We start from the raw sequence: 144,179 nt of genomic DNA, 5'->3' as shown, positions 1-144,179 counted from the left end.
TTGTTGACTCATTTAAAGAGACTCTTATTTACTCAAATAAAAATAACTGTAAGACAGAACCATCTTGGAAGTTTCATCTAAACCATGACTCCTTATGTTAGAGTTTCAAAGTTACTTATATTTTGAGTAAAAAAAAAAAAGAAGTCAAAATTATTCTCATTAAAAATAGCTTTGGAATTCATACTGTTTTCTCTCCAAGCAGATGTCCTCAGAAAATTAATTTGTCAAGATTTCCAGTGCTGCTGTTTCGAGCGTTTCTTTGACTTTATCACCTGTTACAGCTCGTGTTGTTAGCTTAAAACCCTGAGATGTGTCATAGATAACTTGGTGGATGGGTGCTCCATAAGCAATGAGTAGAAGGGGTCTCCTGGCACCCAGTTTTCTTGGTCAGAGTTGAAGATTCTCTTCTTAAGCAGAAAAAAGTCCACTATCAGATGGGTAGGAAGTCAGGAAGATATAAAAGAATATACGACTGTCTACCTTTTCCAAATGGTCACACATAGACAAATGACAGTAGTTTTGGGGAAATAGTATCAGGGAGGAAAGAAAGAAAGAAAGAAAGAAAGAAAGAAAGAAAGAAGGAAGGAAGGAAGGAGGAAAGAAAGAAGGAAGGAGAGAGAGAAAGAAAAGAAAAGAGAGAGAGAGAGGAAGGAAGGAAGGAAGGAAGGAAGGAAGGAAGGAAGGAAGGAAGGAAGGAAGGAAGGAAGGAAGGAAGGAAGGAAGGAAGGAAGAGGGAGAAAAAGAGAGAAAAGAAATCCTAGCACCCTGGGAACAGGCACTCTGTGGTCTTCATTCTGAGATAAGATTTCAAGTGAGTTTTCTGTTTTGAAATCAGCTGAGCATCTTCCTATAATGTACACCATGGCAAAGATCATAAGAAAAATTCCACTGGCCCTGTCAACCTTCCATCTAAGACGGAATAGTACTATTTTTCAATCAGCTGCAAAGACTTCCTTATTTCCCTCGCTTGTGAACTCAGGGATGTGATCATGCCACTGAAAGCATAAAATAATTCGGAGGGTAAACTTTTTCTGTCCTTGTTTGGGGGATGGATCCCACAGTATAATTACCCATTTTGAAGCCTAGGACAAGGTGTTGCAGGCAGCAGGGTCAGCAGTGGGAGATGATCTGGCCAGTGGATCTCTGCCTTCATTATGCATCTGAATCCCATTTGAAGTCAATCAAAATTCATAGCCAGAACTCAGATACTCATTTTCTATAGGAATCTGAAACCAACCTTCTAGAATAATTCATGAGTAGTAGATATCAGTTTTCACAGAAATTAGTTAAAAAAAGTTGATCAGTTGAATTGGTTGATTCATATTAACAAATGTAATATCTACTTTTATCTAATATCTAATTTCTAATTCATATTAACAAATCCTTTGTCATCTACTTTCTTTAGTTAAAATAAACAGATGCCCAGATCTCACCTCAGCAATTCTGATTCAGTTGGTCTGGAGTAGGGCCAGTATTTCTAAAACACATAAAAATTTAAAATAAAAAAAAAATCCTTGCTGATTATAATGTAGAGTCAAGATTGAGAATTATCCCATCTCCTTCATTTTCAAGATGAAGGCCCTGAAGCACAGAACAATTAGATTGGACTTTTCCTAAGTAATGTAGCTATAAAGTAGTTTACCTAGGATTCAATCCCAGGTATGTCTAACTTCAACATCCCCCGTCCGCCATATTCCATATATCGTAGGGCCTCAATGTGGCTAGGTTGGAACCTAGATCCCAGGTCTACTGAATTTCTGCCCAGTGATTTTCCCATTTTACCACATCCACATCTGCTTCTTCTTCTAGCTCTTAACTTATTGCAGTGTGTCAACAGGAATTTCACCGTTTCTTTTAGCTGCTGGATATCTTGTCTCAGAGAATATGAAGCTAGTTTTCTTTAGCTTGAGCATCCATCATATGTGAAGTCAATCAAATTTCATAGCCAGAACTCAGACACACATTTTCTATAGGGTTCTGAAACCAACCTTCTAGAAAAATTCATGAGTATTAGATATCAGTTTTCATAGGAATTAGTTAAAAAGAGTTGATCAGTTGAATTAGTTGATTCATATTAACAAATCTAACTCCTCCATCTACCTTCTTTAGAAGTTTTTCTTTATTTGCAAGTTTTTGAAGAAAGAAGTTAGTTTTCATGTGTTTTTCCTTCCTAGAGAAAACATTTTTTTTACTTCAAAATTGACTTGAAAAATAGTGACAATGATATTGATTTTTGAAACCCTTCACATGTTTTCTTTATATAATTTCATTGCAATAACATATCTTTCTCATCTGTAAGTTTTCATTTGATGAAACGAAGGCTCAGGAAAGCTAAACAATATGCTCAGTGTCATACAGCTAGCAAGTGATGGGGTTCATAGTTGACATCACAAATACCATGCCAGACGTTATGGTGTCTGTAGTAGAAAGGACTGATTTTGTGTTTGTCTTTTTGGTCTTAATTTTATTATCTACTTCAGCCCATACCATGGGCCACCCAAAAAGACTTTCTCCTAGCTAGTATTTGTTCTTCTTTTGTATGTAAAGAAAAAAAGATTTCCTCTTCTCTATCAGTGGTCTTCAGCAAATAACCTGTTAAGTGCAGCTCAATTAGCTCAAAATTGGACAGTGCTCTGTGTTAGATAACACTCCAGTGCTCTCAAAGAACAGACCAACACTGGACTTTACTTGGAGTCACGTTCTGTCTTAACTCTTCTTGTGCCATTCTGCACTTACAAGTGCAGAATGCACTTTCATGCACTTACAAGTGCTTTCCTCAAGTGCATTCTCTCGATAAATAAGGGTACATGACCCTCTGCCCCAGGCTCTACTTCTAGAAAACTTAAGCTAAGACAATTAGTATCAAAAGTAATCCAAAGAAGTTGACTCTAAGGGTGAACTTCTAGAGGTGGGTCACTTAGAACCTACTGCCGAAGAAGGAACCATCACTAGTGGTGGGTCGGGTACTGATGGTCTTAGTAAGTAAGACTCTCACCTGTAGTCAACTGGATGGGATACAGGTAGAAAGATGTGCTCCTACTTGTGCACTGCCTTGGACAGTTGAGTAGTAATAGGGAAAATGGTAATTATAAGGATTGTGAAATTGGGTGGCTGGGGTTGAACACCACTGATGCTTTGAAGAAAGAAAATAAGAGGCTTAGGGCAGTAATCAACAATTCAAAGCAAAAATGTGAATGCCAGGGGACTTTTTTTGGCATCATTTAAAGAGACTCTTATCTCTTATATTTGGAGAGCTGGTCCTTCTGAAGATCAGGCTCAGCACATATTTGGAAGGGTAATAGAACTTCACAGAAAGTTGAATTTTCAGAATCAAGGCCTTGATAGGGAAGGAGTGGGGCACTGAGACTAGGGAGGGGTTGCTAAGAGCCACAGCCAAGTAATATGATGCATGGCATTTTTGGTTGAAAGGAGATGCCAGCTAGCCATTGAGATGATATGATTATGTTAAGATTTACATTCATATGGATACTGGATTCCTGCTGTCCACCTAGGCTTGCTATGGGACTCTGGAGAGTTCCCATTGGTTGGGAAGTGCAGTAGGAGGGATTTCCGGAGGAGGAACTTCCTCTGGGGATCCGGGAGAACGCCGCGTGCATCTATCAGCAATTTTCCCGGGAGCGTCCGGGGCATTGGCGGCAGTTTCAAAAATAAAGTTTGTTCCTGCTTGAGTGGCTCGTGATTTTGTGCCCAGCCAGACTGCGGCAAGGGGTAATTAAGTGGATGCCTTGGAGACTCCCCATCTGTATGACCTGTAGAAATAGACAGATCTTCCTTGACACACTCTAATGCTTCCTTCCCTGCTTTAAGGCTATACAGAAGCTTCATATGAGACAACTAACATAATGCTAGCTCTTCTCAGAATACGCTCCTAGATCCCATCCTACCAACCAGACCAATAATAAGATGTAGATTAGTATGACTCACTCCTTGAGGAAGTGCTAATCTGTCAAAGCAGTAGAGGAATTGTCAGTCCTGGTTATAAGTCACTGCCAGGAACTTGGGAGATATACCTGCTAAGAGATCTTAATGACATTAGACTAAGAGAAGAAAAAATAACAAGCTCTATAAGAGAGAGTTCTAATGCAATATATGAAGGCAAGTTCTAACACACTGCCTGGATGACTCACAGAAGCTTGGAAAAAAGCAATGGCTTATATTAAATAAAAGAGTCTGCAATAGCAGACTGATCAAGGGATCAAAGGTCCAGGGAATTGTGTGCTAGAATGTCTTTATAAAACCAGCAAATACACTGGCTGACTCAGGCTCTGCTACTCAGGAGGGTTCAGAGGACATGCCATTTACTGAGGTGATAAGGAATGCACTTGGGTGGACAACAGGATTGTTGAAGAGCTCGGTGATGACTGTCCAAAGGAGAGTCCAGATTCCCATGAGCAAAGATTGTTCAACATTGTGGAAAACATATGCTACATATTGAATTTGTTTTTTCCCCATCAAAGCTCATACTGAGGCTTAATTCCTTAATGCAATGGTGTTGACAGGTGGTAGGACTGCCATGAGGTTATTAGTTCATGAGGATCCAGCCTCAGGAAGGGATTAATGTAGTTCTTGTGAACGTGGGTTAATTATTGTGATAGTGAGTTGTTAGAAAGCTGGGCAGATGGTGGTGCCATACTCCAGGACTTGCAGAACTGTGAGCAAAATAAGTAAACCTCTGTTTCAAAAATAAATGACCTAGGTTCAGGTAGTCTGCTATAGCAATGGAAAATGGACTGAGAATATATATGATATTTATTTTCCCAAATCTTCTATGAAAGGGCCATTGGCCCTTTACAGAGGTAACAGAGCACTGAGGAAAAGGCAATGCTCACGACATTTGAGGACGGTTAGATGTAAGGTTCAAGTTGACACTGAACTCAGAGACCTGAGTCTTCATCCTGGACCCCAATAGATTTGAGGCACAAAGCTGTCATATAATAAGTGAAGTCCTGATGCAGGTACATCTTACAGTAACCACTCAATCCAGGTATACCCAGTTCTCATTTCCTCAGTTCCTGAATATGTGATGGAAATGGACATATTACTTTGTTGGAAAAAAAAATTTACAGTGATTCATAAACTTATAAGCTCAGAGTCATTTAATAAGAAAGGACACATAGAAATCCCAAAGACTCCCTCTACCTTCACCCAATATAATCAGTGTAAATTAATTACAACATCCTTAGGGGAAATGGTAGATTTGTGCCACCCTCAGTGATTTCAAGAATGCAGGAGTGATAGTCCTGCGAAACCAGATGGACCATGGAAAATGACACTGGAAAACTTAACCAAATGGTAGACCTCATTGAGCTGTGGAGCTGAAAGTGGTATCTTTATTAGAACCCTGGTAAGTGGCATGAAGCTATTGATCTGGCAAAAGCATTCTTTTCGGTATCCATCAAATAGAAGAACAGAAGAAATTTGCATCTATATGGGATGAATAACAGTATAAATTCGTGGTCATGCCCCAGAGATATGTTAATTCATTTTCTCTCTATCACTGCATTGTCTGAAAGGATTTGACCCATCTGGACTTTCTGTAGAGGACCACATTAGCCCATGTTGCTGACATCATGTAAGCTAAACCTAATAAGGGAGAAGTGGTAAGATACAGGCTGCACTATAGGAGGAGCGAGATCATCCTACTCAGTTTTATGGAATGGATGCATTTGTTAAATATTTGGGGGTCCTGTGTTCTGGGACTAAATGAGTCATCCCTTCCAATGTAAACAAGATATTGCACTGCGCATTTCCTACCACCAAGAAAGTCGCACAGGATTTAGATGGTCTCTTCAGATTCTAGACACAGTATATTGCTTCGAAATATTGCTCCAATCCATTTATTTGGTGATGCTAAAGTTTTAGGAAGGTCCATTTCAAGAAAATACTGAAGCTGATTCATTCTGCAGTGAAAGCACTTCTGTCACTTGGGATACTTTTTTGTTGTTGTTATTCTGGGGATTGAATTCTGGGGCACTCTACCACTGAACCTAGCCCTTTTTATTTTATCTTGAGACAGAGTCTCACTAATCGCCCAGGCTGGCCTCAAACTTTTGATCCTCCTGCCTCAGCCACCCCAGTTGCTGGGATTATGGGCATGAGTCATCATACCCCACTTGAGATGCTTGGTGGATTCTTTAACAAGCTCAAAAGAAAACTCAGAGGATTTCCGATCAATTCTTACATTCTTGAGCAAAGATGAAACATCTACAACAGAGAACTATACATTATTAAATGGAACTTATGCACACATGCACACACACACACATATACACATACACGCACACACACACACACACATACACACCAACACTGATCTTCTACTGAAGAGACAGACCATGTAACCATGAGACATGAAATAACCACATAGTCAGAATGACACATAATAAATGAGGGACTGTCAAACCCTCCAAATTATGTTTGGGGAGGACACTAAGTCAGAAGCAGTATATTCCAAATTGATCTGTAAAAGGTCCAGAGAGCCCAAATAGCCTAGACATGGGATCCCCACGTAACTTTCTGTGTTATACCAATACTTTTCCTCAGCTCACACCTGTGGTATGAGTCATTCCCTATGTGCAAGGGGCAGAGGAGAAAAATCTCCTGAGATTAATACACACATGGAGTCAGAGTTGCAGGTCGGTGTGAACTGAAAATGAACTTTTGTACTCCAGCCCCACTTAAGGAAAGTCTGGAAAAATAGAAATGAGAAGAAATTCTCCCAGAGGACAGAGTTTCAGGTGATGTTCCTGGTCATCGATTTTGTATGGAAAGCTAATTCACCTAAGAATACATATGAACTCATGGCCAATGCAAACGCTTTAGATGTTTAATGAAGGGACGAGGAGAAACAAGACGGAAGATGAGTCAAAGAGATCTTGGGAAGCATATGGGAATGGGTATCAAGGTGCAATGATGTTTGTATAGCATTTTGTACCCACCATAGATCATCAACCCAAGAAGAGGCATCCAACACCCAACTAGGTAGGTTGATACAGCTAGTTACTAGCAGCCAATTTCTGCCCATTCCATTATCTAGTAACGAGCCTATTAATGGGATTTCTGTGAGAGTAGAAATGGAGATATGGCCCAACAATTTTGACTCACCAAGATTGAGATTTGCCAGTTTAGAATTCTGTTGCTTAATATCTAACCTACCAGTAGAGGAGATCAAAGCAGAGCACCTGCAGGGTGCCATTCTTTCTACAAGAACCACTAGTTATTCTTGACCATTCAAATACATGGAACTATGGAACCCCTTCTATTTTGGAAAAATCAAGTCAACCTAACTAGGATGGACAGATACTCCAGACAGCAGATTGCCTTTCCTGTCTCTCAGCAGTAACATTACTCCAAGGGCTTATAGAAGGCTTGATCTTCCAGTATGTGATCTTGGATAGCATCAACTCAGTTCAAAGGACTTTCCATGGAGACATAACAGTGGGTATGTGGGACCCAATGACCTTACCTCATGCTAAACTCTCCAGAAGCTGCTGGCCTCATAGACCAGTGGAATGGTTTCTTTCAAATGTAGCTGAAGCATTAGCTTTGAGATGACACCTTCCAAGGACTGAACATTTCCTTTTGGTCTGGATCCCCATTTAATTGAACACATGAATCTGGGAATCAGGCAATAGAAGTACCCTTTTTCATTATTCCCAATGACTCTCTTACCTGCCCCTGAGTCTCTTCTGATTCCTAGTAGTCCTAGGCTTCCATGAAAGGACACATTAAGAGCCCCATTGAACTTACAGCTAAGCTATTTATTGTAAGTTCACTTTGGGTCCCTTGTGCTAGTAAACTAGCAGGCAAAGAAAGTCATTACCATGTATACTGTGAAAGGGAGTGGCCTGTACATCATGAGACTGTAGAATTGCTGTCAAATAGGGCAGGTAGGAGCGAGAGATTCCATGGGGATAACTTTTGGTCCTCCCATTCCCAGTTATAACTAAATGATCAATAGAAAGGAGAAATGTTAATATTAGTTAAAGCCTTGAGATCCACTACAGCAGCAGGGGTGTGAATGTTCAGAATCTTGGAGAAGCTATATCCATGTGCAGAGAATTTAGTATCTGAAAGACACAGCGGAGAGGTAAATGGGGCAGGTTGTAGTAGTTGCAATTGGTGCCTTGCCCAGATTCTTTTTACTAACCCATCCCTTAGGTGCTGCAGATGCTGTGGCTGAGAGTTCACAGGGCTGTGCCTATCTTCCTTCTTTGGTGACCATGTAGCTGATTTTGCAGCTGCAGAGCCTAATGTGTTTGTAAGTTTGATAGGAGTTGCTTTTGTCTCTCTGGGAACTTCACCCCTAACACTTTGCTATCATTTGGAAAGGGACCCCTGTTTCTTTGGGTCTCAGAGCATAATCACACTATTACCCAAACTTCAACTTAACTGCTAACGCCCTGGATGTGGTTTAGCTTCTATAGCACAGGGAACCCAATCCCAGTCTTCAGTGGTATCCTCATGCTGTGGGGACATGATTAATCCAGGTACCCAAGCATCAAATTTCATTCAGGTCCTGTGCATCTGTCCTTTAGCACAACAGGTGTTACTTCACATGAGGCTTCTGCAGTCTTCAGGCAAAGTGGATTGGAGAGAAAGCATTATCCCTTAACAAAGAAGAGTAGTCCCAGACATTTGAAAGTTCTTCAAGGTATCTATCCAGATACCTTATCTGTATCTGTTTCTTTCCCTATCAAGTTCTTAACTCCAGCGTAGAAAACTTGCTGGCATAATTTGGCGTGAACATACTTTATATACAGAGATATGAAAAATTGTGCTGTGAATGGATAATTATGATTGTAATGCATTCCACTATTGTCATGTAGGTAAGAAATAAAAATAAATAAATAAAAACAGAAAACATGTTGGGGCTGAGAATTCAACCTTTTGAGAAGTTCTGCTATTCTTAGAAACAGATTGGAGCCTGGTCCTCAGAAAGGCTAGTCCTCTATTCAAAAAAGACATTCTCTTTAAATGAGGCCAAACGGTCCTTTGTCTTTTAAATTTTGCTTTGAATTGTTGATGATCAGCCTAAGCCTCTCATTTTCTTTCTTCAAAGCTTTGGTGTTGTTCAGCCCTAGCCACCCAATTCCACAGTCCTTCTAATTACCATTTCTCCTGCCCTGCTCAACTGTTAAAGAGACTGGGCACAAGTAGAGACAGATCCTTCTACCGGTATCCCAACCAAGAGGTTGAGCAATGCTGCTCTGGCATTGCTGAGCAGCAATGGGGAGTCTGACCTCCCACCCAGTGTCTTGGCTTTCCAACAGTCTGGCTAGGAAGTCAACACTCCCTATCTGTGGACTCTGCAGCCATGGATTCAACCAATCTCAAAAGAAAATAAAATTAAAAAGCATCTATACTGAACATGTATAGACCTTTTTTTTTGTCACAATTTCCTACACAATACTGCCTAAACAATATTTGCATAGCCTTTACCTTGTGATAGTATTATAAGTAATCTAGAGATGATTTACTAAAGTGCACAGGAAGAGGTGTCTAGCTCAAATGCAAACACTTTGCCACTTCATATATGGGAATAGACCATCTATGGGTTTTTGTATCCATAGGGTTCCTGGTACTCATTCCCTGAACATACAGATGGATGACTGTATGTGTCTTGTATCCCTCCGGGGGGGGGATGGTGGTTGTGGGGGGGAGGCTACACATTTTAGTCATAGAGAAGTTTACATTCAATTTATGCACAAAGGTCTATTCAATTCTAGGTTAACGTTGTCCATAAAAAAGGATAACCACAATTTACATAGTTGAAAAGAACCTTTAATATTGCTGAGTCAGAGGTACCCATATTTAGATCAATTCACTAATTCTAGGAGATATCTGTGCTGCTAGAAGAATTTGTCACCAAAGACAATCTGTACAGTAGCTTGTAGTCTTCCTTGAGCAATTTCTGGACAATGAGAAGGTATGGCTTTTCCTAAGTATGCATTCCATCTACACAAACTTATATATACAAATAAACACTACCCACACTTAATTACTCCTAACATGTTGATGTTTCTTATAGATCATTTTTTATAGAAGTTTAAATGGACTTTTTTAAATCTCAAAGAAGTCATATGTAATAACCCCTTTATATTAGTAATATTTTAAAATTGCCATACAAATTGGTTTTTGTCCGTAAGTTATTTAGATGAACACTTTCAAAATATCTACATCTATAATTTAATATTTTAATCATTCACTTTTAGTTTTTAATCTACTCTGGGAGAGAAGGATGCACTGCTTATTTTATATAATTTGAGAAGTGAGGAAAAAAGACTCAAAGATTCTAGTTGGGAAAAAAGTGTATTCTATGAAAATTGAATATTAAAGCATATTGTTTATTCATAAAGGGCATCAATATTGTCTTCTTGAATGAATCTTGGTTTTTCAATATATGCATTTGATTTTCTTGCTTGATCTGCCACAAACAGCAAAGCATCTTAATATCTCCAACTATTATCATGTGCCCATTTTTAAAGGTCTTGTTAAATTGCCTAGTTATTCAGTCATCTCATAAAAGTTTGTACCATTTTTCCAAAAAAAGTGAATTCTTGTTGCCCTCAGTAATTTTGTCCTGAATTTGGTGTTTGATATTTGTACTTAGAGCCCTCTTTTCCTTTGTTTGATTGTGACTAATATTTTACTTTTAACATTATGAAAATTTGTTTCAGCTATTGTCTTACAACAATTGGCTGGATTGGGGGGAACAACTTGAGATTCTTTGGCATCTAAGAAAGGGGCTTAACATTGGCATTTATTAACACAAAAGGCTGATTTCATGTTCTAACATAGAGTTTTATGCTTTTTAAATACTGTTTTGTGCTGCTTCATGTATGACTCCTGTTTGCTCCGGGGCCATGTTTTCTTAGCTTTGACTTTCTTTGAAATCTATATTTTAATGTTTCAAAAGCTCTCTTTGGCTTCACATGGATTCTCAGGATCAAGATGGAAACCATCTCTTAAGTACACAATCCTCCACTTCTCTCCTCTCATTTCTCCGTCTTTGTTAATATTAGCTGACATTTTCAACTCAACTTCTTTTTGTTTTTTCATGAAATCATGAATTTTACATTATTTTTAAAGGGACAGATGTTTTGATTTTAGATTCATTTTTACAACCAGTTTTATATTTATCCTGGAGAGAACTAGATAAATATGGGCCTTGTCTACTTAGGTTTAGTGTCAAATTCATTCGTATTTAATGTAGCAACTTCCACATTTTTGAGATTATCATACTTTGGTATCCCCCAGGTAGTTGAAGACACTCTTCAAATAATTGTTTTCCATGGATCTTTTTTGAGTTCACGCTTCCTAGAAACATCTTTTTATTGCCTCTGTTTGTTAGAGACAACTTGTATCTCAGCCATTTTTGCTCAAAACTTTGGATGCATTGCTGGGTTGTGGCATTAATGTTAATGAAGAGAAGTGCTTTGGTTACCCATGTGGATGTGTTGGAAACTTAATCTTCCACACGCTAGTTTTAGGAGATGGGTCCTAATAAAAGGTGATTAGGTGGTAAGGAATGGAATATCTTGTGAGTGGGTTAGTTCCCAGAGTGGGCTTCTTATAAAAGTGACTTTGACCTCCTCTTGTTTGCTTACTCTGACCTGCTCCTCTGCTTTCCTACTTTCTTTCATGAGATTACACAGTGAGAAAGCCAGCACCCCGACATTGGACTTACCAGCACCCTGACATTGGACTTCCCAACTTTCACAACCCAGTCGGAGCTTTTCTGTTATCACAACACACAATGAATTAAGGCAAGAAATTAGAAGTTATCTTGCTGCACTTTCATACCTAACCTTTTCTTTTTGCTACAGTGCTTTCAAAGCATATTAATTGTTTTTAATTTAAACATCATTTCACAACTAAATAACAGCATGGGAACCTAAAATCTGTAAGTAGAGATTTTTTTTTTTTTTAACTTTGGAGAATTGGGGACTGATGTATATTTTTCCTCTGGTAATTACTTATGCTTCATTTATTCCAGCCCTCTCTCCCCTTGATCTTCACTCCTGCCCTTTCATATCTGTCATTGCCTTTCTCATCATTTCCTTTTGGACCTTCCCTCTGCATCCTCAAGCATGGATCCAATTTCTTTTGCAGCATCAATTACGTCTCTTCTCCACCGCCACCCCCCCCACACACTCCTTTTTTTTTTTTTTCACTTTCTGACAGTAATTTCTAACAGGTTTTATCCATTGCAGATCTATTTCAACATGGAATATCTTTTCCCTCTGTTTTTACTCAGGCTTCATGTAGGCTCTTACCCTTCAAATGCATGGTGCCAAGACTGGTTGTCCTTGCTACTTTATGCCCAATGTTTATAAAGATTGAACCTCTATAAACAGGTTTTAAAAAGATGAGAGGTAAGGCAGAGAGGAACAAATGAGGAAAATTGCTTTCCCGATATCTCAATTGTCTCTCTGGTTCCATCTGAGTGGCTGTTCAGGGCTTTGGTTTGCATGAGTGCTGGATGCTGATGACATATCTCCCGACCTTTGCAGGTCACTTCCTTGCCAGGTGACACCTTTTCTCAATTGATCTCCACCTGCCTTATAATTCAACGATTCCCTCCAGAACCAAGTAGTGAGATTGTCTGCTAGTCATAGAAAAGACCGCAATTTAAGCCCATCCACTGTGCCAACCCAGGTATACCCTGGGAACTCAGCACATATTAATTACATAAATTGATAGGCTTCATTGGAACATTTCCTTACATGGATATAATGTGCTTTAAGCATACAGCAGAGACTGCTAGTCAGATGCCATTTTAGACTGGGAGTGCGTCCCTGTTCTTCACAGAAAAGTAAACAAACAAAACATCTCAGACTAGCTAAGGAAAAAAAAAAATAGAAAGGGCGTAGAAGGCATCCCCCGTGAAATAAAACTGAGCATCCAAACTATTGTAAAGGCAAGTGGGAAGCTGGTCTTTAGGCATAAATATAACCAGGGGCTGCAACATTGCTAGGACCCTTTTGCTCTTTGTGTGATATATTTTCTCTCCTGTCTCTCTCTCTCTCTCTCTTCTGTCCCTCTCTCTCTCCATCATCTCCTTTCATCCAAAATCTGGGCCAATCATTTGCATCCAGGAAGCAAAGTTATTTAAGAAAATTTAATCTTCTATAGGAACCATATATGTAAAGCTAAGGAATGAAATGTTCTGAGAAAAAATGAGGTTACGTCCCTAAAAAGTCATAAGGAGAAGTTAGACTGGCAAAAACTAATCCAGCAACCAACAATGAACCAACTGAATGAATTGACAACCATATCACCTCTCCTATAGAATTAAAAAACCGTTTAGTGGAATATAGGTCCATGCCTTAAACATTAAACAACATTGGTCATAATAAAATCAACAGTCCCAAGTCCTACTTTTCCCAGAGCCCTGCCCCTCAAGATGATCACTTTCAGCTTTTAGCGGAATTTTTAGATCTAATTCTCCTTGTTACCAAATATTCTATTTAAAATTGTCATTTTTATTTGTATCATAATTTTAGGCATCTGACAACTTTTATTGAAAGCATTCAATTCTCTTCTGCATTCACGATTATTGTCCTTTTATACATGTTAGTTAATTCCGTGCTTATGCGACACTGATAATGCAAGTATTATTCATAACTGAGCCAAATAATGTATCATGAATAAATTTTCCTTCTTCTACAATATTTTCCTCCTGCACGTTCATAAGTGCCTTATTTTTCTTCTTTTATTTTGTTTTTTAAATATCACTATTCTTAATATTCCCAACTATGTAATAAAACCATTAAACCAGTTTTTCTTGGTGGTCAAGAACTGGTGCAAGAGCAAGTTTAGAAATCATAGGGACAGTGTAATGCTGGAAGAAAAGCTTTTCCTGATTCCTCAGAACTGGCAATCATTTCTCTTTTGAGAGTTCCCATTAACAGTACGCGTCTCTCATCACTGACTCATTTCTGCCTTAGCGTGCTTGCATGTGTATTTCATCCTTTCCCCTAGACTCTGCTCTTTGAGGGCAGGCTCTATGTCTGGTTCATTGTTCTCAGGACTCGTTCCAGTGTCCTGATGAGAGGCTACTCTATGAACACAGCGAGGAATACAGAGATAAGTTCTGTTAGTCGCTCTAATTACTTTTTATATGTCATAATGATAATGATGGAGGGGATTGGATTGAGTGGACTTAATCTGTATGCTGTGTTGAAGAGGTCATTGAAACGGAAGTGGGGGACTTTAATAACTTCTCTAGTAAGTGGCAGAACTGGGATTCAAAGCCAGTTCTCATTCTAACTCTTCAGCCCTTACCCACTACCCAATATCATCTTCCAGGCTCAATTCAAAATAAAAAAATAAAAAAAAAACAGCAGGTGGCAAGGAAGGTCTCAACCACATTGTTTCCTAAGGTCACCAGAATGGTTTCCATTTTTGTCATGGAAATGCCAGTCTTCTTCCATATAAGCCTAATGTCTATGATTTTAAAAAATAAATATTCTTAAATGCTAATGAGATTTCATTTTTTTTTAAAGGTTGTTAGCATTCCATCTGAAACGCTTCTAAAAACAACCTTTTCCATCTCCGAGCCCAGGGTGAGCTCTATGCTCACCTCTGTTCCAAATTGTGTAAAATACCATCCAAGATTTGTAAAGGCATGAAAAGATTTCTCTTGAATGGGGTATGACCTTGTTTGAACTTGTTTTCCATCTGGAAATCCCTGAAGACAAACACCTGCATTCTAGGTGACCTTAGGAAGCAAGCATCCCAGAATTTAAAAAAAAAAAAAAAAAAGCCTATTAACTTTTGCAGTTGAGTCTACCAGTAGAGGGCACCTAACCCTCAGCAATAGTCTTAGAAGCGTCTCTCATGGGTTCAGGCACTTTATTACCTTGTACTCTTTCAGGCTGCCAATTAACAGAATGTGCATGATCATTTTCTCTTCAATTTGCAATTGTCTTGCGTTGTGGAAACGAGACCGCCTTCCAGCTGGACTTAAAGATGGTGGTGGTTTTGGTGGGATAGGGGGGAGCCATATCTAAGAGGGGAAATTTAGGCTTTCCCTCCACACAGAAGATTGGCATGAATTCTATACAGGACACTGTTGAACCTGGCAGGGTGTTTACCTGGATGATCCATCATCATTTAGTGACCAGAATGAGGATTTCTCAGCTCTTTGTGAATCTTTGTGTATGAGGCTATCAAATACGTCTGATTTTCCTTAACACATACATACAAACTTGCTCCAGGTGTGAAGGGATCATACAACTCCCAATTGTTATTAGAGACAAATTGTACTCAGATGAGAAAGACGGATGGTCAAGGAGGTAAAGGCCTCAGACAAGATCCCTCAGCTGTTAAGAGAAGCAGGGGTTCCAAAGCTCAGCTGCTGACCCTCCCTTTCCAAGCCACCCATGTTACACATCTGACCAGGAAAATCACCATAACCAGTGCCTGAGGGAATCCAGATCGTAACAACTACAACAAAAAAATCCACTGGGCAATGAGATTAATTTATGAATTTTTTTTTCAGAGGCTTTAGTCACACTAAAATGCATAGGTCTGGATTCAACCCAGAAACAGGGTGTAGATTGGTTCTAACTTCGGTAGCCCGTTTTGCCCTTGATTCTCCTATGTGCCTTTGTCCCCTGTATCAGTCCATTGTTCGCCACCATAACAAAATACCAGAGGCAGACTTACTTTACAAAGAAAAGGGGGTTATTTAGTTCACTGTCTGGATGCTGGAAATCCAAACAGCATGGCACAGGCTCTTACAAGTATCCTCTCCTTGCCCAGGCTGGGTGGCCTCATGGCAGATGTCCATGGAAGGGGCATGTTATGAGATCACATTGCAAAACTGGGAGGCAGAGTGGTCTGAAGTCACTTCCCAGGACATGCCCATTTGATGTAAGGATCTCCCACTGGGACCACCTCTTAAAGGTTTCACACCACCGCCCCCTGCCTGGTACACTGATGACAGAGTCTACAACACTTGAACCCTCCAGGGACAAACCACACCCAAACCCTAGCATCCTCTTCCCGAGCTAACATTTTCCACTCTTTGCTGCCCCAGGTCATGACTGGGAGCTATGATTTTAAAAAGAAAATCCATACTCCCTATCATGTTTCTCTCAATCCTGCACGCTCTGACCCCTCCTGCTGACATCTGCTGCCACCTTTCTCTGTCACTGTACCTGCAGAGTGCTGCTGGTGTTTCACACTCATACCTACCACAGACTTTCCACCATCTATTCCTTTTGCAGGCAATTGCCTTTCCTCTGGTCTTCACGCGCCTCAACCTTTCTCCTCCAAATCTCAGCTCTCATTGATGGATCTAAGTAGTCACCCAATTACTTTTTACCCCATCAGCTTGTGTTAATTCTATGTGTTATCCTCATAATCCACTGATTTTTTTTTTAATTTTTTTGTTTATGGGATTTTTTTTTTTTGTACTGGGGATTGACAGGACCTCTAGTATGCTTGGCAAGAACTCTGTATCCTCAATCTCTTTTATTTTACTTTTTTTTTTTTTTAATCCTTAAATTGCTGAGGATGTTCTTGAACTTCTGATCCTCCTGCCTCAGCTTCCTGAGTAGCTGGCATTACAGACATGTGACACAGTCCCTGCGGGTCCTGGTAATATTTTGATTTTATATTTACTTTCATGTCTCCTCCTTTACCACCACGACAATATTATTTTATGACAGTAGGGACTTCATCTTCCATATTCATTATTTGTATCCCCAACCCTTTGAATAGTCTGATTCCTAACAGACACTCAAGAAAAAAAGCGACAGGAAATTATCAGTCTGAGCTCTATATAGAAATCTTTCCTTAAATCTGCCATGCAGCATCTAAGAAGAGCCTCTTCCCCTTCAGAGGAAATTTAAGGTCTTCATGGTCTTTGGGGGTTTCTTACCTTTAAGCAAGCTTCAGGTTGCAAGTTGGCCATGATCATAAGACCTGAGCACCGTGAGCCGCACCAGCCCTTCTCCTGTACCTGGGGAGAGTCTGCTCTGGCTGCTTCACCTGCTGTGGCTGACTCTCCCTCAGGACTCAATGACTCCCTCGCCGAGTTTGACGCTGACATAAACTTCTTTATGGGGCAGACCGACAATAAGAGCATACACAAATTGTGGATGTGAGCTGATACATTGGACTTGAGAGATATTGGAATCTGGAAATTAAAGGGATGAAAAGAAGGCAATTGAATGAATCAGTCTCATGAGACTGTGAACATTTGGGGATACTCAAGGTATGTGAAGAAGTCTGCCCGCTCATGGAAGTTGTTGAATCCTTTGGGAGAACAAGTTTCATAAATCCCCTCCCTGTCTCTTCAAACCGAATATCATTTCATTTGAAAGAATGAGCAGTTCTGTCTCTCTCTGCTTTGCATCTTAAACTTGATGGGTACAATTGATGGGATGAGGCGTCAGAGAGCAGACTGGGAGTGTTATGGATTCAATGTGAGATGTCCACCAAAAACTTTCAAGTAAGATTGTGCGAGAGAGTTCAGCGGCCAAAGGATTGGGTTGTTAAGAGGTTTAATCTAGTCAGTGAATGAATCCCCTGAAAGGGAGGAACTGAGTGGTAACTTAAGGAGGTGAGGCATGGCTAAAGGAGGTAGGTCATTGAAGACATGCCTTTGGGGCATACATTTTGTCCCTGGCAAGTGAAGTCTCTCTCTCTCCTTCCATATTTTCATGTCCTGAGCCTCTTTCCTCTGCCACACCTTTCTGCCATGAGATTCTGCCTCTCTTTAAGCCTCCAAATACAACTTCCTCCTTAAAATTGTTCTTGTCGGGTCTTCTGGTCACAATGATGAAAAAAAATTATCTAAAGCATAAATTGGTGCTGAGAAGGGGAATCTTTGCTGTGACCCACCTGGCTGTAGGGTTTAGAAGCTTTTAGAGCTCTTTGGAATTTGCAGAAGGAATTTTGCAAAGTTTAGAGACAAAAACTGGAAAAACTTTCGATTTTTGTAAACAGAGCTTAAAAGGCTATTCTGATGGGAGTCGGAGGAGCAGTATGCTGATATAAGCATGGACAGTCCAGACATGGCTCAAGAGGTTTCAGAGGAAAAGGAGGACACCATCAGTAAATGGACTAGGTGCCATTGTGTTACGTTCTGACTTAGAAGTTGTCTTCTGCATTTTGCCCATATCCTGAGACTTTCTGAGAAGCTGATCTTAAAATTGATGGACTCCTTCATCCAATGGAAGAAATATCTAAGCAGCCTAATATTCAGGTGGTGGCATGGGTATTGCAGGTGTCTTTTAACCAGGTTTATTGTGATATACAGAACAAAAAGCAGAGCAGGAAGATTTGAAAAAACTTGGACTTGAAAAGTGGGAGTAAAACTGAGGCAAGGACTAGTAAAAGACGTTACTGTCACTAAGGAAATGCTAAAGACTTTGCCCAGAGACAATAAGAAAGATGGCTTGAGAATATCTTAAGAATTGGCAAGACCACATTCATCTCAGGCTCAAGGGAGTAAAAATTCCTTTAAGAAGAGACCAGTGGGGGCACCCCATCTGCACAGGGAAGCCCAGAAAGTGGTTTCACCATGATCTGTCACCCTGGCATTCATAGACTGATGCAACCACAGTCCCTGGAGGTTTGGCTACTGCTCCAGGTGACAGCAGACCTTGGTAGCAACCACGTGGAGCTGAACAAACCCTTTGGAGAGAACATCAGGATGCCATGTGCCTCCGATGCCGGAGGTGGAACTACAGGACTTGTTTGCCCAGCTGGTTTTCGGTCTTGCTTTGGTCCCAACCCTTCTTTCTATGCCCCTATTTCAATTTTTTCAAATGGAAATATTAATTCTGTCCCTTTATATATTGGATACATGTAACTTGCTTTTGATATCTACAGGTGCTCACGTTGAGTTTGCCGTGAGTCTCAGAGGAGACTTAAATTCTTGGACAATCTTGGAACTGTTGAGAAGCATGGGGACTCTTGGCATGATCCTGAGCTTTTGTGGGCCAGGGGTGGAATGTGATGGTTTAGATATTCAGTGTCCCCCAAAAGCTTATGTGTAAAACCAGGCGAGAAAGCTGAGAGGAAATGATTGGGTTATAGAAGATTTAACACTAAACCTGATAGGGATTAACTGAGTGATAATTGAAGACAGGTGGGGTATGGCTGGAGGTCACTGAGGATATGACTTTGGGGTGTATATTTTGTCCCTGGTAAGTGGAGTCTCTTCCTCTGGTTCCATGTTGCCAAGTCCTGAGCCTGTTCCCTCTGACACACCCTTCCACCATAATATTCTGCCTTACCTCAAGTCTCAGGGAGTAGAGTCAGCCATCTGTGAACTGAGACCTCTGAAACTGTAAGCCCCCCAATAAACATTTTCTTATTAAAATTATTCTTGTCAGCTCTTTTGGTCATAGTGATAAAAAAGTTGACTAAAACAGGGAGGGTCAGGTGGGAAGAAATTTGTGTACCTAATTCTCCAGTCACCAAGATTACTGCCCGCCTCTGTCCACTGCACAGTCAGGGGCAGAGAGAGAGCACTGGGGGGCTCTGCGTAAGGTGAGGTGACACAAATGGGTACTTCAGGTCCACAAATAATAATGGACTCTGTTGACTGAATGCCGGTTTTGTTTGGGTTGTGTTTATTTTGGCCATGAGCTTTTCTAAATATTTCCTGTAGCTTTTTCTTCCTAATTCTTGTAACAACAGCACTATGAGGTATTAGTTTATGATTTTTTTTTCAGTTAAGAAAACCAAAGCTCAGAGAAGTTTAAGGTACACATTCAAGGTCACTTAGATGGTAAAGCCATGATACAAATGTGGACTTGGTGCACTTTAATGCTTTGCTTCCTTCTACCACTTTGCACTCTCCTGAGCCAACACATTGTCCCTCCTATAAGAACTGACTCCTTTGGGACTTTATGAAGCCAAATAATCTTCAAGGGCCACTATTCCTCTCACCATTACTTAATCAAAAATACTGAGTTATTCAGACTAAACTATATGTGCTGGTTAAAATGTTGTCAATGCAGTCTTCATGGAGATAGGAGATACTGCACTTTTAAAATTTTCTAACTGGACCACCTATTAATCCAATTTATTATTTCTGTTTATTCATTCAGCAAATATTTGTTGTTGAGGCTGGGTATTTAGACCCATGCTAGACACAGGCAATAGGGTAGTAGACAAGGTCAGCATCACAACATTGCTTAGTTCTCTTGGAGAACTTGCTGTTAAAATTAGAAGAAAAGAAATTACTTTATAACTCCTGTTGTCTGTGTTTCTTTCAACCTGCCAGAAAATGATCTCATCCTTAGAAAAGTTTCTAAAAAATGACTTCTGTTCTCATTTCTGACATTGCTGACATCATCAGTCTGGCCCTTCCGTTCTTTGGTTGTTTTTGGTGTTAGTCACCAAATGCCGATACATAGTAAGAGTCCACTGTAGGGCAGCCTCTAACAGGGAGGAAGGCAAATGGATTACTTACCCTATCCTGCAGTGCACCCTACACCAGAGTCTGTGATGATAAGTCTCCCCTCTTGACGCTATTTTTCTTGAAGCCTCAGAGCTGAAAGAAGTCATTGGAATTTTTGAAGAACCCAAGTAACAGAACAGAAAATATATGTAAAAACTAAAATAAATGGAAATTCATTAAATAAAGAACTGAATCTTTGAATTAAAAATCACTTTTATGAAAAAATGGGCATACAACATCATCAGTGCACCTATTCAGGTTATGTTAATGAAACAATACTGAAGGGAGAAGATATCTAGAAAAAATATACCTAGGGAAAAAAATATCATGCGTTCTATGTAGAAAGCAGAAACATATGCATGAATCAGGTTTCTCCAGAAATAGAAATCGACATTATAAGAAAATGATCAATGTCTACAAGTCTAAGAGAGAGAAGTATGATCCAACAGTATTATACCCAGCTAAACTGTTTGAGAATAAAGGCAGTAAGGAGTCATTCTCAATATGATAGAGTGTAGGAAATATTTTTTATATAACTCTTCTTGGGGACAAACAAAACAAAACAAAACTTACTTGATAAAATTCACTTTCTAGGACTGAGGATATAGTTTAGTTGGTAGAGTGCTTGCCTGGCATGCACAAAGCCTTGGGTTCAATTCTCATCCCTGAAAAAAAAAATGACCAATGATGTATAGAGAAGTTGAGCTTTACCCATGCCACTAAGGAGTTTCTATACTTAGAAAGCAGGATCTGTTGCTTGGATACAAGATCTTGTTGAGCTTTATAAAAATTGTGCTGTGTAGTGGGGAGAGCCCTGGATTCAGTTCTGGCTCTGCGACCCACTTGCCTATGGTCCAGAAAGTTCCTTATAATCCGGACCTTAGTTTTCCATATCTAAACAATCAGACCACTCTAGCTATCTACTTTTCATATATCATGAAAGAAATGATCTCCAACATCTTCAAAGGATGATGTCATTTCTCTGTCACCAAATTTGTCTTTAACCCACAATCCTGAATTGGTGTTCTTTTTTGGATATTTTTTATTGTCACTCCATGTCAGGGATATTTGAGAAGCTACACATTGGCATTCCACTGGTCAGTTTTCAGGTTAGTGAAGGCTTTTTGTAAAAGTCCAGGCTCATAGAGCTGATCATTAATCATGGACTTGGCTGGGCAGCCACGCTGAGAGTTGGCTGAGCCCCATCCGTTGCATTGTTAGCCGAAGGTTTACCCTGCAAATTGTGATGCTGATTTTCTTCCTGGGTTTGCAGCACAGGCTTTACTTTCTGGCAAGATTTTAGAGAGGTCATCCAGAGAGAGAGAGCTTTGCAGCGCGGTGGTTCTTTGCATTCACTTCTCTTCAGATGGGACACTTGTCAGATCCATTCCTCCCAGACTGTTGTTCCCTGTCTCTACACTGACAGAATAGACATCACCACCAAATCAACAGCAACAGGCTCCTAAGAGGAGGGAAGATATACATGGTGACTGGCATAACGGCCTTTTCCAAGGGTGTTCATGACATCCTATGACTCTTCAGATCTCAGTGCTTAATGCATTGCCTACCTACATGCATGCGCTTCTCAACAGGCATCACTAACACCACATTCCTGGCATATAGGAACACAACCAATGTTGGCTAAATAGCTGAACAAATTGCTGCAAGGAAAGGGAACTGTAGGGGGAGAGTTCAAGGTGAACAACATAGCGATAGAAGCCTTATGTATTCATTGACAGTGGTAATCACTTGTTGACTCAGCATTCTGGTCATGCTTAGGTGCCTACAAAGGACATTCTCAACAGCAGCCCCAGGGGGCCTTCTGTCTTATGCTTTCTTACTATCCTGTCCTACCTGGGCCCCACCAGCCAAAAGAATGAGTATAGCCATTCTCCATAGTCCTCCAGACTAGGAATCATTTTCACTTGATTCTGGGTTCTTCTTTAGTCACATTATCATTTGGTGGAACTACATCAGTTGCCCCAGCAGTGGCAGCCTGGCAGCACGGTTCCTTTTTCCATTGTTCATTTTGGGGTCAGTTCTGAAATTCAAATTTCTACGCACCCATTTTAATGAGCACTTTTTATGTGCCATGAACTATGCAAGGTGAGATGCAATATGATGTAAAACCAGGAGGTGTTCAATCTCACCTCTGTTGTAGGCTCTTTTGTAGAGTTTAAAATTCCTCATAGTATGGACTTTGGGCTAACTTATTTAACCTCCTTTCTAGATGTTTTATATATATATATATATATATTTTTTTTTTTTTTTGCACTATAGGTGTGACATTGGGTAAGGCAGTAGGGATGCAAAAAAGTATGTGAGTTTACTACTTAGTGTGATGATAACCAAAAACCACAGAAAATATAATAAATTAGTCCACCCCATCATATATCTGAATAAGAACAAGCAGAACCATTTATTTCCTTCTATTCACAAAATTAAAATTGTCTTCCTCATAATATTCCTTTTAGGACACATTATGTATCTCTTCTCTGAGTTCCCAAATCTTCCTGCAAAGCAGAATAAGCAGGACTCGTTTCTCTCATGACTCCTTATCTCATCTGCATGTGAGTCTTCCTAACATCATAAAGAGGAGACCCTAATCACTCCCCACTCTCCCCCGCCCCAAACCTCAGAATATTGCAGTCACGGTGGATCATTGTCAGAAAACTCAGGGTGAAGTACTTGACTTCAACTCTGTTCTTGGGACATTTCACTCCTATGATCATATTAATGGAAACATTTTTATTTTGCTTTCTCTGAGATGTCTTATTGATAACTCATACTATCCTTCCTATATTGATCAATCATTCATTTTATCCCTACCACCATATTTTCCCTCCTGCAATACAATAGATTAGTCCCCTCCGTCATGTGTTTTCTTGAATTTTCATTGAGGTCAGCCTCTTTCTTTGACACTCCTTGAATTTCTCTAGTCCACCAGTATACATGCTATGCTATTACCATATCCTGCGCGTGGGTTATAACCCTAGGTTTTCCCTGGATCTCTATTTCCACACATTCTTCAGATGCCAAACCATTCCATACTCTACTCCTAAATTCAGCTTCCTGAAATCCTGATTTTTCAAACTCACAGTCAACAGTCTAAATCTACCATAGCCTGACCTCAATGATGGTCCCTGTCACAGTCTCCCTCCTCTCAGGTCCAACGTCCTGGTCATCCCAATACTAATTTCTCCTTTCATTAACCCCGTTCATTAAACATCAACAGGATTTTTTTTATTTTATTTTACTCTTTGTTGTTCTGAAATGGTTTTCATGGATTCATTTTGGTCTGCCCCCAAATTCTGGAAATCTATGAAACGCAATTTAGCCGTTACATTCTTCAATATTTCATGTATCTGGGTTTTATTGCCCTGAGCCAGATCTAGGCAAATTCTTGTGGCTTTTTAAAAATTCAGAAAGGAGAGGCTTACAGGCGAATTCATTCCTTATTTTCATCTTTTGAGCTACTCTGTAACTCTGATTTTTTTTTTTGGAAGCACCCCCTCTCTACCTTTCAACTGCTTGCAGGATGACAGCTTTGCTGGTGACCTCAGCCAACCCCCTTCCCCTTCCCCTCTGATCTGATTTCCACCTTAGGCTGGGGCAGTCTCTTCTTGAATCCTTCTGTCTGTCTTCCTCACTTCTTCCTGACTGAGCACTATAAGAGCAATACATACCAACAACAACTAATATTTATTTAGCTCTAACTATATGCTCAGACTATGTGAAGCACTTTCTCTCATTTAATTCTCTCTCTCTCTCTCTCTCTCTCTCTCTCTCTCTCTCTCTCTCTCTCACACACACACACACACACAAAAACCCCTCCGAGGTAGGTAAATGTTTTCTGGAAGGAAACCACAGAGGGCCTGTGCTACTTCCATGGAAACAAAGGCTGTTTTCAAACACGGTTAAGAAACTGTTTCTATCTTAGGCTTTCTCAATGACCTGGATTGTCCATGTGTGGAGAGGGGGAAAAAAAAGTGAGAGAGAGAGAGAGAGAGAGAGAGAGAGAGAGAGAGAGAGAGAGAGGAGAGAAAAAAAATGCTACGGGAAACTCTTCTTTTAATGCATTGGTTAATTAATCAATTAATTTTGGGTTATGCACAGGCACTTTCTTCTCTGTAATTAGAAAAAAAAAAAAAAAGCCGGGCTTTGTGCTTCTAGGGAATGTTCTGATACTGGAAGGTACAGGCCTTTGCTGCCGAAGTTTCTCTTTTCTCCCCAAGACCCGTCCTTAGGTATTTCAGTGTTGAATAAACAGGCCTGAGAGTTGTGTGCCCAGCTCAGGACACCCTGCTGAGTGCATGTCCTTAATACCAACAATGCCACACATTTATTCTAAACTGACCCCCGACCCCCAAAAGTTGGTTCCCTCAACTGGGTCTCCTGGGCCCTTTCATTCGCCTGAATTCCCTACACAAAGCCCTTGTCACATCTACAATCCTCTTGAAACTAGACTGGGATGGGAAGAGAGGGGGAGTTGGAAAAGAAGTTGAAAATAGCCAAACCTTGATCCTCCACCTAAAAGAAAAGTGAGGACATTTGCATGTTAAACCATCTGCACACATTTCAGCTTCCTCTCATCCCCCCCACCGCCGCCCCCCCCCATTTTAACGCATTCTTTTCTAAAATCCTGAGAATTGGGGCCCACATCCCCATCTGAAGGAGCTACAGGTCAGTGCCGATAAGAAACCCTACTGCGAAATAAAGCTCGTCTTTACATTCGTAATTATAGAAAGTTTTTTTTTTTTATTTAATTTATATTCTAAATGGAAGGCTCTGGCTTTTAGAGGGAAGAGAAAAAAAAAAAAAGAATACTGTTGGCTTTCAGGAGTGCATTTGATTTCATCCCTCCCTATCCCTCAGCTCCTCTTGGTTGTTTGTTTATCTTTGATCTGCAGAGCAGGCCTTATTTCAAGGAAGGATGACATCACTGGCTATGAAAAAATATTTTCTTTTAATGCTTTTCCTCATCTTTTAATTATCCCATTCTTCTCTGCCATTCTCCCACCAGGAATGGAAATTGCCTAAGACTCTGAGATGGATTGACTGACTTCAATTAAAAAAAAAAAAAATGTCTGACTTAAGTCTCTTCTTATTTTTCTTCCTGTTGTTAGTTTTTCCAAACCCAATGTAATAAGAATGTTCCCCCTGAGTATACAAAAAGCAGATAAGGAATTCTGAGGGTACATTTGTGTTTCCCTCATGTCTCAAGGAGGAGAAAAAAAAAAACAGCTCAAGGAATGCTTATTAGCATTCATAACTTGAGCCCTGGTAGGTTGATTTTAACCACCCATCACGTATTGAGACCCGTGGCCCTTCAACCCTGGGAATCTCCTCTGAAGATAATGTTAACAGCAGAGGTTAGGAAACTTCGAAAAGATTGAGAATTCATTCATGGAAGATATGAATCACAGATTGAAGACATCCTGACGGACAGAATTTGGTTGCTATTGCCTAAGTAGGGGAAATTCACATGAGTTTGACAATTTTAAAGAGAGCAAGCCAGTGACAATTAGTTCATTCACAATACGGTGTAGCTGTCCTGTTTACCTAGTTCCCAAATAATTTCATCTCCCCAGAATAAGATCCCACAGCCATTAAACAGTTATTCCCCTGCGTTGCCTCCACACGAAGATTCTGACAATCACCAAACTGATTTATACTGGTGACATAGAACACTCTGATGTAGAATTGCCTATAGGAATATTTCTGGATGTATGGAATCATGCAATCTATGACCTGTTATATCTGGGTTCTTTCACATAGACATTGTTTTCAAGGTTCATCCACGTTGTAGAAATTTTTAGTATTTCATTCCAGTGGAGTAACATTATTTCCTAAGTGATGTATTACAACAACAATTTATCTAGAATTTACATCGTGTTACATATTGTAAATAATCTGCGATGACTTGAAGGGGATGTATTTAGGTTACAAGCAAGTATTCTGCCATTTTATGTAAGGCACTTGAACGAACATCTTTCTCTTTTTATTAGTGAAGACAATCTTTCTAGGTCCCCAAGAGTGTTTACTTCAAGTGAAACTGGATCATAATTCACTCCTCAACATTCAAAGACCTGAAATTCTATTTTGTGTGCCATTAGGATTTCTAATTTAGATATATATTTTTTTCATTTATGGATTTTCTTGTATCAGCTTGTGTTCAAGCTGAGCCTTTTTAAAAAAATCTTTATTTCACATAATATGTTTGTTTAAAAAATGAGATGATTTCATTAGTTTAATTAAAATATTCAGAAAAGAAACATGGTTGTGGCAACCTGGGGCTGGCCTGGGAGTGGGAAGTGACTGAAAAATGTGCACAAAATATCTTGTAGGGATGAAGCAAATGTTCTAAAATCGTAAAACTCTGTTAATTAATTAATTAATTAATTTTGGGGACTAGAGATTGAACATAGGAGGGCTTAACCACTGAGCTACCTCTCTAACCCTTTTTATGTTTTACTTTGAGATAGGTTCTCACTATGTTGCATAGGGCCTTCCTAAATCTCTGAGACTGGATTTGAACTTGGGATCCTCCTGCCTCAGCTTCCTGAGCCACCATACCATGCCCAACAAAAGTCTATACATTTCTAAAAATCTTTGCTTTGTAAATTTAGGTAAATTATACCTCCAGCTGTTTTTTAAGGTGTTTAACTTGTTTGTTGCAGCAGATTTTCAGCACCTTTTTTTTTTCTGGTTGGGAGTACTTGTTATGCTTCTTCTACGAAGTAGTTTTCTCTACTTTTGCTATATTGATAGAGTTTATCTCACCTTGTTCCTTAGTATATTAGAATTTTACACCATGATTTTATTGTATTGATCTTATTAACAATGTCTGTTTTCTCCTACATGCTATTATAAAGACAGAAAAGAGCTAATTACTTCATTTTGCACAAGATGAGATGTAGAATATTCTCACTCACTATCCCTAGGCTTCCTGGCTTAAGTGAATAATTTGGAAATTTACAGATCAAGAATATGTTTCAAATCATAAAATCAGTGTCCCCTCACACCTAGATATGTATCATTTTGTAATCATATTTCACCCCATTTTGAAGAGTTAGTTTTTCACTGATTTTGAAGATTTTAATTATTATACTTCTTTTATACATGTTTTATATTTCCTAATTCCAATATATTTCTCAGTATTTTAAAATTATTTGCTATTTAATTAGGCAAATACATACTGAGCATTTAATATGAGCCAAGTATTTTAGTAGGCACTGGGGATATAGTAATGGAGAGGATCCAAATCCCTATGCATGATGATTATTGAATGTTGGTTAGATGGATAATGAAAGCTAGCATTATTATGGGTCAGAATTTCTAGGAAAAGTAATAACTATGTAGTGTATGTTCTGGGTTATATATTTTTTAATGTGAGATCACTTTGCTGGGACAGAGACCATGCCTATGAGACCAAGCTGAATCCCAACATAAATAGCAAGAAGAGACTAGAGACTTTACCAGTCAGAGCCAACCCACTAACCCCTAATAGGCTCTTTTCACTCTAAACAATTAAACAGATCTTCTTTGTCTTACCTCTACAGGAACCCATGAAATCTCACCACCCATACAGCTGCCACTGAGCCCTTCTACTCTCTTCTATACTATGTTCCTTACTCAAATAAAAGTTTTTAAAGTATTTTGTCTTAAGGTTTTTATTTTAATGTGTGTTCTAAGTCTGAGACTTTATCTTTGGTTCTCATACAGATTATAGCTAGACTGTGCATAAAGTTCCCAGGCATACTTTCCTCCTCAAAACTCTGGACATTATTCTACTTAGTGTTCCAGAAGAGAACTCCTAAGTCAAATCACTCTTCCCCTTCTAGGCAATCTATTTTTGTTTGGATAAGTTGTTGCTTTTTCCTCCTCCAGAATTAATGAACCATCTGATGTAAAAAACAGTTTTTTTTAAATTCTGTTATGATCTCTATTTGGTTAAAAAAATCTCTCTCTCTGTCTCTATACACACACACACACACACACACACACATATTGTTATGGTCTCTATTTGATATATATATACATATATGACATATAATACATATAATATATAATATTGTACAAAATACTATATACAATATATAATAATTATATGTATTATATATGTAAAAATAGAATTATTATATATTTATAATATTTATGTACTATATTCTATTTATATACTATGTATTATATAATCATTATATAATCTTATATATTAGATGTAATAATTATATTATATAATATACATATAATTAATGTATAATAATTGTATATATTATATATTACATGTTACATATTATATATACACATATAATAATATATTATTATATCACATATTATATAATAATATATGATATATATTATACACATATAGATAATATATAATATAATAACTATATAATTATATTATAATGTATAAGTATATTATAAATAATTGTCAATCATATGTAATAGATATTATATGTATGATGTACATGTTACACAATTAATAAATATATATATATAATATACATATTACATATGTAATAAATATCTTGTACTTGTTTTATTGTCATTACTAAACTATGCTGCAGTTACACAGACTTTAAAATTTCAGTGGCTAAAGTTTTATTTCTTGCTCAAAAGTAGCCTGGCATTTTTAGAAGATAGTTCGGATTTTCACACATTGCTTCAATTTTGTGGTTTTACCATCTTAACATGTGACGGCCAGAGGTGAAGTGAGAATCCATAAGACGCCCTGGTCTTCGAGGACTTCAGCACAGCACTTCTGCTCACTGTCTAGAGCTGGCCATGAGCCCCAATCTGGAAGACGCATGGAATATTTGAAGAGCATCACATGAGTTTATTTCCATATCAAGATGATGAATCTTGGAGATGAAACATCCTTTTGACAAATTATTAGAGATTATTTCAAGGAAAATTTGATCAGATGTTTTATATTTGTCTTCATTTCAGTAGCTTTCTTCTGACTAGTGACTTCTCTGCTCAGATTTGGAGAGGGGAGCCTATGCGTGTCCAATAATGCAGGTTGGGATGGGTTCTATCGTACCCCATATAGTATTTATTTGAGCATTTGTGGTCAGAATAAAGCAAAGAGTGAAGGATTCAGATGGGCTTTTTTGTTTTTCTTAACTTGCTTATAGCTACTGCAGTTTTCTAGGAGTGAGGATGTAGCCCAAATATGGGATATGGCAGTTTCCAAGCTAACTCCAAAGGGAGATTTAATTCTCTGCAGGTATTTCACAGAAGTGCCCATGATCAATAAAAACATGTAAAACCTTTTCTATCTCACCATCATCAGGGTGGCTCTGTCTGTGTAACTGGCCATGTTGTCCAGCAGGGCAGTCTGAACTAAATAGCAGAAGGTAGTTGGCACATCAGAATGTATGGGTTACAGGGCCTGGCCCATGATCCAGGATGCTGTTTTCTACTGTCTGCCGGCCCCAGGGCCTTACCACTAGCCCCTGCTGTGGCCTTAGGAAATGCTCAGAAGGAATTTCCTAATTTCTCTCCCTCGTTTCCCAAGAGAGCATTTTCTTCCTGTGTGGTGAATTGCCATTTGGCCGAATCTTTCCTTGGCTGGGTTTTTGGTAATAATGGTAGAACTCTTTTGTAGTCTTTAATTATGATTTAAATTTTACTGATGACTATATTTCTGGATGACTTGTTATTTTTAATTTTGGGGGGGACAAATTTTTCTTGGTGATCAGAAAAATCAGAATAAAATAAAAAATGGTGGATGCAAACAATCTAAACATTTCTAGAATGTATAACCTAAGAAGTGAATGTAGGTACAAAAGGGTGGGAGGTAAAGAAAAACCTACATGTTTTCTTTTATGACCTTTCATTGCTTAAATTTTATTAAACATTCACATATTACTTGTAAAACAGAAAATATGTGTATGTATATAGAAGCCTGTGTATAAGTTACATATGAAACATAAATGAATTTTATGTTTAGACTTGGATCTCATTCCAAAGATAATTTATTATGTATATGCAAATATTCCAAAATCTGGGAAAAAAAATTGAAATCCAGACATAGGAGAAATTTTTTTTAAAATGAAAATCTCAAATTCTAATGTGTGTGTGTGCGTGCAGGTGTGTTTACTCTATACATATACAGATTGAAATTCCCTAATCCAAATATCTGAAACCTGAAATGCTCCAAAATTCAAACACAAACTTGATCCCACAAGTAGAAAATTCCACACCTGACCTGCATGGCATCACATGGTCCCTTTTCAACATTTCATCAAATGTCTATGTTGGGGAGGAAATAAAAATAAATGTGCTCAATTACTATTTTTCCTAGAAATCTGTCTCCTTTGGATTCATAGTTATGACTCTTTGGATTCACAGTTATCTTCTTACTGTTTTTAGTTGTAGAAGTTGATAGATCAGAAATTTCCAGGGTGGATGCTTTTATATCATTTGAGGCAGTTTTGTTCTTATGAGTAGTACTGAACCCTTGTTCTTTTAGTAATGATTCCTCACCTCTCCCCAAATAGCCTTCTTTCTTTGTATGTCACGGCAACAGAATTAGAGTAGCCTTTCCAAAAACCGCTGCTCAATTTTCTCATCCATTCATCTTTAGATCCATAGTGGAAGATAACTGTCTAATGAGCTTCTCAAGCACGTAGACCCACCATGCTCTCCTGGGATTGTCTCTCTGGATCAATCTATATTGTTAATTCAATTGTTTCATGATAGAAGTCAGTTCAGTATTTATATCCTGTATATATATATGGAAGCAGAGGAGTTAATGAAAAATAAACACATTTATTTAAGGCCAAAGGTGAAATTCAGTTCATGCAATTAAAGTACCCACGTATGATAGACATGCTATTTGCTGAGGAAATGTTTTGGTGAATCTTCTTTTACTTTTCTTTGGCCGTGAATTTGACAACAATCAGAGTTTGTCTTTCTCAAAAATGTGCCACAGATAAAAAGCATTTGTTCTCACACAGTAAAATCAGGGACAGTGCAGGTATTTGTAATCAGAATGTAATCTTGCTCTTATGACAGTGACTTCAGGGAACTTTCTAAAGGGGCCACCCTTCCCTGAACTTGATGTCTTCATGTTCCCCCATGTTTAGCCCACTGCCTGATGGAGACCTGCCTGGGCTACTTTATTCAGTTTATTTAGGAGTCTAATGTTTCCATTCTCATCCTCAATGCACTTTAAATACAACTATGCTGTGTTATTGGTCTTCAGGTAAAATGTCTGATCTGACCACCTAACCCATGTTTGTCAGCAAGATCTCCATAGTTTTTTTTGCAAAACTCAAGACATAAAAAGAAGAATGTTTTTAGATCGTGGAATAATGACCCAGATTGTCACACTCTTGAAAACCTCTTTAGTCATCCATTTCATCCTTTGTTCACCCTTTGGAGTGCACAGACGTCTTTAACTAAGATTGCTTCTCAGTTGTACAAGTTGATAGATTAGCTCTCTATAATCTAGTCATTTTCTGTCAGCTCCTTGTCCTTCAAAGGCAAAAATGAGAAAGGTTTGGACTTAGGGAGACTGGACTGATTTTAAAAATGAGTTCTTTGAAGCCATCAGGATCCCAATTCCTCCAGATTTTCTCACTTTGGATCTCTTGATCTTTGGTGGAACCTTGACCTTTCTGAGCTCTGCCCCAGACACCAGGTTGGTTTTTCTCTGGAATTCTTTCCTCTTTCTGCCCTCTCCCCCGCCCCCCAGCTCAGATTTTATAAGCCTCCGTTCTTCAGGTTCTTCTTTCCCACTTCTTGATGTTTCTCTTGACACTTCTTTCTCCTCCAATATCTCTATGTACACTTTGCCCTGGATCTAATGCAGAGTATGCAGGATTCCTCAGCATCTTTCTTTTCCATCTCTAGGATGACTCAGTATAAATGGATGTTTCAAATAATACAACGTTTCTCTGATATTCACAGGAATATCAGGTATGTTTCCCTTGATGATTGCTGGTATATAAATGGCAGAACACAGGGAGCAAGACCTTCCTTCTCTTTTCAGTTCTTAAAAAACCAAACCATAGAAATATAATGAAAAAAAATAGAGCAAAAGAGGAATATTTCAAAGTCGCCTACCATTGCACTATGTAAATGTGGCCCTCCATCACTGTGTAGAGAGAAGTTTGACTTAGCATTCAGAAAATACCAATGACTATTTTTTTTTCAAATGAAATAGACTGTTTGGCTTTCTATTGCTGTTAAAGGTCAATAATGAAGAAAAACCAACATCCTTGATTTAAACCAAGCCAAACAGTATCAATGCCTACTATGTGCAAAACACTTTATAGAGACCAAAAGCATATAAAAAGCTGTATGAAGTCAACTGCTTTTCTTTATGATGTATTTTAAATATATATTTATAAGATATATTAAATGTATATGTAATTAAATTTAATTTATGCATCAAATCTATGATTATGATGATCTAATATTTGGAATATAAAGGATTAAATTTATTCTGAAATAACAGAATCAGCCCAAGAAAAATGTATGTAGTTCAATCTTTTTTAAAAGAAATAAATAAACAAAAATAGTTAACTTGAATTAATATTAAGATAAATACAGGGGAAAAATGAGGCATTGACCTCCAAAATTCAGCTCTTGAGGGCAGTGGGTATCAGAACCACAAGTTAGATCATACTGCATATGAAGCCTCCACATGGCATGAACTGACTTAGTTCTAAGATATTGTGCATTTGCTTCCCAGTTGGTAATAAGTAAAATGGATATGGTGAGGTTCACTTTTGGCTTGACTTTAGATAGAGTCCAAATTATGGGATGTCTGGTACTAGATGAGCTCATGATATTGATAGTGAAGTCAGAGAAAGAAATTTCCAGTTTTAAAGATGGTGGGCATTAGCAAAGCTCACTCCTTTCTTAACTGCACCATGTCATAAGTAGATATAAAAACATGCAGCCAGTGCGGGGAAGTGTCAGCTGTTGAAGTCGTACATCAGGTAAGAGACAGGAGCATCTTGGGACAGACAGCACATCATCATCTTACTTAGACAATCCCAGATGCCACAAAGCCAGGCCAGCCTATTATCTCTGGATCAAAGAGAGAATAGATATACATAACTATAAGGTAGCAAATTCTGGGGGCAGAAAAGTATAGGTGGAAAAGTGAAGCTTCACGGCTTATACAGTCATAACACAAATAAGAAAAAAATTTGATTTTAGAGTGGCCTTTTATGGACAAGAAGAAGGTGCTTAAAAGTAGTGAAAGGAAGGTTTATCAAATAAGAAAGTGAGGTAAGGGAGAGAAAACGTTTAATAATAATAAGGTGTTTGTAAGTCAGGAGTATGAGGGAGCAGAAAAAGAATTCTCCTACACCCTGTCTCATCTAGGAATAAGTGAGAAAGAGGAGAGAAGATGGAGAGAGAAAGTACAGGGGCAGGGGAGGCCGACTCAGAGAGAAGGTGACTTCTCTGAGGTCCTAATGAGAATTTGAGGACAATTTAAATGCTTCATGCTAAGGGATGCTCACCCTAATTTGTGCTATGTGATACACAGGTTTTGGGAAAATACAAAAGGGTGATCCTGAACCAGATGACACAGTCAGACACACGTTTTGTGCTATAAACTTTCTCTCATGGAAAAAAAAAAAAGAATCAGATTTCTTATCAAGAATCAATAGCATTAAGATAATTTGATAAAATTAAAAATAAATCTTTTCCTGTGTAATATTAAGGAAAAATTTCTGCTATATCATTCTCCCCTACATAATGTCTGTTCACCAGTTTCACATCTGAAAGATTTACAATAAATTGATTCTCATCATAGCTGGAGGTGATACACATGATAAGGTTTTAAAACATTAATTTAATTACCAGAGCTGCATTCAAAGAACTTTCCTTTAAAGACTTCTGAACCATGTACTCTTATGAAATCTTGTATGTGTGAAATCTTGTATGTGTATGTGTGTTTGTGTGTGTATGTGTGGTATCAGCTCTCTAAATCCAAGGGTAAATGAAAAATAAATAAATTCATAAATAAATAATAAAAGTAAAAAAGATTCCCTTCTTTTCTTTTATTGCATTTTAGAACTAAATTTCTTTTGTGATTTGATCATGCAAGCTTCTTTACTCAGACAATGAGGCTTTTCTCTAAAAGAACAAAAACAATAAAAATAACTTTTAAAACGTTACATGCAAGACACAGAAAATGAGATTTTTTTTTTTTAAAGGTGAAAGGATCTGGGATACAGAGGACACAATTCCTCCCAGGGCCATTTGCATCATAAAATGTGATTCATCAGCCATTACATCTGCATGGTTCTCCAACTGATGGACATTGATTGCAATAACCCAGAGGACGTTGCTATTCACGGTGCGTAATGAGCAAGTCTCTGAGGCACACTGCCAGTCATGGGTCAGGCAGAGGGTTGGGATTGCTGAAAACTCAGACATCTAAACAACAACAACACCTTGCAAGGAAAAGGAAGCCCAAAACCAACCAAACAAAAAACACCCTCCTCTTTATATATATATATATATATATATATATATATATATATATATATATATATATATATATATATATATTTTTTAGTTGTCAATGGATCTTTTATTTATTTATATGTGGTGCTGAGGATGGAACCCAGTGCCTCACACATGCCAGGCAAGTGCTCTACCACTGAGCCACAACTCCAGCCCATTATATCTTCCTCTTTAATCCCACATTTATCTAAATTTAGGGAAAGTGATGATAGCCTCCCTCTCATTTCTCATGTGAAATGCATCATATGTTAGCATTCATGTACTTCTTTTTTACATAAGGAAAGAGAGAGAAAAAGTAGAGTTTGAGCCAGAAAGACAGCCCTTGAAGAGTTTAGGGAATGGAGCTCAGTGTCTAGGAGACATTAAAACATAAATTCTCAAAAGATTAACAGAAATGACTCGTTCATTCCTGACACTGGTTTGTCTGTATCCTTGATATTTGGGGGACCTCCAGACTTTTGAGATTGCAGCAGAACTGAACCGAAGGTGCTCAAATTTTTGTTTGCCTGAGCATCTATTCCAGGTGGAAATTTCGTAAAACACGCTGACTTTGCAAAGGCTGCTGGTTATTTTTGTGGACTTCTGTCAAAGTGTCACCACTTTAACCTTAATATAAAAAGTTGAATTGATAGCACGAGGCTGAAGGTCAAGAGGAAATGGTTCCCTGATGCCTTGCAGACAGACTTAACTTCCATAAATTCACATTTCTACTCCTGGTCCTGGTGAACTACCTGAAGCAAAGAAAACTATAGTTTTCCAAAAACTTTAATTTCTTTGGGTGGAAAAATGTTCCATATATGTTTGCTAAAGTGAAAATCTGACATGAATAAAGTGAATCTTATCCTCAAACTACTCGAAAAAATTAAAGGTTTCCTGAATGTTAGAAAGGGAACCTGTAAACTTTTCAAGTCTTTGCAAACTCTCTTCAGAAGACTGATTTACAAACATATGCATTCAGACTTACACACATTTACACACAGAGTGAGATTGGGTTTGGTTGAATGCAACGGTCACCTTAGTTAAATGACAAGCCATTTCAAACAATAACTTGACTGATTTTGTATTTTGACTGACGATCCGAAATTCTTAAAGGCTTTAAGAAAAATAAGATGCTTTCTACTGCATTGCTGGAAGTTTTAGTGCTTCCGCAGTCTTTTATTTCCCCTCTCAACATTTTTTTTAAAGGGTCAATTGATTTTTTTCCCTTGCTTCCCACTTTTTGCATCTGGTCCTTAAAATATACATTATTTCCTTTTCTAAAGTGCAAAGGTCTATTGCATTTAAAATTTACCTATTTAGACATTTACCCCCCAAGGCTGCTTCATGTAGAGAAAACAGCTCCAAATGCTCCTAGATTTGTTTTTGTTATTATGCAAAGGAAAACATAAAAGAGAAGAGAGTCCTTTGGGATATTTATTGATTTCAATAAGCCTTGCTGGAGGATGAGCTTCAAACAACAAGTTGTGCTCCGAAGGCAGAACTTTGTCATGACTAGATGCTTTTGAACGTGTGACTTAATCCTGCCTCGCTGCATGGATGATTGATGTTTTCCCTCTGAAAGCTCTGGGGCCCCTGTGAAATTTCTAAGGTCCAAGGATATGGAGACAATGATAACCTTGGCACCATTGATTTTGCTGTGAATTGGGTGCATGTTGCAATATGTGCCATGTCAAAGATGTGGACTCCAACAATACCCTTTACTCTTTCAGAAAACTGAACAAGATTCTTCTCCCTGTAGGCAATGAAAGCTCAACATGTGAACAGAGGAAAGTCTCCAGAGATGAATTTTATTCTTCGGTGTATGCCACCTATGTCTTTGGCATACAAATCAGAGCGCTAAGCTTTATGACTGAGAGGATATTTGGTCAGTATTTATTTTTGTAGGGAAATTATGTTAAAATTTCTGTATCAATTAAGGTGAAGGGAAAAATCCAGATGAAGCTTGTTTGAGCATATAGAATTGATTGGGTTGGTAAAAAGTAAGCACAGAGATGCAGCGAGCTTCCGACAAGACTGGAAACAGGGCTCCAATGGTTGTTGTAGGATAGCTTTTTTGCTCTGATCTTTGTTGACTTTCTTCTTCAGACAAGGTATCCCAAGGTGGTCACAAAATGACAACAAGCAGCTTTGGTTTAGACAATTCTAGTGGAAAGAAAATGTTCTTTTCATGTATTTTCAGCAAGAGTTCCATAATTGATGGGCTCTTGTTTGGGTGAGTAAAGGGGAGAATGTGTAAGCGTTGTGATTCACTTGAATCTCATGGGCAAAATATTTCCCCACATGGACAGCCTACAGGGGGGTGGGAAAAAATCCTTCAAGAAATCTCTCATGGAAGGGAATTTTTGCACCATATCACAGTTTATTCTTGCTCAGTTTTTAATGAAATAATTAGAAAACATGAGTATCCATTAATCTGTTTATTTCTAAATAATAAAATTTGTCTACGCCACATTTCCTGACACGAATATAACATAATTCAAGAGGAGTAAAATTTGTTGCATTTTAAATGTGTATAAATTTGTCTTTAAGCTTCAAATCACTTGAGGGGAAAACACACACATATCTCTCTCAAGTTAATTCTGGATAAAAGGGAGTCCAATTAAAAATTATGAGCTGCTCAGAAAATAATAACCATGAATCCTACTTTACAAATGGACAGTGATACAACCAAAGATTTAGTCAGAGGAAAATTTATCGTCTTATAATTTTATTAACATATAGTGAATGAAGTAAATTTATTCATTGTCAGAAATAGATGAAGTAAAAAAGAAAAGTGAAAGAAAAATAGAATATAGTGAAACAGAACAGAGAGTAAAAGAATTGATTAAGTTCAAGAAATTATTTTTAGCTGGGCGCCATGGGTGCACACCCATAATCCCAGCAGGTTGGGAAGTTGAGACAGGAGAATTGTGAGTTCAAAGCAATTGTGAGGCACTAAGAAACTCATTGAGAACTTGTCTCTAAATAAAATACAAAATAGGGCTGGGGATGTAACTCAGTGGTCCAGATCAATCTTCTGAGTTCAATCACAGTTTACTGTACCCTCCCCCAAAGAAATTATTTTTTGAAAAATCATGAAAAAAAGACAAATATTTGTTTTCTTTAACCAAAAATTATGATAAAAATATATATGTAAGAATGAGGTAAGAATGAAACATATATACTATATTACTATATAATACATTTATGTTATTACATATTAATATATAACATGATTATTATGTATTAATGCTTTATGCATAAAAATATATAATATAAAGAAAATTGGTGTGTAGTGTCAAGTTTTGAAAAATCCACGAATATTACTGTATAAACTCAAAATGAAAATTTCATTTGAAATAGACATTTTACAGATAAATGTCTAAACTTGAATCAAAAAGTGAAAAACAGTGATGTCTTACTCAATTTCTTCTAAAGAAATGTCTCCAAATGAGAACCCTGACTTCAAACAATTTATGGGTAAAACTTTATGCCCAAATAAGTTCCACACCACATAATTTTTTTCATTTATATAGGAAGTTATTTGAGATTCTCATCTTGCTAAAGATGAGAAACCTGAGAGAGATCCAACAAGAAAGAACAGGACATCCATATTGAAGAAATTATAACAATCCTCAAAAGGTACAATCAAACCAGCCCCTAGTATTTCAAAAGGATATCATGTCAAGGCTAAGAAAGACTTATTCTACAGATGCAAAGATGTTTCACTATCTGGAAAACTATATAATTAATCATGTCAGCAGATAAATGGATGAGAAAAATGATTTCATAAAAACTTTACAAGCATATTTTTTTGTAAGCTGTCCTATTAGTAAATAACCACTGGATGCATCTTTCATCTAAGGAAGATGTTTCCTTCAGTACCTGCTGCTCCCCTTCTGGTGCTCATAAAGTCCAGATAAAATTTCTGGTTTTATCTTTTCAATATGTTAGTTGCCTGTATGCTCTGATCTAGCAATCTCACTCTTAAGAACTTACCTTTAAATATACTCAGATATATTCATAATGAAATATATATATAAGATGTTGAAGACAGTAAAAGACCATACACAAACTTTTAATCTTTCATTATATTTCCTGATAAAACATATACTATGAAGAAAACTTTTTATAGCTACTTGTAAATTACTTATGAAGTAATTTCTGAGAGCTAAGAGATTTTCAAGGCAATTTGTATGAAAATGCCCTCCTTTCTGTATATTTTTCTGTCTCTTTCTCTCCCTCTCTCTCTCTCTCTTACAGACACACACACACACACACACACACACACACACACACACATATTAGTTCAAAACACAAGAGCTCAGAGAGGAAGTTCAGTGAAATACTAAGTTAGTTATATCTATACTCTCCGAGTTTCAGATAGTAAGAAGTGAATTAAGGGGATTTTCTAAAACAATTCAGTCCTGAGTTCTGATGGTGTGAGTCATGTGTGTGGGTAAATGTGTGTTGTGTATTTATATAGATATGATGAGTATAGCTGATAATTTTATCCTTAGAAGGATATAACTGTCTATCAGCTAGATTTCTTCTGGTTGCAAGTAACAGGAGGTTCAACCCAAATTTGTAACCACAGAATTCATTATGTAATGTAAACTAAAAAACTTAGGAATGAACAGGTATAACTGGACAGGGCTCTAAACTATATGATCAGACGGAGATTTTCCCTATTATCTTTGCTCTACATTGTTGGCTTTATTCTTGGGCTCTACATGGTGTGGTCTCCACCAACTGTAGATGATATTACTTGACAATACCAGGTCTCTTTGCATGAGATTTTAAAAAATCCCTAAAACTGAGTTTCAGGTGGACTTACTTCCTCTTTGCCCATTCTCCAAGAAATTTCTGTAAGTATGGAAACATAGTAACTCAAGGATTGAGGTCAGATATACACAAATGGTAAGAACTGAGGTAAGAAGGAATAGTTTCTGCAAAGCAAAACTACTAAAGACACTGGCAACAAAAACACAGTTGTCCACTACAGCTGGGAAACAACAGCAGTGACAAATATTGACAGCATTGACTTTGGTGGAGAGATGGACCTGTGAATGGAAGGAAGGGTTGTTTTTCTTTCTGTGTCTCATTTATAGTTTTCCCCCAATATGCATATATTACTTTTTCAATAGGAAAAACAAATTTGAAGATATTCATGGAAAGTGAAAGAATGGTAGAATATACTACCATATACCACCAATGAACTCTAGATTGAGTAACAATCTAAACATAAGTCATCATTTAAAAATGTGCTGAAGAATATACAGGTAAATATTTGTAAAATTTTATACTCAGGAAGAACTTCAGAGTGAACCACAATTGACGAAGTTCATAACAGAAAAATATGATTCTTTTCACATAATTTTATTGTAAAATAAAATACAAAGAATAACAAATATATTTGATGAGTCATTATAACCACCACCTGAGTAAAGAAGTAGAACTCTGCACCCTGGCCCAAAGCCCCACTATGTGCCCCCTTCTAAATCTAGAGCCCTATTTTTGGTCTGTAGGAATGTCTTCAAATTGGCTTCTGGGTCTTTTTAAAGGAAATTAACAGTTTTTCATAATATCTGCATTACTGGGTATGAAGATATTCCAGAGCTGTCTTATTATTTCCTATGCTAGGAATACATAGAAAATAACAATACAGGCAAAGACAACAAAGAAATCTGATTTCTTTTAGTAAGAAAAAGTATTTCAATACCACTATCTGGATAGTAGGGATGCTCTCTATTACTACATTGATCATTGTTTCTAGATCTCTTCAATAGACAGAACTAGAAAATATACATACATATGATTTTGTATATACATCATTTTATGCATAATAAAATATGAGTTCATACTAAAATCTATACTTCAAATTTGAGGGCATTATGATTATTTTTTAAAAAATCTCACTTGTATTGCATGGTACCTTTTTTTTTGCAAGAATCATGGTTCTTAAGGACACTGGGAATGATACAAGTGGTATGTCCCATAGTGAGAAATTTTACTGCATTACACATATCATAGACAGCAGACTCAGAGAACAATATAGTATACCTGTCAGCTATGAACTTTTAAAAATTAGCTTATTGCTTTGGTTATGATCTCTACCTTCTTCTCCAAGTTTTAAAATAATTAAATATGGAAACAACAATATTTTATAAATGTCTGAACATAATTTTTGTTCTAAAATAATGTACAAATTGGTTATAGGTGGGGCTTTCTCTAATGGAATCTCGTTTATTCTCAGTCCCACTAGCAATTACATCTGCTCCTCGCCCCCGGCCCCCCCCCCCGCCCGTCCCTGTGCTGATGTATTTGACATCCCTTTTGTCTCTTTTGCTCTTTTGATTTTATAAGGTGGTTGGTGTATGTATCATTCATTTGAAAACTTCATCCAAAGATGCTATGATACTTATTGTTAATTATCATAATTAATGAATTATTAATTATAATTGAAATGCTTTAAAGAACTCAAGAGGAAAAGCCTATTTACTGAGATATCTACTCTTTATTTTATTTATTTTTTGATATTTAGAAATGTCCTTCTTTTCACCTTCTAGTACTCTTAGGGAACTATTTCTTTTGTTTATTTTCTCTATGTTCCTAGAAGCTTAAGTTTTTTTTTTAAATTACATTAAAGTTTATCATTGTGACATAGATTTGCAACATCTTTATTTGTAAATCTTTTCTGAGTTTTGGCATCTCATTTCTGCATATTTTTAATTCCATGCTTATTTAGGTTGTTCTTTCATGTTATTGTATAGTATACTTCATGTCTTTAATCTTGTTTTGAAATGTTCTGGTTTTGATATGTCCTAAGGCTTGTCTTTGGGTATGTTTTCATTGTCTGTAGGGATATTATTTGACTCTTTATTATCTTTCATCTTATAATAGATTTTTGTGGGGGGTTTTCTGTTCCCAGATATGATTTAGTAATTTGCATTGAACTAGTCCTCCACCATTAAACAACTACCAAATTATTACAAAATATATGAGGAAAGTATTTCCAGGCAGTATAAAAGCTGAGGGCAATTTTCACCAAGGAAAGGGAAACCTACTAGAAACCCTATTATCACTTTGCACTTTTCCCTGTGTTAGCAGACAGACAGATGTGCGTGGTGGAAACACAAGGATAAGATAATAGTTCTATAAACTGGGCCCAGTGTGCTGACCCCCACATACTTTCTTTTCTAAAAAGCAACTTACCTGCAGCCCTGCCCAGCCCAAGTGGACAGGTTATATCACATTTCTCAGCAAACTACCTGTTAAATGCAGGAGAAATGCAGTCCCCAGGATAATGTCAATGGGAGGAACTCAGGAAACCTTTGTGACCAGATCTTGAAACTCTGAGGGAGAAGGATAATTCCTCCTAACCATAAAATCTATAAGAATGTATGGTTATGAATCCAATTAGAGCAGGTCAGCATGGACCAAGGTGACCTAGAGTTGCCATGGCAGTGGGTACCTGAAAGTGTGATGTCATCTTGTTGTCAATCAAAAGTCAAGACATGGACCTGGGAAGGACTCTTTGGAAACTTCTCTGGGATCCCCAATAAAACTAAAGTGCAAGAGAGTCATATTGTCCCTCCCCTCTCTGAAAGGATCCACTGTCTCCCTTGAGTGTCCCCTTTCCCTTTATTTCATTCCATAAACTGATTCCTGTTACTCGGAGCAACAGGTCTGCAGTCTTTCTGACTTGGTCACAAGAATTGAGGTTTGAAGGGGGGTATTCCTGTTGCCTCCGTTTATGAGAAGTCCCCAGCTCTGTAACACTTGGGACAATTTCTAAGCACAGAGAGCTGGAATCTGAGCAGAACCTAGTAGTTTTTTACTGAGCTGAGGAGGAAGAAGTAAGAATCCAAAGAAGCTGACATATTTGGAATCTGTGCATCATAGCAAGAAAGAGGAAAGTGCTCTATAGAGAGGGAAAGCCCAAAGTCTGTCTAGAAGAATTTTCTGCAAGTCTGTGTTCAGGAACATGTGGCACATGGGAGGGTGAGTCCATCCAGGGCTAACGGAGAGCAGATGACTGTGGGCTGGGCTAGAACAGACACTGGCAGTCATGAGGGAAAAAGATGGCCAAGGGACCTGAGAGCTATCTCCTCAATAATTCATCAACATCTTGGCATCCAGCTGAATCACCATAAAAAGTGTAACTTTGGAGTAAAAGACATTCTTCAGATAAAACTTAATCTAGAGCCAACCTAATAAGCAAGCCGTAACAGACTCTGGTGACTCATCCTGCCAAATTAGAGATTCTTTGGGAGCCTATGAGTGTACAGTGATTGGCTGAGGATTTACCTGTTAACTAGGGCCAAAATGAATACTCTCTAGAGGGTACAAATAGGATCCACAATCTCTATTATATATTTCCAGTAGTTGTTTTGTACATAATGCCAATTATTTCATTAAAAATCAGATTTATACAAAAAGAAAAACAAGGGAATTTTTTTGAAGTAGTAAAGAGAAGAACTGTCTTCATTTTTCCTATTTAAAGTATAGGAAATCCCAGCAGGGAGAAAAAAAATGTAAAAAGAAACACATGGGAATTCTGCAACTGCTGCAAAGTATAAAGAAAAAATTACTGGATGTAGTTAATAGCACATGACAGTTGGTAAAATATACAGTAAATGCTAAGGCAGAGCAATAGAAATTATCCAATCTGGAAACCAGAGAGAAGAAACTAATGAAAAATGGGCAAGTCTCCGCAAAGGGAGCTTTGTATAATGGTTTCATTTAAATATGACTAGAGATTCTGATGAAGAGAGCTGAATCGTGCCAGAAAACAAAATTGAATAACATTGAAGGAAATATTTGAAGGGAAAGTATCTTAGAACTTCTGAATAATTTGATCAAAACACCCATCTACAGATCTGAGAAATTTCGCAAAGTCCATGTGTAATAACTAGAAAAAGTATAACATCTAGAATGACTCCTGGTCAAACTGCTGAGAACCAAACTAAGAGAAACATCTTGAAAGTCATAGAGGAAGAATGGAAGTATATAACACTAAATAAGGGGGTAACCACAGGGAAAATCATAGTCTTCTCATTAAGAACAACAAAGACTAAGAGAAAATAATCTGCCATATTAAAAGAAAATCATCATTGACTTTGGATTATATGTCCAGAAAAAAGAGTGCCCTTCAAAGAGAGAGAGAGAGAGAGAGAGAGAGAGAGAGAGAGAGCGCACAAAGAGGATGACCATATGGCTCAGTAGTCCAGCATATGATTAGCATGCAGGGGGCCTGGATTCAGTCCTTATTACCAAAATGAAGAGAGAGAGAGAGAGAGAGAGAGAGAGAGAGAGAGAGAGAGAGAGGTAGGTAAGTTAGGGGAGGGAGAGAAAAGGGAAGAGGGGAGGGAGGGAGAGAAAAAGAAGAGAGAAAGGGTACAAAAAGAAGGCTTTGTATATTAATAAGTAAAACAAGTTATTGTAAGAGGACGTGCTCTATAAGAAATATTACACTTTATCTTTTGGGGTGAAGGGAAATTATACTGGATTAAAACTTAGCATTGAAAGTACTGGAAAATATACATAAGTATGAAAATATAAAATATAATTTTCCTCTCATTTTCTTATATAAACAACTGATTATATTAAAAGCTAATACCATGTACAAAAGATGAAGGATGAACAGATAGAATCCTACTGTCATACATATGTTTTTATTTGTGAAGTAAAAATTGGAATCAAACTTTCAGAAGTGGCTGGTGTGAACTGATGGGTAAAAAAGTTATAAAGCTGAAGGTGTGAAGTGTCAGAAGTGTGAAGATACAATGTTCATCCTATGTAGACTCTTAAGATAACAGTGCCTGGCTAAAAGATAACAATGGGGTGTGTCCAAGAAAGTGATGAGGGAAGAGGAATTAACCAAAAGGAAGCAGGGAAAGAACAAACAAACGAAAAAGTGTAAACAGAAAGTACAAATGCAAAATGAGTAGCAAGACTAAACTCCAGCAACATCCATTGCTACCTTAAATATAAATGTACTAAGTGCTCATAATTATACTACAGATATTGATTACATGAATGAAGAAGGGAGATCACACTGGAATATGTCAACAAGAGGCAAATTTAAATATTGAAAAGGGATTAAATTGAAAGGAAAAGACAGGTAGAAGATATGCTATGAAATCTTAAAGTTGGTAGAGCCACTTTTACAATAGACTTTGGGCCAAAATTTTTTAAAAAAAGAGGATAATTACATAATGATAAAAGGAGAAATTCATTAAGTGGTCTTAACATATAAGTAGCTAATAATAAGGGGAAATTCAGGAAGCAAAATGTGACATAACTGAAAGGAAAACAATCATATCCATAGTCATAGTTAGAGATTTTAACATCCTTTTCTCAGTAACTTATTACTTATAGCACAAGTAATAAGGACTGTTGAGATTTGAGAACACACATGGAATATCCACCAATTATGCCATATCTCTCAATAAACATCAAGATATTAAAATGTTTTAGAGTATATTATCTGATCCTAATTGAATTAAATTAGAAAACAATAATAAAATATTTCAAACATCTTCAATATTGGGAATTAAATGTGTCTTCTAAATAACTCATGGGTTATAATATTAGGAAAAAAAGCTAGGGAATATCTTACTGAATGATAATAGAATGCAGCATATCAAAATTTGTGGCATGAAATTAAGCAATGCTAAACGGGAAATATGTAGCTTTAAATTTCTACATTAGAAAATTTTAAAAAGCTTGGCTGATCCAAGATGGTGGAATAGAGGAGGTACTGTTTCTGGTTATTGTATGGAATTAAACCAAGAAAGCAGTCAGGCGGTGTCTCCGCAAGGTCTCACCTAGGCTGAATACAACATCTCAGAGCATAGGACAGGACCCCTATACAGCAGATTTTTGCAGAAACCATCAGAGCTGCCACCATCTGCACAGAAATCAGAGCCTCTATGTTCCAGTGAGACTCCGCATTCCAGACCCAAAGCCCACAGAGCTAGCAAACACGGCTCTCAAGCGGGTACCAGAGTCACCTAATCAGCTGCCCTCTGCTCCCACACAGCCCACAAGGCTGCAATCTAGCCACAGCACAAAGCCATCCCAACTCCCTTCACATCACCAGACACCCCAGTGCTGGAAGCAGACCGATGCCATCTTGGAAAACTTTTCTGGCCATATTTGGTGGGCGTGGCTCTCAGTGTAGACCTACCTTTCAACAGGTATCTGGTTTCCAACTTCCTCCCTCTCCCTTCTCCCCCAGCTGCAATTATTCTGCACAGTGACTACCCAGTGCAAAAACCACTCTCAGCTGAATGGGAGCACAATGAGACCAGGGCAGCGCCCACCTGGCATGAGCCTGAGGGTGAGAGGTCCCTAGTCGGGACCTGATAAGCAAAGGAGGGGAGAGTTCTAATGGCAAAAGAGCAAAAACCCTAAAGCAAATCAGAGACCAGGATTGGGAAGCTCCAGGCAGAAGAGGGAAAGGATACCAGGGGGCTCAAGTCTTCTCAACCTGGTTAAGACAACTCCACCTAGTGGAAGAGAAGAGAAGCAGAAAGGAAATGGAATTCTAAGAGTTTTCTTTTCTTTTTTGTTGATGGTTTTTGTTTTGGCTTTCTTATCCTTATTCTTCCTCCTCTACCTTTCTATCCCCAGGCCCTTGGGGAAAGAAAGGATATATAAAACTAAGAACTTTACATGAAATAAAAGTATGAGAACGGAGTCACATGAATAATATAATATAGAGGAATTGCATAAGGCCCCCCTTTTTTTATTATTCTCTTTTTTTTCTTCTTTCTCTTTTTTCTTTGTTTCTTTCCCTTTTTTTCTTCTTCTTGTACCCTCCAAATTTTACTATTTTAACATCCTGTAATTTTCTAAATACATATGTGTGTCTGTTTTTATGTACTCTACTGTCTTCCCAGGTACTTGTCTACCCTAATTACCTCCTGTCTAGTCCCCTACTTCTAACCCTCTTCATTAGAGTTCTCCTTCAAATTTCCTGTTATATTAACCCCGTACCCTCACATCTTCCCCCCTTAGCATATCGTCCTACGCCCAACCCCCAATTCACTGTCTGCCACCAGAAACTGTATACCTTTTATGAAACTACTGATTATATTTTAAATAATAATTGAATCCAACATTTCTGGACATTGAGACTAACTATAAATATTTTAATAACAATAATTTGTTCATAGGTGATGTACTCTTGATATTAGGATCTATTAACATTGTCCTTCCCCACAAAGGAGGGATCTTGGAACCATACAAGAGCACTACAAATCTATAGAGTAAAAAACAATAACACACCAGTCACATAGAGCTGGAAAAAAGAAACTCGAGCAACATGAAAAGACAAGGGAAGAAAGTACCACAAATAATTCAAGACAACACATCATTAGAAGAATTAACAGCTACAGCAGAAAAAATTACAGATAAAGATTTCAGAATATACATGAATAAAATGTTTTGGGGGTCTCAAAGAAGACATTAGACAACAAATACAGCCAGCAAAAAAAAAAAAAAATCACTTTGACAATGAGCTACATAAACAAATCAAAGAAGCCAAAGATCAGCTCAACAGGGAGACAGAGGATATATATATATATGAAATCCTTGAAATGAAAGAAATAATAAACCAAATTAAAAACTCAAACAAGAACATCACCAATAGAGTAGACCACTTAGAAGATATGACATCAGACAATGAAGATAAATTATATCATCTTGAAAAGAATGAAGACAGCACAGTGAAAATGATAAGAAACCACAAGCAGAACATCCAAGAAATATGGGATAGCAAAAAAGACCAAATGTAAGATTTATTGGGATAAAGGAAGGCATAGAGGTCCAAAACAAAGGAATGAGCAATCTGTTCAATGAAATAATATCAGAAAACTTTCCAGACATGAAGAATGAAACAGAAATCCATATCAAAGAAGCCTACAGGACACCGAATGTGCAAAATCATAACAAGTCCACACCAAGACACATTATAATAAAAATGTCCAACATACAGAATAAGGAGAGAATTTTAAAAGCCACAAGAGAAAGAAATCAGATTACATATAAGGGAAAACCAATTAGAATAACAGCAGATTTTTTCAACACAGACTCTGAAAGCTAGAAGATCTTGGAACAAAATATTTCAAGCTCTGAAAGATAATGGGTGCCAACCAAGAATCTTGTATCCAGCAAAATTAAGCTTCAAATTTGAGGATGAAGTAAAAACCCTTCATGATAAAAAAAAAAAAGTTAAAAGAATTTATAGCTAGAAAACCGGCACTCCAAAACATCCTTGGCATAATATTTCATGAAGAGGAAACAAAAAACAACAATGAAAAACATCTGAGGGAGGTAGGAAAAACTAATTAAAGAGGAAAACCAAGTCAAGTTAAATAATAAAAATAAACAAATATAACAGATATGGCTAGAAATACAAATCATGTCTCAATAGAAAATTTTAAAAAGCTTAAAATCAAAGTTTCTCTCAGATGAAAATAATATACTTCAAGACAACAAAAGAAATAAAATAAAGCTAAAATTATTTATATTGATAATATTTGTGAATTTTTAGCAACAATAATTCATGAAAAAAAAAATTGGAGTAATAGAAAGACAGCTTTTTGGAACAAAATAAAGTCCAAAAATAAACTTTCACTTATATAGTCAAACACCATGATGCATGCTTCAATATAATTCTTTTCTTTAGTCATTGACATGAAAAAGTCCTTATTTGGATTTTTAACAACTTTATTCAGATGTAATGCATATACTACCAAACCCATTTATTTGACATACACAAATCAATGTTTTCGTTGTGTTGTCATTTTTTTATTTATTGGAAATTATAACATAAATTCTGTCATTTATTTATTCCTAAGTGTAAAATTTAGTGGCATTTATTACATCCATTGTTATGCTGTCATGGTCACTGTCTAACCCAAAACTTCATGGTTCAAAAGAGTACTCTGTAAACGTCATGCAATAACGTATCACTTCCACTTCTCACCTTTGAGAAACTCTATTTCCATCTCTATGAGTTTCCCAGTTCTTGCAGTTTCATATAATTAGAGCCATACAGTTTTACCCTTTTATGTTTGGCTTATTTCATTTAGCATATTTTAAAAGTTCATCCAGTTTGCAACATGTTTCAGAACTTAATTTCCTTTTATGACTGGATGAGATTCAATTGTGTGCATAGACTGCATTTGGTCTATCCATTCATGTTTACTAAGGGTTGTTTCCACCTTTTGGCTATTAGGAACAATGCTGAAGTGAACATTGCTGTACAGGTATTCATTGCAAGTCCCTGCTTTCAAGAGAATTCAAAAGATTTAGGTATATATATCTAGGAATGAGATTGCTAGGTCAGATGGCATTTTCTATTTAGGTTTTTGAAGAACTGCAAAAAACCTAAAAGAAGTGAGACTATTTGCACTATTTTCAACAGTGATTAGACCATTTCATATTCTTAGCAGCACCATATGAGTGTTTCAATTTCTTCACGTGCTCTCCAACTCCTGGTATCATCTGACTTTTTGATTATGAGCAAGAAATTCTGAATTGTTATGGTTTTGATTTGCACTTCCCTGATAAATAATAATGTTGAATACCTCTTCATGTCTTCATTTGCCAATTATGTACTTCCTGGGAGAAATTTCTATCCCAACAGGTTGCCTAGTTTTAATTGGATTATTAATCTTTTCATTTTTTAGTTCTATGTGCCCTTTATATGTTCTTGATTCAAAATACACATGATTTGAAAATGTTCTTTCGCATGCTGGTTATGGTCTTTTCGCTTTTTAAATAGTATCCTTTGATGAGGCCCATTTGGTACATTTTTTCACTTGTTGGTTGTGCCATTGGTGTTTTGTCTAAGAAATCGTAGCCCAATCCAGGTTTGAGGGTTTTACTGCTATGCTTTCACTGAGCAACCGTACGGCTTTAGCTCTTATACTTAGGTCATTGTCTCATTTTGAGTTAAATTCTGCAGATAGTGCAGAGGTAAGATCTGATGTCTTTTTCTTTTTTCTTTTTTTTTTTTTTTTTTTTGCATATAGAAGTTAATTTGCTTCAGTACCATCTGTTAAATATAATACTCTTTTTTCATTGGTACAAGGACCACCTGGTACCCTGTCAAAAATCACTTGACCATCAATGTGTGTACTTATCTGGACTCTTCAATTCTATTCTGTTTGTCTCTATATCTGATCTTAATCTGGTAATGCACTGTTTTGACCAATGTAGCTTTCCAGTAAATTTTGATGTTAGAGAGTGTGAAGACTTCAGTTTCTTTCTTTTTCAAGAACGCTTGAGCTATAGAAGGCCCCTTTTAATTGCATATGGAATTGATGATTGGCTTTCATTTCTGAAAAAAAATCTATTGAAATTTTGATAGTGATTGCAGTGAATCTCTAATTGATAGGGGTAGTTTTGACATCTTAAGAATGCTGTTTTCCTATCTGTGAATGCAGATTATTTTTCCATTAATTTATGTTTTCTTTACTTTCTTTCTACAGTTTTTAGGTCTCAATTGGAAGTCTTTTACTTCCTCTGATAAATTTATTCTCAGACATTTTTTTCTGTGTTATTCATTTTTGTCTTTTAAGTGATATTAAAACAAGTGAACATTAATTTAGAAAAGAATAAACCAGGCTGTAGTTCACACCATGCAAAATTACTTGATTTGGATCACAGACCTCAATGTAAAGGCCAAAACGATATCATTTCTTGAAGCAAAGATAGAAGAAAATCTTTGCAAACTTGGGATAGAAAAGAATTCCTAGGATTCAGAATATTGATCATAAAAGAGAAAATTTTTGTTCTTTAAATGACACACCCAAGAGAATGAAAAGGCAAGCACATTCTCAGAGAAAATATTCACCATTCATATATCTGCAACGGCTTTTGATCTAGAATTTATAGAGAAGCCATGCGACTCAATAATGGGAAGGATAAAACTTTAAAAATGGTCAAAAAGCATTGGTGATGTCAAGGAAAATAGAAGAGCAGGAAAATTTGAAAATCATCTCACTGATAAAAGTAGTGAGAAAGTAGCAAAAATGGGCAGAATCAAATCCTTCAGAATTCTGGAAATTACTCAAAGGTTCACAAGCAATCCAGAGCATGGTTCTTCAAGAAAAACAGCTTTTGTTAAGAACAATGAATTTTATGTCATTTTTAACTCATTCTGGTCCCATTTCCCCCTCTCTGGTTCCACATTAGGTTCTCTAGGCTAAAATTGATGCTCCACAATTATGGCCCCCAGAAAAAGGGACTTTTTCCCAAGTTCCAGTGCTTTTATTTGACCAGCCCAATAGTTCCCTGGAAGACTCTGTTCAAAAGGTTTATCTTTTTTGCCTTAACCTCAAGGTCACCTAGTGTGAATAGGCTTTTCCCATGGGCCATTTGTCAAAATCAATCAGAGGTAATTTTTTGACATCAGACCTTCCTAAAGAGATAGACAGCATTTGGGAAGCAAACAATAAACTAATCAAAATCTTAAGAAAGATAATCTGGTCAATAAGAAATTCACAGATGTTTTGAAAAGCTCCAACATTTTCCTGGTAATCTGAAAGCCCAGCTATTTGTGTAAAGTTGTGTGTAAACCCATGCATGGCAGTGTGCACACTCAGGAAAGAAAGGGCGCTAAATCCTTACCTCTGACTGACCTTGAGGCTCTGCACCAGCAGAAAGTGAAGGCTCAGGTAGAGCTCTCCATTGCCCAGTGTGGTGTTAACTCTACACATATTCAAAGTTTCTTAGCAAAGACAGGGAGATTTACTAGTACTCGTCATTTAAGAATGTGTCAAGCCAATCATTTCCTGACTGCTGAGGAACAAGCACAGACTTAAATGGCCACACACAACAAAGAACACAGACTTCACACATGGTCCCAGAATGGTCACTGAACAAACAACAAACAGCATGAAACCACAAACTCTGGGCAAAGTGTAGATAACAGTTTAGAGGTTTTTCGCATTATGTTATTGAAAATGTTCATTTTTAAAACAAACAAATTCTGAGACCTACAAAGAAAGAAGAAAAAGATCAGTCTCTCTACTTCACTATAATTAAGGCATAAATTCTACTTGTCCAAAAGGAGAAAGAAGCAATGTCTCTGAAAAATGGTGGAACATTTCTTTGTTTAAGAAACTGGAATTGCCTACACCACAAAGCTATAAACAGCAATTCTATATTTGCACCAATTTACTGAAGAAGAGATACTATAAAAATATAGTGTTATCAAATTCTCCAGATCCACAGGTTTAATATTCTCAGCTAATGTGTAAACATTCCCAGATCCAAACAACTGTTGTCAGAAAATATTTGAAAAAAACTTGTGTTTGTCCGAAACCTGTACAAATTTTTTTCTTATCATTATTCCCCAAACAATGCAATATAATAACTTTTTACATAACTTTATATTGTATTAGTTATTATATATTATCTAGAGACAATCTAAAATATACGGGAGGATGGGCATAGGTTGCATGCAAATATTGCGCCATTTCAAATACCACATGGACTTGATTCTACATGATTCTGGTATTTTGGAGGGAAAACCAATCCCCTCCTCTCCCCATATTAAGGGCTAACCTTAAAATGAAAATTGTTAGTCTTAGAATACTAATGCATAAACAGAATATTCTGTTTTCTTTTTTTCTTCTTTAATCCAGAAGTGATGTTCTGGTAATAGTAATTCATAGACTCTAAGTGTGATGTCCCATTTTTATCTGGATTGCTTTATGCTCATGCTTTTCCAGTGGCAGTATAGCAACACACCCTTTACATCATTTTTCTGTCATCCAGAAGGTCCTCATAGAGACCAAGAAAGTGACCCTTGGAGCTACTCACTCATAAAAGAACAGTTGAAGGCAAGAAGCTCGGTTTGGTTTTTGACATTTAACAGTGAGGACTATGTATTTGAGGCTCAAGGATGAGATTCATGCTGTTCACACACAGTTCTGTTTGCACACTATGGCTTAAGCCCTTGACTCACATTTACCGCTACAAATGGCCTAGCCATGTTATGGAGGACTCAGGACTTATTTCTCACTTAGAAAACCAACATCCCCTAATAGTAGCGTGTGCTACTTGCTTCATCTTTTCTTGAAGACACAACTGATTTCAGAGTACAACATTATGGGAGAGAAAGGAATCCATAGATTCTCCAGCTGGGCAACTTGAACCCGAAGTATCATATTTGCCTGCCTAGTTCTCTGAACTGACAGAACTACAAAGAGTATACTTTCTTCCATTAAAATTCCCCAGACCTTTAAAAGACTCAGCCAACTATTTAACTAGCCTGTTGTAAAATCTGATGTTAAAACCACCACCAAAAAGTTTGGATTACACAAGTTTCCATAAAAGCATTTTTCTCACCAAACATTCATTTTATTAGACTTTTTATTGGAGGACTGATATAGTCAGATCTCAGGTCTTGCCTGCCATTTGGCCAGAAGAGCTATCGACCTAGGTCAAGGTTTATGCTGACAATTGAACGTACTTGTTTGTTAAATAGCACTTCTCTCCAAGTTTACTTTAGGGTGATGTGTCTCTTAAAACTGTAGGTTAATATTTGATTGAGGGATGATTGATGAGAACATATTATTGCACCAAAATGCATCCTGTGGGTAGAATGAGGAAGTGAATCTCAGTGATAGGAAGGCACACTTGGGTCAGAATGTGGCTGTGGAGGGGCTGTGCACAGGTGTAAATCCGAGGAGGAAATCCATCTGTAGTTCTATGTAAGGAGGTACATTTGCTTCAGCTCCCATCCTCAAAGAAGTACAGCAGTTCAGGAACAAACCAGAGTGTCAGGTATGTGCCAGCACCTGCTGCATGCAGTCACATGCGTTTTCCTGTTTGTGGCTTAGTTTACGGTTTGCTCCCATCTAGTGGCGCTGGTTGGCATGTTGATGTTTATTGTCAAGCTGACAAAGAGGAAAACATCTTCCAATCAAGTCTTTTCATAAAATCTCATGATGACTAGATTCTGAAAGAGGTTAAGTATCCAAAACGTGCTTAGACAAAACTAAAAACATAAAATTCTGCGTGCGGTGTATGTTAAATGGGATTTTTTAAGAATCACCAGTAAGGACTTTGGTTTCAATGTATGGATATTTTTCTTCTCTGAATGATCCTTTAAGTATTCTTTCTTTTTTCTTTTTTTCACTTGGGTTCTACCAATAGGTAGTTTTGTTTCTGAGATGAAAGACAGGCAGTTAGTCTTTTAAGATAGATAAGAATGCATTTATACAGAAGAACCTTAAACATTTCTAGAAGATCAAAGTCAAAATGAAATACCGGAAGCTTTTACTATCTGCTGATATTCTTTAAAAACAATGGACTTTTGAAAAACAATAATTTAAATCAACAAAATATCATAATACCTGGTCAAGGAGTAAAAAGACTGATGAAAAAATATAATCAGGAAGATATCTATAAATTTAAGGAAATAGTTCTTATGCCCGATATTTATCTTTATATAAGCTGAAGCAATAAGGACAAAGTAAAATTCCAAATGTCTAGATTAACTGAAAGTTACCTGATTTGTTTTATTGCCACAATTCCAGATGCCCAAATCTTTTAACTGTGAAGGAGAGACTGGGCTTTTTGTATGCTGTGATGTGACCGACATTTACTTTCTTTCAATAGATACTGGAGAGTTAGGAATGCTGCTTGGTTTCAGGGGCACGGAATGGAGAGTGTTCTGATCTCCTTCAGGAGACCATGGAGGCAGAGATGGTGCCGATGGAGAGCAATCACAGAAAGAAGTAAGAGCTTGCCACTGGAATGAATGATCTGAAAAGGCAGAACCAGATGTTAGGCGGGGGATCTAACTCTCAAGCCAGGAGGGGGAACAGTTTCACTTACAGACACCTCAGGGTAGAGGGAAACAGCTGGGGAAAGGTTCAGGGGAGACGGATGAAGAGGTCTAAGCAGAAGGACCCTGTGCACACACTCGGATTGCAGATGGAAAATGCCACACTCCACAACCCAAAGAGGACCCTGAGGCTAGGCTGTCAAGACAGGGTGTAAGAAAGCCTGGATTGAAACAAGACAAAAAAGGTGAATTCAGTCTGATGAGGCTTTGTGAACCACATGAGAACTTTCTGTCTTCATCCAAAAACCTAGGAAAGACTTTAACATGTTTAGAGAGCTTTCATGGGGAAAAAAAAAAATTCCAATTATAAATTTAATTTTAAATTTTCCCCAATTCAAAGCATCATGATACTTAACCCTAAACTATTAAATCTACTCTGAGTTTTATGAATACCAGTTGGTAAGATAGCAAAGGGAAAATGATCTTAAAGTATATTGCATAAGCTATGAGTCATTCTTCTCTCAAATGGACAAATCATTACAATTTATATTTCATAGGTTTCTTATTTGGAATTATCCCAATCTCTGTTAGCACATTCTGTCATGAATTTCAGTAATAGTTGACGAATCTGTATAGAATTTTGTAATTGGAGGGGAATTATTATATCTGTTTCTTAGATTATCAAGAGAAGAGCCTGGACCAAAATTTATATAAATTTGGTTAAAAAGAAAGGAAGGGGGAGGAGAGAAAGAGAGAGAGGGAGGGAGGGAGGGGGAGACAGAGAGAGAGAGAGAGAGAGAGAGAGAGAGAGAGAGAGAGAGAGAGAGAGAGATGCAGGAGGGAGGAAAAATATTTAGGCAAATCAGGTAAACCCTCATTGTGTGAAAAATTCATGAAAAAGAGAATTGAGGAACAAGTTTTCTATTAAAGCCTGATAGGATCGAGAATACAGAAGAAGGGGGCAGGGGAGAGAAGGAGACAAGGAAATATAACAAATGAAAGAATTGTGTTGAGGAAGGCAATTTGGCATATGCTGTTGACTTGCATAAAATAGAAATAACATTGATTAAATTCTGAAAGAGTTTTACTGCTAAAGAAGACTGTGGCTTCCAACAAGCCTGGGACCCCAGTGACCTGTGATTTGGAAATGGCTCCCAAGGAGGGCACTTGTTTGGATGTCTGATTAGAAGTGGCCAGAGTGGAAAAATAAATAGGGAGAACTTCCCAGAAGAACAAGGTGGCTCCAAGGGATCTAAGGTTCAAAACCAGTGGAGAGATCAGGACTAAATTCAGAAACACTCACTGTAGGGGAGACGTCTCCTCCATGTCTACCCCAGGGGATTTCAGAATTGTTATAGATGGGGTGGGGATAGCTCTTGGTCTTCTATTCTCCCTGTTTCCTATTTTGTATTCAATGTGCGGAGGCTGATTAGCCTTTCTACTTCACAGGGCACCGGAGCCCGAGAAATTGCCTCTAGTCCTAATGGAGAGATGGTGGATGTCACTTACAGATCCCAGACACTAAGCTGTATGCAATGAACTTTGTTTCCTGGGAAGAGAGTTTGTGGCCTGTGTTCTTCTTGTGAAAGGATATTTGATGGGATGAAGAGAAGATTAATAATAGGTTTTAGGGTGGTCCACTAAATATTTCTGGTTTTTCTTCCAGATATAGAGTAGTCTGCTCTTCCCTGCCTCCTTAAAGTCGAGTTTATGGGACTTCCTTTAGCAAATAAGACACAAGGAGATGTAATATGATTTTTATTGGGTATACATCCAGATGTAGAACTGCTGGGTCAAATGGAAATCATGCTTAGTGGTTTAAAGAACTACTAGAGGTTTTGACAAAGCAGCTGCACCAATTGTCCGTTTCTACCAGTGAGATCTCTAAGGGTTTCAGTTTCTTCATATCTTCACCAGCACTTGTTATTCTCTTTTTATTGTAGTCATGCGAGTAGGTATAATGTTGAGGTTTTCATTTGCATTTTTCCTGATGACTCTTGATATTGAGCATCTTTTTCGTGTGCTTAGGGATTGCTTTCATATCTATTTTGAAGAAACATGTATTCAGAATTTTTTTCTATTTTTTTAATTGGGTTGTCTTTTGAGTTACAGGAGTTACTTATATATGGTAGACAAAGGTTTCTTATCATATATATGAATTACAAATGTTTATCCCATGTGTGGGTTGTTTTTTCGGTTTCTATATGGAGTCCTTTGAAACACAAAAGTTCTTAATTTTGATTATATCCTTTTTATTTTGTTTGTGGCTTATGCCTTTGTTTCTAACCTAAAACATAGAGTTTAATCCAAAGACATGAAGATTAACACCTGTTTTTTATACATGCATTACAATTTCATCTTCTATGTATAGGTGCATTTTTTGATACGGTGTGAGGTAAGGGTCAGATTTTATACTTTTGTGGATATCTGCTTGTCCAAGCAGCATAGTTTAAAGAGATTTTCCTTTCTCTATTGAATTGCCTTGAAACCCTTGTCAAATATCAAGTGACCATAGATATGAGCATTAGTTTCTGGACTCTCGATTTTATACCATTGATCTCTATCTTTAATATTGGCACCATGCCGTTCTGATTACTATATGGGTCTAGCAAGTGTTAAAGTTGGGAATGTGAGCAGCCCAACTTCACTGATTTTAAAAGATCCCTCAGCTGTTCTGGATCTTTTGAATTTCCCAATAAATTTTAGATCCAAACTGTTAATTTCTACAAATAAGCCAACTGAGATTTTGACCGGTCATGTATTTAATCTGTAGGTAAATTTAAGAAGTGTTGCTCTCTTGGAGATATTAAGTGTTCTAATCTATGAACATAGAAATCTATTTTTTTTTAATTTAAGTCTTCAATGTTTTCAACAACTTTTATGGTTCATCGGCATCCTTTTTTACTTCTTTTATTAAATTCATATTTTTATGCTTTCTGATACTGTGACAAACTGAATTATTTTCTAATTTCATTTTCAATTACTGTATAGAAACATTATTGGTTTTTATTTCATCTTATATCCTGCAACCTTGCTTAGTTCATTTTCTTTTTAATTACAGCAAGTTTTCTCTTTTTCTCTTCTTCTTCTTCTTTTTTTAAAAGTTTCTCTGTGTAAGATCATTTCATCTGCAAATCAATAGCTTTACTTCCTCATTTCCAATCTGATGGCCTCTGTGTCATTATCTTGCCTAATTGCTTTGGCTAACATATCCAATACAATGCTGAATAGAAGTGGTGAGAAAGGACAGTCTTGTGTGTTTCTGATTGTAGGAGACAGCACTCGATCTTTTACTATTAAATGTGATGCTTGCTATAGGTTTCTCATATAGTCTCTTCATTAATTTGAAGAAGTTCCCTTGTACTCAGTTTGCTGATTTTTTTAATCACTAGGAAGCACTAGGTCAAGTACTTTTATTGTGTCTATTGAGATATGAAGTTTTAACTTAATGTTTGTCTTGTTTAACCCAGTTTGAAGATTTGTTGAAATGACATGACAACTTTAATCTAGAGTTATGCATCTTACTGTTAGGGTAAACATTTGAGCCTGCATTAAACAAAATACAACAAACAAATTTGCTTATGTCACAGTATGAAAAATAACCACAAAACATTTGGAAACTTCGTAATGTTTTAAAAGAATAGTACATAATGTCTATCTAGGAATGCTGAAAATTGACTAGTAGTATTTTTTACTTTTATAAGCAGAGGAAATTCTAATGACTTACAATCATCTGTTGATGAAAAAAAGATATGCAGAAATTTTTTTCATTTATAATAATTAAGCACATTGCAGTGTCTAAAGCATTCCTACTGATCTCTGCCCACAAATATTAGTAACACTTCTAAGATTGACACAGAAAATATAAAACAGACATTTTACTTAGCATAGAGATATTAAAAAAGAAGGGTGCTTATTATTTTCCCTATTATAGCCATCATTCAGTATTGTGAAAATATAAACAAATGTAAATCCACCTGAAAACAGAAACTTGTAGATATTAGAAAAGGAGACAAAATATTATTTTCGGATGCTTTGTCTACTCAGGGAATCCAAACACCAACTGGGAAAGCAGTAAAGTAAGATTTCAGTGAATTTGCCTATTACAAAACAGAATGCCAATCCTTCCCCCATACACCTGCCACATATACAGGGAGAAAAACAATACAGGAAAGTGCATTTCTAAGGAGAATACAGAATGTAAACTAATATTCTTGGAAAGACGGAGGCATGAGAAGAGGTGCTAATACCTATCCCAAATCATCACAGGTTAAGTGGAATATCATGAAATCCCCATCAGCATTAGCACTAAAGAGACATGACTGAGACCTTCCTCAAACTTTGAGGAATTTTCCATAGAACAGAGAGCAGGTGAAATCAGATTAATGCATTAACAAAAGCTATGTATTAATTCTTCCTTGTGAGAAAGAAGTGCAGTACCTAGGGAAAGAAGTAGAGGTACTCCTGGCACAAGGCCACGGATGCCTTCTAATTTGGAGGTGCTAGTCCTGGTAGGAAGTGGAGGAATAGGGATAATTGTCTAGAGACCTCCTTCCTGAGGCAGATCAATACATTCAGAGACACCTGCTCCACAGACCTGAGAGCAAAGGTTGCAAGGCAGCCACATCAACTTCAGGACACTCCCCAAGTGACCAAGTGCTTCCTTGAACAGTTGCCACATCCTCCAGATAGGGTCTTTGGCCCTCAACAGACACAAACCATAAGAAGAAAGCCATCATATGACAACAGTAAGGAGGTGAGGACAACAGTCATAACAATTCAAAACAACTCAAAGTGACATATTAAATATATTCAAAATGCAAATAAATGGGGAGCCAATGTCATTATTATGCGAGGCCCTTACGAGTTACAAGGTCACCCAGGAGAAAAATCTAAGCAGTAAACTGTAAACCCATCTAACCCAGACACAAAAGGGCCTACCAATATGAGAAAAGACGTTCCCTATCTGTGTAATCAAAGATACTTAAATGTAAACACTGAGAATTTATTTAGTTGATCATTTGGTGGATATTTTGAATATTTTAATACAGTAAAGAGGGCCATACTCAGGAGTGAGATTGGCCAAATTATATTGTTATATTACATGCATGTATGAATATATAACAACAAAGCCCATCATTGTGTACAACTAAAATGCCCCAATTTAAAAAAAAAAATGGGAAAAGAGAGTGCACACATGCTTTGGTTGGGTGAAAACTGGAATAACTTATCTGAAGGGCAATTTGACAAATATCTCAAAAGCCTTTAACATATCCTTCCCCCCACCCAGTAATTCCACTTCAGGAAATTTAACCATAAGGACATAACCATAGATTTAGTGATTGGAACATTCATTGCAGTATAGTGTGGTTTAAACGGCAACAATTTGGAAATCTCTTAACATTCCTGATGATATGAACTGCTTGAAAAGGTTATAGAGCTTCCAAATAAATATGGAAGGTGTTCAAAGATGAATGCTGGGTGTTCAAAGAATAGCTCCAGAATAAGTTTAAAATCCATCTTAAAACATTTTTTTTTTATATGTCCACGTGTCCACTGGCACACATGTGAAAAACCAGAAGTTTTTCTCTTGGTGACGTATTTTTATTTTCCGGGTGTTTGTTTTTCAGAGCCCAAGAAAACATCTGCAAAGAGATACAAATGAACTCAGTGCTGGTTAGGAAAACGTGGGCCAGGTGGAAGGGAAACCAGTTGTTTCCTTGGGACACATCATGAGGACACTTCTTGCAGGTCTTGATCAAAGGCAGTGTCAGAGTCCAGTCCCCATTGAGGAAGCAGTTTGTTTGGTTTGCACTTCATGAAATGTGTCAAGAGAACGGCTTATTCTCTTTCTGAGTGGCTCTTCAAGCTGAAATCCAAAATAGGAAAGGCAGCCTATTGGCTAACGCTCTGCTTGCTCAAACTCTCAGAGACCGTGAATCTGCTGCTTTTGATTCTGGTGCCTGTTGTTGGAATAGCAAACAAATCAACCTTTAACAATGCGTCTCCCCAAACAAAAACCAAGGAGGTGGCAGCTCTTCCTGTGGAGAGGTTTCTTGAGTGATGGCTCTTCAAGGCAGCCAAGGACATCCATGAAGAACAGGGGTGAGAAGGCAGAGGAGGAAAAATCTAAGAATTTTAGGCAGACAGTGGGGATAAAATGTGGAAGACAGTCATCCCCTGGTATCCACAGGGGATTGGTTTCAGGGTACCCAGAGCCCCTCATGGATATCAAACTCTGCAGGTATTCAAGTCCCTTATTTGCCTATAACCTGAGTACATCCTCCTGTAAACTTTAAATTGTCTTTAGATTACTTATAATACCAAATACAATGTAAATGCCATGTAAAAAAAATTGTAATTCTGCATTGTTTAGGGAATAATGACAAAAAAATAAAAGAGTCTGTACATGTTTACTACAGAAGCAGTTTCCCCTCTTCTGAATATTTTAAATCCACACTTGGTTGAATTCCCAAATGCATAGTCTAGGGATACAGAAGACCGACCATATAGGATCTTGCAGATTTCACTGTTGATGCCAGTCCTAATGGATTTTTTTTTATTAACAAAATTACAGAAATTCTATAAATAGATAGCTAGATGCCCTGGCAGGGTCAGTAACAGATCTAACCAGGGAAAAGGTACATAATAAATGGCACAAGTCCCTAAAGCCATTAAAATTCCTTGGGTTTGAAAGCATGAGACACTTCACTTGTGTTACTTGAAAGACAATAGTAGAGTGAGGGGAGGAAAAAAGGCAGAATTCTCCTTTCTTGATGTTCTGATGTAGAAACTGAGGTTCAATTTTTTTTTAAGAGTTTGCTTAAGGTTACATGGAACTTCTAAGGGTCAGAACTAAGTTTTCTAAATCCCAGAAGAGGGCTTTTTACACCTATCACTTTGAATCGACCCATTTACGGTGAAAAAGAAGGAGCTTTGAAAGTTAGAAGAAAGGTCTTGAAGGCAAGGAGTAGAGATAAAGCCAAGAGAAAGAAGTGTGTTCTCTGTAGGCTGTGCACAGTTGGCTTGGTTGGCTTGACGTGGCTTCTCTCTGCTGTCTTGCTTTTCTCGACTACATATGTTGATCAACCTGTTTCGTGCCACAAACTGGACAGAAGCTGTCAAGCTTTGTGCCTATGAGTCTGTCTGGAAGATGGAGGGACCTTCAAAAATGATCTCAAAACATTACATTTCAATAATGTGAAATGAGAGCTCTTTCACGTGATCATTCACCGAAACCCTCTTCCTTATCCAGAGGCACATTTTAGATGCTAAATGTCTCTTTGCTCGATACGAATTGAAAACCACTAGTGACTAGAAACATTTCTATTGAAAGAGATTTTCGCCTCGTGTTATAAATGAGAAAGGATCTTAGATGTAGAGTGTAGTTAAAGTAATGCCCCGGTGAGATTTATTGTTGAATGAGAACTCATAAATGGCTCTATGACAGCTTCCAAATGTGGTTTCCACAAACAGAGATTCCTAGCAATCTCTCATGGATGTTACTATCACATAAAACGATTCTCACGCCGGGTTCTGGCATGCAGTCTACAGTAACAATTACGATCATTTCTTCACATCGTGGGCAATAAATGCTTATTCCAGAAAAACTTAGAAAAATGTGGGGTTGAAAGGAAATGAACCCAGACATCATAATTTAATATAGACCTTTCTTATTTATGTATATATACACCAATACATGAAATTACAGAGTACTTTAAATTCTACTTTGAGATTAACATGTAATTTAAAAAAAATTGCTGGGCATGATAGTACATGCCTATTATCCCAGTAATTCAGGAGGCTGAGGCAGGAGGATCACAAGGTCAAAGTCAGCCTCAGCAACTTAGCTAGGCTCTAAGCAACTTAGTGAGACCCTGTCTCAAAATAAAAACTAAAAAGGGCTGGGCATGTGTCTCAGTGGTTAAGTGCCCATGGGTTCAATCACTGGTACAAATAATATACATCTCCTCCTTATTAAATCACTATGACAACAAATCTTCTATTGTATACACGTACCCTAGTTTATCCATTGTTCTAAATTTATTAGCATAAATTCAGCACTGATGCTTTTGAGTCAAAATTTGCAAATACATAAAGGCTTTTTAAATACATGTTGCCAATTATCCTTCAAAAAGATATATTTCACATTCTCAACAGAAGTGTATATGAGAGTTTTGTTTATTCAAACCTCACTCTGAAGTGCACCTTTCAAATTTTCACCAGTCTATACGGTCAAGGTGATATCCTTCATAGTCAAATTTTCATTTCTCTGATCACTGGCAAATGTCCTATTTATATCCTTTATATTATTAGAAGTTGAGGATCCCTTATGCAAAATACTTAGGATCAGAAGTGTTTTAAATTTCGGATTTTATTTCAGATTTTGAAATATTTGCATATACATAACAAAACATCCTGGGCATGGGACCCAAATCTAAATGCAAAATTCATTTATGTTTCATATATACCCTTTATACCTAGAGCCTAAAAGTAATTTTATATAGTGTTTTCAATAATTTTTGTGCATGAAACAATGTTTAATGCTGTGGAATTTTCCATTTATAGCACCAACCATGTTAACACTCAAAAAGTTTCAGGTTCTGTAGCATCTCAGATTGCTAATTTTTTTATTGCTGTGAACTCTTTTTATATTAGAGAGTGAGCTCATCAAATAAGCAATGTTTAATCCTTGTCACGTGCAGCCAATGCTATTCCATGGCTGAAATTTATGTGTTACTTATTTTCACCTTTTGTCATCACTCAGTTCTCTCCTCATGACTCTCAGTTCTTGTTTCAGAGAGGTCATCATGACTTCTTGGACTTTGAAACCTATAATACATCTTCATGGAAAGAATGTTGCTCTAAGACTGCCGGATGCTGCTTCATTTCCTTTCTGTGGTATTAATTTCTCTTTTCCTCATCTTTGTACACACTGTCATCTAAACTCTATCAACCAGTTAGGATTGAGTGACTTGTGTCTGGCCTTGTGACCCTCCTCTCCTCCACTTGTCCAGTGATCGAATCTGATTTTCAAAGCTACTGGCATGAGGGGAGGTTGTGGTGATTAGCTCCAAAGCCAGTTTCCAGTTTTTAATAATATCTTGTGTGTCTCTGAGTCTTCAGGAGGTCTATAAGTCTGTTTTCTATTTTTATAACAAAATATCAGGGCTGAGTAATGTAACAAGAAAAAGGGTTTATTTAACTCATAGTTTCGGAGGCTGGAAGTTCAAGATCAAGTGAACTCTGGTGAGGGCCTGATGGCAGATGGTATCACTGTGGGATCACAGGGTGAGACCGGAAGCCAGAGAATGGGAGGGACAAATTCGTACTCTTTTATAACAACTCTTTCTTGTGAGAATGGATTTGGATCCTATGAGATCTACATCAATCTCTTCTGAGGGCAGCACCCAATGATCTAATGATCTCTCAATAGGCCCCTCCTCTTAAAGTATCTACCACTTTGGGGACAAACTTTCAACATATGAAACTTTGAGGGACACGCTCAAACTATATCCAAGCTACATCAGGAAGATATAGTGTTGCAGTTGTTTTTTTTCCCCTCAACACTGGGTCCTCTTGTTCTCTGATCAGACACAGACCAATTGTCAGCAGCATCCTCACCCCAGTAGTTTCCCACATCTTTCCCTAGTTGACTGGAAGCTCTTCTTTTCTTAGGAGGCACTGGGAAACATCCATTTTTTTAAAAATATTGAGTTGCAATGTTTTAAATATTTATATTTAGTTGCAGATGGACACAATTACTTTATTTTATTTGTTTATGTATTAATAATGTGGTGCCAAGGATCGAACCCAGTGCCTCACACACGCTAGGCAAGGGCTCTACCACTGAGCCACAATCCCAACCCTGAAACCGCCATTTTGATTTCCCTACTTTCTTCATAAATACTTCATGAGAATTCTCAAACTCTGTCTGATTGTAGAGATGTGTAAAGAAGAGGGGGTGGAAGCAGCAGGTCAAGAGGAAAGAAGAAAGAGAGGCAGGCAGACACCATTATATCTTGATAGCCCCAGGGAGCAGCACCAGGAGACAGAGAGTAGCTGCCCCCCCCACACACACACACAGGGGGCAATATTCACTCACCATCTTGTCCCTGACTCAAAGCACCTTCTATTTTCTTCCATGGAGCAAAGTTCAACCCCGTGTGGAAGACTGAGTAGGAATTTTCTCAGTCTGCATTTATCTGTCTTTAATTGACACCAATTGTCCAAAGTGCCAGACATCCTCGGTGGAGAAATTCCATGTTGTTCTTAGGTATTTTTTCGAGAAAAAGAAGAGTTGAAGTTCAACAACTGCTAACACGTATTTTAGATTCATAAATGGGCCCTGGAACTTGTTTCTCTTTGTGTGAGGAATCCCTTTGGTAGAAGATTTCCACTGTGCACAGTAGTGCCTGGAGCATGTCCCTTGCTGGCCACATGGAATGCAGATACAGCAGAGGAAATAAGTGGCGTTTGTGCCACATCCTTTAAGAGGATTGGCATGTAAGAGAAATCGTATCACACATTGCCATGAATAATTGCTTTTGACACTGTGTTAGGGGAGGAGGGTGATCCTGTGTGATAAATAACATGCTTTAAAAGGCACCTTCCAACTCATTAATTGAGGAGGAATGAACCAAACATCTAAGCACGTACCTTTTGTGTATTTGTTCTTTATTGCTTTCGTAACAAATTTCCCCAGAATTTAAGGACTTAAAAGAACAATACATACTTAGTATTACAGTTTCCGTGGATTATGAGTTCAGGAACAGCTTGATGGGGTACTTATGGCTTGGGGTCTCTCTGCAGATTGCAGATGTCAGCCGGGGCTACAGACTGAATGCTTAACTGGGGCTAGAATATCTTTTCCAAAGGAAACCTCACTTCACACAACTGGAAAAATGGAAAGAGATCTAGAAGGGAATTTCCAAGGTTCTCTGCACTTGGATTTTTCTATGGGGCTGCTTCAGTATTTGTGATCCAAAGGAACAATGCAGAATTTCAATGCCCCTTAGGATCTATTCTCATCATTTTTTTTTTTGTGCTCTTTTGTTCACAGGGGAGTTACCCTGCTTCAATGTAGGAGGAGATTACACAAGAAAAATGAATACCAAGTGGTAAAAATCACTGGGGGCCATCTTGGAGGTTGGCTACCAAAATATGGCTGATCCTCTAATTCATTTGTCTTCATTCTCAGCCAACTATATGATAGCACTTGGGAAAAAATAAAGCACAGAAACTTGTTAAGAGAGAGCCATAGGATTTAAACTCAGAACCTTGATACCAAAGTCCATGCTGTGCCCAATGCATTGTGAGCTTCGGAGCAGGTGGCTATCCTGTTCGCATCAACTTCCAGGGGTGTGAGGCAGTCGCCACCCCAATGTAGTGCAGGTTTAGAGTATGAACAAATGTCTGAGTGGGGGGATTACTACCAAGGCTAGTTTAGTTCCTCCTGTGGCCTGAGCTCACCTGGAATGTAGAAATGGGACCTTCTGATTATTGGCTCTGGAATGAATTGCATGTGGTATGCTCAGGAAAGGTCAGCAGGGAATAAGTGTGTTGTAACAAAATCCAGGGCAGTTCATTTGGTCATTGATCACTTAAGGAAACATAGGGCCTGTGGTTATGAAAGTACCAGGTGGAATCTCTTATCTGAAATGCTTATAAGCAGAAGTGCCTCCGATGGGGGGCTTTTTTTTTTAAATTTTGGAATTTTTGCATATATGGAGTGAGATATCTTGAGGAGGGGACCCATTATCTAAACATAAATTCACTTATGCTTCAGAGATACCTTATATTCATACCCAGAAGACAATTGTATACACTCTTCTTAGTGTGCCTGTGTTTGGACAGAGGCCCATCACAGGACGGTCAGGTATAAAATTTTCCATTGGTGGCTTCAAGCAGTTTCAGATTTCAGAGCATTTCACATTTTTGATTTTCAGATGAGAGCTGCTCAGCCTGTAGAGAGAGATGAATGGCAATAACAACAGAGATCATGTCAATAACATGGCAAGTGAGAGCACAGTGAAACCAGGGCACGGATATCCCCATAGGTAGATATGTCCACTGGCCTGAATGACAGTGATTGTGCCTCCAAGGGCTCTTGTCACCCAAAGCCAGTGGCATAAAACTCACCCATAACCTCTCTCTCTCACATCAGCGCTCTTCTGAAATCTGACTGATTCTGGAGAGCGCTCAACTCCTCTCCAACCTCATTTGGAGAGCCCTGTGAATTTTAATTGTGACTTGTTTGATAATTATCTGCTTGGGAAAAACAGCATAAGCCCCTAAAATGTTTCCGGGGGAACCTCTCTACCGAGAGCTGCTTAACTGGTCAGGACATTGATTTTTTTTTTTTTCCTGGGGTAACCATGAAGTTGAAACTCTATTACCTGCTTTAACTTTTAGAGAAAAAATATTCTTTAGATGGGAACAGATTGAGAGGGCAAATGGTAAACCTGCTACCCTAGAGCTCTTCTTCCCCATTAACCAAGGCCAAAAGCCAGGCCCGAAAATCCCTTTTAAAGAGCTGCCAATGACAACTTCATTTTAATGGACAACAAGTCCTTATGGGCACATGCTTGATTTCATTTTTTTTTTCCCCCGTCTGAATTTCTGATGTAAAAGAACCCAGCACAACTTTTAACTTGGCCAACGCTCTGAAAAAAAACACCAGGCTGCTGGATTCTGAAGTGTACCATCGGTGGAATGTGTTCTTTTCCTCTTTGTTCTCTAAATCTACTTTTTATTTGCCTGCATAAAGGAAAGAGAGTCTCTTTAATGTTGTGTGGATAAAAGCCACAAGAAAGAGATAAAGCATGGAACAAGTTCTGGGCGCTTCAGGGTAGACAGAGCAAGGAGTTTTTGGATGGCCCTTTTCACCAAAGAAAGGCGCTTTGCTAGTTTAGACAATTACAGACAAGACAACTGTGGTTTCATTTGCATTAATTGAGGGCAATCGCATTGTGTAGAAGGAGATTTTGGCAAGGACAGATGAAGAATGATGTATAGCTATTACCCACAGTCAAACAGATGATGATTTCGTTGATGGGAAAACAAATCGCTTAAATGTCATTTTGAAACTTTTTTTTTTTTTTCCGCTCGGCCAGAGAAATTTACCGGAATCCTCAAACATGGCTTTAAGAATCTTTGCCTATCTTCATGCTTTCTCCAAATTATTTATCAAAGCCCAAGAATGCCAATGCTCTCTGCATGATGGATTATTGGCAATACACACATTCCTCCTCGGTCCCTGCTCCGGTGTTGGTAGCAAGTGGATATTCCCACTCCATCCATCTTCCCTTGTTGGATGATATTCCATTTGCTGCTTTTAAGACCAGCAGAAGGCATAACTCATCCCTCTTGTGAAGTTTAGGAATGTGTTCTTTTTTTTTTTTTCCTTTTTTCTTTCCTTTTTTCTGTCACATTATATCCACAGTAAGCCCAGATGAGAATTTTATTAGGGTGGAAAAATCCCTCCCTTTACTTCAAGTTCAAGTGGAGTGAGGTCATTTTCCACAGGGAGGAATCAATGAGTCTTCATATATATATATGTTTTTTCAGCTATCTTGTTTTGCCACGGATCTTTCAACATCTACCCATTGCTCTAGATGGGCAAATAGAGACTTGTGAGCCATGCACAGCAAGGCAACCCAAGGGGAAGTTCCTGGTAATAAAATCCAGCAGAATTTTCTAACACCTTATTAATGAGCTGCAAGCCCCAGGCTAAATGGAAAACCAAGCCCCACTAACTTTTACCTTTCATTTGAATTTAGGAGAAGTTATTTTGACATTTGTTTTGCCCCAGAGAGATCTCATGCCTGTGGGCTGAGCTTTAAAGTATGATTGGACGTGCTCCATTGAGTCTAAAGGTTTGGGCAGCATGTATCCAAAATGCAGAACATTTGACACATTTCTCTGGAAATCACCTTAGCAAACTCCAGTACCTTTTCCTGCTTTCTCTCAAGCTTTATTTGTATGATCAAGTAAGAAGGCCATGCTGAAGGTCTAAGATCTCAAACAAAAGTCAAGGGGGAGGCCTCCAAGGACTGCCAAGACGTTCCCACATTTCCATATTTCCAGATTTGGGGTTCTGCGCTCAGAGCTATGAACTGCCTCCAATGTTCTGCTCCCGTCCCGACGCCTTTTTAAACAGCGAGATTTGTTGCTGGATGAGTCTAAATGACCATCGCATCCTAACAAAGCCATCCTATTTAGATGTGGGCAGATGAGATAGAAAATGGGTGGTTCAGGCAGATTTCATGAGGTCTAATAAATCTTCAGTCAATTAAAGCTCATCCCCCACCCCTCCCCGGGTCGACTCTTTGTCTTGCTAATACACATTAGGCCCCGCCTGGCTTCCCACTTTCAGGCACTTCAGAGGTGAGGCCTGGACAAAGCTGCAGATGTGGAAGCCCAGGAGACCTTTGCCCCAAATGTTGCCCATTAACATCAGCGTGGCCCACGGAAGAATTTAACTATGGTTCTCTGGCCTCAAAAGAACTCCCAAAGAGCAACTGAAAGCAACAAGAGGAGAGAGGTGAGGAAGAAATGGAGGAGGCCACTATCTCTGTTTCAAAACTGTACGTTCTCTGTTCATGAGTTTAAAAAATTCAGACAGACAGAGAAAGGGATCTGGCCTTAAAAAAAAAAAAAAAAAAAAGATACGTATTTCACAATTATAGTGCAAAATGGTATAAAGTGCAAAGTTGATTATCTACTCTTCAAACACTCTGATGAAGGATGGTAGAAATAAAATCTAGACTCTATGAAATGAATCTCTGTGACTATCTAAATACGTGGATCTCAGAATGTTCATGGGGCAGTTTGTAAATCGGTAACAGAAAATAATGTTGACTTGTTTCTAGAGATTCCCTTGCAGCAGATACCTGCCTTCATGTATGTATGTTTTTTATACGTATATTAAATGGTGTTATGTTTTATATATATATATATATAATGGTGACTTTAGTGACAGGTGACAGTTACAAGGGTCTTCTTCAATACGGCAGTAAGCAGAGCTGACCCTGAAGTTCGACTCCTTGGGTCAGAAGCTTAGGTCTACCATTTTCTGTGTGTGTGAATTTGGGCAAAGTGCTTAAGTTCTCTAAGTCTTAAAAAAAAATCCACAAAATGACAATATCTTCCTTGTAGACCTGTGAGTATGAAATGGTGCCTGTAAAGTGCCAGATGCAATGCCTCCCAGAAAGCTCACTAAATGGGAACAGTTAGTCTACTGTGCCCTGGGTTTAGGAAAGGCTCCTGGCAGGAATGTGCCTGCCTTAACTGATAACAGAGAGGAGTATAAAATCATATAATTCAGGAGTAGATAATTATGTGTCAAAGGAACATCTGATTATTCATCGAATGCCAAGAGATCAGAAGAGAGATAGAGTCCTATGAGTAGGGGATGATTTAGAAAACCTTTCTTAAGAGGGGCAAGAACAAGAATGGGTTACCTGAGGGTTAAGATGTGGCCAGGCCAGATGGGGGGGTGGGGGAGTGGGGAATGGGGGATGGAATGCAAAGAACTTGGCTGAGAACAAGGATGGCTTATTCTGGGCTTCAGAGAAGAAGAAGTCCGAATGGAGACTTGGGAACTGAAGTAGGCACTAGACCTCATATTCCTGCTCTTCCATTTTTGTATCCAGTCCATTTCAAGCCACTCTAGAGACCACAGTTCTTGTCAGGAAAGTTGCCTGTGCTCATGAAATACGGCTCCTGAAGACTCCCCACCCTCTGACAATTCTCAGAGACTTAGCCCCATCTAGTGTCATGGCTGTGCAATCCAGAGGGTGGATTTGAGGCAACCGGCATTGAGGGCCTATGGTGACAATCTGTTTCACAGATTCACCACGACTAATTGAGCATCTGCTAGAGCCAAGCAGTGCATTTGATCTAATACAGATGCCACAGAGTCCTGCTCTCACAGAAATTGGTGTGTTTTCTTTCTAACTCCAGAATCGCCTGTGAACTCAAGATTTGGATCTGATGATTTCGATTATCCAATAGTTCTTTCTGTATCTACCTCTTCACCTGCAAATTAAAATTCTTGTTCCACAGATGGCTTCTGAAGGTGCCCTGATCTCATCTGGACAGAAAAACACACACATTATCACCAGATGAAAAATTCTTAACTCTAAAGGGGATTATACTTCAGTTCCCTGAGCAAACCCGTCTCCTTTTACCTTCCTTGCCATGTTTCTTCTCTGTTTTCAACTCCCACCGCATCATTTCCTACCAAGTGTTTCCTCTGGGTCCTCTGTGACTTTGCCACCCCTTTTTTTTTCTTTATCTTTTCACACAATATTTTCTCAAACTTCCCTGCCTGGCCATAGCTCAGGAGGGCACTTCAGTATCATTTCATCACATCTTGCAGAGTTCGGCATATCTCATGCGTTTTCTTGTTCCTCTGTTCTTCCTTTACATCCAACCAAGATAATCTCAGGGCTGGCAGAGTCTGACAAACCTTCCCCAAGGCAGCAATGAGGAGCTGAGCCCTCATGGTAAAGAGATTCACTGAGGAAGTGGATAGGCAAGAGAGTAAAGTGAATCTAAACTGATAATGCATTTCTTGGTGTGTCCTGCTTTCTCACTGTGTGTTTTATAACTTTGTCACGCCCTCACACCTTTGACTTCCACACAGTCCTGGTTTGAATGTGTCCTCAAAGGTTTATATGTTAGAAACTTAATCCCCATTGCAATAGCCTTGAGAGGTGGCAAGATCACAAGAGCCCTGCTAAAAATGGACTGAAACACCCCCAACAAGCAAACAAACAAACACCAACTCCGTCACCAGAACTGCAACCTTCCTGCCTTTGTATGACTTCTCTCCTAGTTGCACTGTGTTTTCTTCTCCAAACTAAGGTCAGTTCCACCCAGATTGCTTTCACAGTGACCTTGCAATCACCCTGGGTAAGGCCAACAGTGCTTCCATGGGACTGAATCAGAGATAGTTCTCCATCTCTGCCCTCTTAATTGACTCCTTATAGAATCTTCTCTTCCATTTGCTTTTGTTCTCTGTTTCTCTGGTGTCTACTTTCCAATGGCTCATTGTCTTCTACTCAATCCTTAGAAATTGGGGATTTGCCATTTTTCTTGCTCTATGCTCTCCTTGGGAAAGTTTATCAGACTTTGCATTTTAATATCCTTTCTATGAAAATATGGCCACAATGAACAATAAAGCTAATAAGATGCACCAGTTTCTCTGCACGTATTAATTTATCAGTGGAATCCTATGCCAGTGTTCTCTCCATTACCTAAAAAAAGAAACAGGGACTGGAGCTATAGTCCCGTGGTAGAATGTGTACTTAGTATGTGCACAGCTCTGGGTTCAATACCCAGCACCCCAAACAAAATGAAAATAAAGGGAACAGGAATAGAAGGGTAAAGCAATTGGCCCAAGGCTGCACAGTAAGTTGCAGAGCTAGAATTCAAACCTAGACTATGTGACTCCAAAATATTATCCTTTAATGATGGTGTAATATTGCTAGGAATTCCCAAGTCATATCTCAAGCCCTCGTTCATATCTCCAATCCAGACCTCTCTTGTGACCTTCATAATCACACAATCAGTTGCTAATGTGCCATCTACTTCCCGGGACCATCTCTGTCCCAATCTACTGGGAACTGAACTCTGACTTCATCCTCTTCCAAATCTGCTTTGGCCTCCATTTCCCCATCTTGGATGATAACACCTCCTCCTTCCATCTGATCAAGTCTGGATTCATTGATAGTATCTTCTATCATCATTTATCAAGTGAACAGCCTGGAAATACATATGTGCACCAAGGGGAGCGTCTCTCCAATTACATCAAAGAATGCAAATCAATTGCCATGCCCCTCTCAAGCTCTCCCAATAGCTCCACAATTATTTAATGATCATGTCCACAGTTATTTCCATGACTACTTCTGCTCCCCATGATTTGGCTTCTGTTCTCTCTTTAGTCTCATCTTCTGGACACCTTGGTCTTCATTTCTTCTCCCATGTACTTTATATACCTTAAATCTTTCTACAGGTAGTTTTTCTACAGATACCTTGTCCTCTGGTCACCCCACTTCACATCCCTCTCCTCAATGTTGTTCCCAGATTAAACTTCTCATTTGGTTTCTTGTGCCTTAGACTTTTCCTTCATGGCACTTTTCATAATTCTAAAATCATGCATTTACATAATCATGGTTAATATTTGTCTTTGCCACTAGACTAAATGCCATGGAAGAGAAAAGATTGGAGCTCTTAATGACTTCCACATCTTGAACTTCACATGGTACCTGAAATTCAGTTGAAAGTCAGTCACTATTTGTTGAATGAATAAATCAAGGACTGGTACCATGCACCAGTACTGAAGACTTAAGCAAAGTCTAAATCAATGGTCCTCTAATTGGGGGTTGTCTTTGGGCCAATTTATGCTGCTGTTCTGAGTGCAGGTAGGCAATAGTTTCATCCCTAAAATGGAAATAATTTCTACCAGAGAGGGTTATTCAAAGAATTAAAGCAATACATACGGAAAAAAAGCCCAGTGCCCTGTAAACAATTGTTACTCAATAAATATTAGTATCCTTTGTCAGTCTCTATTGCTCCCCAGAGAATACTTAAAAGGCAGCATAATAAAAAGACTGTTTCAGAAGCTATTATTTATGCTGACACTTAGAAGCAGGAGGTGGAATTAAAGACCTTCCCTGAACCAAAATGGATACCAGAGTCTTTTAGGACTCCTCCACCCAGCTTCTTTGTTGAGAACAAACAAACTTTCTTTGTTCTCTTTTCAACCGAATCTTAAGCTTAAAAGTAACCTAGGACATCTAAGTTAGCATTAAACCTTGGTAAGCAGATAATGGTTCCCAGCAACTGTCAGTATTTCTATAAAAGGAAGAGATCAAAAACTAAGGATTTTCTCCACTAAAGCTCTCATGCATGGTCTCTTCTTATGTTGCATCCTGTTGGGTTGTTAGGAGACAGTCTAGCATCTGCTTCTTCAAGATAAACCTCAGATAGCGTGATTGAGGGTGAGTTTTTCTCCTGCCTCTGTTAGTATTGTCGGGCTCCAGTTTCCAGATTTATGAGGGGGAAATAGTGATATCTAATAGCTTTAGGAAATGTTGGTTAGAAACATGACCTCCTGGACCTCCTCTGGGCAGGGCTGGCCTTTGGGTTCACAACCAATTCGAGATTCAGCCCAGAGAAATCAATTCAAATCTCAGTGACAAAAATCGCCCTCGGGGTCTTTCATCTTTGTTGTTGGTGCTAATGGGCTAATAAGGGGTGTAGAATCCTTAACCTAACTCTGTCATTTTTATGGCAAAGAGCAAATGGAACACCCTGGAGTTTTAAAGCCTATCCACTCCAGCGATCATTTGCTGCTTTCTAGTCTCACGCTTTAGAGTCCCTTCATTCCCACATCTCTGCTGATCTCGTTTCTCATTGGATCCTTTGGTGCTCAATTCTCCTTCACACAAAGAAGGATCGCTGTCTGCTCATCCAGGTGAATATCATTCAGTGACACTGAGTGAAGGATGCAGGTGGCATCCGGTATCTCCACTGCCGCAGTGAGTTACTGCAAAGGAGATATTCAAACCATGGGGCTTAGATCTGTATGCCAATCCCAGGGGGCAGAAGTGACTTCCAGAGGGAACCTAGATTGCTCCTTGCAGAGGGGAGCCTGGACAGATGTGAGGTTTTATCCATTACTGCTGTTCATGGGGGTTCTTCCTCATAAGAATCAAAATGGGCAATTATTCTTATAAAGGGAATAAAAATATGCAGATTCTAACATTAAAGGAAGTGTCGCATAGAAATCCGAAAGGGGCTTTGACCATTTACTTTATTCCACAAATATTTGCACATGTGCTGTGTGCTAGACACATTTATAAAGGCTCATGATACTTCGGTGAGTGGAACAAAATCTTTCTTCTGCAAGTAGCTTGCAGATGAATGGGACCATTTTTGTGCCAGTGGATGAGGGTGTATGTAGAGCAGAAATAAGACAATGAAAATGAAATACGTTACTTAAATAATTTCTTACATGGTGACAAATACCTATGGTAGAGGGAGAAAATTAGAACTAGATTCTGGGAATCAGGAGTTGAGCATTAGGGTTTTAATTAGGGTAGTAAGGGTAGGCTGTAGGGACATTCTAGAGAATACCTAAGGGGGATACAGCTACTCATTCAAGGTTTCCAATCAGAAGAAACACACAGATCAAAGTAAGAAGTTCACTTAAAAGGCAACTGAGGGATTGGGGTTGTGGCTCAGTAGTAGAGAGCTTGCCTAGCACATGTGAGGCACTGGGTTCAATCCTCAGCACCACATAAAGATAAATAAAATGAAGGTATGTGTACAACTACTACAATTTTTTTTTTAAATGTAACTGAGTGGTACACACCTATAATCCCAGTGGCTCCGGAGGCTTAGACAGGAGGATTGCGAGTTCAAAGCCAGCCTCAGCAAAAAGCGAGGTGCTAAGCAACTCAGTGAGACCCTGTCTCTAAATAAAATGCAAAATAGGGCTGGGGATATGGCTCCGTGGTGGTCCAGTGTCCTTGGGTTCAATCCCTGATACTTGCCCCCCCTCAAAAAAAAAAAAGCAACTGAGCTGTATTAAGATCCCACAACTTTTCCATCTCCATCATCTTCATCATGATGCCAAGGAACTATGCATTAAGAGAAAGACACATGAGGCCTTAACTAATCCTTCTAATAGGCCCCCACCCTGTTAGCAGTTGTTTTAAGAGTTCATAGACTACCACCACGGCCTTTTATTGTTTTCCTCATGCCAGGGATACAGAGATCTCGTTCAATCACACAACTCCAGGGTGGTAGTTCAGGTGCCGTGTGCACATTACAGATGGTATGTTGGTCAACTTCTCGTCACTGTTCCCAAAACATCTGGCAAGAACAACTTAGAGAAGGAAGGGTTTACTTTGGCCTCAAGGTTTCGGAGGTTTTATTCCTTGTTTAGCCGACTCCATTGCTCTGGACCTGAGGTGGAGTAGAACATCATGGAGGAGGAAAGAAGCTTAGGTCATGCCAGCTGGGAATCAGGGTCAGGGAGAGAAGAGGCGAGGGACAGATATAGTCCCCACTGACCTACTTCCTCGAGGTGCACCCCACCTGCCTACAGTCACCACCTACTAGTCCATTCTCATTACTAATCCATCATGTGGATTAATCCACTGATGAGGTTACAGCCTCTCATCACTGCCTAAAAGTCACACCTCTGCTCCTTGCTGCACCCGGGAATCCTGCTTTCAATGCATGAACTTTTTTGGGGAAGGGGAGCATTTTTAGATCCAAACCATATCCAATGGTAAGGTCAAGACTCAAAAAGTAGAAATCACCTACCCAAAGAGATATTACTCTATTTTCAAACCCTATAATATTTTCTTCCCTGATAAACTTCTTTCTTTAAAAAAATTATAAATATAGTACATGTTTTATATTATTATTATGGTAACTATTATGAGTTTATAGTCTAAAGAATAGGGAAAAGAATAAAATTCCTATTTTCTAATTCCCAGGCCATTTCTCCAAATCAAAGTAATTGTTAGCTGTTTGTTGTATATATTTCTGGAAAATTATACATGCCAAATTAGCTCATGAATTTCCCTTCACAACATTTCATCATTTAAGGTATAACAAAAGGAAACAAAATTCAGAGCTTAATGACTTCCTTCACCTTTGTTTTAGGTTATAAAACTCGGCATTTTCTGAACTGGAGGCATCTGGTTGGTGGCAGGGATATTAAGTCTTGGTCGTGTTTGGGGTTTTTTTGCCATTCCCATGTTGTGTTGGGGTCTTGAGAGTCTTTTGCTGTCTAGAACATTGGAGGCAGGTGATGCTCCCATCTTTGGTTCATGATGGTCTCCCTGATGTGGTCATAGTCCAGGTGTCTATGTTTTTTGAAGATGAGAAAAAACATCAAGGATCAGTTAGACTCACAGGTAGTATCTGGGGTACTTGTCAGCCAGTCCCTCAGAGAAAGGACCTTGTTGGGGGAGGAGCTTTGAATCCTATTCATGGAAACTGCAAAACCTCATTCCCATGGATGGTCAGTCTCTGGAGTGTTCTGTGTCCTCTGAGTTTCTAGGATCAGCTACCTCTCTGCTTCCATCTCCAAGCAGTGGGCTCCATTTGCCCCTACTTGGCCATCTACATGGGTCTCCTCCACCACTTTGATACTCACATGGGTTTTGAAGTCTTTTGAGAAGAATATGAGGAAGCATCAACCTTTAAAGATAAAAAATCATTTAGTCCTTTTTCCTTAATAACTTCTATACATGCATAAATATACGTTAAAATTTTATCAACAAGTTCATCCTGTATAAGAATCTTGTACCTTATTTGGTCTCACTCAAAATCATGAGTTCTTTTTATATCCATTTATGCATAACAATCCCATTATTTCTGAGAGATGCATCCCATCTTATTAATCACTTCCATGTTGACAGACAGGGTTGTTTCCCATTTGGTGATCAATTATTAGCAATGCTCCAGGGATCAATCCTGTTTATATAATTTGGTGTGCTTTAGGGAACATATCCATATAGTTAAGACTCAGGAATAGAATTGCTGAGTCATGTTCAGGGCATGTTTAAAATATGGGTAGATAACAGTAATTGATTTCTGGTTTATGTTTCCAACAAAACTGTGCATTTTTTATTCTACACCCTTTCATAATCTAACATTTATTTAGTGCATCCTATGTGTTGGCTTCTTTTCCAAGTATTTTTGTGTATTGTCTCATTGTATCTTCTTTACAACTTTGTGAGTTAGGTGCTATTATTTTTGTTTTATGGAAGAGTAAACAAGGATTTACCTGAGGTCACACAGTTGGTACGTACAATGAAGACTTGAACACAGATGGTCTTATTTAAGAGGCTTTGTTATTTGTCTAATATTTATCATGGGAATAGATATCATTGGTTCAAGTTGATTGCTCTAAATATCTAAATATTTATCAATCTGATAGGTAAAAGCATGGTGGCCATTCATTTATTTATGAATGGCAATTCATGTACTTATTTGCTACTGATACTTATTTCCATAAGTTGTTCATTCATGTCATTGCTTTGTTTCTCTTTTGAGGGATTTTTAATAGGTCTGTATGAGTTCTGATGTCACAAAAATTAGCCACTCATCACATTTTGCAAGTTTTTCTTTCCCTTACGTTGTTTGTCTTCAATTCATATACATAGTACTTTTCTTGGAAAAAAAATTGCTATGAATTACACATGAATTTTAAATCATGTGGTTAAAATTGTAAATTTTGGCTTGGAGGATTTCTATAATGCCGTAAAGGACTCTGCCACAACAAGATACATAAATAGTTTTCCTGAGATATTGTCTAGAATAATTGTGGCATTTTTTCAACATATATCTTTCCAATCAATTTGGTGTAATAAATAAAGTGGTGCTCTATTTTTTAAAAATATCTATTTTTTTAGTTTTAGGTGAACACAATATCTTTATTTTATTTTTATGTGGTGCTGAGGATCTAACCCAGCACCCCGAGCATGCCAGGTGAGCGTGCTACAGCTTGAGCCACATCCCTAGCCGGTGCTCTATTTTTATTCAAGAGCAATCTACTTAAACCAATGATATCTATTCCCATGGTAAATTCATATTTATATATTTTTAATATCATTGCTAAGTTGTGCAACCATTACCACTAATTCCAGAAACCCTAGATATGTTAAAGCTAATTTTGAACTCTACTCCATCAAACGTACCTGTGTCGATTGGTGCCATAGTGCCAAACTCTTAACCATTAGAGCTTAGAATGCATTTAATAGATAATTCAATTAATTTACACTTACACTTCTTCCTTTATGGAAGATAGGGAAGAATGGATTATCCTGCAAAACCTTAGTTATTGCTGGAATATAAGTAAGCCAAATATTTTTACTTCAGTTAAAAACTGAGATTTTTGAAGGCACTTAATTAGTTCACTGTTTTGAATCCACACCTGTTAACACCAGCTGATTCAGATTCTAGTTGAGGATCTGTAATACTTTGTGTCTCTGGTGCTCTTTTATCCAATGAAAAGCATGCTTCTTCTTCTATAATTGGTGTAGATAGTTGGACTTGTGTTTTCCTGTCCCCTGTGCGTATATTTAACAAGCTAACTGTGTATATTTTCTCTGTGCATTAAAGCAAGCCCCTCCCTATGTGTCTTCTCTTCTGTTGTGAATATTATGTTGATCTATCCACTTTCTCTTATGTGCCAAATATCCAATTTTTGCTGAGCACCGTATGGCAGGAGGTAGAAAGACAAACAAGACCTTGCTCCTAATTGGGGTCCAGAAAGTGCTTGATATAAGGGGGGACATCTTTTACCAAAAAAAAAAAAAAGTAGTCTGGGTGTCCAACTTTTGACCAGTTCAACAGTTCATTTCTGACTTCAGCCATCCATTTCTGGATATAAAGGATTTCTCCATTCATTGAGGCTCTATTAGCAGTTTCTTCTTTCTTTCCACCTTCATCCTATACCCTGTATGGAACACCAGGATTATGACATCTACACAATTTGATTAGTTGGCCTCCGCAGGCCCACATCTGCCTGCCTGTCAGAAGGGGCCTCACCTTGAGTGTGGGTTGGAACTGCCGATTTTAGATGTCACGTTCCTGGAGAACAAGCGAGGCACTGTTCCGCTGTTTGCTGGGACCTCACGACAGCCCTGCACAGGTGGGTGCTGGCTCCCCGATGATAAAGTCGTAATGAGCACCTAATTATGGATAATTGCATAATGAAGGCCGCTCTTGCCTCTGCCAGTTCCCAGTCGCAGCTGGTACCTGAATGACTTCTGCTTGTGGCAACAGGTTACTTTCTTCTTCAATCATCTGAGGGGGGGAAAGGCAGCAGGCCAGCTCTCCAGCACGGATTAAATTATCCTCAACAAGTCAGTGCCGGATTCCTGTTTCTCCAGGGCAGGATGGGAAACCTAACTAGTCATTCTCCTAATTATCCAGGGAGATTAGTTTGTGCACCCGGGCTATGAACTAATAATAATGTCTTCCATTCGGAGAGGGCCTTAAAAATATTTAGGCTATGCGTCCACACCCTCCTGAATTTCTGTAATGAGTTGCCCATGTGCTGATCTGTAATTGCAGCCCCAGTGAGCAGTAAGCTGTATCACATACGGTGTTCCCCAAATTGGCCTGCTTCTAACCATTGCCTTGTGCACTTACTAAAAAATCTGCATTTCCCAGCAGCCCTCCTCGGGTCCTGTTGAATAAAAATCTGCCAGGGTATTTAAATGGACCTCGTTTCTCTTCCCAGGGCTGCCACTCTGGCCTAGGGAAGTTTCAATTTTTGTGGACCTTAGCTTTCTCACCTGTAAGATGAGATGGGAAACTTCAAAACACACAGAGGTGGCTACGTGATACTTTGCCCCACTAAATAAGAAGTGTTACTTGACTAATTTCTTCAACCAATTCCTTATTCATATGCTGCCTGTAGCAGATTGTGTTTTCCAAAATTATGACTGCCCCAAATCTTTCCCATTCTACACGGTTGGTTTTTTTCCTTTTTGTTTTTGTTGTTGTTTGTTTGTTTTTGTTTTGCTTTGTTTTGCTTACCATGTGACTTGATAGTCCTCCCATTTGATTGATGGTGACTATACTTGCTCCCCATGAATCTGGGTGCTCTTGTTATGACAGTGGCGTTGACCCAATTCGGCGTCTGAAGCTGGGTCCTAAGATGTGATCCAGTTTCCTCCTGGTCCTCAAGGCATGCTGACACTTGGAAACCAGCTTCCATGCAGTGAGGAATCCCAAGCAACCTGTGGATGGGAAAGGGCACCCATCTCACAGCCCTGACTGAGCCCTGGTTTGCTGGCTATGCTAGTGGAGCATCTTCAAAGTGAATCTTCTAGCTGCCCTGCTATCAAGCTGCCTCACCTGACAACACAAGTAGACCAGACTAGCTCGCTCCACTTAGCCCATCTCAAACTGAAGTTTTGTGAGCAAAATAAATGACTATTATTTCAAGCATGAATATTTGGGATAGTTTGCTACTCTACAACGGACGACTGATAGACTACATGACAGGGGAATTAGGGTGTGTATTTAACCAATAAAAAAAAATAAGATGGGTGAATAGTAATGAGGCAGATTGTGGATGATTCTTATGACAGAGTTGGATGTGATCCAGTTGGCAGTGTTACCAGGAAGAGATAGACCAGATGTAGGAGGTTAGGGAGGGCATTAGACAAAGGTCATGGTTAAGAGGCCACATGAATTACAGCATCAGCGTGAGTTGATGAAGACCAGAATTAGGCCCATGATGGTGGTGGAAAAGGGAGATGAGACAGTCTAGGGGTTAAAACAAAGCCAACAAGACACATCTTCTGACTAAAAGTGAGCTATGAGGTTGAGATTAGCACTGCAGAGTCTTTGAGCTCAGCTTCTTGTACAGATCCTGGAACTCTTGACAGAAATGGGAAAAGAAAAAAAAAACTGGAAAACTGGCATAGGAAAAATTTTTTTTTATTACTAACAGGTTGGGCCAAGTTCAAGTCAACTTGCATTTGCTAAGTGTTTCTGTAATGAAAGACATCTGACACAGAACGAATGTCAGGCATCTGTAGATGTTCGAAGGAGAAACTGTTAAGGTCAGAGCATTGTTTGGGGCAGGCAGGATCCAGGGGCTTTTTTTTTTTTTTTTTTTGGTGAATTTACTACAGTCTAGGATTTGGTTACCTACTTTGTAGTTTCAGAAACTTGTTTCTGTAGCCTACTGGGTCTGAGGGAAATACACATCAATCAAACTCAGAAGAGTGAGTTATAAAACCAGTGTCCTTAATGCAATCATTTATAATAAGAGATGTCACCTGCCTGGAACATGCCTCTCAGTATGACCAGCACATTCCTTCCTTAGAGGCGAACCTATGCAGGAAGCCAACTCGTATTCACAAATCTTGTTGGGAATGAAATCAAAAGGAGAAGCCGTTAGAGTGACTGTTAATAAACAAACTAAGAACGGCTGATGCAGATGTTTCCAAAGATGAAAGTCTACTGGGCGTGGAATAGGCCACATCCAACCAACCACCCAGTGTCTCCTCCCCACCCCACCCCCTTTGACTGTGCTGAAGGCCTTGAAGACTCTTTTCCCTCTGTCTACACTGAGGAACTACCAGGCATCCCTTGCAGAGTGATACATCTTGCTTTAGACAGCTGGGTTCCAGTACAATGCTTGGGGCTGTTCTTCTCCTACCTAGCATTTCTCTTCGTGCTGTTGTCTATCCACTTTACAATACATACAAACTGAGACACATCTGATTTTCAGGTTCTTGTTGGTAGAGTACTCTATAATTGTTCTGAGCATATTCAGGGTAGCTCCATCTTAAAGACATCTGGACTAGAAAGATTGGGTGAGAGGAAAATGCAGGGGGTGATTGAAAGCATCCAAGGAAACTCTACAGAGGTGAGTAAAAACCTAGAGGCATTAGGAACTTTTAAGATTTGAGAATCATAAGGTACAGAAATACCAGGGTAATGGGCATAATGTGATAACAGAAATCCAAGGGGTGAGAAAATCTCCATGAAACCAAGAATGATGTGTGTTCTTCATGGAGCCATAAGAAAGATCTGACTATACTGTTTGAATTTCTTTACTTCATTGAGGAGCTACAGATATTTCTCACCAAGTAACTTAGACAGAATGTTTTCCTTAGACAGAAGGTACAATGCAGTGCCTGGGGCCAACAGATTCAAGTGTGCTTAGTCCTAGTCTCTGAACTGTGGCAATACCAGCAGAACAGGTACCAGTTTCAACAACCAGGTCTGCATGCTTTTCCACGTGGCTCCTCATAAAAAGCTCTTTTGAAGTAACAGGTTAGAATGTCAATTATAATCAGAGGTACATTTAAAGGCTTCTCTAGGGGGCAAGTGAAACACTTCACTATAATTTAGGTGTTTTGCATTTATCACCGTTTAATCTCATCTCTGTGTTCAGGCCTAGAGTTGATCTGAATGCTTCTCTTTCTGAATCCCCCTGAATCTGTATTTTGAAGCCCACTGGGTTAGAATAAAAATTTGGAAAAAAAACACCCAACTTTCTAATAAAGCTCATCTCAGCAGTTTTAATGTCTAGAAGTTTATCTCAGCCTCAATCATTTATTACTTTAAGGCTATATAAGAGATTTTTTTCATTCCTTGTATTTTGGCATCTTGCTGTAATGCAACACGTCTTTTAATAATAATCAGAAGTTTTCCTGACAATTTTATTATGCCAAAACAACCTCCTTTCTCCTCTTCACATAGATCTTCTTTACTCAGTAATTTCATGATTTGACATGAAGGTAGCAATCTCCTTAAGAACCTACTTAAAAACTTACTTCTGATAAAAACTAGGTTTGTATCAGAATAAATAGGAGGAAGTGGGTCTTTTGGAACACATACAAAAATTTCTATTTAAACACTAATTTAAGATACATTATTTTTAAATGACATGACTAAGCATCAGGGACATCTATAATTTGAAGAAGGATCCCAGTTTTACCCCAGAGTATGTGACAATCTTTAATAAGTAGTATCAGTTAGTGGTCAGAAAAAAGACTACAGAGAGAGTTTTGAAAGAAAATATTTTAAAAAAAAATCCTGCCTTAGAAGAGACAGTCTTTCTAAATTATCTTTAGATAATAGTCTGTTGCCACTTCGACTGAATTTCTTCCTCCCTGTTTTAGTGCATTTAAGCTACTATTACAAAATACTGGTTGGCTTATAAGCAGCAGAAAATTATTTCTCACAGTTCTGAAGCTGCAAGTCATGGGTTAGAGTTGCATGCTGGTGAGGGTCATTTTCTGGGTTGTAGTCCACTCACTTCTCACTGTGTCTTTACACAGTGAAAGGGGACTCTATCCCGTCTCTTTTTAAATTAATTAATTAAAATTGAGAATACTGGTATATGTTTGTAGTGTGCAGCACAATGTTTTGAAATATGTACACATTGTAAAATGGCTACATCAAGCTGATTCAGATAAATGTATTATCTCACATACTTACCATTTTCTTTTGTGATAAGAACATTGAAGTCAGACATGGTGGCACATGCATACCTGTAATTCCAAGTGGCTCAGGAGGCTGAGACAGGAGGATCTCGAGTTCAAACCTAGCTTCAGCAAAAGGGAGGTGCTAAGTAACTCAGTGAAACCCTATCTCTAAATAAAATATAAAATATAAAATGGGGCTGAGGATGTGGTTCAGTGGTTGAATGCCCCTGAGTTCAATTGCTGGTACCCCCAAAACATTGAAAATCTACACTTGTAGCAATTTTTAAGAGCACAACATATTATTATTAACTACAGTCACCGTGTCATACAATAGGTCTCTTGAACCTATGCTTCTGAGAACTGTGTATTCCTTCACTAACATCTTCTCAACATCTGGCATCTTTTGTAATAGGGCACCAACCTCATTTGTGAGAGTTTCACCCTTCTGACCTGGTCACCTCCCAGAGGCCCCAACTTCTAATACTCACATTGAGTGTTGGGATTTCAATATATGCATTTGGGGATGGGAGACAAATATTCCGACTATGTTGACCTTAGCAAGCACCCCCTAATTTGAAATAATCTAGTTTGAAAATATCCAATAATGCAGCAAAGTGCAATCTTCAAGCCCTGATTTAGATAACATTCTTTCATTTAGTGACCAATAATAAAAAGTAGAATTCATTGCTGGTGACAAGAAATAGATTGGGGTAGAGGGCAGAGAAGAAGGTGGTAAAGACCTGAATCCCATGAGAAAAAAAAAATTTGACCATGCTCTCTTAAATATTTTATTTCAGAATTTTAAGCACTGTTATCCCAGGTGTCATGTGATCATCAGGTCCTTGGCTAACAGCAACCTCATGTGTAGAGTCGTAAAAAAAAAGACTTTGCCAAAAATAATAAACCCTTTTAAAAAAATTTTTAAATATTATTTTAAAAGCCAAACTTTTGAAAAACACTGAGTCTGTGAAACATTTGAGAAGATACAATAAATTATCCAACTCAAGGGGTTTGTTGTTCATACTCAAAGTTTCTTCTCTTATTTTAGAGGTTTTTAAAAAATGATTTTTCATCTCATGTTTTGGCATGCCATGGAACTCAGATATTTTCTAATTTACCCATATTCATTTTAGGGCTAAGGGATAACTGCTTGAATGGGCAGAAAATGGAATGCCCAAAGAGTCCTGGTTCCTGGGGTAAAATCTATCTTTCATCCATCTATCTATCTATCTATCTATCTATCTATCTATCTATCTATCATCTATCTATCTATCTGTCTATTTTCCTACTGTGATGGTGGTTTGCCTGCTAATTTTACTAGTGATGAGATTCCCACAAACATCCATGAGATAAGGGCTGTTTACTAGGCATCTTTTATTCTGGATTTCTGGAAAAATCCATTAAGCCTGTCCCTCCCTTCATTCCCTAGTCCCTGAGCCTCATGAGACTGTCTTCCACATGGCTAGGCTCACTCTGGCTCACATTGTCCAGCACATTCTTTCTTCTCTTAGCAGACAAGGACTTAGACAAGAAAGTGGCAGACCTCCTGGCAACTAGGGCTTAGTGGAGATGCCCAGCAAATCATGCCCCTTCCCATCGATCCCTATTTTTCCTTCACCCCCTCTCCCAAATCTGTCTTCTCCCTGGGGCTCCTCCATGTGTTCTGGGTTCTGACTCTTCCTCCAGAGGTCTTGGAGAAGGTTCCTCCTCATTCTGCCCACAATCCCATGCAAATACAGTCTCTTGCATACAGAGGTTTCTATTGAACACAAAGGTGATCAGCTGGGCTGGGACCAGCACAGCCCTACAGCTTTCCATCTTCTTAGAGCAGAGCCAAGTCTGTGAACAGGCTCCAAGACCTAAAGAATGGAGACTTGTCAAGGGGACACACCTTTTCTCTGAACTCCATCACTTAGCCAGCCCCCCGGTGAGTGCTTGCTCACGAGATGTCTTTAGCCACGAGAAAAGGCAGAGGTGTTCAAAGAGGAGAAACTGTTCAAAGAGGTTCCATCAGCAGCTGTTTTATAGCAGCTTGCCTGCATGGCAGGTACAATTGATTGCATTCAGAACAAGATCTGAAGCCAGACGTTACAACTGTTTCAATCACTAATTATTAACTCAAGGTACAAGAAGTTGCGTCACCCACTGTCCTTGTGAAAATGGCCTGAGTAGCTGGGCACTCTTGGAAACTCCAAAGCAACAGTCATCTGCCCCTGCGCAGGGCTTAGGCATGGTCTGTTATAGGAGGTGAAGTGCTGGGTGGTAAAACCTATTGCACTGCCTTTTAGGCATCCCATTAACATACCATGAAGTATGTATAGTCCCAGGAATGAGACAGAACAGACGTAGCAAAGGGCCTCTTGCTTTATGACAAGACGTCCCTGGCAGGACAACCCAATAGCAGGAGATCTATGTTGCTGCATCACTGAACAATTCCTCAGGCTCCAGGCTCTATAGGAATCCCAGAAAGACATGGCAATATTGATGATGGAGTATGATAGTTCAATTGTCCCAGTCACCCAAAGAAGTAGTGATGATTGTTCCATTCTGCAGATGTAGAAACTAAGTGAGATGAAATGATCAATTAGCAAAGTCAGCATTAAGATACCAAAGGGAGAATATCAAAGGCACCCAAGAATACCTAGTACCTATCTAGTTCACATCCCTGTGGAAAGACTTCTGGTGTGAAAAGTCTATGGTGGATTTTTTGGGATAACCTCTTACTGAATGCTCCCATTAGCACCGTGAGCAGGAAGTCTCCTGTCTTCTTAATAGAAGAATTCCCACCTACACCATTCATCTCTTGAATGGTTCATCATCCAAGTTAGAAGTTGGCTCCAATCTAGAATTACTTGGAAGATTTGTTTAAAACACAGACATCCAGACTACACCAAAAAGATTCTGATTTTTTTTTTATAGTGGGGTATTTTCAAGTCTTCCAAGAGATTTAAAAAATTCCGCCAAGATCTAGGTGCTCCTTAAATGGATGGGGCCACTCTCAGGAGTTGAAGAGGATATCCTATTAACTGCACTCTCAGTCCCATCAACCTGTGGACCATACCTGACCCTTTCACCAGAAATCAGAACTCAGGAGAAGGGGTGTCCTTAAAGAGATTCTGGGAAATTTGCAAAGGAAGTTAATAATTTCCACTTGTCCTTGAATGAGACTGTGGAACTGGGGAGAGTCTGTGAGGTGAGGAAGACCTTCGAATTAGAACAGGCAGGAAGCAGAAGGGAAGGAAGACTTGGATTTGGAGGACATGTGGCCTTGTGCACATTGTTCTCCTTTTGCACTGCCTCCGGTGGCTTCGTAACTGATGAGGTGAAATTTTTTAAATCTGCCAGTCTTCTCTATTAATAATTCTAGTAGTGGGGCACAGCATCCACTCACTGGCACACATTTTGAGGGTATCAGGTGAGCATCCTCTCTCAGGCATGTAATGAGCACCTATTGCTCTTGGAGATGTGTATTGAAAGATCTGGCAACTTCCTGACAACTTCCTTTCCTCAGATCTCACTGGTCTACTGGACTGATTGCCTCAGTTCACAAGTACAGATGCATTTACTTGCATAGGAGCTATATTTTCTATTGTGGCTTTAACAGATTTAGTAACAAAGCAACACAGATTTTTCTTACTCTGGAGGTCAGAAGTCTAAAATGGGTTATCAGATCAGAGGATCCTTCTGGCTTTCCTTTCTTGGCTTCTAAAGGTTGCCCATATTCCTTGGTTCATGGCCATATTAACCCAACCTCAAATTCCTTCTTTACTCCTTCTCTGCTGGGCCTGCCTACTTTCCTCTCTATGAGGACACTTATGATTACGATACAGGATAACCTCTCCATCTTGAGGTCTTTAATAGATATATATCTTCAAAATCCCTTCTGCCATATTGTGTAACATACAGCTTTTGGGGATCAGGACATGGACATTTTTGGAAGCCATTATTCTGCCTGACCTTGAAGGAACTTTCCAGGGAGGAAATGGATCCAGATAACGAACTTCGGAGATTCAGTGATATCAGAATTGTGCTCATGGATCGTGGTGGTCCAAAATAATCCCACGGATGGGAAATCATGCCAAGGATCCCATAGATCGCTGTTTGATGGAAGAAGAGGTATCTGCAAGGGGGCCTCCAGCAGTACATGTTAGGCAAGGGTAGATCAGGAGCCTGCAATCCCAAACACACCAGCATAAGGTCCTGCTTTGGGAATAACATTCTGGGCTCTGAGCGGAAACAAAAAGAAATACTTAGATGAGCCCCACTTGAGGATTTATTATTGATCTGCAGCATCAAGAGCAGTGGGCCTGTCTGCCTCTGTAGCTCTCTGGGGGCAACCACCAAATCTTCACCAACAATGAATGGTCAGTGGGGAGGAAGAAGGACTTACCTAGTGGGGACAGGAGACTTCCTGCTCATGGTGCTAATGGGAGCATGCGGTTATGTGCAGAAAGAAAAAAAGTGAACATATTTGCATCCCAAAGTGGTGATGGGTGTAATATTAGTGCAGTGAAAAAAAATCCATTAAATGGAGGCAAATCCAAGGTGAGAGGGCACAAATGTCAATGTGCCACTCCTCCCAGTTCAATTTGTACACAAATACCTGGTCTTCTGGTCTACTGTACTGATTGCCTTAGTTCAGAAGTACAGATGCAAGAAATAGACTCTGATCAGTAGGTTTGGAGTGGGGCCTTAGATTCTGCCTGTTTTTCTTTCTTTCTTTCTTTCTTTCTTTCTTTCTTTCTTTTTCTTTCTTTCCTTCCTTCCTTCCTTCCTTCCTTCCTTCCTTCCTTCTTTTTCAGATTGTGTTCAGTAGATATATACTGAATAAAGCAATTATTGCTTATTCTTCTCCCCAATTATCTAGTACAATGCTCTGCCCGTGATAAGGACTCAATAAATATTTGCTGAACATACTGACTATGAAAGGTGAGAAGAGATGGGCCCCTGTCAGATGGATGTCAAGTATAATTGGAATTTTACCTGGCAAAGAGAGAGAGAGAGTGGTTAAAGAAGATGTAAACTGCATGTGGTTTACAAGTAAATAAACTCAGATGTCAACAAATCAAACAAGCAGACAGCTCTGGCACCAGAATAAACAAGGCCAAGGCATGCCCATAAAGGCGTAAATAAAACTGACTTTTAAGAGATAACCAAACAAGAGTTTATATTAGACCTTTTATACCTTTTCCCAACCAATTCCATTTGAGACCGACCAATAGAGGCATTGTAAGAGAATATGACGGTCTTCCTTGATCTCCACATATCTAGTTTCCAACAATTTACTATGGACCTGTTATCCATGAATCAATAGAAGCCAGTTCACATTTAGGGATTAGTTTCCACATGTCCAAAGTTGAATTTCCTTTTATTTGTCCTAAAATGCTTACTTTAAAACTCAAAGGAACTTCTATTGTTCCATGTAGTTTTGGATAATTTCTTTCTCTTTTCAGACTAGAGTCAAAATAGTCATACAGTATTCGTACTGCAGGACCGCTCACCCACCCTTTAGCCTTTCTTTGGTCCTTTTTCCACTCTCAGATCTTACTGGCATACCCAGTAAGCAGAACTGTACTGGGTATGCCAGCTGCAGTTTGGTCTATTATTGTCGGAATGGCTTTTGCTATGGCTGTCGACTTCCAGTCAAGTCTTCTGCTCCTAGGGCTATAAGATCTATATTCGTAATCAAAGACCAATTTCTTAATCTCCTCTTTTCACAACTTCAGCTTCTAGAAGGTCTGTGTCTGTCATCATCATAGCATCCACATTTCCCCCTTTAGGCTTTCATTTGATTTGGTATCTTTCGATTCCCCTGTGCAAACTGTATTTCGATTTGACATCCACAAATCCATTTTCTGACCAAATTATGTCAAGCAGCTTCAGCATCACCAACATCCTAAAACTGAACATAAGCAAATCCTCTTGGGTGTCAAGTGTAGAAATCGAGTGGAACATACCCATCAACTATAGGACCCTAAGGACCAAATTCACGCCGTAAATCTTCAGAGCTGGTGTGGTAGGCTGCTTTCCTGACAAACAGAGACATGTTGGGGTATGCTCAAGTAGCAGGACGTGAGTCTTCACCGGAGTCTCCAATGGTGGCTTCTCAGAGATTCTGCATGTCTAATTAGTTTTCAGGGGATGCTCAGGCTGTAGACTCTGAACTGCACTTTAAGCAGCTGGGGGTTTTGAGCAGAGCAGGCTCTGTGGACCTGTGGCCTGCACAGTGACTCAGAGCTCCATGCTGAAAAAGGTACCTCTGTTTGGTTTCATGCTCTGTGGTTGCTATTTCAAAATTTGAAGTATCTTTTGAGCCAAGAACCCCCACCTTTTCATTTCGCATTGGGCTCTGCAAGCTGTACCTGATCCTGGCTTAGAGTCAGAGCTGGGTTCAAGTCTTGGTTCTTCCCCTCACAAATGGGATGTGCTAGAGAAAAGGTCCTTAGTTCCCATGTATCTCATTTCCTTTGATCATAAATAAGGCAAATTGTTCCTGCGGAAGTCTGCATGAGATGACAAGCTGCCACTGATATCACCCCAGCAGATACTGTCCTTATTTCCAGCAATTACTACCGACTGCTAATTTGTGCCAATACTACACTATTATCATTACTATTTTTTTCTACTTAATTCTTAATAATAATTTCCTCTTTAATCTCATTTAATTGGTATTAAAGCCTTACGGTTACTTTTGTTTTAACGATGGTCTGGCGCCATTGGACTCTTAACGGAAATGGGAGGGACTTTTCAAAGAGAAACTATGTGTACCCTGAGGCCCAGCCATTTCCTTAGAACAGTATTCATCCTCTGTTCTTTCTAGATGTGTGTCTCAAATCTGTGCCAGACTGGCCACACTATCCGATGTCATAAATTTCCCTTGAAATATGCTGCCTGCAGATTGAGCCTTCTCTGGCTAGGGAAATACAGAAGGTCCCAGAGTCTAAGCGAGAGGGTATAAGTCAGAACCTAAAAATTCCAAAAATGAATGAATAAATAAAATTGTGTGTGATATTTTTTTCTTTTGCAAAACAGAAATGAATACAAAATAAAGCATAAATCAGATGTTGTGGCGCACACCTGTAATCCCAGAGACTCATGAGGCTGAGACATGAAGATCACAAGTGAGAGGCCAGACTTACCAACTTAGGAAGACTTGGTCTCAAAGTCAAATAAATAACTGAATATATAAATAAAGCTTAAGAAGAGTGAAGCCAACAAAGAACTTTTGTCAACAATATGCTGAGGAACCATGCATGGATGAACTCAATGTCTGGCTATAATTTCACCCAATTCTTTTTTGATTTTGATGTTTTTGGAGCGATTCTCCTGTGGAAAAGCACCAAGCACCCGTTCTTCTCAAGTGCTGCCCTTGGTGTAGTGAATAGGATGGCCTCTAGTGATTCTGTCGTCTCAAATGCTTTCATAAAGAACAGCAAATCTGGAGGGCAGCAGAGTTGTTCACAATCTTGGTTGTATCTTGGAATCACTTGGGGGCACTTATGAAACATACCCCTGACTGGAGTGTACCTAAAGATTTTCATTGATTGGGAAAGATCCGTCCGATATTATCCCTCTTTAGAATCTTCTCTGCTGGGTAAAAAGTACAGCCAAGTTTTAAACCAACAAAAGTGTGATAACCTGAGCCAATATGTAATCTCCAGAGCCTGGTTACAAAGAGCACAAATGATGGACTCATTGCTTCCGTTCAAATCCCTAGATAGCCCCTTACTGCCTGTGTGACTGTCAGTTTACTTAACTTCTCTGTGCTACAGAGTTTCTTCCTTATTTAAGGGGTAGGGAAGATTGCCTCCTTCATAGGGCAATTGAGAGAATTAAATGAGTTTTTTATCTTTAAAGCACCTCAGACAACGTCTGGCACATAGTAAGCACTGACAAGCTTTTGATGGTTAAATATGCTTTACACACGGTAAAACGTAATAGGTGATTTATAAGGAAGACATACAATTATCTTAAGATATTTTGCTAATTATTTAGATTAAATGATTTAAGCAATTTGTGAAATGTAGCTTATTTTCTGATTCTAATGTTGATGACTTTCTTTGAGCTAGTTTTTCTCCTCCCTCTGATTCCCAAATTGCCTCTATTGGGGGGGGGGGGAGAGAGAGAGAGAGAGAGAGAGAGAGAGAGAGAGAGAGAGAGAAATGTCAAATGTTCTTTGAACCTCCTGGCAGATTTTATTGCTAACAAGTCCGTCCAATTAGAGCTAATTAGCAAATGTATATTTTTCTTTTGCACAGTAGTGTATAGAAGAGCTCCTCTTCATTAGCAAGGCTTAAGTTGCAAAGTACTGAGATCCTTGCAGACAACCCACAGCAGTGGGAGCCACAGGATGATGCAGTTGGAATGCAGTTCCTGCATCTGGATGGGGCTCTGTGGGGGAGCCTGTAAACACTGGGATCAAGTTAGTTACTTCAGAGCAGCAGTTCTCAAAGTGTGGTCTCTGGACTAGCAGCATCAGCATTCCCTGGGAATTTGTTAGAAATGCATATATGGGGCCCCGCCCCAGGCCTACTGAATCAGAAAGTTTTGAGGTAGGGCTCAGAATTCTGTTTGACTCCCCTGTTGCTAAAGTTTGACAATCTACACTCTAGAATATTTTCTTCAAATCTAAAAATAATCACTTCTGTTTTTCAAGTAAGCTTTTAAACATTGTGGCATAAGCCAGAACTATTTTAACTTCATTTAAAAATATCAGTTGATGATTCATTTGACGTATTTTGGAAATTTCTGATTACTTTATCATCAAGGCTTCTTTAAAATCTGCCAATAGAACTTAATTATAATTAGTGTATATTATTATAATTTTATAATATCCTAAGTCTTCCTTCCTAATGATAAAATCCTGTTTTATTTACTTCTCTTTCCCCACTTTTAGCTGTTTTTATTAATTTTGAGTGATTTATGAGTCATCACATAATTTTGTTATGTTTTGTTGATTTGTTTCATTTATGTTCCAGGTAAGAGATTTTTTTTAGTATTCTTTAGTTGTTGATGGACCTTTGTTTTATTTATTTATATGTGGTGCCGAGAATTGAACCCAGTGCCTCATTCAAGCTAGGCAAGCGCTCTACCACTGAGCCACAACCCCCACCCCCCCCAAGAGATTTTAAATAGCCTATAAATAACCTTTTACCAATTTGATTGACACTTAGAAATCATTAATAGCTTAAAAAACACCAGAACAGTGTGAGATGGATTGGTCTATTATGAGCTATGCAATGATACATATTTTATGATTTTTACCCAATATTAAGAAGAATTTAAATAAGTAGTCAAAATAGGTTAGTTATAAAAATACTGAATCTTACACAATGAGTTTTCCATTATAATATTGTTTTCCCTTTCTTAGCAAAAACAACATAAAATACATCTTTTTAATAAAAGGACAAATCTCAGAATAAATGTCCAGAAGTAATAACTGTACTTTTTATAATTCCAGTCCTGTCTGAAATGTTTTGCTGTTAAGTTTGTTTCCTTTGGGGCTGGGGATGTGGCTCAAGCGGTAGCACGCTCGCCTGGCATGCGTTCGGCCTGGGTTCGATCCTCGGCACCACATACAAACAAAGATGTTGTGTCTCCCGAAAACTGAAAAATAAATATTAAAAAATCCTCTCTCTCTCTCTCTCTCTGTTTAAAAAAAAAAAAGTTTGATTCCTTTTAAAGAAAATTAAAGAGTATTATATGATTAATGGATGTTTATACATTGATATCTTAATGACTTTTGAGATTTAAATAAAAATAATCCATCTTTAAAAACTTCATCATGATTTTATATGATTGACATAAGTTGCAATTTTTGACTTTTATGGTTTCCAGCAATGAATTTCTTTATAATGCCTCAATATATGCATATAGACAGGCCTAGACATTTTAATATATAGGATATCTTCCACATATCATGAAACTAACCTCTCTGGAGTTCTGGGAAGAATTATATGCCCAGAAATTTAGTTTGATTGTTTCCAAAGGATTCTGTGACTTTTGGCAAATTCATTCAGTCCTTCAGTTGGTGGTCTTCTGTGATGGATATAACCACTTTTTGTTTCTATAATGTTTGATAGTTTTCTAAGCGCTTTCAGATAGATCCACTGAACAATCTCAAGAGGCTAGCAGGGCAGGTATTACTCTTCCTTCTTGCCATTTTAAAAGACTGAGATGGAAAAATTAGATCTTTTCTTTGGAGCTGGGACTGTAACAGGAGCATCTGGTGCAGAAAAGATTTTCTCTTTCCCACAACTCTGGCTGTACCACGACATTCCCTCCAAATCAGAAGCAGCTCCCTAATGCTTCAGGAAACATAATTTCATAGGACAGAAAGCAGCAAATCCACTGCAAAAGTTTTCCATTAATTGACAGGCAAGAGTGAGAAATAGAAGCTATTTTTTTTTTTTGGAAATAGTTACAAACTTCTGTTTTCAATCTCTATTTTTTTTATAACCTATCCTTCCCATGTATGAACATTAATCAAATGATCTTTGGCTCACTGATAAATAATATTAAAGAAAATAGAATCTCCTCAACTTGGTTAGAGGTCCCAGATACGAGAACATTTTTCATGTGAGAGAAGAGAATTCTAGACAAACAGAAATATAGAAGATCAGTCAAGGTGTTAGGTGGGAGTTCAGGGATGCCAAGATGGCAGAGGCAGGATATAAGAAAGATGTAACTGGAGGACAAGACAGAGAGAGCAATCATCACGTCACCGTTTATGAAAAGTCCTATTATCCTGACAACTCCCACCCCAGATTCGGTATTCTAAAACGACCAATATTGCTAAAGTGGGTAAGTATTCTAATTAGTTTTTTTTAAAAGAAACCAATGGGGGAACATTGGACAATATTCTAATCAGGTATCATAAAGTAACCCATAGAAGCACATGGGTAAAGTCTTCAATCTGGTCCATACAGGAAAGAGAATGCCTCATGGCTCATACTAATTTCCAGACTCTGGGGCCTTAAGTTCTGTCTTCTATCCAGAGTCTATAGACTCTGAGAACAAATTGATAAAATCATAGGCTTAGAATGGAGGTTCATAGTGAGTGAGTGGAGGAAGTATCTTGATTAAGAGTCCAACTTGTGCCAGGTGCAGTGGTGCATGCCTGTAATCCCAGTAACTTGCAAATTCAAGGCCAGCCTGGGCAACTTAGTGAGACATGCTGTCTCAAAATTTAAGAAAAGAAAAAAAAAATTGGCTGAAGTTGTTGTTCAGTGGTAGAGCTCTCCTGGATTCAATCCCTAGTGCCACACACACACACACACACACACACAAGCCCAACTTTGGGGGACAGACTGCCTGGGTATGAAATCTGGCTCTAGCACAGATTACTTAAGTTACTCTCTTTAGGTCTCTGGGTCTTCATCTTTAATGTGGGCATAAGAACCAGGGATATTATGGAATCAATATTCACCGGTTCCTGAGGATCAACCGTGTACATCTTTTCCTAACTGGACACTCAGTACTATAATACTGTCAGCTTGAAATGGGCCGTAGTGTGAGTATTTGCACTAGGGAAGATAGCAAAAGCTGCAGAGCAGGACTGTTTTTCTCTTTACATATTTCTACACATTCATTTATGGAAATCTGATTGTTAAACATTTAACAGTACTGAGAATCAACTATTTGTTGATAGTGTGAATTAAAATGACTAGTGTCACTGTCACTGACTGGAAAATAAAAGGAGGAATTAAATCAATGGGAGATGCTGATTTTACACACACACACACACACACACACACACACACACACACACACACAATTTTGGGGATTGAACTCAGAGCCCTGGCATGCTAGACAATTGCTCTATCACTGAGTTATACCCCAACCCTCTTTCTCTTCACTCAGACTTTAAAGTCAGGTTCTAACTGCACTTCTGTGGACTTCGGGCCAGTTTACTTATCCTTCTTTACCTGGACTTCAACTTTTTACAGAGGGACATTCAATGACAATTCCCTGTTCTTCTCTGTTCCCTGCAGAATCCCCTTAGCCTCCCTGGATATTCCAACATTTTTTCCTATGGCAATTTCAATAAGAACATCCATGAGCACACACACACAAAACTTCCAAAACAAAACCATCCTATAATTTTACTTGGCCTATTTGGATCTGACATCATAACTTCTAGTTCTTAGCTCTTGAGCCCATGGTTCACATTAAGGCAGACCTCATCTGACAGCTGGGAGCTCCCCTCCACTCCCAGGGCCCCCCTAGAGTCATTTTCTGGACTTTGTTCTCATTTCTGTTCAAGTGACTTCTGTTTCAAAGTAACTGAGGTAAACCAGAAGTCCAAAAGAGGAGAAATTCTCTTTCCCTTCAAATTAAGTCAAGGAAAACCATAGACTCTAAAATTCCAAAAAAAAAAAAAAAAAACTTAGCCAAATTATGAACTAAAAAGACCTGTATATGTTCCCAAATATCCAGAAGTCAAAGAGAATTTCCAGGCATGTCAGAGCTGAAAGGGACCTTCAATGTGACCTCATATAATACTATCCTTTAGCAGATGAGGAAAGGGATGCCTGAGATCCTTTAGGTCACCTGCCCAAGGGCACACAGCTGGCTGGAGTCTCCAGCAGAAGCAAGGCTTGGGTGTTTTTCCATTGCACTACAGTGTGGAGGATGCTAATCCATTTTTCAAACCCCAGGGTATCAGCATCAAAGCAAATTCAATCTGACCTCAGGGGTTATCTTTTGTAAACATCTACTAATTGGTTTTGCCAGCCCGAGACCTTTATGGTCTTTCTGTCTAATTTCCCTTGTTCAGTGCATTTCTTCCTCTATAAAAATATCCATCTTTCCTCCCTGTCACATAGATGCACTCTCAGGACACTTCCTTTCGACTCCTCCCTCCACAGAGGACATAAAGCTGTCAGCTCCACCGGTGACAAGAGCCAGGCACACAGCTAGTCTTTTGTCTCTTTCAAAGAGGAACTTCTGTGGGTGTGCCACAGGATGGCTCTCACTGGAAGTTCAGGACCCACAGCAGGGACATGGTGCTGATTCTGTTGGTCTTCTAGGGGTGGGATCCTTCTCAGAATGGACCACAACTCCTCTGCTGCTTATTCTTATATCTAGGTCTGTGTTCCAGAAGGCAATTGGTGAGAAATTCTCAAGCCCTTCCAACAATTTTTGAAATAAGCCGGAACAGTAATTTGTCATTCTGGGACGACTTTAGGTCTGTATAAAACTGTTCACCTCCCAAGAAATTAACACTGGGCTAAGATGGCCTCCTATTAGTGTGAGTGGATTCCCCTTCCTTTGGGTGAATGAAAATTATTATATTTTTTAAATTAAAGCAATGCGGTGTTGACGTGTACACCATAATAGAAAACAGCATTTGAATAACCAAGTGCTATTGCAAAATATTCAAAACCAATCAATAGTTGTCCAACTTGAGCAAGTTTCAGATTCACATGGAGCCCTTAATAAAACTCAGATTCGCTGGGTTTCAACCCCTAGAATGTCTGATTAGCAGGTCTGGGTTAGAATCCAAGAATCTAACTGCTTGAGTTCCCAGATAGGTTGATGCTATTGGACTGGGGACCACACTTGGAGAACCACTGTTCTAAAACTTAGGGGCCAGTTTTCCTCTTGGCACTAATTTGCCTTCACGGGTATTGAATCTATGCATTTGGTCTCCATTGTCCGTGAGCTTCCATGATTGAGCTAATTGGTCCATACAGAGGACATAAAGCACAACTGCACCTAATTTCTGGGCAGGCAATGTGCTTCTGAATTCAGACAGGGCTGAGGGTGGGAGTGAATTCTAGAGAGCACTGTTCAGCTCAGACTTGGCCTGGGGATAGGCAGCATGGTCTGCAGGGGTCAGACTCATGGGTCAGAGAAGGGCCTTCATCTGTGAAGATTCCATAGCAAGAGCCATGTTTTACTGTGGATCGTTTAGTTTCTACTTGAAGGCGTGTTCGCTGGCTCTGAACTCGCCAGGGAATCTGAGCTACCAGATATCACAGCATGGAAGAACAAAAATTAATGCTACTTAAATGATGGACACCATATTATAGTGGAAAGTTTGTGGTTTTTCAAAATCCAAAGACCAGAGTTTCTCTATTAGTTCCACAGCTCACCATCCATATGACTCAAAGGAGTCAATTTATGTCTTTTCAGTCTCATTGTGGAAAAAAGGCAAAACTTACAATCCAACAACAGGGTGGATGGAAAGGTCAGCAATTATGTATATACAAATGTCACACCAAGGTGAGGATCTGGTATGGACTTCCGGAGGTCAGTTTGCCAGCTAAGATAATGGGCAGGAAGGCAAGTAATCATAGGTGTGCAGCCTTCATCCAGTCTCAGCATTTCTGTTCTATTTGGGGCCTTGGGGGCACTGCTAAGCCAGGGAACTGTAACTAGTTCTACAGAAAAACAGGACTGATAAAATGTATACAAGGGGATTTACTAGATTAGCTCACACAATCTCTGAGGCTGAAAAATTCTACAATGGCTAACTGTAATCTGATAGAGTGGCTCAGTCCAAGAAGTCGGGAGCCTCAGGAGTAAGTTCTGGAGTCAAATGTCAAAGAATTTAGAGTCTGATGTTCAAGATGGCAAAAGAAGGAACAGAGAGAAGTAGGGGTTGTGGGGAGGGGAGAGATTGATTCTCCTTCCTTTTTCCTTTCTGTTTCATCCGGGTTCCTAGGCAACTGGATGGTGCCTGACCATCCAAGTGGCTCTTCTCCGTGACATTATTTCCCCCCCTGGAAGCATCCTCATAGACACATTCATAATGAATGATTTCATATAACATAATCCAATCCAGCCAAAATTAATCATCATAGGGACTTACACAATATGTGGATTGCCAAGTGGATGATGAGAAAGATCACATATCATACACCTTGAAACATTCTTATAATTCAACGACAAGCACATACTCTTGAGAAAGATAAATCAACAAAACACACACGCACACCTCTCCAAACAACAACAACAAAAAATCTCCAAACCTACTGCTGTTCATTTTCACAAATTGCCCCATCATTCCTTCTTCAATAGTTAATAATTAGGAATGATCATCTGTTCTGTTTTTATGACAAATGGGCCAGGTCCACAACTTTGTTGACATAACTTTTTTCATCATCTCTCAGGCAACTCAGTCCTTATAAATTTCTTCCACTGGAAAATTGTAAATATTCAATAAATAGTAATTTTTTAAAAATTATTTTGAGAATATATATTTTTTAAAAAACAGACCATGACTATCATGCTTTCCTCTTCTCTAGGAGCTTCTCTTAAAATAATTCATACCTAGTATACTAACTTTGCCTTCTCAAACTGGTACAAACAGTCCTATCTAAAAGTGTTGTGGTATTGGACACATTGAGAGAATAAGTGTCAGAAGCCACAGGACTATAAGACATAGCAGAAAACGATCCAGATGAAGTCATAATTGCTTTTTCTATTTCTATGAGGAATGCCATTGGGATTTTGATTGGAATTGCATTAAATCTGCTTTTGGTAGTATGATCATTTTGATAATATTAATTCTGCTGATCCAAGAGCAAGGTAGATCTTTCCATCTTCTAAGGTCTTCTTTGATTTCTTTCTTTAGAGTTCTGTAGTTTTCATTGTATAGATTTTTTTCACCTCTTTCATTGATTCCCAAGTATCTTATTTTTTTTGAGGTTATTGTAAATAATTTTCCTCATTTCCTTTTCAGAGGATTTATCCCTGATATACAAAAATGCCTTTGATTTATGGGTGTTGGTTTTATATTCTGCTACTTTGCTGAATTCATTTACTAGTTCTAGAAGTTTTCTGGTGGAGCTTTTTGGGTCTTCTAGGTATAGAATCATATCATCAGCAAATAGTGCTAATTTAAGTTCTTCTTTTCCTATACATATCCCTTTGATTTCTTTCATCTGTCTAATTGCTCTGGCCAGTGTTTCAAGAGCGATGTTGAATAGAAGTGGTGAAAGAGGGCATCCCTACCTTGTTCCAGTTTTTAGAGGGAATGCCTTCAATTTTTCTCCATTTAGAATGATGTTGGCCTGAGGCTTAGCATAGATAGCCTTTACGATGTTGAGATATGTTTCTGTTATCCCTAGTTTTTCTAGTGTTTTGAACAAGTAAAGGTGCTGTATTTAGTCAAATGCCTTTTCTCCATCTATTGAAATGATCCATTACTGAAACTGTTGAAAATGAAAAGGAAAAAGCAAACCTTAAAGGGAACTGGAGTGAAACAGAATTATACACAGAAAAATAAAGATAAACTTAACAGTAGACTTCTCATCAGGAAGTATGACAGCAAGAGGCTGATGGAACACCATCTTTACTGAAAAACAACAACAAAATCAACCAACCTTTAAAAATAAAGATGAAATAGGGATTCATTTTTTTTTCTTTTTGACACTCAGTTGCTAACAAACCGTATTACACTGCAAAAACCATTAAAGAAAGTACTTTAGGCAAAAAGGAGCGTCATGGATGGAAATTTGAATCTATTTAAATGAGAGTGTTGAAGTCCTATTGTCCTATTGTCACAGGAGTGTGAGGAGCTGAAGCTCCAAACCTCAGTTCTTGTGTCCTGATAGAAGAAAGTTTAAGGTCAGGCACAAAATGTCTAGCAAGAGAATTTCACTATGAGTATAAGTAAAGTAAGGATCAAGCAAAGACTACTCTCAAGAGAAAAAGAGAGAATCATCTCTGAGCAAAGAATGTCAAAGAAAATGATGCCACTTCCTGATTTATTAATATTTGATGTTTACCAGGAGACCTCAGTGACACATTCTGCTGTCTTTATCATTCAGATGTTTAACTCCTCCTTCATGTCTGTCAGGGGAGTTTTGACCTTAGTGGGTCCTCTCTAGAACATACATGATGACCATCTTATTCCAGAGGGGCTTCATTACAAATCAATCCTATGTTGATGCAAGTGACCTGGCAGACTTCACCTTAGTGTGCACCTGGGCTATTAATGAAACACCCCTTTCAAAATACACTTAGAAATCCTAGGGCCATTATTCTGAACTTCACAGTGACCTCAGCAGACCCTGTCAGGAGTTAGCCCCATTGATCTTTCTTTCTGATATATTTCGAAATTAGTCACCTTTGTTTCCACATGTTTGTTCTCAGGGTTAGTATACCTGTTATTCTACAGTTATTTGATGGCTCATTAAAGGCAATTCAAAGAAACCCTGTGACCCTGCCATGTTATTGGTTCCCATTTCACTTCTCATTGCTGACTACTACCTACCCCTGTGGTTTGAATGTCCCCTCTGAAACTCAGGGTGACATTTCATTGACATTTGAACAGTATGAAGAAGTGGGATCTTTAAGAAGTGATTAGGGGCTGGGGATGTGGCTCAAGAGGTAGCACGCTCTCCTGGCATGCTCGGGGCGCTGGGTGTGATCCTCAGCACCCCATAAAAATAAAATAAAGATGTTGTGTCCACCGAAAACTGAAAAATAAATATTAAAAAAAATTCTCTGCCATGTGGGCTCGGTCCCCTTATCTCTGAAGTGGGTTCCTCAAGAAAGGATGAATTTAACCTGATCTGCTCTTTGCACCACCTGTGATTGGACACATTACAAAGACTCCCCCAACCTCCAGAACTGTCAGCCAAATAAACCTCTAGTGTTTGTAATTTACTTAGTCTGTGGAATCCTGTTAAAGCGGGTGATTATGAGTCATTTATTCTTATATTTGATCGTTTTCAAAGATAATTAATGTGAAATAAACAACAAGATGAAGTCTATAAAGTGCAAATGAGCAAAAATTGAAAAGAGCCAAAAGATAAGCAGTCTTCAATGTATTCACAACCTTAAAAATGCACTGATGAATAATTCAGGAACCAAGAAGTCTTAAGAAAATTAAAATTAGGGAATACATTTGGACCTGAATATACTTAAGCTGGAGGAATACAGATAAAATGATACTTTACAGGGAAGTGAACAGGTTGATGCATAGAAAATATTACTGGAAGTTTGTGAGCAGAGGATATAACTCAAGTCCCAGAGTAAAACAAAAACACAAAAAAGAAAGACTAAACTCATAGACTAGAAACTCAATAATAAACATAGTATAAATTATGGAAATATAAAATAGCAAAAACTGAAAAGGATCAATTAAAACAAACTAAAAATAAACAACAACAAAAAAAATAAACTCATTTCTGAAAAAAAAAAGTTTTGGAAGAGTGAATGTGTACTGTTTCCTTGTAATATATATAGAAGTCAGGGAGTGTGACACTTCCAACTTTGTTTTTCTCAACATCAGTTGGTTTATTAGGGACCCTTTATGGTTCCATATGAATTTTAGGATTGTTTTTTCCATTTCTGTAAAAAAACATCTTTAGGATTTTGAAAGGAATTACACGGGATCTGTATATATCTTTGGGTAGTATGTTCATTTTAACAGTATTAATTCTTCCAGTCTATGAACAAAAGATGTTTTTCATTTGTTGTGTCTCATTTAACTTATTTAGTGCTTATTGCTTTTTGATGAAAAAGTTTTTACCTCCTTGGGTAAGTTCCTAAGTAAATTGGTGTTATTTATAAGTCGAATTGTTTTTCTTAATTTCCCTTTCAGTTGTGGTTGGTACCTCAAATGCAATTAATTTTGGTATGTGTCTTTTAAATCCTTCAACTTTACTGAATTCATAAGTTATTTCTTACATTTTTTAATGTAGTCCTTAGGGTTTTCTACATATAAGATCAAGTTGTCTATAAAGGAATAATTTCATTTCTTCTTTTCAAGTTTTATTATTATTATTATTATTATTATTATTATTATTTTATTGCCTAACTATCTTTTTCTTGCCTAATTGCTCTAGCTAGAAATTACAGTATTAAGTGGAATAGAAGTGACATCACGACCTTGTTGTAGATCTCAGATCTTCAAGTTTTTCACTACTGAGCCTGATGTTGGCTGTGGTGCTTTCCTATATGGCTTATATTATGTTAATTTGCTTTTTTCTATTTATTGTTTTTATTATAAAAGAAAGTCGGATTTTTGTCCAATGCTTCTCTGCCTCTATTGAGGCAATTATGTGAGGTTGATCCTGACTCATTTAATGCCATATATTATACAGGTTGATGTATACATATCGAAATGCCCTTGCATCCCAACAGTATAAAGTTTTCTGTAAAAATGAAAAATAGAACAACCATAGAATTTAACAATAACACTTCTACATATAATGATTATGTATATTTATATATATACACGTATGCACGTGTATATACCTATATATACCTATGTGTATATTGAAATTGGGATCTTGAGATATCTGTACTCCCATTCTTTAGGGGGAATCCTTATTCACTAATAGTTTACAATAGTGAACTATTTCAAATACTGTCTGAACTATTTCAAACATAGATGTTGTTATGGTGTAAATTGGGGCGTGGCTTTGGGGTGTATATTTGTATCTGGCAAGTGGAGATCTCTCTCTCTCTCTCTCTGCTTGCTGATCATCATGTGAGCTGCTTCCCTCTGCCACACTCTTCCACCATGAGGTTCTGCCTCATGTCGAGCCCTGAGGAATGGAGCCAGCCTTCCATGGACTAAGACCTCTAAAACCGTGAGCCTTCGTATAAACTGTTCCTCCTCCATAGTAGTTCTGGTCAGGTCCCTTTGTCACAGAAGCAAAAAAAAAGGATGACTAAAACAGAGTATTGAAAGGAATACAATAACTTGAGAGTATTATATAGATTTAGAAAATGTGAACATTTTGCCATTTTGCTTCGGATCTCTTTTAAAATAAATAGAATAAAGATAAACATTAAATCCCTACTGAGCTCCCTCCATCCCTCCCCACCTCACACCTAGAGATTGTCACCCTTCCAGTTGATGGACATAGTTTCCTACCTAATGAACCCCTCCCTCTTCAGAGGCTCATATCCTGATTCCTGCTCGTGTTCCTGAATATATGATATATGCACAATTTCCATGCATCTGCTGCTAACTTACAAGGTAAAAGAGACTTGATCCTTGGTAAACAGATGTGGTCAAATTAAAGAATCTTGAGGAAATATTTGGATTATTCAGAGGGACTCATGTAATTACAAGGGTCCTTATAAAGGAAAGAAGGCAGCAAGAGAATCCGAGTGAGAAGAGGATGTGTGGGGATGGAAACGGAGGTTTCCACCTGGTGGAACACTGTGGCTGCAAGTCAAGGTGTGTGGATAGCCTCTAGAAGCTGGAACATGCAAGGGAATGGGTTCTACTCTAGAACCTCCAGAAGGAACCCAGGGCTCATAACCCATTCTAGACATCTGGCTTCTAGAACTGTAAGAGGGTAAATCTGCTTTGCTTTAAGCCATCAAATAGAGTCATTAAAATGGCTTTTTTTTTAACAGTGGTTAAAAGATGAATAGCTTCTAATAATGTTGAAGTATATGCTAGCCATATAGAAAAAATAAATCTAAATCATCACCTCATTCTTTAAACCAAATTCAGATGTATTAAAAATTAAGGTGATTTAAAAAAAACTATAGCCACAGAATAAAAAAATGAAATATTTAAAAATAACCCTGATGCCACAAAGACATTTTTTGTAATCAAAAAGAGGCCCATTAGCTGATAACATAAATAAAAAAGATCTGTGAAGTTGTGTACATAGTCAACAATGTTCACAAATGAAATGTTTTCACAGGCAAAGTAATAAGGCAATCAACTCCTAAAACAAACAAATGAACAAACAAACAAACAAAACAAAACTATTGCAGCGAATTATCCTAATTTTTAAATAATTTTTAAGAAACAGTGAAAATTGTCAACCATTTAAAAGTAGAACATATGAACAAACAATCACAAAGAAATTAAGACTGATAAACAGATGAAAGATAGTGGACATCACTCTTAATTAGATATACTTTTAAGATTCATCTTTGAACGTGAAAAACTGTTTGCACGTAAGATACTGGCAAACATTGAGAATGCTTCTGGATACATGGTTATGTGAGCTGGTGTAAAGGAGGGGCCATTCTCTCACAGGGATGGTAAATTGTAAGTAGTTTGGAGACCCATTTGTCAGTATTCACAAATGGAAAATGGGCATATTTGTTGACCCAGTAATTCTTCATCTCACAATTTAGCCTGTTAGGTTGTTCACCATTATGTAGCTCATCATAGTAAAATGTGGATCCAAAATATGAGTCTCATATGAGTTCACTGTTAGGTCACAAGGCAAATACGTTGTTATACTTGTATCTGGCCCTATAAGAAAAGGAGATTGATATCTATGAAGTGATATTTTTAAATCCTCAAAGGTAGTAATCAAGGTAGTATATACAACATATACAACATCCTTCCATTTGTAAAAAGTGGAAAGTAAGACAGAAAATGTTATCAAAAGCACTAACATATATCCACATAGTAAATGGATAATAATATATGTAGGATTGCCGGTGGATAATTGTTCATAGTTGTTCTATTATGTGGTGAAAACATTTTGGAGAGTTGGCCACGGTGGTCACTTGTGAGGAAAGGGACTAAAGAAGTCCAAACACAAGAGAGATTTGCTTTCTTCTGCATACACTTTGATATACTTTGTGCTGTGATTTTTTTTCTAAATGCAATATTGATTTTTAATTAAAAGCCGTTAATCAAAGAAACCCATTTGGAATAATGAGTCATTGAGAATTTTTTTAATTGGAAATGAGTCTGAAACCTCCCAAAGGCAGATATTATCTGTTATTAAAGCATTTTTTATACGTCTCTGTCTAGGAACTACAACTGCTCCTGTTATGGATACATAGAAATTAGCATATGCAACTCTATTCTTCTAACAAACAAGGTATACACACACACACACACACACACACACACACACACACACACACACTTGCCAAAAAGAGACTGCACATGAATATTTAAAAAAACATCACTTAGATGTTTATCTTTTTTTGGCAGATGAATGAATGAATTTCATTTGTTTTTTGCATTTTTATTTTTTAATATTTTGACAATTAACTTGGATTACCTTCATAAAGAAAAAAATGTAGGTTTTAAATGAACAGAATTATAAATGCTTATGATATATGTATATATAAATGCATAAGTGTACATATAAAATGGGCAATGTTATATTAGAAAAGCATACTAATATGAAAGAAAATGCACCAAAATATTAACACTGCAAAACTCTTTCTATTGAAGATTTTTTTACTTCATTTTGCTATATTTAAGGTTTTATGTGAGGAGAATTATTGTAGTTTAAAAGGCAAAAATATTTTTAATGCTAGACATAAAATATCTTCAGAGTCAATATCTTAAGAACCTTTGTATCGTTGTAGGCTTCCTATGATTAAAGCAAATGAAAACTTTTCTTTTTGGGAGAATATTTTTTTTTTTCCAGAAAGGACAAGAAAAATACATTGTGCAATTAAATAGCTTTTAAAAATTCCTAATTGGAAAGCAGCCATTAGAAATAAAATCTGGAAGGTAACTCTACTTTCTACTTTGGAGCACCTTTCTACTTTGAACTGAGGGGAGGTAAGCAAAACTAGAGTTTTCTGCACCTTGCCTTCATATTGGTTGCAAATAAATACATGTTTTGGTATACACTAAAAGGAGAGAACAGAGTCCCAGCTATTCCTAAGGTCAAGCCTTCTTGATTCTCACTGAAAGTGATCTCAAAGACAGCTTTGCAAAGGGCTCCTTCCTCAGCAGAGGTAAGGAAAGAGAGAGAGAGAGAGAGAGAGAGAGAGAGAGAGAGAGAGAGAGAGAGAGAGAGAGAGAGAGAGAGAGAGAGAGAGAGAGAGAGAGAAACTACAGTTCAACAAAGCACATCCAATGAAAGACGATGTCAATTTATACTTCATGCTTTCATTCCTTAACCTTTGTTTTGAATATCTACAAATGGACATAATGATTAAAGTACTTCAGAGGAGACTTTCTGGAAGGTGCTTGTTAATACAGCACTGCTGCAGGTTTTTTTCATAACCACATTAACATTTGTCAATTTCCCCAACTGACTCACTTGGCAACCATGGAGTTTGGCATTCTAATGAGAACAGACAAGAAGGGATGAAGCACAGACAAAGAGGAGGTTCTAGAAGTATTTTAAATGTTATGAAGTGATAAGAATTAGATTGAAATGCTTCGGGGGAAATGGAAAATAATGATACCATTTTGTGGGTAAGTATATTTTTTATTATGCAATATGGAAAAAAAAGAACAGAATTGAGTGTAATCAACACATATAGATCCAACTCCCAAAATTAAGGAGTGTCAACATTTTGTCACATATTTGATGTGATTACTTTTAAGAAATAAATGTTACAAATACAATTGAAGCCCTCATTGTACTTCTCTTCTATACCATCCCTTCTCCACCTGATATAACCATTGTCATTTGTTACTATGTATGTAAATATCCATAAACAATATACACAGTTGTGTGTGAATTTTCAGTACCTATAAAAGTGTCATCTAGTATCCATTTTCCCACAAATTGCTTTCTTCATCCCACATTATGTTTATGGGATTTAATTACATCCCTACATGAATTTTTAGTTCATTCATTTCAGTAGCTTTAAAGCATTGTCTGCATGACACAATCTATCAAGTCTTCCATTGGTGTGTATTTAGGTCTTTTTTGCTTTTCTGTTTAACAAGCAACACTGGATGTTCTTGTACACATCGCCGCTTGTGCTTGCGCTACAGATTTTTAGTTAGTGAAACTAGGGATTAGGCAGCATCAGTCTTAATAGACATTGCCAAATTATTCTTCAAATAGTTTTACAAACTTATGAAGCACTTCCATCAGCAAGGAATAAGGGTTTCTATATTCCCATGTCCTTGTCAATGTAAAATTTCAAACTTTTAACATTGTCATTCTATTGGTAGTGAGTGATTTATCACTTTTGTTGGTTTTTAGTTTTTATTCTCCTGGATAACCACAACATAACATTTTATTCATATGTTTATTGACCATTCAGATTCCCTCACCTTAACATGTTAAACACCCATCCATATTTTTAAAAACTGTTTGCAAAAAAAAAAATTGTTAACTCGCAGAATTTTAGAAACTATTTCCTAGATAATGTTTCTTTTTCATTTACAAGAATTGAAATATATTTTTCCAATCTGTATTTTTGTTCACATTAAATTTCTTTTGTCTATTATCATAGGGAAATAGTTAATGTAAATGTCATTCAATTTATAAAGATGTTTCTGTCGTTTTATTTTCTCTCAGTTAATAAATATTGCCCTATCTTAATTCATAATGATGCTTTTACGTTTCTTTCTAAAAGATTTATAGTTTAGAACTTTTTACATTCTATTCACCTATTCAATTGGAACTTAACTTTGTTCATGGTATGAAGTAGAGAACTAATTTCATTTTCCACTTACGAAAGACTTTTTAAAAAAATTTTTGATGCACTGCCAATTGAATAGTGTAACATTTCTTTATCAATTTGTTAGACCCACCTGTTAGCTTTACCACATTTTCATATGTGCATTGGTTTATTTCTATCTATTTTATCTATTCCTAGATTATTACCATAATTTTATTAATATGGTATTATAATTAGTCTTGCTATATGGAAGGACACATTATTTCTCCCACATCTTCTAAATGATTTGCTGGTTCATCCTCTTTATTCTTCTATATGAATCTTAACATCAGCTTCTTAAATTCATTGAAAGACTGCATTTGAATAGGGAAATAGTTAATGTAAATGTCATCAGATTTATAAAATGTTTCTTTCTGTCATTTTCTCTCAGTTAATAAATATTGTCCTAATCTTAATTCATAATGATACTTTTATATTTCTTTCTAAAAGATTTATAGTTTAGGTTTTTTATACTCTATTCACCTATTCAACTGGAATTTAACTTTGTTCATTGTATGAAGTAGGGAGTGCATGGATTAATTTGGAGAATTAATCACCACCACCCACCATGCACCTAAAAATGTACATCCATCTTGATTCATTTATTTAACAATTATTACTGAGTGTCTGCAGTAGACAGGCAATGGTCTGGGTACTAGCTCTACAGAAGCAAAAATAAATAAATAATTTAAATGGACCAAACCCTGCTTTTGTGAAGCATACATAAATAAATGTCCTAGTAAGAATATAAATAAGTGAGCTACAAATTGGTTAAGTGCTAGGTTGAAAACAGAGTGGAGAAGGGAGATGGAGAGGACAGAGAGCAGAGGGATGAATAATTTTTAATTTCTCTCTTCACTTAATAGGGTTGAGTCAAGAAAACAAATCATTCTCTAGGTTTCAGTAAAGAAAATACACTCACTGAATTCTATGGGAGAGGCAGGAGTCCTATAAGATTGTAAGGCAGCACAGTTGAAACTTTAAACCAGAAGAGTTCGGATTTTCAAGTACAACAAACAAAATAATTGTGAGTGGGTTATTAGGTTTAATCATGACTTTAGCCTCTTGGTTCCTGGACTTGTTATTCTGACCATGGGAAAAAAAAATTATACCAGATCTTGGTTGCTGTTTGAAATATATACCATGAAACCAGAGATAGAAAAATATCTATCTCTTGCACATCGTGAGGGAGAAAGGAATAAAAAGGCAGAGCACAGAGGATTTTTAGGGCAGCCAAAAATACGAAAATACCATGTATGCTATCCTAATGGTTAATATGTATTAGTCATGTGTCCAAACCATAGACTGCACAACATCAGAGTGAACCCCACTATAAACCTTAGACTCTGGGGGGCAATGATGGGTTGGTCTAGGCTCTGTGGGAGATGTTGACCATGCAGGAGACCCTGCTGTCTGTGGGCATTAGTGTTGGTCCCTAGAAGGCAGGAACCTCATCTCGATCATATTTAGATCCCCAGAAATTCATACAGTGTCTGTTATACGAAGCTTAGTGTAAGGTAACGAAACATTCTAAACTAATAAAAGTTACAGAGAGGGGGAAAAGGAAACTCTATCAGCAATGAAAGCAAAGTGGAGTCAAGGGAAGGAAATTCAAATAAGAGGAGAAGCAGGAGGAGGAATGCACACTACATGAAGAAAATAATAAATTGATTCAATTTTCCAAAGAGTTCTGTTCATTCTAATCATTCTGCCCAAAATCTATCACAGGAGGTAAGTTTAGAAATATGGCCATTGGTTGGGCTATTGGACATGGCCATCCAGAAGGATGGTGATGGTGGCATTGGTGAATTTTGCATGACTGTAATGAAATATCTGAGGCAAGCAAACTTTATAAAGAAAATGAGTTTATATACCTCACAGTTTTGGAGGTCCCAACATCTCTCACATGATTGCCATAAGGACCACCTTCCAGCACATTAAATACTGGGGAGACACACTCAAGCTATAATCAAACCAGAGCAAGTGTTTAGTCAGTATGTGGCCTTGGAGGGGTGTGTGTGTGTGTGTGTGTGTGTGTGTGTGTGTGTGTGTGTGTGTATAATAGTCATCAAGAACCTCACCATTCATTAGACAAAGAGTGGGTAGAAGACAGCAAATGCAGTCCACAAAAGCTCATGCACAGCTCAGGCACAGGCTTTATTTACTTCAGTTCAGATCTTTCATTGATCTGACCTTTCACGGTCCCTACAGATATCATGGTGCATGCATATGAATCCTTTCCCATGGGACAAGAAAAGTAGGGTCATCCCTGTCTTCATAATATTCAGGTTTACCCACAGATATAACTTCAGCCTTTTCTTTTTTCCACTAAATTTTTTTTAATCCTTTGGCTGTTGAATGCAAGAGACTCTGGAACTGTATCTGTATGCACTAACACAACAAATTATATTACTTGTGGGCATATAATATCTCTCTATATAATCATTTATGTAATATGATCTGTTATGTCTATTTTATACATAAGGCAATTAATCAGTAGTTTAGTATTTACTATATTAAAATGTAATTGACTTGCATCCCTCAAGGTGATTGACTTTGATTTTAGAGACAAAAACACATTTTTTGGTGACATTGCTTATTGCAAATTAAAAAATATATCATTTTTATTCTATACTCATAGCCCTTGTGAATAAAAAAAAATATTGCAAGAGGATACATGCTTGGGTCTCTGTGGGATGCTTTACTATCAGCATCTTTGAATTGTTATTTGATCCCAGAATCTCAGGTATGTGAAGCCAACCCTGTCTCTAGGAGCAGCTTTCCATGCTTCAGGTCTCCCACCAACTGGTACTTTCTCCATTTTTAGGTTAAATATTTCTTCATTAAATTCCTTCTGAAAATTTGGAATTAGACCCATGATAGCACCCACAGATGTTTTCCTCCTTTGGTATTTATTCTATTAGCAGTTACTCCCTTGTCAATCCCCCTCATTCACTTGGTATTCGGGAAAGAAATGTGGCTTGTGTTAATATCTTCAATCGTCCTTCATAAAATAATATTTGGAGTCACTTAATTATCTTTATTACTTTTCTTTTAACTCTCTTCTATTTGCTATAGTTGTTCCATGCTTCTCCAAACAAACACTTTAAGATTCTTGGATGTGTCCAGTCAAGCAGTTACTGGCATATCATGGGGTTCTCTAATAAATAATTTTACCCATGAAGTTGACAACGTTGGGGAAAAAAATAGGTGAAAGATTTCACCAAATCTAGGAACTGAGTTAGAGGGCACCCAAGTGAGGGATGATTGAGAACTCCACACTCTTGCCCTAACTTGGTGAAAGAGTGAGTGCTATCAAAAGCAGAAGACAATTTAAGTAAAAGTATTCTCCTATTTCTCCCTATCTTGACCAAAAGGACATTTAAAAACCTGGTAGTTAGGAATGAGGTCAAGGTGCTAACTGTCTGCCAAGGATGTTCTCTGCCTATTACTATAAAAACTGAACCAAAGCTAAGGAAGATAATTGCAGATGAATAGAAATTTGGGGTAATGATAAAGTTAAATTCACCATTATATTCTTTTGTGGATACTATTGTTGGTGTTCTGTCCAAGAAGTTTTGAGTACATCAAGTTCACACAGGTATTCTCCTTTTTTTTTTTCTTAGAAGTTTTAAATGTCTGACTTTTATGTTTGTGTTCAGGTGAAAATGATTCACTTCAAATTTATTTGTGAATGTGGGATGATAAAGGGATTAAGCTTTAATTTTTCTTCACAGCTACATCTAGGTGCTTCTACATGTTTTTTTTTTAAGAGAGAGAGAGAGAGAGAGAGAGAATTTTTAATATTTATTTTTTATTTTTCAGCGGACACAACATATTTGTTTGTATGTGGTGCTGAGCATCGAATCTGGGCCGAACGCATGCCAGGTGAGCGCGCTACCGCTTGAGCCACATCCCCAGCCCTACATGGTTTGTTTTAAAAACATTTTTCTTTTATCACTGAATGGGCCAGGCATCCTAGCAGAAAAAGGAGTTGACCATAGGTAAGGGTCAAGATCTGGAGGTAATATGTTCTATTACTCCATTTGTCTATCTTCATGCCAACACTATGTTATCTTGATTATTGAAACTTTGTGGTAAGTTTTGAAATCGTGTATTACATAGACATCCGTCCAGCTTCTCTTTCACTTGAAAGATTGTGCATATTACTCTAGACCCCTCAAATTTCCATATAAAATTTGAAGTCCTAGGAATTTGATAGAGGTTCTTCCAATTTAGAAAGTTAATACCCTGACATTATTGTCTTCCAGTCTGTGAACAAGATCCATTCATGTAGATCTGTGATATGTATTTGTAAAGATAGCATATACTGATTTCATATATCATCCATTTTTATTTTCAACAATGCTTCATAATTTTGTGACACGTCTGTCTACCTATTCAAATATAGATTCAGTGATAGCTCACATCTCTTTGGTAAGATTTATTTCCATATATTTCCCGGATTTAGTGATGCCTAAATGGGATTTTTAAATTAATTGTTGTTAGAATACAGACACATCATATTTTTCATCCATTGAATCTGTAGACTGTAATCTTACCAAATTTACCTATTTGTCTTAGCATACTTACTTGTAGATTTCATAGTTTTCATCATACATGATTATGTTACCTGGCTATAAAGATGCTTATTTTTTATTCTTATTGCCTACTGTACTGATTAGAACATCCATAATTGTCATGAATAATAATAGTAAAATGTAAAACCTTGTCTTTGTTTTAGGAGAAAAGAATTTAATATTTCAAACTTAAGTATAATCTTAACTATAGGTTTTTAGAATTGTTCCATTTTATCCATATTTTGCTCAGATTATTTTTCTGTATCATTAATGAGAGTTGCATCCTGTCACTTGCAATTTGTCTCTAAAGAGATAATAATAAGGTTTTATTCCCCTAATTCTGTTAATGTAAGCTATGTTGATTGATTTCAAACTTTTTAAACAATGATTCCTGAGATAGTCTCTATCTGTACATAACATGTTATTATTTTGATATGTTGCTCAATTATATTTGCTAATATTTTGTTAAGAAACGTGTAATCCATGTTTATGAAGGATACAGTCTCTAATTGCCTTTTCTTGTTCTATCTTTGTTAGGTTTTCATGAGTCTAATGCTACCCAAGTGAAATAAATGTTGAAGTTACTCTCCTCCTTTATTTTCTAAAACTGTTTACACACAATTGGTGTTATTTCTTTCTTTTCTTTTTCTTTTTTCGTTTTTTTTTTTTTTTTTTTTTTTTTTTTTTTTTGGTACTGGGGAATTGAACCCAGTGGTACTTAACCTCTGAGCCACAATTCCAGCCTATTTTTTTTTTTTTTGTATTCTGTTTACAGACAGGCTCCCCTGAGTTGTTTAGGGCCTCACTAAATTGCTCATTCTGGCTTTGAGCTCACGATCCTCTGGCCTTAGCCTCCCAGACTGCTGGGATTAGAGGTATGTGCCCCCACACCTGGCTTATATCTTGAATTTTTGAGATTAGTCAATTAATTCATTTAAATCCGTGATTCTTTGGTAGGGTTTTTACAAATTCAATTCCTTTGATAGAGCTCATGTTATTTGAACTTTCTATTTCATTGTGTGTTGCTTTTAAATGTTTTATCAAGGAACTTGTCAATTTCTTTAGTTATTCAATTTATTTATAAAATATCTATAATGTCCCATTATTTTATTTTTAGTGTCTTTTGGATTTGTAGTAGTATTCCCACATTCTTTCCTTTAATTTTTATCAACATAGTTGAAGATTTGTACTTTCTTTTATTTAAAAAACGTTTTTAAATATTAGTTTCTATATTATTTATTTTCTGTCTCTTTCTGGTTCTTATTTCAATTTTAATCATTTCCTTTCTTCTATATTAATTTTCTTTGTCTAGATCTCAAAATGAAAACATAGGTTTCTTTCCTAAAATGAATCTTTAATGCAATTAAATTTTCTTCTCAATAATATATTAGTTACATTTCATGAATCAGATGTTGTATTTTGTTTATCATCCAGTTGAAAATGGTTTCTCTCTTGCAGTTTCTTCTAAGATTCTTCAGCCAAAGTATGTTAATTAATTTCTTAATATTTTGGAATGAGAACTATTTTATGCAAGTGGTTCCTTATTTTAATATCACTGTGATCAGCTAATACATGTTATATGAGACTTGTTTCATGGCTCAGCATGTGGAGTAAATTTGATCTCCAGGGACAGATATATTCTGTGGCTAGCACTCTGCAAAGTTTTAAGTTGTCATGCTGGCCCACATACTACTTATATGAGGGTTCTTATAGCTAGATTCTCCTTACTCTGTTCCGTGGAACCTTCTCCTATCACTGCTCTGATAGGTAAAAGAACAACCATGGTCTGATTTTCTGAAATTTAATTTGCATAGTTTATTTATTTCTCTTATCTCATTTATTTGTTCTGAAAAAAACTCAGTAATTAATCGTTTATTAGCTGAGACAAAGTCTCTTGTAACCTTACACATCCTGAGTAAAACTGGAACTCCAACTCAGTGTATTTTGATGTAAATGTTTTTGTCTCAGGGGTATTCTTTGTTTATTTTTTATTTATTTATTTTTACCTATTAACACAAAATTTAGACAGTTTTTTTAGACCATTTTAGTTCGGCAGCATTAAGTACATCTTTATTATTGTGCAGCCATCACCACCACCTATACCCAGAACATGTTCATCTTCCCAGGCTGAAGCCCAGTGAGCCATAGCTCCTCATTCCCTCTTCCCCTTTCCCAGAAACCACCATCTACTTTTTGTCACCTGCATTTTACTAATCCATGTACTTCGCATAGGTGGAACCACGTAGAATCTGTCATATCATAACTGGCATATTTCGTGTGGCCTAATATCCTCCAGGTTCATCCATGTTTTAACATGTATCATGATTTCTTTCCTTTTTAAGGCTGAATAATATTTTCTCGTATGTCTATACCACGTGCTATCTATCTATTCATTAGTCAGTGGGCGCTTGAGTTGCTTCTACATTTTTGCTACTGCAATTAACGCTGCCATGAAGAGAGGGTTGGAAACATCTGCTCGGATTCCTGCTTTCAGTTCTTTTCGGTTTAAATCTAGAAGTTGAATTGCTGGATGGTATGGTAATTATATTTTTTAATTTTTGAGGAACTTCCATATTATTTTTCCTGTAAGCCATGTGTCAGGGTCTTTGGAAAAAAAATCAATTGAGAGTTTAATTTAGTTTGAAAGCCTTTGGATTATATAACAATACCAACTTGACTTTTTCTGGAGACCAGCAGACTCAAAAGCAAGAGACAAAGATCTGACTGCATTTTCTAAATAATGTGTTGCTAATTAGCTTTCTATTAATCCATAAGCAATGAATTTATGTCATTTCAAACAAGATGACCAGTCTGGGTTAATAGAAACAACCTCTCAAAGGGAGGACTTGGCAGAGACAGTATCTCATGACATGGTTACATAAAATATAGAGGACAATGTGGTCCGTGGCAGAGTCCCTAGCTTCCACAACCCTTCCCACCTCCAGGCTGCTGAAATTCTGGATAATTATATAGGAAGAAATCAGCCTTCCCTCTCTGTTCTCTAGGTAGGGTATATTTACCTGGAGCCCAAGTGGACAGGATAGGAACCCAAAGGAAACCTGCTTATACTGCTTTGGTATAAATAGCAGGACTGGGTAGATGAGTATATATTGGTTCAAGAATAAGCACACCAAATGAAAAGACACGCACAGACACACACACACACACACACACACACACACACACACACACACCACAAATGCAGGCAGTACAAAATCCCCCCAAATATAAGGGGAAAATAAACATAAGTAATTAGAGTTTGGAGATGTAGTTTTGTGGTAGAGCACTTGCCTAGCCCTGAGTTTGATTCTGTAAAATAAAAATAAGTGGTTAAACAAATCAAAACAAAACAAAAAAAGAAGAAAGAAAGAAAGAAAGAAAGAATTGAAGGAAGAAAAGGGGAGGAAAAAAGAAGGCTATACTTCTAAAGAATCATTTCAGGAATGATGAGAAAGGTTGGAAAAGTAAGAACTTTACTTCTCAATATCATTAAAACCAATGACTTGCTCATTAGTATGATGTCGCATGCCTGTAATCCCAGTGGCTTGGGAGGGTGAAGCAGGAGGATGGTGAGTTCAAAGCCAACCTCAGCAACTTAGCAAAACCCAAAGCTACTCAGTGATATCCTTTCTCTAAATAAAATACAAAAATAGGACTGTGTATGTGGCTCAGTGGTTAAACGCCCCTGGGTTCCATTCGGTACCAAAAAAATTAAAAATTAAAAAAACAAAATAGATAAAATCAATGGCTCCACGAAACAAAGAATAAAAGATGAAAAGACAAGCACTCAACCGAGGTGAAGAGAAACAGGGCTAAGAAAACAAGGGCGGGAAATAAATAGAGCCCCTATGGAACATGAAGAAATAATAAAAAAATTAAATTAAGGCAGAAAAACAAATGCAATGATACGAAGAATATTAGCCAGAATTCAGAGGAAAATAAGACACACAGAAGCAATCAGTAAGGTTTTTTTTTGTTTGTTTTTTTCTGAATAATCACTGATAGGCCTTAGCATACCAAAAACGAATTATTGAAAATGATTAAGACCAAGACCTAATTTGGTCGACTTAACTGATTTTAAGAATGAATTCTCCAGGCATTTAGATCAGAGTTTCTCAACCTCAGCACCGTGGACATTTGAATCAGATAGTTCTTAGATTTGGAGGAATTGTCCTTGTATCATATTTAGCAGCATCCCTGGAGGTCCACTCCTTAGATTCTGGTGGCTTTCCCCTTTCCCCAGGTTGTGACAGCCCAAACTGTCCCCTGCACGGCACAATCAGCCCTGGGTAAAGCCACTGAAGAAAACACATCACCAAAGAGATCCACAGTAGGCTATTACAATATTCACAACCAGATGCACCAAAGGCCTGCAAAGTAAGGTTGGTTCACAGAATTTTAAAGGCGATGAGAGGTGTCCTAGGATTTACTCTTCAGGCAAGTTGTTATCAGCTTTTATGAAGAGCTTAAAAGTCAGAATGAAAATACAAGCTCCTCGCATTAAAAGGGACAAAGAATCTAACCAAAAATTCACCCCCCCCCAAAAAAAGACAAAATACAAATTCTAATAAATATGAAAACGTCCAGCCCTATCAAACGGAAGTAAAAAGGCATGTTATTTTTCAAAGATAGAATTAACCAATTGAATGCCCCAGAGGACTCACAGCTCTGTGAAGGTGTGCAAAAATTTCCTGTAAACTACCTGATGGGTGCTTTGGCTTTGTATTTAAAAAAACAAAAACAAAAAAACAACAACAACAAAAAACCAAACCTTAAAGTCTGTATTTCATTAGCTCAGACACTGAGGGTTTGTCTTAAAGTAATCTAAATAAATGGAAAGATTCATCTAAAAATGTGTAATGTGCTGTTACTGGTTATAGGAGAAAGCTGCACTTAACCTAAATGTATTATAATAAAGGATTGGTCAGTACATCTATATGGCAGTCCTAAAAGATCATTTTGAATAAGAGTTCTTGCTGGCACTGGACAAAACTCTAATTGTATTTAAAAAGGAACTACATAAATGCACACATGCACATAGAGAGAAAGTAACTACTTACATGAAAAAGCTGCACAGATTATTACTGGATAATAAAGTTTCAGGTTTTTTTCATTTTGGGGGGTGATTTATCTGTACTTACCATATTTAACATTAATTTTTTTAAAAAAGCTTTTTTAAATAAAAATATAATGAGTGGCCTTTATGGAGCATTTGTTCTGAATTGGGGGGTTGAAAATCAACCCATTCAAATAATCTTAGGACCCCATTAGGGTGAACAAATATATTCTGAGTGGATTCCTCTCTGCCCTGTTCCCTGTTCTCATTCGGGCCAAGACTGGGTATGCAATATTTAAACTCCACAGAATCATCTGTGTCCGGTTATCATAGTCGTCATGATAATCACAAACAGTATCCAAAGACACCAAAACATGCCAGGGAATTCAGCTAACAATTAGTCTTGCCTCTTTTTCAGAATAGAGGGCTGTGATCCCCGCTCTGGAATGCACCATTTGATTCAAAGATTCCCTTGGAAAAAAAAAATCTCTGTTATATATGGAAATCTAAAGTGCTGGAATATGATTTACAAAAATTAAATTGGCAAGGAATGTGGCAATAAAGTTGTCTAATGTGTTCCAGGGTGCTGGTGGGAAGATGATTTAAAATAGCCAAGGGCAAGAGCGATTTAAAATCGGCTGCTGGAGCAGTGACCGATTTTAAATTTTTTTTTTTTTTTCCTGAGCCGTCTGAATCTTGGGTTGGGTGCACAGCATTTTAGTTCAAAGGCTGTAGTCCATTTCAGGGTTTGACAGGGAGAAGTAAGAGGCCAGCTGAATCCTTGCCAGAGGATATAACAAAGAATTCAGAATCCTATACCCAGCCCAGCTCACACTCACACACAAAACAATGGTCCCTTTTTCCCTTGTTTGAAATGCAAACCAGTCACTTTCCGTCTTCCTACCCTTGTCACTAATGAAATCATCTTTGCAGAGCTCTTACAATGGCTTCTCTCTGTGTCTTGGGGGGCACCCTTTTCCTATTAGCCTTGCTTCCTCTTTCTCCCAGAACTCAGGTTTCTAGAAGGTGGCAGTGGCTGGAGAGCAAATATCTTGCCCATCTTGCCTTGCTCTTGCCTGGAACCTGGAAGGAGCTAATAAAGATACATAGCAGAACCAGGATGGGAAATCATAAGTCAATAGGAAATCTTTGCACTTTAAGTCGGAGATATTTGAACTTGTTTGTTATTGCAGCAGATCTAATCAAAGCTGATACCTGGACCATATTTCTATCATTGGCATTATGACCTATGAGGACAAATGTGCTCTCAGTATAGTATTTAGTATGAAGTTGATATCTGATAAATGTTTGAAAAAAAAATCAAATGCAAGGAAAAGATCTAAAGTTTGCAGTGCCAGCTCTGTCATTTTCTAACTAAAGACCATCACTCGATTTTATCTATAAGTAAGGATACAATTAGCCATTTGGTTTGCCAAAGTTGTTGCAATGCACAAAAATCACAAGTGTTTTTTGAAGCATGGGGTAAGCTATAAACCACAGTGCAAATGAACTTACCTGTTCAAGTCAGTGGAAACAAGTGTTATTTCTACCTCATTTATTTGAGAAGTTGTTCATTGTTTATTTTTAGTTGAGGCACAAGTTGAAAAGGTTTGTCTTGCCTCTGAACAAGGCAGAAAGTAGAGATGTGGAAGGATCCAGGTCAAGTTGCCCGTGTCTCAATGCACATGTAAGTCATCAAGTGGCCATGAGCCTTCAGCTAAGACTTATCCCTTCTCCAGATCTTGGTTTCCTATGTACAGAAGAGTTATGCTAGATGGCAGATCAGCTCCTTTTCAACTCTAACATTCCAGGACGGATTTCATGTGGTCATAGATGTCATAGGTCGGGCTCCACAAAGCTGTTCTGTTGAATTGATCTGTGGCCTCTCAATGACTGGTTGGCGCTACCTCTGTCAACATTTCTCCATGAAAAGTGAGCAACTGCTGACCATCCAGAGGCTTCCAAGTGTCCACCTGTTTGGCATGGAGGCCTAGCACATGAGTGCTTGACCAAATGACTTAATTTTTTTTTCCACCCAGACATTTCGGCTTGGTCTTGTTTCAGCCTCTTTCTCCAGACCTTGGAAGAAAATCCTAGGACAGAGTGAAGACCAAGAGCAAAATGTGGACTTGGAGATCTTTTCCATACACATTTGCTCATTAGATAAGAAGGGCACTGATCTCTTTATGTCATTTCTTCAGACGTTGTGCTCTGATCTCTCAGAATAAGATACGTATATAACTCTGGATGCTTTAGATCCTAAAAAGATGTAGTGACAAATAAAAATGACATGCAGTTTCACCTCTGCTGGGTATGTCAAAGTAACAGATAGAAAAGGTGGGTGTTTGAAGGGAGTCTCTTTGTTTCTCTTTCTGCTCTGTCTATACCTAGCTGTGGGCATGTCTTGGGGTTCATTTCTTGATCTTTATCTCTCTTTTATGGTACTAGGAATTGAACCCAGGGGCATGTGACCACTGAGCCACATCCCCAGATCATTTTTATATTTTATTTAGAGACAGAATCTTGCTGAATTGCTTAGGGGCTCGCTTAGCTGCTGAAGCTGGCTTTGAACTTGCAATCCTCCTGCCTCAGCCTCTCCAGCCTTGGGATTACAGACGTGGGCCAATGTCCCTGGCTTCGCCTCTTCTTATTGATCAGCTTCAGAAAATATTTGTATTTCCATAACTTCAGTAAAACCTCTTACTTATAATCATAGAGGATGCAAATAAATCTGAACTGGGTCAACAACCCAAAGCAATGTATTCACATCCAGTAGGGAGATACATGACCCTTACTGAAATGTAACATAGCATCCAAATATCCATAAATGATTACATAGATTGTGAAGCATATCTTCATTTGGTGAAAAGAACTGTTGCTACATTATGTCAACATAGGAAGTAAAGAAAGGCCTTTTACTTATTTGAACAGATATTCTTTGAGCAATGTGTCAGTGTTCCATATTATCAATCTAATTCCATGGTGAGAAAGAACAACTTATTCTCAAAGTGTTTTAAAGCTGTAGTATTTATTTGGCACATGATTATGAGGTCTAGCAGTTTCAGCTGGGCTCAGCAAGGGCAAGCAGTTGTGTGAGCTGGGGACTGGCTAGTCTATGACGGCCTTCAATGGGACAGTTTATTTCTATTCCACAAAGTCTCCCATCTTCTCACCAACTACCAAGGCTAGTTCTCAAAGTGATAAGCAGTGTTTCCCAAGAGAACATACTAGAATGTATAATATCACCATCTATCCTAACTGGCGACCTAATGCTGGGTCCACAGAATCTGACTATCCCATAACTAAAGAAAACAGCAAAGAAAGCACGCAACCACACAGAAGAACCTTTTCAAAATCCATGATGGCTCTCCGACCTTAAGGGTCTGTGGAAAGAGAGCGAGCCACTGGAATTCTTTTTTTCTTTTTCTTTAATTTTAACAAATTAACAGCAATATATATATATATATATATATATATATATATATATACATATATATATATATATATATGCAAAGGACTTGACTTTTCATATTGACAGTGGCTATCACAACAAGTAGAAAAAGACCTAGAAACCATGGACAAACAGAATTTTCTAAGAACTGCTGGGAGAAAGGAAATAAACTACTAGGAGAAAGGAAAGGATCAGAAGTTAAAATGTTATATCCATTTATTCTGATTAATTAATTAATTAATTTTATTTTTGAAGCTATTATGAAGGGGCTAGATATCCTAATTTCTCTTTCTGAGGATTCATCACTGATGTATAGAAATGCATTTGATTTATTGGTGTTGATTATATATCCTGCTACTTTGCTGAATTCATTTATTAATTCTAGAAATTTTCTGGTGGAGTTCTTCTGATCCTCTAAGTATAGAATCATGTCGTTGGCAAATAGTGATAATTTGAGTTCTTCTTTTTCTATTCTTATTCCTTTAACTTCTTTTGTCTTGTTTAATTGCTCTGGCTAGCATTTCAAGGACTATGTTGAGTAGTAGAGGTGAGAGAGGGCATTTTTGTCTTGTTCCAGTTTTTTTTTAATTGCTTTTATTTTTTTAAATACATGACAATGGAATGCATCACAATTCTTATGACACATATAGGACACAATTTTTCATATCTCTGTTTGTATATAAAGTATGTTCACCCCAAGACATGTCTTCATACACGTACTTTGGATAATGATGTTGGAATTCTTTATTCTTATATAGGGGGCACACAAGGGGAGGTTCCATGGAACATTTTATCCCCCAAAGGGCAAAGGAGCAGGATGACAAAGGAACAGGTGAGTGTAACTCAACCCCAGTGGGTGATGCCTACTCCTGGAACCACGCTTTGTTATCCCAGCTGGGCTAATGCCCAAGTGACTGCGACCTGGCACTACCATGCCAGACTGAAGTCAATAATCGTTCAGAACCTTGGCACATCAGGACACCTGCATCCAGGGCAGCTCCCTACAGAATGAGGTCTGTGGTAGTCGGGGTTTCGTTGCTGTGACCAAAATACCTGACAAAGCACAATTTAGATAAGGAAATCTTTATATTGGCTCGCCATTACAGAGGTCTCAGTCAGTGGTTGGCTGGCTCCAAGACAGAAACAGCATGGCAGAAAGGTATGGCAGAGGAAAGAAAGAGAGAGAGAGAGAGAGAGAGAGAGAGAGAGAGAGAGAGGAAGAAGGAGGAGGAGGAGGAGGAGGAGGAGGAGGAGGAGGAGGAGGAGGAGGAGGAGGAGGATGAGGATCCAGGGACAGGTATAGTCACTAAGGCCATGCCCCCAGAGACCTACTTCCTCCAGCCATTTGGAGGTAACCACAGTTACTACCCAGTCGTCCATTCACAATATTTATCCATCAAATGTGTCAACCCACTAAGAAGGTCAGAGCCTTCATGATTCAATCATTTCTCAAAGCCCCACCTCTGGACACTGCTGCATTGCCTAATATGTGAGTTGTGGGGTGGAGGGATATATTCCAGATCCAACCTATAAAACCTATAAAAAGGTCTCTTGAGGCTGGGGTTTGAAAATGTCACAACCTGACATCCATCACATTCTGTGGATCATTTCAGATCAAAATCAATCCAGACTCAAGAAATAATGATGGGAGGAGATGCAGCATCAATTTGCCAGTATTATGACTGTAGAAGGAATGAAGAATTGGGACTATTCTTATAAGAAATCCGTCATTTCCCTGCAGATTCATTCTCTACTCTCTACACTCCAATTCCTGCCGGTGGGAATGACCTATGTGGGGTACATGGATGGAGGCCCATTCCCATGGTCATCTGGATGGATATAAATGGAAATTGGAAAGACAGTTACAAGAGGGAAGTTTGTGAACTTTTTTCCTGGTTTCTTCCGACTGGTTTTCCCAGTATTCCTGTTAAGGGGGCCATGAGGTATGAAATGGGGTCTGAGGCAGTGAGGAAATGTGGGATTGGGGTGTAGTATTCTGGTTGATCTGGTTGAGATGATCTTTCTAAGGAGAGTTTTTAACATAAATCTAAATACCGTGAAAGAATGAGCTATGTAGGAAAACAAATCCAAGAAGGTACAATGATCCAGGCACTGAGGGCAGCCTGGGCATTCTGTGCTAGAGACCAGACCCTTTCAGGATCACCAGCTGCCAATTCACAACTGCTGGCAGGACATCCAGTGAGTGTCTTTCCACCCCCCAACTCAATCTATGCCCAGATAAAATGATCATATTTTTATTCTTCTATAATTCTTTTTTTAATATTTATTTTTTAGTTGTAGGTGGACATAATATCTTATTTTATTTTTATGTGGTGCTGAGGTTTGAACCCAATGCCTCCCATGTGCTAGGCAAGCACTCTACCACTAAGCCACAACCCCAGCCCTCTCCTATAATTTTTATTTTCATCAATCTTATGATTTTTTTGTGCATTAGAAACCTTAGAATCCAGGGGCTGGGGTTGTGGCTCAGTAGTAGAGAGCTCGCCTAGCATGTACGAGGAACTGTGTTTGATCCTCAGAGCCATATAAAAATAAATAAATAAATAAAGACATTGTGTCCAACTACAAATATATATATATATATATATATATATATATATATATTTATAAAGAAACTTTAGAATCATTCTCACCTCATTCCAATCCAATATTTGCTTATTTTTCTATGAGATGATTTAACTTAGAAACATAAGTTCCCTGTAATTCTTACAGAGTCTTTGAGTGGCCTTTATCCTATCTGAAAGAGATAGCAATAGATACAACAAAGTTATTCTAGAAATTAAATGAGGCAATATGATGAATCAAACTGTTTAGCGTAGTTTCTGATATACAATTGAATGCCAATAAATATTCATTTTTTTTGTGTGGATACAGAAGGTATTTTAAAATATACTTTGCAACTTTATTTTAAAAAGAATTTTTAATCAAAATAATATACACACACAGTACCTGCTGCCAGTGCTCCACCCTACTTCCTGCATCCTCCCCAGTCCCTGTGGTCCTCACCACAGCCGAATGGCATTATCCACATCTCTGTGCCTCAAAGTTTATTCAAGAACCACAGCAGCCTGCTCTGCCCTCTACTGAACAGTGAGACCAAAGTGCTGAGAAATTAGCACCACTCTGTGAGTTAGAGATGGGTTTCTAAACACCCCCGGTTCCCCTGCTTATCGTGTGGGATAAGTAGGAGACATGCATATTATATTATTCTCTAGTTTCCTCTTGAAATTAAATTTAGTTGCCTACCAGCTTATTAACCTGGTTTTTGTTGGTTTCCTTAATTTCCTATACAGTTTTCCCTGCTTCCGTGCAGATATTTCTTGTACCTCTGAAATATCTCAGCATGCCTCCAAATCCTAGCTCAAGGTCTACTTCTAGGTGAGGCCAGACTAAAATGATAAGAGTTAAATGGTGCAGAATATCCTGTGATAAAAACCGCTAAGGATCCCCTCCCTTCTCCTAAATCCTCCTCCCCAAGGACAAATTTTATTCATTCTTTCTGCTTTTAATTCGTCTTATGATATACCTTCATAACAGAAGATAAAGTGCTTATGTCTCTGTTTTCCAATTTATAGACATTTTGGACAGTATCTATGGACTCCCTTATACAAAACAAGAATATTTAGTTACTTAGGAGGCTTCAATTTTGACATGATAATTTTAGTATGTGAATTTTGTCATTGATTAGATTTGAATGAAAATAACATCTTTAGACCTACAGTCACTCATAAATCAACTTTAGACAGTACATGCTGAAACCCTCTTTGGAAAAGATAGGGTAGCTCCACCCCATACTGTCCCTACCCACTCTCTGTCACCTGGACTCTCACTCTTACTGTGTCCCGGTTGATACATTTGCTTTTTCTCCTTCAGCCTTAACAAAGCCTTCTCTGCCTCCCCTGTCAGTATGTGGCAACTGTAGAAGAGAAGGTTAATCTTAACAACCTGGACACAGTCAAAGTGTGGTTGGCAGAAGCCAGGTAAATATACAAAATTATATGGGATTGTTTTCCATTTCTTTAAGTCTCACATCATAATACCTGGCCACTAAGAAAAGTCTGTTTCTTCAAAATCAAATGAGCTCTTGAATCGTAGATTCTATCAACTGTTTATAATTGCACCCTGTTCTAATTTGGTTCACTGTTGGGCCAAAGCCTTCTGGCATTGTGTGTGTGTGTGTGTGTGTGTGTGTGTGTGTGTGTGTATGTGTGTGTGTGTCTGCCTTTATTTCATTTTGTTTCTCTGGGGAAACTAATTACCTTTCCTTTTTCTTGATTTAATTGTCTTTATTGTATCCTCATTATTTTTCAGTAGTTCAGTTCCAAAATTCCATTTCTTCCTGGAGACTTATTCCTTCCCTTTCAATCTACACTGTCAAAATGTCTTTGTAAATTCTGAGAAGAAGGCCCTGGTGATGGCGGACTAGATTGTAGACCTTCTAAAAACCCCCACATGGAGACACAGAGAACCTCCTCTAGGTAACAAAATCAAAAACTCCTCAATAACCTTTACAAAAAAAAAAAAAAGAAAAACCCTAAATGACAGGATACCCCATGAATTCCAAAATACAAATCTTTGGGAGAATGTCCAACAATTCCCAAATCTGTGTGTGTTGGTGTTGGTGGGGAGAAAGCAAAGAAGAGCAAGAAACCTCAGACAGATTGAGAGCAGGAGCCATAAAAGAGCTGATCTTTATTTACTGTAAAGTTCAGTGGGTCAATTTGAAAATACTGATTGCACCCAGGAGTACAAGCGGCCCCAGGAAGACACAAAGTTTGGAGATGTCTGGTGCTGTGAACTTAATCCGACAGGTGAGACTTCCTTTCCAAGATAGGACCCTGCTAAGGTTTGAATGTGATTTGTCCCCATTGAAATTCACGTTTGAGTTTAATCCCCACTGAACCTGTCTATGGGGTGCAGAGGTGAGGGCTTTTGGAGATGATTACGTAGGAGGAAATCATCAGGTTAGGGCCCCAAGATTGAATACTGGTGGCTTTGTAAGAAGAGGAAGAGGGACTGGAGGATATATAGGGGCACATTCTCTGTCTCTTGCATGAGATGCCCTGTGCTGCCTCAGGACTCAGCCAACCTGAAATCCATCACCAGCTGTGGCCTTCGAACCTTGCACCAGAATCGTGAACCCAGATGGACCTCTTTTCTTTATCGCTTACTGTTGCAATGGGCAAAGGTGCGACTTATGCAGTCGAAGGGGAGAAATGAAGAATGTCCACATGCTTCTGCCCTTTTCCATGCTTTATTCACTCAAATCAACTCAATACAATTTTACTCTCTAGGTTCTTCATCAAGAAAATGACAATCCTTAACGCTGGGCACTGCCATAGACATCATCAATCCACAGCAAACAATTCTAAGTTAATTCTAAGCACTGCAAACACTCTTCATCATGACGGGCTCATGACAGACATTCCCTCTGCAGGCGAAGCTCAAGTGCCAGGTCTAAAGTCCCAAGCCTTGGGTTCTAAGGCCAGCAGATGCACATTCACTCAGACCCGGGCGATCAGGTCAGGGACTGAGGCAGGCTTCTCCTGGGGTGGAGCTGATGCTGGTTGAGGAGAGGGTCGTGGGGAGAAGTTGCAGTTCCCACCAGAGTCAGGATGTGGCTGTCGAGTTTGGGAGCCATGAGGATCATGCAGAGGATCAGGCAAGTCAAGAGAAGAGATAAGATGTCAGTCCAGGTCCTCATCAGGCTCTCTGGCATGAGGGCATCAGTGTCAGCTGGCTGAAGGTCTGTTCATTGGCTCCATCATTTCTACTAAATCTTGGGCCTTCTGACCACCCTTTCAATCCTATCAGCTGCCACCAAATTTCTCAGTGATGTCATTTGCCCTGGGGTTAAAGCATCTGGCCTGGTGGTCCCCACCCTGATTTTCTTGCCTCTCCCCCTTATGGGGGTGAGGGCCACATGACAGAGACTTCACTCTGAGCTCGTTAGGGTGGGGAGAAGTGACTTGTTCATGTCAGGGCTATGCCTGATGATCATATTGGAGGGCTCCTTAGGCGTGCCTGGTGGGACTGCAGGTTTCAAAGTGGAGTTTTAGAATGGACTTGCTTAGGCTAAGACTTAAGGCCCTCCTTACACTTACCCATCTCTGGTATTGTGTTATTAACAACAAGGAAACAGACTAACACAGACACCGAGGGAAACTGATGGAAGTTGAATCAAAATTGAGCAATTAGGGGACAAGGGAGAGGAAGAAAAAAAATTCGATTTTTTAACACAACAGGAAAACAACCGAACAGAAAGCTCTGTAAAGTTGGAAAAATTCTTTGAACAAAAAGCTCCTTTACAATATCCGAAAAATTTATTTATGTAAATGAGCGATCATTTATAAAAATGAGCCATAGAAAAGTATCAAAATCACATTTCACAGAAAGTAAAGACTTGAGAGGAAATAAAGCAGGCTAAGTTTCCCGCGGACAATGACAATACTCTTAAAAGAAAGACATAAAAACTTGATAAAAATGTTCATCTTCTACCTCAGACAATCGAGGTGGCTTTTCAAAAATGAGATTGAAACTGAAACAAATGAACAAACCAAAAAATCCATAAATCACAGAGAAACCATAAACAAGTGGCAGAATTCATGACAAGATACACAATAGAGGAGGCAGAAGAAAAAAAAAAGCCAGAATGAACACGAAAGCAAATAATACATTGCAGAAGACGCTATGAGAAAAATTAAGGTTGAAAAGAGAATTTTCAGCCAGGCGTGGTGGCACATCACCTGTAATCCCAGTGGCTCAGGAGGCTGAGACGGGAGGATCGTGAATTCAAAGCCATCCTCAGCAATGATGAGGTGCTTAGCAATTCAGTGAGACCCTGTCTGTAAATAAAATACAAAATAGGGCTGGGGATGTGGCTCACTGGTTGAGTGCCCTTGGGTTTAATCCCTGGTTCCAAAAGAACAGAGAATTTTCGAAATAAAGATAATTGAGATAAAGTAGTGAGAGAGAGAGAAGGTGGCAGATGTTAAAGGGAGGCAAAGAAGTGCCATCCTGCAGATAATATTATTTCAGTTTGTAAATGATGACTAAATAACAGAGTTAGACTCTATTTTGTAACCTCCAGTGAATAAACGGAGCCAGTCTTGTATGGCAGATGCCTTAATCGAATCATAAAATGCATGCAACCAGGTCGTGTGTGCTTCCTGATAGAGAACACACCATCACCTGGAGCTTTGACCTAGGGACCAAACCTGAGCACCATCAGATCTCTGGATCCAGCTGAGAGGGGAACATGTTGGACCACATCACGAGTGTCCAGTCGGCAAAAGCAGACCTGGGGACATTCTGCAGGTCAAGTGGTTTCTTGAATAGATGCATTTTAAGGAAAGAAACTCCCAGTGATTTTGGATTTGTTTTTAATGGGCCAAACTAAATTCTAATGCTGATACACACACATTTGAAATAAGATGATGAAAGAAGGTTGCATCGAGATAATCATTGCTTCTTCAGGGAGCAGGGTGACAGGTGCACATGGATAGCTTAGGAGGGCCACTGGAAAATCTGTTGTGACTTTGGTGAAGGGTATAAGAAAGTTCACTCTTTAATCATTCACTAAAGCATTTGTGTGTTTGTGTGTGTATGTGTGTGTGTGTGTGTGTGTGTGTGATTTTCTGTATTTGTGTGTTTTATTGGATACAAATTGCTTTGAGAAAAAAATAATGAATCTCCAAAAGAGGTCAGTGTGGGAAAAATATATATATTAGGAGAAAGTGTAAAGAAACTTTAAGGCAAGTCATTTCATCACAGTGATAAATACATAAAAGAAGTTAGAATACAAATTACCTGTCTTATCAATAGTTCAGTGAGTCTATCAACAAATATTTACTGTTTCTTAATACCCCTTTTCTTTTCTGGAGGTTAACAGTATAGGATATATTTTCTTTGCTGGGAGCTGATAGATACACAGTCATTCTGTGTGTGTGTGTGTGTGTGTGTGTGTGTGTGTGTGTGTGTGTGTGCGCGCGCGCGCGCGCGAATGCATGCATGCATGCATGCAAGAGAGAGAGCACATACATTTGATTTTAAATGGGATAAAGGGTAGAAAAAGAAGACACTGAGAAAGTTTTGGGAGACTCTGTTTGTGCTACTAGTTCATTGTGGGAAGGAGATCTGTTTACGAAATCTTTACTGGTCAGTACCTTGGACAAGATTTAAGAGACCGAAGCACAGTAACGCATTCAAGTCTCAGCTCTGCCACTAAAGCCAGAGATATTCTTGCTTGAATAATTTGACCTTTCTAACTCTTAATAGTCCCATTTGTAAAACAGAAATATTCCCCTGTCCCTAACCATCATTGGAAAGGAGGAAGTTCTTCACACAGTCTTTCTCAGATCTTTCTCAGAACCTGGATGGAAACTGATGTGCCCACAGGAGGGATGGGGGAGGTTTAGGGATCAGGAAAGGCTGGGGTGGCACCAGACAGGAAGAGGCTTGGGGAGCAACCCCTGGAGCTCAGGGCCATTCTCATCTCTCTGTGTTTGTTCCCAGTATAAAAGAGGAGGGGGCCTGTTTGCATAGAATGCTGTCACCCTTTGCCCCAACATTGTGCTTTGAATCCTTCCCTGTTCTCACAAACATGAGATATTGCAATTGTATGTGCTCTGGTAAGTACACTATGGCTAAAGTTACCCCCAAAGACTCTAGGGATGGATATCTCACCCACATGGAGCCCTCCCCAAGGGCTACAGGTTAGAACAGACACAATAGAAACTATAGTGTATTCAACTCAAGGAATATGTTTGAAAAATGAGAATCCAATTCATTTAAAGAAATTCTCTGCTTCCCAATGAATGGCATAAGGTTTTCCAGAAACGGTGAGATCTAGAGCCATCTTAGACCAACACTAATGAACCAAATGTGTGCATTTCTTCCTGACCGGACATCACACTCAGGGCTTGAGATCAAATGCAGTAAGAATATTCAGAAATAAGGGCTCCCTCCTCTCTCCCTCCCTCCCTCCCTCCCTCTCTCTCTCTCTCCCCCCTTTCCTCTCCCTTCACATCTTTTAAGGATGGCTCTTCACCGTATGCCAGCAATACCAGAAAACAACACAGAAACCGATACAGTTACAGAACAATAGTTGTATCACTTTACTTTGTGCAATTAAAAACCAGTTTAATCAATCGGGTTTTTAAGGACAACCCCTACTTCCAAATGTTATTTTTCATTGTTTTTTTTTTTATAAATAATTATTAAAGTACTTCCTAGGTACCAGCTGCAGTTAGGTAATGAGAATACTGTGGTGAACAAAAGACGCCCGGTCCCTGGCTCCCAACAGTCAGAGAAGATCAAAGCAAGCAAACAGTATGACAAAAGGACAGAGTGGAGTGTTCTTGGAGAGCTTATAATGGAGAAACCTGATTCAGATAGAAAGGTCAGGCAAGGACTCTTTAAAGAAGTGATCTGGGCATGAAAGATGAGTGGGAATTAGTAACTGGCATGATGCTTGTGTGTGAGAGGGTTTGGAGAGCCAGGGATGAGCAGATCCCAAGGCAGGAGAGAGTTTGACATTCTGAACAGATCATGCTACTTTTGGTACTGTAAGGAGGACTTGAGATTTTATAATGAGGACTTCGGGTCTTATTCTAATCACAGGGGAAATTACCCAAGAGATAGGTAATAGTAAGACTTTTTTTCCTAAGACCAAAAAAGAAAAAAAAAAAAAGGCAAGGCTGATCCTCTCAGTGTTACTATTGACTTCTATAAAGGATGCCAGAAAGCTGAGGAAGGGGATTCCAGACTTGCTGTAGGACCAACAAGGATGATCTGGTAACTAATAAGTGACAGCCTATATAGACATCAACTTCTTACCATAGTATCCAGTGTAAAGAAAGTGTTCCATAAATACCAGGCATTATTATTAGAGGTAGTATCCATTCCAAAATATACATACAAAACAGGAACCACAGAACAAACCAGAAAGCACATTTTTTTAAATAAAGCACTTTTTGGGGGGGGGGCGGGGGATGGCGGGAAGAGGGACGAATATGACTGGTGAAGTGGCCTCATTTTTCTTTCATCTCCAGGACATTTTTATTGGTTTGGAAATTGGTCTTGGCTCCTAGAAAATAAACCAGTGTGAGCACACAGCTTAACTTTGGAAATGCAACTGGTTTCCTTTGCTTTGACACAAGGACTTTTCTTCCTTAACACTCACCAGATCTTGTGCGTAGGAAAGAAGGTGTCGGCCAGGAACGGCAGGGTGAGCATCCAGCCCCCGGTGCATGTGCCCTGGCCCGATTCCACACCACGATTGCCAACACATTCAAACCTAAAACTAGTGGCCGTGTGGGTTTAACGATCCACTGACAGAAGCTTTTAGAAATGTGTAGCTCCTAGGTGTGCCAAGGGCTGTTTTTCTTCTACTCCCCATTTTCTGCAGGTGGCCCATTTAAGATAACTTTCAGCCACTACCTTCTGCTTTGATTCAGGGAAGTTCCTTGTCATCCCCACACATTTCAAATTCCAGAATCCTTAACATTTCCTGTGTTTTCTCCTTCTCCCCTCCTCCCTGCTGCGACCCCCCCACCCCACCCCACTCCTAACTCTAGTGCTAAGGAGGAAAGGAAAACAGATTTCTAAAAAAAAAAAAAAAAAAAAAAAAAATCCTAAAATGAAAACTTTCCCTGAGTCCAAACCAAATCTGGCATCATTTATACCTGGGCAGCTCTCTTTGATTCTGTGGCCGGAAACGGTTTGCTTCAACACCTGAGATTTTTTTTTTCTCTTTTTCTCTTTTTAATGACCTTACTTTAATGGTTTGATTTTGACAAATCCTGAGTTCCTGCTGAAAGGGCTACGTGAGACACCTCATTCCCCTAACTGGTGACAGGAGTTTATGAAGTCTGGGCTAGTCCAGTGAGAAGGAGTGAGAGGCAATTTTTAAGAAATGAATAGCGTTCCCAGTTAGGGGTGAAGGCTGGGGCAGGCACATCACCCCTGTGATGAAGAGAGGGAAGCTCCCCAGAGGAGCCGAAGCTTCAAGGCAGTGGCCAGACTATGATGAGAAGACATGTGTCCGGGAGAACTTTCCAGATGCAAAAGGAAACTCCAAGCTAGGGCTGCAACAATCAGACAAAGGAGGCTTTGAGTAGGTTGTTCTGAGAGGAAATGAGAAAGTGCCTAAGAAAAGGGGGCATGGACAGTGTATTGAGCCTGAGGTCTGGTGCAGAACTCAGAAGCCAGCAAGAATTCATCGCCAAAGTCAACAGGTGGCACGTGCAGAAGCGTGCACACGGGTATGTACCTGCGTGCAGAGGCAGCTCCTGTCCCGTACCCCTGTGGGTCCTTTTTCAGAGACATAACAGGTGTTAGCCACGACTGTTTAATTATTCACTTTGGAGACCCGAAGGGCATAGCAGCTTTCTGGAGTTTGCTGGAAAGGAGAAAAGGGATTAATAAATTAGGAGCCTTTGAACCATTGGAGATGACCTGTCCACTGAGGGAACCTCAGTTTTCCTGAGAAGCAACATCCCGTAGTGACTTAATCTTGCAAGCTCTGTGACTTGAAAACGCATGCACACACACACACACACACACACACACACGCGCGCGCGCGCGCGCGCGCGCGCCCACACACGCCCACACGCACATGTGCACACACAATCCATCTCTGTGTCTCATTTTCAAAATGGATATTTTGGGCATGCCTTTTATCAGACTGAGGATTTCCTCAGTTTTTGATGCAAGGTTAAAGGGTGTGAATTCACGATCATTTCAGGAATAAGCAAATTAAATGTCACTTTATCTGTTTGTGCTTGTCTAGTATTTGAGGTCACAGGGCAGAACCCCCTGACTTAGCATACCCCTCCCCTTTCTGCTAATTGCCTAGAGATACAACATAATTGGAGAGATTCATTTGCTGAACTTCCATTGTTGACCACAAGAAAGTTATACCTGGTGAAGACCTGGACCCCGGTGTGTGTGACTGGGATTTCAGACAATCCAGGAGCTCATAGGAGATAGGTGAGTTGCCAAAAACCAAGACCAGTGTTCACTTCTGGGGCTGCTCTGTGTGCTGAAGGCATAGAAGATATACTATGCAAAACTGCTGGGGGAAGGTTTTCTGCTTTTTTTTTTTTTCCCTTAGCTCATGAAAGTCGCAGTTAACAATGTAAACTTTTGAGACAAATGAAGGTATCATATGGCTTATTATATTTTTTTGCATGACCCCAAAGCATCCCAGGAATAATGAAAGTTCAAGTGCAAAGTGAGTCAGCTAGGTGGTTCATTGTTTTCTTTCAATTACTCTCCCACCTCCAAAGAGCCACTCGGACTATGAGAAGCCTTGACATTGATAAGATACTTGGATAACTGACTCCATGAGGGTGTTTGGGAGATTAAATTAAATGTGCTGGGACATGCAAAATGCCTAAGCAGAGAAGACATTAATGAGAGTTGGATTCTTTCTCCTGTGTCATCCCTGGTTTGAATCAGCCTCTTTCTTCCCAGAGCCCCACAGTTTGCTGCCTGGATTGCTAGTACAGCAACATCCTTCTGTTTTATTCTTACGTCAGCCTTCCAGCTGGTCCATATGCCCCTGGAGAGCTGGGGTCAGGTCTTATTTATTTTGATAACCTTCCTAACCAAATTGAACCAAAACATCTGGAAGGGAAGGGTCCCCTTCATTAGATCCGCCTCTATCTTGATCAGCATCCCTGATGACTCTAGAATTTAACAGTTCTTTGTTGCTTCTCTGGCTTTTGAAGTCTTACCTCATTTTTAACCTTCTTCTACATTCCTCCAAGTAATAGAGAGTATAGGCTTGTTACTTAATTGAAATTTAAATTAATTTGGCTGCGATAACACTGTGAATTCTTGTTAAGAAGGTCCAAAAGAGAGAGGGGGCTGTCCATGTGTCTTGAGAATCTTGGAAAAGGAGAGAGGAAATACTTTTCAAGAGGAGACATTAGCTTCTCTTTTCTGATCACAAACAGGTTTGCCCTCTCGGTCACAGCCAATGTTTCACCCAGTGCTCTCTCTCTTGAGATGAGCTTCTCAAAGCACGGCAACCAGACCAGCAACATCAGGGTTATCTTGAAGCTTGTGAGAGATGCAAATCCTCCACCCTCAATCCAGATCTGAATCAGAAATCAGGGCACTGGAGCCCAGGAACCTGCATTTTAATAAGCAGTCAGCAGATTCTGAAGTGCTCCAGTGACTGAGAACCATTAATCTTTTAGCACAATTAGGGCAACAACCAGGTTGCTTGCACTGTAAATTTGCTCTTCTGGTGTCCAGCCAAACCAGCTCCTGTGAGGAGAAAAAAAAAGGAAGTTTTCATTTGTTTTCCCCTAAATATTTACATCTATAAATCTCAGGGAAATTTTAGTAGAACTAGAATTAGAGAAATAGCAATGCAAAACTGATGCATTCTCTATTTGAAAGGATGCTCATCTCCCACTTTTTGAACAAGAAAGAAAGACAGTTAGATCTTTTGTCCTTCCATCTAACACTCTGGCAGAGAGAATACTATGAGACCCAAAACCTACTTTCTTCCAGTTTGTAAGAGTTTGGTGAACTTTAAGTGGTAGAAATGCCAGATAATGGGAGGTGGGGGTGGGAAACATATAAAACTCTAAGCATCCAAAGTCTAATGGGAACAGGTCTATGAAGACTAGTCCTTGTTTCTGTCTTTGAATATTCTTTTGTCCAAATTGAAGAACCTTGAATCTCAAGAGGTCCATCCACAATGCACTTATGTGCTCGGGCTGAAGGGAGCAGTAGCTCTAAGCATGAGCTGGGCATGCATTCCACAGTCATAGGCTGTGGAGGAGTGGGTTTGGCTGGACAGGCTGGATGTGGAGGTGCGACTCTGAGGAAGACATAGCCCCTGTCCTCATGGGAAGAGTGACCAAGAACCACAGCGGCATGCTACATCTTGCCACAGGGCTATGTGAAGATGTTCAAATACCCATTCCAGCCTTTCTGGGGTCAGTGAATGTTTGCAGAGGAAGTGACTGTCATCTAAAGGAAAAATAAAAGTTAGCCAGTGACTATGTGATCGGGAGTGTTAAACTGAATTAAGTTTGGCCTAAAGTTACCACTGTACAAAATTTTAAATTTGGACGAAGGATTTCTCCTTACATTGTACACTATAATTTAACTTGATGCATAAACAGACTATAACATAACCTAAGAATATACGCTTGCAACAAATAACTGAGTATAAAGCAATCCCAGCAGCAGAAACTCCAGCCAATCAGAGGCTAAAAGCCACCATAACATAAGCACTTAAAGCCAAGGCTGACTGCAGCCTGTGGGATTGGTTTCTGTGTGTCATTTCTTTTTCTCTGGCTACAAATATAATTTTCAAATGTGGTCAAATGAAGCATTGTGAAGCATTTTTGCTCGGAATTAGTGCCTGATTCCAGTTTCCTTGTTTAAATGGACTGCTACATTGAGTTTGAAGTTTTTCCTTTGACAAGAGGTTGGAATGGACAGGACATGGTGGGTGACAGAGAATGCAGAGAGAAAACTAAAGGCACCCACCAATGGAAGAAAGTCTAGTACATCTAGAGCAGAAGTGAGATGGAAACAGTGAAGACTAAGAAATGAGCCAGGTACAGTGGTGCACGCCTGTCATCCCAGCGGCTTAGGAGGCTGAGGCAGGAGGATCGTGAGTTCAAAGCCAGCCTCAGCAAAAGTGAGGCACTAAGCAACTCAGAGAGATCCTGTCTCTAAATAAAATACAAAATAGGGCTGGGGATGTGGCTCAGTGGTTGAGTGCCCCTGAGTTCAATCCCAGGTACACACACACACACACACACACACACACACACACACACAAGAATAAGAAATGAGATACATGACTGTATGACAGCAAGAAGATCTTCAGCTGACAAAAATCAACACAGAAAAAAATCACTAAAGGTAAACACAAAAAGAAATTTGCCAAACTATGCGAGATAATTTTTTTTAAGTTGTCAATGGACCTTTTTATTTTTATTTATATGTGGTGTTGAGAATTAAACCCAGTGCCTCACACATGCTAGGCAAGCGCTCTACTTCTGAGCCACAACCCCAGCCCCTGAATTTTTCTAAAAGACAAAATAACGGTCTTGGACATAGAAAACTGGACCTTATGTTCTTAGTTAAGATGACTCTGCATTAGAAACATGCTGATTTTCCCCAAGTCAAAATATATTTTAAATGATTGCAATAAAAATACTAAAACATTTTCCACACACATGAAAACCTTCCCTGTCCACCCTCCGTCTCCTACTGAGAGCTAAAGAAATGATTGCAAAGAATTCCCCCTCTTGGAGATTAAACCCAGGAGCACTTTACCACCAAGCTACATCCCCAATTCATTTTTAATGTTTTTAAAAAAAATTGAGATAGGGTCTGGTTAAGTTCCCGAGGGTCTCTCTAAAGATTGCAAAGATGCTTAAAACCATAAATAAGCAAGAGTAGCCAAGAAAACCCCGAGAAGAACAGCACACTGATGGGGGGTGGATAATTTTTATCAAATTTAAAAACATTACCACATAGAACAATCCTTACAGCATATTAGAAATGATCCAAGTTCTCATTGCTAGCAGACTGATTGAATAAACTATGTATGTTTGCTACATGGATTACTCAGTAGTTATGAGAAAGAATAAGAGAATCTATATCTAAGGAGAGATTGCCAGAATAGCTAGTAAGTGAAAAAGAATCGTGCAGAGTAGGAAATTTTGTGTAGTGTAAGTGTGTGTGTGTGTGTGTGTGTGTGTGTGTGTGTGTGTGTAAGAGAATTGGGAAAATAAGAATAATAGATGCAAAGAAATGTTAAATCCCACTAAGAACTTTGATAGCATTATCAAAAGTTTATGTGTAGTGTGGGATAAAGCAAGTAAGTATGAATCTTAATGTTACTAAATACTAAGGTTTTTCACATAAGAAAAAAAAGATTCTAATATAAAATCAAAATTAAGGTAGAAAAAATTGTACGGTTAAATTAAATTGGCATGAACTAATTTTGTAAGAAAAAAAATGCATACAGAGAGCTTAGGAGAAATGGTACATTTGTAACAATCAGCACCCCTAACACCTAGATTTTGCCTTTTAAATGCCATTCTTCAAGAAGAGGAGAAAAAAAGATATTCTATGAAATTACTAATCCAGGTCAGTAGGAGGGAAACTGAGACTAGGGTATGGTGTTCTAGAAAATAGAAAAGTTCCTAGAGATAATGGGGATATGTTAACAGGGAAGCCAGTTTGAAGGTTCCCCCTGATCAAATTCGGTTCATAATATTTCTAAAAGAATACTAGCTGAAATTAAATAAAACACTTTGAATAAATAACATCAATGAAATCCATAGTGCTACAAAGAAAGAGAAAGAAGAATTAAAACTCATTTGTACTTCTAAAGGTGATTAATATACCAACAACTTCTTCTAAAAAATAACTAAAAGGTGGAGTATGGTGATGCACATCAGTCAGCCCAGTGACTTGGGGAGGCTGAGGCAGGAGGATTGCAAGATCAAAGCCAGCCTCAGCAACATAGAGGTCCTAAGCAACTTCAGGAGACCCTGAATCAAAATAAAATTTTAAAAAATAACAAAATTTAGAAGGACTGGGAATGTGACTCAGTGGTAAACATGAAAGTCAAAGGGAAAAATGAAAAGCATTTACCTTGCTTTAAAAAGAAGAACCATAGTCTGTTAATTATGGAAATCTCGTTTTATTTTATTTTATTTTTTGGAAATCTCTTCTTTATTGAAAAATACCAGCTAATAAATGTGCAGAAAAAAACCCAATAAAATTTAGAAATCATCCTTTGGAAATTCCTAGTGAAGTAATTAATTCAGGCACCTATAAACAAGAGATAATAAAATAATTAGGTGACAAGTGGATGAGGAACAGGATATTCACATGTTTCCAAAATCCCAGTTAATTCCAAAGAAGGAATCATGTTATGGGGACTCTTCTAGATGAAGAGCAAAGACATACAATATTGGAATGCATAGATGTTGACTGGGTTTTGAATCCACGAGAAAAAAATGTGGGGGGAAATTTGCATATGGACTGGTGTTAGGTAACATGGTAGGATTTGTGCTAATTTTCTTAAGTAGGGTAATTATATTGCAGGATGTAGGAAGATGTCTATTTTTAGGAAACTGCTGCTGAAGTACTTACGTGTGAAAGGACATAGAGTCTGCAAGTTACTTTTAAATGGTTGAGCTAAAATAAGAGGATAGTTAACAGCAAATACTTCCAGCATTTAGTAATTCACCAAGAGAAAGAAAACACAATAAATCCCAGGAAAGAGGATAAGATGGGTAGACTTAAGCAAGCGGGTCTTAATTGAGGAAGAAGGGTTTTGCTCAGCTTTCCAAATTATTCAGTTAAGTAAACTATATTGTCATCATGGAGGCACCTTGACCTCCCAGAGGCCAAGAAACTGAAGTACAACAAACAAACACACGAAACTCTCCAAGATAGGCCATCAGGCATTCTATTTTTTCTAAAACTAGAGGAGATTCTATTCTATAAGTGGAAATACAAGTTTGAAATGCAACTTCATTAGTCTTTCGGGAAACATAAATTAAAACTATATATAATTATGAGAATGGCAAAAATTAGTTATATCCATAAAATACAAAACTAGATTTGGACTAATTGGAATTTCCATATGTTGCTAATAGGAGGGCATCAGGGGTAGAGACGCTTGGGGAAAACCGTTTGGTTTGGAAAGCAATTGGTGGTTGCTTTATAAAATTAAAACATGCATTTACCACAGATGAGCAATTCACTCCTGGGCGTCTCTCCAAGAGAAATAAAAACATATTCACATAAAAACAGTAGTAAATATATACAGCAACTTTCGTTCAAAAATTTCCTAACACTAGAAACCACCCAAATGTCCTTCAGATGGTGAATGGGTAAACAAGATATGGGGCATCCATGCAACAGAATACTAGTCAGCAATAAAAAAGGAATGGGGAGCCTATCCACACAACACGGGTGAATCTTGAAAGCATTATGCAAAGGGGGAAAAAAAACTCAAAAGGTCACATGCGGTATGATTCCATTTTTGTGACGTTTGAGAAAAGACAAAACAGTCGGGGCAGTGAGTAAGAGTGAGGTTGACTACAGTGTGGCACCAAAGAGATTATTTGTTTATTTTTTGCTGAGGGTGGGGGAGTGATGGATTGTTCTATATCTTGATTATGATGGTGGTTATCCATTGTAGGCATTTGTCAAAACTCATCGAACTGTCCATTTTAAAAAGGTGAATTTACAGTGTGTATATTCAGTTCTCACTCTTTTTTAAAAAAAATAAAAATAAAAATTCAAATGACTGTGAGTGATCACACTGGGCTAATGCCTGGTGCTATTAAAAACAAAGTCAATTAGCCAATTAACCACCAGGGGTGGTTGTCGTGACCCTTTCTGATGTTGGAGAGCAAATGTTAAGAACTGTGGAGTGCTAAGGGCTTAGGGAAGGAAAAAAGACTGCAGACTGCAGGCCGGAGAACAGCTGGTGAGGCTTGCTCACGTGGTTTACATCAGCCCTGTTTTAGTTCATCTGGGCGCTTGTCAATAAAACCATTCATTTGCTAATGTTTCTTAGGGTGCCATTTATTAGCAGTGCTATCACCAAGCCAGGAGCCCTAGGCTCTGCATACCTCAGGTGGACAATAAATTATTTTCTTGATTTGCCAATAAAATATTCCTAGATCAAGATTATATGTCATAGGTATATTGAGCCCGTTAGCTAAGTCCTGCTTAAGTGGAAAGCTTCAGGAAATCTTGCCCTAATATTCCTTCCTGTGGTATTCCTATACATGGGTTCTATAATGGGGTGGTAGAACTTGGAACGTAAAGTCTGAATCCTGGAATGCTTTCGGTCCTGGTGACCGTGGTCACTAATCCACGATGTCCCCTAGTGATTCCTTGGCAAGACTCCGTTTCCCTACCTATCAAAGTGGAAATATTTGTTGTCCTGATGGATCCAGCCCCTGTGCATGAGAAAGCAATCTGTAAAAGGAAAAATGTTACTTATCAAGTGAGGTCCCCAGGCATGAATCCCCTTCCAAGGACACTGGGCTCTCCCTCCACCCTCCTCTGGAGAGAGGCTCCTATCCTTTGTTCTAAGTTTTTTTTTTTTTTTTTTCACATCTGTGAAATGATACTGCTGCCTGCCTCCTCTTCAGCCTTGGCAGTTCCTACTAAAGCAGCCCCCCGAACAATGACTTGGATGAAAGAGGTAAAGGAAGAGGCCAGAGGCCACTTAAGAAAAGCTTGTAGCTTTTCAAGTTCAATGAGGCTTAGGAGGTTGGAAGGCTCTCCAAATAAAGGGTTGTTTAAAAGAACGCCAAGGATGCAAAGCCCGCTCTTTTCCCAGACCTCTGACCACTTTCAGCCGTCCCAGGGATGCGTGTGTGTTTACTCCCGCCTCGGTCTCTCTCGCTCCCTTCTGGAGTCATTATTCCACACTCAAGCCTAGATTCCCTGAATCTGTGATGACACAAATGGAATTACCTGGAAGGTCTGATGGGATGTCAGACCTTGGAACCCAGGGCAGCAGGTGCAGCCCAGCGCCTCCATTCCCAGCCCCAGGGACTTGATATATGCAAATGCAAGGGCCATCAGGCCAGGGACAATAGAGCATCTTAATCCCCCCAGGCAAGGGGAGGGGAGACCCCTCATCCGCACCCCCTCCCCCTTGCAAAAAGCCAAACTCCAAGCACAGCATCTATAGACTGGAGATCTTCCTGTGCAAGACAGGCTTTCTTTTTCTGTGCACATCCCTGGGAGGGAGCAGAGCTCAGAAGCCTGGGAGGAACCTTCCTGGGAACTTTAGCTCAAATGCTGGCAGGGAACTTTGGGGGTGTTTCTGCTAATCAGGGAAAAACAAGAGAAAATACCTTGGAGGCCATGCCCACAGGGGTTATTAAGGTTTGATTTGACAGTGTAGTAGAAACGCACTAGGATTTGGTCTCCAAAAAATATTTATATATCATTTATTTGATCTGAGCAACAGCAAGATCCTGATTCTTTATTGTATTTGACTTTGATCTTAGGACAAGTCTCTGTCTCCTTAGTGAACTGGGACAATGTCCCTGATCCCTCAGAGAGGGACATAAATGACTTCTCTTTTCTGAAGATTTAAAGTCTAGTCTCCATCTCCATCAACCAGAGGGTTTGGCTGCCTGTCCCAAAAGTGGATTATAAAAACACCCCCCCCCCTTTTATATTCACTTTTTGCCTAGTGAACTCTGTGGACTCCAGCACTATGCTAAACACTGAGGGTATGGAGATAGACCAGGATACTCCCCATTTTGCCCCCTTTGGGCTCCTCTCTCTTCCAACATAGCCATTCAACCTTCAAAGGCATACATTTTGCTCTCATGAGAAAAAAAGTGAAATGCAGTCTGCATACAAATTAGGAAAGTTTACAAACTACAATCTCACATTGTTCAGATTTTGCCAATATTTCCAAGTCTTTCTTTGTCTTTTTCCTCCCTCCAAACACTTTATGAGGCCAGTTTAGTCACTAAACTGCCATTATCCCATTTGGCCTCAGGTAAATATCATTCTCCTAGTACCTCCTCTGATACTGCCAACAACATTTTTCTAGTTTAAATTCCCCTCTCCCCATTCACAACTCCCTTTAAAATTGGAAGAAGTAGGCTCCGGTCAAGACTGAGGCTCCTTCCAGGTCTGAGATACTGTAATTCTGGGACAGTAGTACCAGGACCTCGTTAAATCTCAAACTGCATGTTTCAGGTATGTTCTGTGGCTCTTCTGCCCAGAGACAGAAGAGACAGAACCCTTTTTAATCTAGCAGAATTGGAGCTATGGCTTTTGAGCTATGAGACTTGAGATTTTCCCCTATTTCCTCTCTTGGATTTTCGTTTCTCACCCCTGGAAAGATTTGTTTCTTAGACACTGTTGGTCTAATCTTGGCCAGAGGGAGCTCTGGGGTTGCCTGGTACTTCTGGACCACCGGGCTATGTCCAGGTCGGAGCCACAATCCAGCTCCTCCTGTGTGAGGTGCAAGACAGAGAAGGCTGTGGAAATGCAGGAAAGTTCTCTTCCCCTCTCAGAATATTGCAAAGAGATGCCAAAGACCACAGCCCACTTGCCCGCCTGCTATTGGGAGAGTCGGGTTCATTATTTTCTAATGTTTTCAGATTCAAATTATCATGTAAATTAGAGTTAGGAAATCACCATTAGGTCATTTTTCCTATCCTCTCAGGGGCTGAAGTGGGATCAATGTATGTTCTCCAGTTCTTTGTTCTCCCTTGTGTTAAATAATGTAAGGAATGGGGCTTCTATTCTTGAGAGAGCATTACATATTCTAATAGATTTTCACAGTGAAGAAGGCCTTTCATCTTTGGCCCAAAGTTTCCTTTCTTTAAATTCATTTCATGACTTCATTCCTTGGATCTCTCTTTAACAGCGGCCTCTCCCTGTTGGGGCTTAGGCCCTAAAGATATATTTCTTAGAAATGGTTCTCCAAGTGAGACCCAGGAGCCCAGCCTGCCTGAATTGGGAACCAAGTCCAACCCCAACCAGATCTTTTCCTCCTGGTGCAAATGGAAATTATTATAGAAACAGCAAAGAGAGACTCTGACCCAGCTCCCTGCCATGTTGTGGGTCAGAGATTTCATTCAAATGCTTCTCTAGATCTTTCATGATTCAAATTGTTCTGTTATATTGTTCTGAAGATCCCAACACACAGACTCAGGAAAACTTCTTTTTTCTTTCTTTTTTTTAAAAAAATATTTTTATTAGTTATTGATGAACCTTTATTTATCTATTCTTTTTATATGTGGTGCTGAGAATCGAACCCAGTGCCTCACACAGGCTGGGCAGGCGCTCTACCCCTGAGCCAGACTTCTTTTTCTATCTGTTTTCACAGCCACATACTCCTGCCACCATCTGTCTCCATCTGGGAATAAAGGTGGCAGTGGGGAGACCCGAAGGCTCTCAGAAGTTGTAGGCTTAAGCTGGAAGGGAAAGTTTTCTCAGGGAGGACTGAGTCTGCAGCCTTGTCTGCCCCTGTGCTGAGAGGAGGGGTAGAAGATCACCATTCTCATTGTGCCATTAATAGTAGGCTTTTACTTACAAATCTATAATTAAGCAGCAGTCAGGACCTAAAGTAAACATAAAGAGAAGACAAAAATATGTACGAAGGCTCCTTGCCTTCTCTTGGGACTCTGTTAGCAAGCAGATGATCACTTTCAGGTGTTAAATTCAGTTTAGGTTAAAACTGCCTCTGTATATATTTTAAATTTGGCCTCAAATGCTTCTCTCTCTTTATAAAGCCATCAGAATTAAGTCACAGGGGCTCCACCATAATGACTTTATCTAGTCCTAATCACATCCCATTGACCCATCTGGAAACATGAGTAGTTGGATTAAGTTTTGACTTTCTTTAGGTCTCACAGTGGGGATTAAATTTCAATACCTGAAGCCTTGGGGGAAATTCAAATCATGTCCACCTATCCTAGCAAGATAGGACCAATTGTAAGTGATGATGAGTGTGGACTTTATTTAGAAAGCTCATTCTTTGGCTATATCCTTTGGGGTATGTCATGTAACCCCTTTGTGGGTTGTTTTAGTTGTTTATGATTACATTAACAAATTGCTCCTCCCCCAAGACTTCGTGCCTGAACATAGTTTCTGTAGATCAGGAATTGCCTTAGCTGGGGCGTCTGGCTGAAGGTCTTTTGTGAAATCCCAAAGTGCATTCATCTGAGGGTCTGACTGGGGTAGGATGATCTGCTTCCAAGCAGACTCTGTAAGTCTAAATATCCTCATACGTGATGCTTGCTTTTCCTCCGGAGCTAATGATCCAGGAGAGCTAGACAAAGCCATCCTATCTTTTGGGAGTGAATCTCAGACAGCCCCAAACATGATTTCTACAATACCCTTTTAGTTATAAAGTTCAGCCTTGTTCATGGTGGTTGGGCTAGACAGAGGCAGGAATTCCAGAATGTAACAATCATTGAGGGCCACCTTAGAGGCTGCCAGTGACGG

General features: G+C 38.5%; 1 long non-coding RNA gene and 1 pseudogene across 2 annotated transcripts; one reads left to right on the top strand and one right to left on the bottom strand.

Moving 5' to 3' along the window:
- The first annotated feature begins 53,561 nt into the window (after positions 1-53,561).
- Positions 53,562-125,290, top strand: LOC144376176 (uncharacterized). Of its 2 annotated transcripts, XR_013436340.1 has the most exons (5): positions 53,562-53,749; positions 54,587-54,705; positions 111,893-111,955; positions 121,913-121,986; positions 122,896-125,290. It is a non-coding gene; the product is annotated as an uncharacterized LOC144376176 (long non-coding RNA). The 2 variants fall into 2 exon arrangements; XR_013436339.1 differs by lacking the exons at positions 111,893-111,955; positions 121,913-121,986; positions 122,896-125,290 and adding an exon at positions 90,782-93,531.
- Positions 89,294-90,022, bottom strand: LOC101972168 (serine/arginine-rich splicing factor 10 pseudogene; annotated as a pseudogene).
- Positions 125,291-144,179: the final 18,889 nt, after the last annotated feature.

Source organism: Ictidomys tridecemlineatus, chromosome 3 (genome assembly GCF_052094955.1).
Source record: "Ictidomys tridecemlineatus isolate mIctTri1 chromosome 3, mIctTri1.hap1, whole genome shotgun sequence".
Classification (NCBI taxonomy): Eukaryota; Metazoa; Chordata; class Mammalia; order Rodentia; family Sciuridae; genus Ictidomys; species Ictidomys tridecemlineatus.
This window is presented reverse-complemented; position numbering and strand designations above follow the sequence as displayed.